This window comes from Ylistrum balloti, unplaced genomic scaffold, assembly GCF_031769215.1.
Source record: "Ylistrum balloti isolate Yb309-2 unplaced genomic scaffold, AGI_CSIRO_Ybal_v1 Utg370248, whole genome shotgun sequence".
NCBI lineage: Eukaryota > Metazoa > Mollusca > Bivalvia > Pectinida > Pectinidae > Ylistrum > Ylistrum balloti.
This window is the reverse complement of record NW_026782199.1, coordinates 404631-548809: the sequence shown is the minus strand read 5'-3', so window position 1 is coordinate 548809 and position 144179 is coordinate 404631. Positions and strand designations below refer to the sequence as shown.

The following is a 144179-nucleotide window of genomic DNA, read 5'->3' as shown; positions in this document are numbered from 1 at the left end:
CTTAAACCACAATATACCACACACAACTACAATAAATTAGAATATATAAGAACAAATATATTATCTTCACAGCTTACGACGAACTTTGATGTTGTCAACACCTTGTACAAGTTTTATCATTATAGGCTTTTGTTAAAAACAAATGTTTATCGGGGGATGGGGTGTTATGTAAAGTACTTGAACTCTAAACCATCGGAACTTTCACATATTCCTGAACGAGTTACTATAGGCGCAGACTCTGTTCGTCATTTAAACGACTGTCTCTTCGTCTCCGTATCCAATAAATAAATGCAATATTTAGTCAAACAGTCATATGAATAATTTGCTACACACTAACACAAAATGCTTCTTGATGATATATTGAAAACGCTTACCCTTCCACAACATCTGATCTTATTTTTCTTCTAATTTTTCATAAGTTTCCGCGGAAATCTTCTTTTTGCTTATATTTTTCCCAGTTTGATCGCATTTTGAATTTTAATTAAGATTCTGTTGACATGTTAGTATTTTCTTGTTGTTTTTTACCAAAGAATGTTTAAAGATACATTTAGAAGGATAGTAACTTGTCAGTACTTTTCCGCAGTTAAGGGAACTATAGTGTCAGATTTAAAATATAAGTCCTGATATGTTAAACAATCTTAAAAGTACAAACGGGCATTGTGAAATAATCGATAGGAAACATTCCATCACAGCGAAAAATTAAATAGGCTGGAAAAATCACCTACAAACCACGAACTTATAAAGATCTCGTCATGTTATGAGATGTCCATTAGTTTTTGGATATTTTCATTAGTTTTAATTTGATTTGTACAAGCTCAATATCTTTCTCAGTAGAATTTGTTTATTGAATTCAGCAATACATTGTTATATTCAAGATATTCCAATTTTAATGTTTTCTCGTCAAACTGTGGACTACAAATAAATTTATCATAATAGTCTTAAACTCCCCGTTCGCGATCATATATAAATGCCACACGAACGTTATTTTCTGTATCACAAGTAGCGAATACAGAGGAAAAATACATTGATTGTATACTTCGTGTAAATGTAATTGTAAAATAGTGTATTTTAAACAAACCATCAACTTCTCTTTATATGTTGCATCACGGACGTAGCATACACAAAAGGGTTATACAGATTTTGCAACGTCTCGGATCATACTAGTTATTTTATTTCATCATGTAATATGCTGTAAAGTGACCCTGCCCTTATAAATCTTACACTTAACTTATTTCGAAGAACATATTAGACTTTCTGGTACCCACAGAATGTAAAAAAAAAAAAAAAACACACACACAACCCCCCCCCCCCAAAAAAAAAAAAAACATTCGACAGACTTTAGTACTATAAATATAATCCCATTGATTCCAACGTAAATTTATTAATATTTTCCCTGTGGTTCAACATCTGAGAGATAATCAATAAGAACTTCAGTATGGTCACAAAGAAGACATCTAAGGAAAGTCGCCGTAAACAAAACTTCTCTCCATTACCATATATTAACACCCATAATAATCCTATCACAGAGCTGGCTTACTGCTCACCCTAGTCTTTATCTTAGCCCTTTACACCTAGTCTTGGTCTAACATATCATGCTATCCCGGTTGAAGTCGTATAACGGCATGCTACTCACTTAGTGGAATTATTTACTGTGGTTTTGAAAGATCTCAAGAAAGGTTTTGGTCAGTTTTAAACATCTGTTCTATAAAACACCTCTCTGTTGAGTAAAGTAAGACACTCTACTCTTAACTCATATGAGGGCAATCATTTATAGGAGATACAGCTTGTTATAAGACCATGAAGTATACTGGATCCTATGCATACATACTGTGATGGAATCGTGCGAGTGATGGGATATAATATGACAAAATCTCTATCGAATTTGAAAGCAGGGTTTTTTCCAACAGATCACTGGCATATCAGGTCAATGGTTGTGGATTCGTACGGGGTTAAAAACAAAAACTGCCAAGTCGTCCAGTTTAATACTCAGATATCTTACCTAAGTGTTGTCAAGAAAATGGTCTGTGTTGGCGATGTCAATGGTAAGAAGCCCCCTGGGCTAGAAATCGCAGGCGTCATTCAAGACCTATTTTCATCGGCTACTTCATATTCGATGATCGTGATGATTTAAATTTCATATATGAATTTTGCATTTCTCGATAGCAGCATTCCTAGTTCTCGCTCAGTTGATAGGATATTACAGAACTTGTTCCCAATATTTCGATTTCCATAATGAATGTCGAAATCTTTAAAGCACAGAGTTTCGACAAGTTGATGATGACTATAAAAACGGAGAGACTGATGGTCATCGTTATCATCTCATTGTGAAATATACCTGTTCATTAGTAGGCCTGGTGATTGCTTTGTCACATCCATATTTCATAACCTAAGAACGCAAACTTTGATTTGACCCATCTTTACACGATGGAGCAGAAGATGCCTTCACATTTGGAGGGTTTGGCATAATTCTACTGACGTTATTAATGACTTTCATGTTTTATTTTTTTTTAGAATTAAAAAAACTGTCACATAGCAGCATTAACCTCATCCATTCCATAGTGTAGTTATGGGTCAGTATTAATCGGAAAAATATACATTTGAGACAGTAACCAGTCAACCATTTCTGGAACAGATTTTGTTGCAATAAGATCTCTTTTGGAAATCAAATTATCTGATAAAAGTATATATAAACAGAAACTCATTGTTACCTATTGCCTAACCGACGTAGGGTCAAGTCCCCGTATCCTGATTTAATCAAAGGGATGTTTCCGACTCTAGACTGCCATCCTTTCCTAATACACTGTTTACGGCACTGGCTCACGGGACGACTGTAGAGCTCACCAAGTGTAATAAAACGCTACTACTTGTATTGTACTAATTACTTTATTTGCAGACTGTTATCCGCTTAATTAGAATTCATTGCCGTGGCTTCTTTCGAGAAATTTGCCTCAAGAATTATTTTGTTGCCTGGCGGCCGTCAATTTCGAGTTGGTGAATGCCCAGCCAATCAGTGAGGGTCATCACCGCCGCGTGCTCAGCCACTGCGGGGCAACACGGTGATATTTGAAATTCAGATTTGATAAACAGTGGAAATGATTCTATTGTCAGAGAAGGCGTTGAGATAGCTAGTTAAATAATTTTCTTTTGCACATTATTAGCTTGTATTAAAGTTATTAATGACTGGCGGGGCCCTGTAGCACCTTAGATGTTCATGTCTTATTGAACATTAGAAGATTTCACTCCGCCGCGTGCTGGTTAGGGCGCAAGGGAAATCTGGTTGTATTATCAAGTAAATGTTTCACACTTGACATGACAAATTTGTAAGCAGTTTTAGGAGAACCAATCAAATCCCAGTGATTAACTACTGTAGAACCGTTCACTGTAGACAGGCCTCGCCGTAATGAAATGAATATTATTTACTACTTCATTGGAAATATGTTGAGCCGTGTAATTAGTAGTAGTATAGATGTCTTCCTCAAATGAAACGTATACCATAGGTTGTCAGTGAGGCATATCCCCCGAGGGACCCCCATAGAGAGCTGACAGAAAACACGTCCATTTCGTGTCCGATGTAGTCATCGGGCGCAGCCAGTTCTAAAGGTCATCAACTTCAGCTTGGAAATATACATGTGAAATGAAAAACTTTCTTTTTACTTTGTACATGACCAAGTCCAAGTATTAAATTTAAAAAAGAAAAAAAAATGGAACTCCAGCGCTAAACCCCGCAAAATCTTATCAAACAAACAAAAAACTATCATTTAATCAAATTGAAATTCCTTTTTATTACTCTTATCGAATTATGTGTTATTTAGATAATCTATATATATAACAAAATAAGAACAACAAAACTAATGAAAAGTTTCAAAAACGGGTTTGAATGTACTTTACAAACAAGCGATCCATTTTCACGTACACAACAAGTGTCGAAAATATCACGTATTTGGTGCTAATGGTTGCAGGTGTTCGACATAGGTGAACGGTATATTTGTAGACAGGTAAATGCATTGTGGGAGTGTTAACATTTGCATGACCCGTGCATTACACGTGCACGGTGTTCCTGTCGAGAAGCGAGAACACGATACCTATATATCACAATATTTAGACAAGGTCTTTATGAGGTGCGAACTAAAACCTGGGGCCGATAGGTGCTGAGAAATTAAAGCACACTTACACATATGATAGGCATTTGGGGTCTCGGAAATGCTTGACAGAATGAAAGACAAAGATAAATCATTAAAGTTTCTAATTAACCTTACACTGGCAACGGTGTTTGTTTACATTAACGGAACGCGGAAACTAACATCTCGTCGATGAAACGAGATCCACGTGCAAGGTGCCCGCCACCGAGGATTTGCCCAACGTGTATGTTGTTTTAGCGCGGTACCGTCCACAGGAAATCAAAGGCTCATGGTGGAACTGCTTTTGTTGTCAAAATATCAAAGTGAAAAAATTCGTGTGATTAGTAACATAACGACGGAGGTTTATTTTGTTTTGACTTAGCACTATAAATGTTGCTGGTACGAGTTAAGCAGGTTTGTAAACACCTCGCTGTAGACCAAAACACCCTACGTCCGCGTCGCAATCGGCTATCTTTGCCAGCGACCATTCAGTTAAATGGTCAGCTTTACTGATATTTCTCACCTCTTTCATATTCAAGTAAATTAAAAATCCCATAAGCCTATCGAAAAGAGTATGATGTTCACGACCTACTCTATTTTAGTAAGATATATTTAACACTCATATAAACTTCCACAAACAACAAGTACTTACAAATCAAGCTAACAATGTTGACGTATTCGACAGTATAAGATAGAAGGTAGATAAACATGAAATAAGAAACAAGCGAATGAAAACAAAGATTGGAAAAATAAAACTACCGCCGCCATTGATGATTTCCAGATCAGTTTGAGGGATATTCAGAAACTGGAACTAGACTGTCATGTAAAAGGAATGTGCAAGTTTCAGTTATTTTCATGTTACAGAATTTAAATTGATAGACTTCAAAGCTAAAACCTTTTCTATATATAGCTGTTAGTTTATTTTCTCATCATTCAATATCTAACATAAAGGAGGTTATGAAACATCCTAATCCGGTCTATAAGAAAGATTGTGACCTATTTTGATTTCCCGCAGACGCCTCCTAGCTTTCAACTATTTAAGCCATAACACCACTGACGAATCCTGGGCGGACAAACAATCTGTATGATGCGGTTGAATTAATTTTTTCGCTATATTGTATTTAATTTAAAATTTGTATTGAATGGTGTTATCACTGATATTTGGATTTTGTACAAATTTTACGTAGCATTAATTACAAATTGTCTGTTCTAGTGTTGAATACAATTGAGCAAAATAACATTTCTATACATCCTTTGATACGTTATTGAAATGTTTTGATTGGTTAAGTTTGATTTTTAATTACCGATAGATCTGATCTAAAGAAAATTGCTGATAAGAAAAGATAAGTAGAAAATGAAGACGACATTTTTGTTGAGTAAAACATCCAGAACCACAAAGACATATATAAACTGGATGATAAAGGGCTACACATCTGTTGTTGTCGCAACTTTGGACCCGGCTTACACCCAAATACAAAAGTCATATATGAGCTTGAGAATAAAATAAAGAAAGCTTGTTTTCAATGTCACGATTTTCATGCAAGATGTCGGCAATTGACAAACTCAAAACACAGGATTTCGAAAAACCTGCAGGTTGACGAAGATTATGAGGAAGATTTACGAGCTTCATAATGATCTGAATGGGAAACAATCCACTTCTTTGTGCGATATCAAGCTGGGTGTGTTTGATGCTCGTGAGTATGCTAGGTGGTTCCGTTGTTGTTTGCCGTGTTCTCATTGGGGAAAATGTCATTTTATAAACTTACTTGGATCGCCCAAAAGCAGAAGAAGCTTTCCCTTCAGTAACACATGGTCTTCTTCTTCCTGTACATTTCAGGATTCATCGACTTTGAATGAAGATTCTGTTGTTCTTGCTTGTTTTTGTCAAATCCTTCTTGATTGACAATTAGGTAGATTTAATTTGCTATATTTTGAAAAAAGGGGTAGGGGGAATCCATCCAGAAATATGAATCAGATTACAGAATCAACGATAAAAGGTGAAACTATTGAGTTTGGATTATGATTCCGTTCATATGTAGGTATTTTTCTTGTTGATTCTCCCTTTTAAAAACATATATGTAAAGTAGTTGGGAAAATGTTAAAAACAACTTAATTCAGCTTGGAATTTAAAATATATTGACAAATTCACCAATGACATATATATATATATACATATATATATATATATAATGGTGACATCTCTTAATATGCTTCATTTCTAATGATTTAAGAGACTTATAAAACGCCAATGACAAATTTTTAATTTTCTTCAAGATCTTTTAGCAAGTTGTCCTCCTATGGTAGGTCTAGCGCAAGCAAATAAATGATTAGGTTAATGATATATTTAGGTAATCTGTCTAATAAAAAGAAAAATAAAGATATTTTTGCTTTCAAATTAATTCAAAATAAGAATTAATAAAAAGAAAAATTAATCTGAAGTTTGTATGAAAGTTCAAGGCCCGAAGTGGGAACGACCTATCTATCAATACCTATCACTCAAAGAATGTATTTTGCAAGGAAAAATATATATTGATCTTGAAACAGATCTATGTATGTCGTAAAATTTAATCGATGTCAATTGACATTTGGAAGTATAAAAAATCAAGGATGTTTACATGATATTTATTTACCTTAGGGTGATTAACATAACGCCATGGGAACCCCTCCATCATTTCAAATTTGAACAGCTCTTTGAAAATTCTAGTCTTTCAACTTGATTAAATTAGATTAAATTAAATAACACTATGTTTTTTTTATAAGAATTGACACTGTTTTTGTGTAACTGTGATCGGGCTGCTGTAGAGACAGGTATGATAATATCAACAACAACCAAAATGGGAAAGAAATCCACATCTATAGTTAATTGTTCATTTGTTGATTAATAAACATTATATTTAATTTTTTTCACAATTGCTCTACGAGTGCAAAAATATCAAAATATCCGTGAGATGAAACATATATACTATCCATCAACAAACAATTAATATTCTATTTATTACTTTTTTTTGGTCAATTTTCTTGATGTCAATTTGAATCACCACTCTACATGATTGATCTATTGTCATTGCTTCGCTAGATGATATACAGTAGTTCCACATCTGTGATACAATTGTTCACATAATTCAACGTAAAAACAAAACACGTAACACTCTAATGGTTAAGTTTGGGTTGATCAAGATCAGATAAATTTCCTCCTATTTTAATGGTTATATTTTAGAACCTCTAGCACAGTTGTCTTTTTGTGGTACTGCAATGCTCTCTAGGAGAAATTGATATTCTCACTACAACTACTGTGATTGGTAGAAATGATTGAAACGGCTAAAACGTATTTTCTCGCTCAATATAAATATCATTTTTAAAAAAAGACGTAACAGATTTTGTAATTTTGAAACAGTCATTTGATCAACACAAAGGTAAAATATGGGCACATTTTATTGCTAGCTTCCTATAGGAGACAGTCCGACTAATTAGGATAAGCATGTATTTCTCTTCATTGGTGATATATAATACAATACCGCATTGAGATTATGTTATCACCACAACACTCATTGCTACCCATTTCTGATAAATAACTTTGACCGCCGAAAATTGAAAATACAATTTGACCGCTTTCACATTCTATTGTTTCAGAACGAGGCATTGGTCAGAACGCGCGGTTGCGTTTGTGCTCGTGAAGAGCGAGCGTCGTCATAACATCTGGACTAACCAATGCCTGCGGAGTGAAGACAAATGTTTTTTATGTGTATTCATACAGCCGAAAACAATAATCTCTGCATTGCTTCTGCCTTCTTGTGAAGCATGCAGCCTTTGTGTTCGTTCACGTGTTCAACAATTGTACATGGTATTGCCAATTTTCTCATTTTGAATCTGATTTGTGAAGAATTGGCTTTGCTATTGGCAAAGTTCGGAAACATTACTATAATACTACCTATTTCCAGAATTTTAAATGTTGAATGACTAAATGAAAACTGGAGTGATCGATTTATAGGAGTGGGGACTCGTGTGTTATTTGGGGTGTTCGTGTTCTCATTAGGGCACATCACCTATTTCATATAACCTGATTGAAAGAAAAACACATGATTCAAACAGTCGTGACGGAATTAATACCTCACTGTTTCCTGAAAAATATACAGAAAGATAGGAAATCAATGATACCAACAAGGACCAATGACATTTTTTACAATTTGTAAGGCAAATTGAAATGTAAACAGTGATCGAAACTAAATAACGTACAACGGAAGTTGAAATGCTATTGTTTTGTCATGTGTCCACCAGATGGCGTGACTTTGTGTATAGTTTTGAACACTGCAATGTATGATTGTCGTGTTGGTTATCCAAACAAATCCAGGTTGTTGACAGATCATTTTGTGTAATTGTACTCACAATTTACTGCAGTTGCTTTTGTAGGAAACATTTTGGATACAGCAGCAAATGGTGATCGTGTCAGTTGTAAAGGACTTCATATTTCGAGTTTGTTTATTGAAATAAAACTACGTTGTTGACGAGTCGTTTTGTGTGTCTGTACCAGCAAAGTATGCAAAATATTGTCTCTGACACGAAAATAATGGAGCAATTGTTTTTGTCTTTTTTCCTACCAATGCCAACCGCGTTTGATGTATTAAAACAAATAATTAAAGGATGCCAATCACATTTATTGTTTTTTACGAACAAACTCAATGACAAAAGTGACGTCAGAAAATAAATCCACATTGAAAATTCATTTCATCTTCCAGTCAAGAGTTATCTTCTAATACTGCTGGTTGCATATTTTATAACGATAAAAAGAATAGCAATAACTGTAAAAAAAAAAGTCACAATTATATACAATAAGTACTTTATACAGAATTATCACCGCTTTCTCGCTATAATCAGGCCCTGGTTTTTGAAGTATTCTCAGTCCAGTTGCTTGCCTCTATATGCTTAGTGGATAATGTCCATCATAAATCACCTGTTATTAGTATTGATATCACCGATGACTTTTCTTCGATAAACTTTACCTGTCTCTTGAAAAATAGTAGTGAATTATTGTGTTTCCCTTACCATTGCTCTTTACACACAAAGTCTTTTTCTCAAAGATTTGTACATGGTCAGAATCCTTTAGATTAATGTTTTATTACTCAACCTTATAACCACTATACAGCTAGCCTTACGGTAATCCTAGACTTTCTTTGTTAGAAAATATTCGAAAAAAAAAAAAAAAAAAAACGCGGCACAAGACGTTTATTTAGTTTTGGATATATTGTAGATATATTTTTAAGGTATTTGTTTGTTTTTGTCTTTTCATCACTTTTCCAAAACGATTCGAAACCATAGTTTTATGCATGCATCAGGTGGAATTGATTTTTTAAATTCCAGGTAAATTTGATGAATATTGTACAAAAGACATTTAAAATGAATAGCACATCTATTACAAATTAAGTTAGGTACAGTAGAGCAGCCATAGAATTAATTATATTACATTCCACAACTAGATTGTCCCTGTAGAAATCGTCAGTGATGCTAAGAGCCTAAATTTTGAAGCCTATAAAGCAACTGAAGGAAATCCGATGCGATCGGAAGAAAAGCCAAAATCTAGATTGAGGTGAAATAGACCCATAATTCAATAACACAAATCATGTCTTAAATTATGAATATTTGACGGCTTTAGAACGACGTCAAATTCATGTGTATATTCTGTACCGTTCCACTATTCGACTGAATTCGTCTTAATTGGGGGTAAATAACGTTTAAGAAAAGAAATTACACTCGTTATCCGTAACAATATTAAAACATAAATCTGAGACAAATCATAATGTATGTGATAGGTTGGCTGTGCAATCTTGATTACTATACAGACGTATAGCCTGTGGTACATTCATTCATTGTAAAGAATTTGTTTCTCTCGAAATCAAAAATTTCGAGATGTTACGAGAAAGCTGATATTAAGAAGAAACAGCATATTCTTTGAATAAGTATTTGGATTTAGTCATGGCGTACAATGGCAACATGTTGATTTCTTCAATGAACGATTCAACCTTAGTGTTTACTCCACGTGCAAAACGAATTCAAATATTTTAATTTCCAAATTCTTATCACGATTAGTCAGACATATAGCACTAATCTCTGGTCTGGTTGTTTCTTAAGTGTTTACAGAAACACAATAAATTGTTTACATCTGCTTCAGCATTATACACAATGGACAGCACTTATGAACATGTAAACATTTCAGATACATGATCGAATTTAGTTCGTCCGTGGGACTTTTCTAATTACAAGGTAAAATTAAAATTTACAGAATTATTACATTACTGATTATGGAAAAAAGAAGAAATACACCATGTGTGTGTATTGATGACATCAAACTAGAAAAAAAAGAAAAATCATAATTTGATAATAAAGATTCCTACAATGCAAACTGACAAGGAATAATCCCATTCCGAGGTGAAAATAAGACAAGAATGCCTTCCTATTTGTAAAAGATAAACATCATTTCAATATTAATAAAATGACACTTCCGATAAAGTTAAATCAAAAGAAATTCGTCACATCAACATTTATTAGGAAAACAATGACAAAGGCAAACCAGCATAGCGTCAGTTGGAATTATAGTAGATCGCACAGGGAAGGTATGTATATCAGATCACTTTGTTACAACATAAATATGATGTACGGACAATGGGTCATTTGGTGGACAGAAGTATTCAATCATTTCTCCAGGAAATCAGCGTCCATGATGAAATGGTCAGCGTTTTAGTGTTAGAGACTGTACAACAGAAGTAATCAAACCGGCTGTCGTATGTTTCATATCAGATCATAAGTGATGCCGGTTCCTACCCGTCCCAAGGGTGCGTCAGTAGATACAGAGAAAGCGACTAAGATTAAACTTCTGCCTTATTACCATACCTAGAAGACATTTGTCAAAGACTATATGTATCCACAAGTACAGTTCTGTTTCTGTAATCAGTATTCATTGCACTTTTATGCGCTCCAAAACATCTGCACGAGACCTCCAATCAAAAGCAGACGACCCCTCACGAGGCAGAGGTTCGAGAATGGCCACGAGGGATTAAGCGAGAACTATTCAATTCATTTCCCCATCCCAATAGTTGTATTTGAAATTCAGATTTTTGCAAATATTGAAGTAGGTCTGAATCAGCTAGCGACCATTTTGATATGGCTTGTTATATTATTGTCTTAGTAGCGAGATGTAGCTGTACCAGCCTCGTTCCTTGTGGTTGGACGAGCTAGATACAGGGTATTATTCATGGTGCATTTGCCTGTCGTGGCCACGTGTGTGAAAAGACACAAGGGAAATCACGCCATGATGTATTCTAAATGTTTAACACTCTATCTTTCAACGCAATGTTACTTGTAATGGACCGATTACACGGGACATTGGAACTCGGGATCGCTTCCGAAACTCATTCAGCCTTGCCGAAGCCTCTTCTGGTAGGGGCCTTTGAGGGGAGATTTTGTTGACCACTGTGTAAAGCTTTCAATTAAAAGTCTTTAAACCATCACATGTCGATTAGTTGAGTATAGTGATACAAGCAAACAGACGTAATTCCATTATTAGTAATCGCTGTAATGAACAATAATACTTTTATACTTTTCCTTTTAATTCGATCTCAAAATCCCCCTCAATGCCTCTTTGTTGTGCATATGCTTATTATTTCTCGAGGGTTATGAACAATGTAATTAGTTTACATGTACCTTATAATATGACAATATCCTGTGTGTTGAGGAGGAGGAAGGATAGTACTGAATAATAATTATCAAAACTATTTTCCTCTAATTAGATAATTAGGTAGACAAATGCTAACTCCGTAAACACTTCCCAGTAGGCGCTGACGAAGCTTCGCGATGTTACGTGAAGAAAGCATGTCAAATGTCGACGTAGATGGATTCCAGGACTAACGTTTGTGTCTTTATTTACTTACGGGATCCTCAAGCGTCTAGAACAAAATAAATATTGTACTAATGAAAAATGAGCCGATTGCTCTCATCAGGAATAGTATTGTTCGCGACCTTGACATAAAGATCGCTTTTGCACAGCAGTGATGTGTGGTAAAACGAAGTTGCATCTGTTGTGTACATGTGTACTTTTAAGTCAGTTTAAGAACTTTTGCAGATAACGATTATTTATAATAATCAAATATTAATATTTATTGAACCGAAAACTTATATCAATTTGTTATATATCAAAATCATTTGATCTCATAATCAGTGTCCGTGTACTTAATTGTATGACAATATTTTAATGTATTATACCATTCCATGAAAGGAAAATGCTCTTAATTATCTCATTATCAAGGTTACATTTGGTATATTATCATAAAATCGTATATTTTCGTTGTGCTCATATTTCGTGGTTTTATACAAATATGCATTTTTAACACTTAATGTTAATTTTAATTATTCATCATTTCGCGGACATATAAATTCGTGGATTAAGAGTAACTACGAATTCAACGAAAATAAAAGCCCACGAAAATACTGAAATAAACTGCAGCTATATATAAGTTACTGGTGAGACTATTTTCTTTGTCTATCTTGGTTTGATCGATGTAACACCCTCGATTTAACCGCTAATTGTAATTATACAGCAGCAGAAGCCATACCATTTTGTCAGTATATTTATACATCTTCTGTTTATTTTATCACATGACGTGATTATCAACTTGATTTCTTTTATTGTTTTTGACCAGCAGACTTCACTGGATTTGACCTTGACACCATGTCGGAATAAACTGTGGTACAAGTTTTTAATATCCTTTTCTTTGAATGAATATCTTACAGAACCACTAGTATAACACAGAAAACGATAGGTTTGCCTTAACCTTCTCTCTCTTCTTAAGCTGCTTCATCTTGAAGTTCTTTCAGATCTTCTTTTATCAAACTTTGTTGAAAGTTCTTAGTCCAAAGTAGGTTAAATCGGATGCAGTCCGGCGGAATGTCACTATATATATTCCTATTCTCGCTACTAAGTACCTACATATGTATTTAATATGACAAATAATGTTATTTCTTATTCAGATCATATGTCTTTCAGCTAATTTCAGTTAAAGTCATAAAATTAAGTCAAGAAATATGCTGTATTTCTTATGTATAGTTAGTACAATAAACTGTACAATCCCTTTGTATGAATCGTTTCTATCTTTGGACGCCGTAATTATTGGCCGACTATGTAAGCAGTATAATGGTAATTATACAATCAACGTATTAATACTTCAATGTAAACGGATTATAACAAAGAAATATTATGACATTTTAATCTGTTTTTCTTTGATTAGTGTAGATTCGTATTTTATTGGAGTTTGTAGTATTAGAATCAGATCCGAGACAAAATCGTCCGTAATCTGCACTTTAAGTCGACTTAGTAGTATGATAACATGACAAGCACGTCCACGATCTCAAAAATAAGAGGATTTTATATTCAGTCTTTCATTTCCTTTTAATTTATTGGTTTAAAAATTAACGGCATACATAAATAATATGTACCTCTATATGATTCCAATGTACATGAACAGTTAAATTATCCTCACAAAAAAGTTTTTCAATGCAAAAATTATGATAACCTTACACAAAATGTATTGCTTAACATATCAAAGGATAGGTCAATTTGGCATTTTGTTATCGGGGAAATCTTGATACAAATGCATGCTGAACAATATTTCGATATTTCGATTTCCTTTTTTCAGTTCGGAGGTAAGTATCTTACCCACACAGCATGGTAGTTGTTGTTGAGATGCTTCACGTGTTGATACACATTTGTAAGTGCTATTTTATCGGATTATCGATACACACAGACTACCAGAACATAAACATGATTACATCACCCAGCCGGATTAAACAAGTTAAAGAACAAGACATGAATGGATGTGTTTTAATGTAGACTTTATATTTATTATTAAAGTCAAGTGATTTTATTTTCATAGCCTAAAAATACTACATCTTAAAACAAGATATGTAGTGTATAGTATGAACCTGTGTACAATTCCAGAGAGAACAAATTTCTGGATCTATATCATCTACTTATATGATATAATCTATACTGAGATATGCTTAAAGGTTCTTTTTTTCTCTTTCTGTGAGAGGTAGTATTTTTTGGTAGTTGTATGGAAAAATTACTTGATTTCAAAATGACCCAGTCCATGACACAAGTATTGGTATCATACTGGACTTAAATCCTTTAATAAATCAACCATGAAGTTAAGCTATTTTTTGTATCAAATGTTCTCCACACTTTTCTCCTTCTAATCGTTAGAACTTAAAACATGGTCATGATTTCATTTGAACAGTGTACCGTTTGGTTTAATTAGACTTTTGAGGATGAAATACATCTGTTTTTTGCCGGATAGGATATAAGCACAATTATTATTATTGTAATATACGTGTGTGAAGTTTCCAAATAAATAGATCAGAACGTATTATATAGTGTAAATATAAACACTTCACTTATAGTTTTATACTATATAGTGTAAATATAAACACTTCACTTATAGTTTTATACTATATAGTGTAAATATAAACACTTCACTTATAGTTTTTGTTATAATATAGTTTTTTATAATAAAGTAAATATAAACACTTCAGTTATAGTTTCATAATATATATTGTAAATATTAATACTTTACATATATATATTTTTTAATAATATAGTGTAAATATAGACACTTCACTTTTAGTTTAATAGTGTAATTAACAAAAGCTTCAGTCTCTTCTAAAATATGTTGAGTCAATTTGAGCTTGTTCTTTTCTAAACAAAGTGAACCATTTATTAAATCGTTTTCTTTTAATCAGTGTTAACCTGAGGAACAGAATTATGTAAGTGAAGATATTACATAGACATATATAGGAATATTTAAAGTACATTTAAAATAAAAAACGAAGACATATCTAGGGAACAAAGTTTATTTTCTCGTTGATTCGTGTTGGTTGATAATTGAACTTAAGGTCGTTCTGATAACAGCAATAGTTCTGCCGCGTTTACAAAAAAATCAAATGTTACCGCCTTTAAGCAATTAGTGTTTCTTCGTCAAAGATTAACTGAAGGCATATATTTCAACGTGTGCTTCCATGGCTTTGGTAGAAATGGATACAGCACATTTTTCACCAAACGGTTACAGATGTTCATGTTGAAATTCAGCATATAATGTAATAGATTTTATTTCAGAAAAGAATTTCATATTTTGAACTAATACTTTAACTAAGAAACATTAATTGGACAAAATATACAACACAAACCTAAACATCAACAACGTAAGCAATAACAACTAACCACGTGTTCAGATGTCTTTTCTCCATCGTATGAAGAAAATTATGATTGCTTCCAACAGGACAATGCCCAATTAAAATTTTATAATGCGCAAATGTTTCTCGGTAGCGGCCATTTTGACCTCTGATACTGTCAGAACCAAATTGACGGAAACTTATCCTCGGTTTGCTCATAGACAGCTCCAGGGATTTTTTTCAGCAATAACTTTCTGGTACGGTATCACTGTTTGCTCTTCCTTCCGATTCAAACTCCAATGTTTCTCTTATGAGGATCAACTGTTTGTACAAATGTAGCTGGCGATATTTAGCCTGGAATAATAACATTTCCAACTGTTCGTCATCTTCTCAGGGCGAAACAATTCGGCATTTCAGGCATAGCGTTTGTAATTGTCTGCTACCGGGAGCTGTTAACATTCCAGTCAGCAGCAACTGTGGACTTAGACCGACTCAAGTGGTCACAGAGAAAACATGCCCGAAACTATTAATTTTCTGTAAAAATAAGGCAGACTGTTACTGATCTGTTAACCTGTAAAGAGCTTTTTCTGCTCACGACCGAAGGAAAACAAGCATTTTAGGCTGGACTGTTCATAGAAGAAATGTGTCGTTTTTTGAGTAATTGATAAGAAAATATTCAGAATAAATGTTTGTATGAAAAAGAATAAATACTTTAACCCTACTTACAAAAAAATAGGTTATAATTTTTTCGCCATTTTAATTACTTTCCTGATTTGATGATTTTTAGGTAATTGTATCTTTTATATTGGGGAATTCTTTAGAAGAAATCCTTGATCAGTTTTATTGTTTTAATATATGAAAAGCATTTTGTGTCAACATAAAGAAAGCATTGAAGGAGCTCAATTTTTCCTATTTATGTATGAACTTATCTGAAATATTCGTATTCTTTTATTTGGTTTTTGATGAAAACAAAGATGTATGGATTGAATTCGGAAGTATTTGTACGAGAAAAGCAATAATAAGTGTACGAAAATAATTGTTTTCATCGATTAAGTTTCTATTGATATAAAAAACGCTGTAGTTGAATGATCAATAATGTATCTGGCAGCTGTTCGTGTTTTAAACATTAATTAAATATATTTGTCTGTTTTTTCTCTTCTACTGTTTGCGCGTGATGTATAAATTTAATATCCTTACATTGCTTTGAGGATTATGACAAATCCATCATGAAGCATGTTTCTTACATCATGACACAGGAGAACTCCGTTTTGTAGATGACCAGGAAACTACTTAACACAGCGCGACCAATAAATACCTAAATAGAAAGAATAAATGAAGTAATTGCCTTCAAATCATATTTGTAAAAGTGATCTACAGTGCAAAAATGATTGAGAAACAACGAAGAAAGCCACAATTTAAGTAGAATATCAGGCGGTTTACATGGACAATTTGCTGCAGTTGTTGCATTCATGCCTCGTAAAGAATACATGAGATTTACATGTTACTAATGCACAGCAAAATGTTTTCTCAGGGTTTCTCACTGTAACTAAAGAGCAGACAAATCGGTTAGATAAACAGAATAGCTTCACGCGTCATTTGTTTCTGTTCTGGCCCGTGACAGTTATTATGTAAGTTAAACATTTAATGTGGGGTTAAAAATGTAATAATTACGTGCCTGGTAGCGCGAATATTACTGTATAATAGCTCTGTCATCATCACCGTAGTGGTATACCAGCGGCGGATAAACAAACCACAGAAGAGCTTCATCCAATGTGGCGTCATAGAAAATCCATTTGTACATTAACAATGGATTATGACAATACGTGATAAATATTATTCATAATTCTACAAGTAAATATGGAATTAGCTATTGTATTTTGAATTCTGAGTCATATTTCTTTCCATGCCTGGTCTATTCGTTTTTTACATTAATTACACGGAACACATAAATACAAACAAGAGAAATTGAAATCACAAGACAACTTCCCTTATCAAATACATTTTTTTTGGTATCAGTTACATGTAAAATCTACTGTTGCTTGAACTCATTACCGGATTAAAAAATAGACTAAAACAATGTGTAGGGGTTGAGTTATAGGATATCAAATATACGTCAGCGTACACTTTTAGTGACGGTGGAACGTAATTAGAGATATATTAATTCATTCAAATCATCAAGGGACACCTTTACGATATGATAGAAGAAACAATATAAATCAGTGTCGTAGATTAAAATTGTTTTATTTTAACACTTATACGTTACTAGCAATAAAGTGTGTGGGTAAAGGTAACGTTTATTGTTACTGTAAAAGTAAAGTTTTTGTATTTACTGTAAAGACAAAGTATGTAGTTATTGTAAAGACGGAGTATATATTTACAGTAAAGACGAAGTATATAGTTAGGGTAAAGACAAAATATATAGTTACTGTAAAGGTGTTCATTATCAAGTTATTTTTTTTATTTGTTTTTTGAAATGAAATATTTAAATAAAATCGCAAAATATAGATTTTGAAACAAAACATTGTTATGAAGATAACAAAAGTCGATTTGATGACATCCATAAAAGTCACGCCAATTTTGCTTCAATATTTTGGCAAAATTATGAACATTCCAACTTTCTTAATTTCAACAAAAATTGTAAGAAAATAATTTATATTGATCTTCAAAGATGTTGGAACTGTCAATAAAATGTGAAAATCTTAAAGAAATTATGATTTGTAACGTATGATTTCCAACGTTAAATATCTTTTACGTTCAAAAATCAACGGGTAAATGCTGAGAGAAAGTACCTGTAACGATCTTTCTTGATAACATCTTTTTCATTTTATTCTATTGTAGAACAACTCTATTTTGCCTAATGTGGATATCTCAAATTTCAATATAGGACAGAACGATGGGGGTAATTGTGTGCAATACAGATGTTGTGGTGTCGGTACTATAATATATCTGAATCAAACATCATGCATTCAATCGAACTTTCCGCTTGACTTGTGTTGAACATTGGCACTATTACCGCGTAACAATAACTACATAATTCATTTTTTTATGATATCAATCAGACGTCTACAAAACAAGAAAATAGATTGAAGGTTATTGTTTTGTACGAAACTGTTTAAGAAGAACCACGGAAAGACTTTTAATTTCTCTAATACGCCCTTAATCGGTCCAAAGAAAGTCGTTTTACATGGAACAAATACAAAAACAAGTTCCTCTATATTGAATGTCAGGTATCAAAAACTATTAAATACACATTGGACTTAAGCAGTCTATATTTTATCTTCAATTTGTATCAAGACTGTGTTCTTAATTTGAATTAAAACTATCCATAGTACATATTAAATATTCTGGTTTAATGACACGTTACTGATCCATGTTAACGAAATCCTAATTAATACAAAGTATCAAATATACGTCAGCGCACACCTTTAGTGAGGATGGAACGCAATTAGAGAGGTATGATGTTTTAGGATCACTTCCAAGGATAATGTTTATTATTCCATAAGTCTATTGTAGCATTGTTGAGGATTTTCTCTCCAACTTGATAAAATATAACGGATTATTGTATTTATATCTATAATAACCTCTGTTTACAATAAATCCGCTAATCACCAAATCCGTAGTTTAAAGCTAATCTTTTCTTTTACAATAATACTTAAGTAATTGCCTTTTCAGAGTGTCTGCACGGGTATGTTTGATATATTAAAGTGCTGATATTACTGTTAGATGTTTATTCTTCTGGAAATTTAATGTAACTTTTAAATCTGTTCTTTGTGAAATAAAACACTTGAAGATTATGATTATGGTTATAATAGAAACATATTTGGCCTGCTATGATATAATTGTACAACAGCTTACAAAATAGGTACAGGAATTAGGTGTAGGGTCCGTATCATTACATAAATGCTTGTCTTGTAGTTCACGTCTCAGTATGGCATAATACATTGATATAACATTACATAAAATTTTGAGATTGGTACATGGTTTTATGTCTTTATACTTTCCTTACATTCACATTCTTTGTTTTTTTTTCTTTAATAAGTATAAGGAATTGGTTGGTACGTAAATCAGCATATTATGATCAATACCAAATAACCATTACTCGAAACTATTTTACAATTCTAACAAAATTTGATTTAATGATATGCTCCCCATTTCCGAAATTTTGATATCTTAACATAACAAAGTATTTCTAAGTTACATGTGTTATATTTGCTTAAACCGTTAAGCAATTTGTGATTTACTGATTGAAAAAATAGCCTGCATTATTATTTCTAGTGCTTCGTCGACACTTTTATAGATTATTAAATCATGTTTAAAAAATCTTATATGAATCATATATACCATATCTTTGTCTACTACTGAATGATAAAATATACCTTATATCAATATGTCAAACTTCCATATATAACTCCATGTATTGTTCTCCTTAATGTATTGTCTATTTGTATTACCATTTCCCCTGATTATCATTTTTCAATTTCAATTTTCTCATACTTATTCCAATTGTCAAAGGTAAGATATAAATCAGTAACATATGTATTTATTTTATAGATTATATATCTAAATTCTCTACTTATAAAATCTGTATTTTTTATGTTGTATACATTAAAATGTCTTTAGTGTCTACTAATTCTAATGATGGTGGGAAAATCATAAATTGCCGTTTCCTTAAAACAAATTTAAAATCCTGCTTTTGTCACTCGTTAATATGTTAGTATAGCCAACAGCCTAATGAAAATATTGTGTGTGTTTCCTTATGGAAATGTCATGAAGTAATATTGAAATCAAATAGTATTGAATTTATTTGTGTATGTCTTTTCATGTTGTAAATCTTTCGTTCATCCTTAGGTCCTCTATAATGTTAATTCTTTGTACGAAAAGCATAATATTGTCACTTTAGGTATATGTGAATTACGTTAACACTGCTAGCCTGAGGGAATGTTAGTGTAGTGTCAACATTGTTTGTTAACAAATATATCTAACAAATTATTCTCTAATTTTCAGTGGATAGACAATGTTTATGAACATATATACTTACTGTTTAAATATTTTCGTGTAGCGATTGGAGTTGTTACTCCCTGGGGGATCAATACTGGTATTTATACAGAGTATTGTGTCAGTATCGACCATACATAGATAGGATATATATCATTCAGTCCAACATCGTGGACTCTTTGAACTTTAAGATATTAACAAGATATTTCAATATAGTTTCGGCATTCAGTGTGTGTTTCTCTACTTAATATAAACCAAATTGTGTCCATTAATTGTTGATAGAGATGCGAGATTTCCATTTTTTTACCTAATGTATAAAATGTTATTATCGATGAAGTAGTTTTCTTTCTTTTTTCTTTGTTAAGTTAAATATTGAAACACATGGATGATATGCAGAGACAATTACTTGTACCAACTACACATGATTGTAATCATTCATCTCCATGATCATACAAGACAACTGAACAAGCATTTTAAAACTGGATGAGATTTCGATCTGTAGTCGGCGGAAAAGATGTGTATTAACAGAAGAGCAGATTCGGAAGATGACCTTTTTCTTTTTATATTACTTCATGAAAACAAGTATGATTTTTTGTATTTGAAGAAAGATAAATATACTCTTTAAGTATCATCACTTTAGTTTAATATTAAAATGTCTTAAATAAATAACAATTTTTGATTCTTAGAATATCATATCTAATTTCATCTTTTCATGTTCCGTTACTACTCACTATATAAAGATTGACACAATTTAACTTTATTGCCATAATCAGTGATAACATCAATGAATTGATGCCGACAAAACGATGATGAAGCTATTCTTTTTAGGAAATATAATTTTTGAACTTGTAAATAACAGAGATCACTAGTCCTACACAAACAGTAATTGATTAATAAAGGAAGTTTCTTCGAAGGTTTAGAGTATGCAAAAAAGTTATCTAATAAATTTTAATGGATGACTGTTACAGTAGTATACGTGCAATTGAAAAACATTACAAAAATATGATAATTTTTTGGTTGAAAAATACATGTCTAACAACTACTGGGATATACAATACCGTTTGACAGCCATTACGAAACAACCGAGTAACAATGTATTGAGCTGGTCGAAATATGAAAAATAATAAGTTACATAAATACACTTGAAGCTAACAGTTATACAAATTGGACTTCTATTGCACTTCATTTGGACAGTCTGGTTAGACTTCTCTAAACTTTAAGTTTATGACTACAGTAATACTAGTTCTATAGGGAAGGAAGTCTACCTAAATATGTTCATATATCGAATATTTGTTTTACTTTCTGTCTTGATTTCAAAATATATCTAAAGAAAATGAATATTTAACGATATTGTAAGAATATATCTTATTAACATGACAAAGAATGTCAATTACGAAATTATATGAAAAAATCTTTTATCATATCAAGTATATCAGCATCTATTTACATATACAAACATGGCCTTATAAGTCCAAGCATGTGGTCCAAATCTATTTTCAGTGATGTATTTTTATCAATTACATGAACATACCTTGCACTATCGATATAACAAGGTTAATTCAATATTTGTCCTATTTGACGTTCCTCTGGAGAAACACTATTTGAACAGAATTAATCTATATGACAATGCGGACTGTATTTAGCAACTCTTACCTCCCGAAAGGAGGATTCTGTGTTGGAAAACATAACCATGTCAGATATGTGATCAAACATCCGTTACTGGTGTCTCGGTCTGGTTAATTACAACGGGTGCTCGACATCATCGAACACGCTGATCACCAACCTTTCATAGCGGTTTTAATATGGGAACCAAATTGTTTCATCTCAAAAGACAAATTCGCTCAACATTTGTCTTCCTGTGCAAACAAGAAATACAAATTATCGAGATAAATACATGGCTAATCTTTACTGTTTTCCCAATTTCACTGAAAAAAAGGAACTATTGCAAATAGGTGTGCGTGCGTATTACTAACGATATGGGGATTTAGTTTCGTTCAATTACTGTATTGACGAAAACGAGAGGATTATACGAATAAAAAGGACATCATGAACTCAATAATGTACAAGACGATCCTCCCCCTCGTAGAATGGGTGATTGTTTGATATATTCATTATAAAGAAGACGTGTTTGCTGATAAACAAAGGACTAATAAGATAGAAAGTAAACAGCAGACAGAGTTTACAGACTGGACAATGGATGATCAATATGACCGCGCGTGATCGCGTGTGATAAGCTCTACCGAAAACCTGTTTTATTTGAAGAAACGATCGAGAGAGACGTAAACCATGTATGGTACGATGGACAAATCAAAACATGATCAATTAGGATTTTTTAGTGCGCCAAATAGTTGTGTGAACATTGAAAAGAGCAGCCAAAACCTATCTTGTTTTAAATTTCATAAATCAAAATAAGGTATTGTCGTTGTGATAATTTCCTGTTTACTTTAAAACCTGCTCCTACCTTATTTAATATATGTTTACTTCATGAGCAACTGATTAAAAAGTTATAGATGAGAAAGATGAATAAAGAAAATAAAAATTACTATTAATTACCCTCTGTCAGAAAAAAAATCTTTCTGATTTCTTTGTCTAAAGCGTGAAACGTTTTCATGATCATTCGGCTGCACTCTCTGTGAAATTTGCTGTTCAGTTTTGTATAATTCTTTTTGGAGAATCTATTTCATTTTTTTTTTTTTTTTTGCATTTGAGTTCTAGCTTCCATTGAATAAAGAACAAACAATAACCTAGACTAACGCTACATGCTAGACGATGAAGTATTGTTTGTTTTTGTTTGGTTCATCATTTAAGTGCAGTATATAACGGTCCGTGATTTTCCCCTCCTGAGAACCACCAGCCGCCCGGCTTGAGATAGAACCACAAATCTCGTGTCTTCAACCGAGATTACAATGTACTGCTTCTTCTTCCATAGATGATGTAGTTGTACCCGTTAGTACAAAGATGAATAAATGCCGGGATGGTGACATCTGATTCTGAAAGTGAAATACATTTTTCCTGCTATATGAGTCCCATTTATACAAAACAAAACATGAAACATGGAAAAGTTCTGTTGTGCATGAACATAGGCGTCTCCTGCAATCCGAAAAAGACGTCTCCTTCACTCTAAAATAAGCGTCTTCTCCATTCCTGCAATCCGAAATAAGCGTCTACTCTACTGCACCTCGAAAATAAACGTCTTTTGTATCTCTTCAATCTGTAACGTACGTCTGGAATCTTGCATTCAAGAAGTCTTCTTCAACCATGCATTCCGCTATGTAAGTGTCATCTTTCCAAAAGGATCAGTGTTATCTGTATTTTGGAGGTTAGCGACAGGATCACGTTGAAAAGTCAACATCTCCTGGTGAGGGCAAACTTTCTCCGATTTTCGGAAAGTAGCAAAAACAAATTAAATCATTGTCGTAATATTGTTTTGGTGTAAGGTCACTACTGAAATTCATTCTAAGTATACTATTCCTGACGGCATTCCACCATGAACCAAACCTAATATAATTTCTATACAATCGTCACCCGTAACAATTACTAAATGTCAGCATACACATTCAGATATATATTACCTTAATATTGATAATAAATGATAGTATGAATAGTAAAATTATGAAGTCTATACTGACTTAAGATATATATGTCCAGGAGATGTTACGTCATCATCTTTCTAAAGCTGGGACGCCATTCCCAATATAATTAAAGATGACATCAGTATCTTATTTATGAACAATTTCATTAAAATTCCCGAGATAATTTATTACCCTGATTACAGGTGTTTGTTGTGGAGTGTATACGTTACATCAGTTGGTCGATACTCTCCATACAATCCTGGTTCAAAGGACCTTGCCTGAATGTTATCATAACCTTTACGTCAGACCAAATGCACTTACCCCTATACTAAACTCTTTACATTATATCTCAATAAATTTTAATTGAAATGATAAATAAAACGTCAAGTGTATGACTAAGTCTCTGATCAGATAACTGTCAAAATTAAATTTTAATACAAAAACCGTGTAGTAACATTCCGATAGGGTGAGATTTGTAAAATCAGGAAAGACCCACAATGTCTAATAATGGCGAGGTGTCTAATATATTTGGGGGGCTGTCATAATAGTATCCTGCCATACATTATCCAAACTCTAAACACAAGTACGTACATGTTAAATGCTTATTTGTAAGTATCAAATCCGTAAATAAAACACAGGTCTATGGTTCCGTAACTACATTGTACCTATATATGAAAGCACGTTTGTGTTAATGTTTCCTTTGCGTACTAGTACGCCTACAACAACATTATTCTTTATCGTTTAATGTATTAATGGCGGGTAAATGTCTAACAATAACATAAAACAACATCACAAATAAACACTACATACCACCGTTCAAAGGATATACCAAAACAACGCCCCTGGTGGTGAACAAACTCAGTCCTACCGTTACCTTTGATGATTTGAAGACCATGATATGTTAATGACGTGATTAACATTTCAATTCATATTGATATTAATACTGACGATATAAAATAATAATATTATCAAAATGATGATGATGATGATGATGATGATGATGATGATGATGATGATGATGATGATGATGATGATAATGATAAAAACATCAACAAAATGGAAAAAAGGAAAAAAATAGTTAAAAACAACCCCCCCCCCAAATTTACAGGTGTGCTTCCGATAACTAGAGCACCATAGATTCATTCAATGCCATTGTAACACGAAACGTGAAATAGAAGATATTGGGTTTTTTTAGCATAATTGAGAGTATTATGTTGGTCAACTGAGGAGTAAAAAGTTGAATGGTGTAATGTAACAACAATAGGGACTATACTCGGGCACCTGGGCGGCAATTGAGCGATTGACAAGAGCAACGCTACTAGATAAACACGTTTTCTTTACTATTTATTTTTGCTGTGAAACAGGATAGTTAAGACACTCCATCCGGACAAAATTCCATACATCTTCCAATACTTTTTTATAATGACCGAAGTGGAATCGCCCACGTGTTTCCAAGGTAAGAATCAAATAAAACCACACTTTCTTATTCATGGTTGATCAAGCATCAGAAGAAAATGACACGAGGATAACCTCAGCAATTACCATAGATTTGATACGCCGGTGAAGAAATCAAAGGATTTCTAAATTCCTGAAAAAAAAAGCTGAATCGTGTTATTGTTTTATTTTCTATTATATATAAGGTAAATCTGTTTGGGCCTTTATTAGCGATTTTTCATATATTGCTAAAACAATGCCTTTTATCTACTTAAAAATGATTGAATCTCTGATTTCAAACCTTTTGCTTGAAGAATTGTGTTGATAAAATACAACTTGTACACGCCAAAGATATAGAAAGAAGCTATGCTACTGTCAAGAATCGGGTATTGGTTTATCTCAACAAAATAGGAGAAAATAATCATTCTGTATTTTGTACCTTTACTAGTTAAGAACAGGGGATGAGAGGATGATAAAACAGTACTTCTGGCGTAAGGCCTTGTGAAAAGCCGTTTTGTTGAAATGTGTTCCTTAATTTATGGTTTAATAGCAAATCATATTATTTGTTTTCAATTACTAGTATATTACAAAAAATTGTATGACATTAGTATGTATCAACATGAAGTATATAATGATTATACATGTTATGTGTTCATCAAGATAAATTCCTTTACAATTAAGCATAGCATCACGTGACTTGTCAATACCGAGTCGTGATGACATTGTACAATAAGAAGTCATCCTCTACTACATTTCTGTGCAGGAAAACGAGTGTTTTCTTGAAATTTTAATTTTAGAGAACATCTGTGTACACAAAACTTGAATGAGGTCCTTTATATATCTGCATGTATGCAAATAACGAGGTGTGAATATTGTATTTGCGCACTGCATACACTTGACAGAGATATAGAATGGAACACTGGCAAAGGACAGAACTCGAGGCTGTTAACTAAGGCTTCAGGTGTGATTACCTGTCTTAATTAATAACTAAATCCAATCGTATCATGTTCGAGATTATTGTTCCAAGCATGCATTACAGACAAAATAGTTTGTCTTCAATATTTCATTAAACATTTTGAAAGTTTACAATGTACTCGGATATAACATTCCAGATGAAAGTGTTATCAAGATCTTTAGATGTGATATAAGGCCTAATTAAAATTCTGTATTAATTTCTGAACACTTATTCAAATGTTCTTATTGTATCATGAAAATGTATGTATACACTCTCCCACGATCTAACAAAGACCCAGCGCGATTGACAAGTGGCTGCTATAGAGTAGGTGCGACAATTACACCGGGATGATACAGTGTTAAAGATAATTATTTACTTTCTCGATTTTATTCAGGGCTATACATTAAAACCCTGTCAGTGCAAATGACAGCTTTAAAGAAAAGATAAAAAAATAAACCTAAAAAAATAATGAAGAGAAATCAAAAGTATGAAAGAGGTAAACACGAATTCTAAACATACATGATCAAAGATGTGAGGTATGTTGAGGTGGTAGAACAACTAACCGAGTATTTCCTCTCAACAAACACAGCTGGCATTTTCTTGTTTTTTGTTGAGTGTACCCATTCGTTCAACAACTTCAAGTGGAATTACTTTCGGGTTTTAATGACGAATTATAATGAAAAGGTAGAATTGTACACGACGGGAAGAATCACACCTTTTCACTCTCCGAGTTTATCAGACCTCTTCTCCACGCCCCGGTTTTACCTCAACAACTTATCTTGTTATTTAATATCTCCCGTTTTACCTTCCCATTCACGCCACCAACAGTTTTCTAGTAACAACACTCACACTTAGGTGTACCAGCCTGGTGTTACAATGGGATAACGAAATCTTATATAAACATGGTTTAACGTTTTATAAATGTGTAGAATACAGTTTCAAGAGAAGTAAATCAAGTAACAAAGTATTGCTTTTATACTATGTGAAAGCTCTTCAGTGCTTTGAAACATTTTGGGCTATGGGAAGGTGAATTAGTTTTCATATAAACGAAGAGTATTTAGCAGACAAAACCATTCAGCGAATGTCCAAATCAATGTAGCAACCTATAAAACGAGAGTCACAAATAGTTTTTCTCGTTATGACATGTCAAAATGTGTAAAAATGTGCCTTCTAAAGACAACGCATATCATTGTATAATGGTCTGATTGTTAAAATCACTAATCAGCTGTTGTAATTGTACGATGTTTATTTCATTCAGAACATCAGAGATATATTTGGGTCCCATGTAAGTCCCACTTCATGATCATAAGAGGCGACCAACATGTGTACCTCTTTTGCAGGGTCGATATGTACCTGTTCTCTATCTTACGCAACACTTAAGAAACCAGAATAACCCGGTAGTAATGTTTTCTGTCGTAAATAGTGTAACACGTCACTGTGATCCTGCCTTTACTACGCTTGTGGCTATGTGTGGAATTATTCGACACTTACTGCCCTATCTAGACTACAGGTGGAAATTTAATTCATTTTCTGCATTGGTAGTGTTCTGCAGTTTCGAACTAGATGTTTTTCGATGGTTAAAAAACCACATGTCCCCTCTATATAACCGACTGCGCTTCGTGCATACATACCTATGATAAAGTTTTGTTTAAGACTATCAGCTTGTTTGTAATATATGCTAGAATATGTTTAATCGAGCAGCGTCAACTGAGCACTTTTTGTGACACTGGAGGTCAATCATTACCATGAGACACATTATAAGAGACTGTCACGTTGTACGCTTCAGTTATTTATTGTTCTGATGAGGGCAACTTGCACAGGTGATCCTTAACTTTTTTTATCAATTTAAAGCTTTGAACAAGAAAAGGAAGTTAACATCGGGACATCACCATAAAACGTGGAAGTCCTGGCTCGCAGCTATAACAGCAAATCTGGCGCTGTTCAAAACATCTGTGTGTCAAACACGACGATATGGTAATTTTCTATTGTTTCCAATTTAAAGATGTCCGGTCAGTTTACTTCAGTTGTCCACTTTCAAAATCATTAGCCGTAAATTTGAAAAAAGTTCGACAAAATGTTGGTCTTTTTCAGTTTTGATTTCAGTCCAATTTGCTGTTTAGTCGTTCAAACAGTGACACTGAAGTGGCAGACCTGGAAATCTTTAACATCTTATCAAGGATCTCTCTCCTCTTCGCTTTTCAAACTAGAATGAAAAGGAAGCTCTTGAAAAGACAAAACGTAAATGATTCCTAACAACAGACTACCGGTATCACAGCGTCTCAATAGGTTGACTACATTAACTCGAGTAGTGATGTATGTGCTGTATAACAAGGAAGCCCTTCAGATGACAATACAAAATTCTGTTCGCACAGGTAGCGTCATTTTTCATCCTCGGGTCAATTTATAATGGTGTGTGACACATTCAATATACCTTATTACGTGTCAGAATTACATTCATCAATATAAAACAATATAGACAAGTTTAATGTGTTATCGCACTTCATTGAAATAGATCTATTGTAATAAAACATACGGAAAAATTCAATAAACTAACAATATTAATCGAAATGTTTCTAGTGTGATAGAAAATAAGACAAGTATCTAGAGTAATAGAAAAATAAGGCAAGATTCAATATACAACCATACGTTATCGTAATGTGTCTAATGTGATAGAAAATAAGACAAGATTCAATATATAACCATACGTTATTGTAATGTGTCTAGAGCAATAGAAACTAAGACAAGATTCAATATATAACCATACGTTATTGTAATGTGTCTAGAGCAATAGAAAATAAGACAAGATTCAATATACAACCATACGTTATTGTAATGTGTCTAGAGCAATAGAAAATAAGATTCAATAAAACAAGATTCAATATACAACCATACGTTATTGTAATGTGTCTAATGTGATAGAAAATAAGGCAAGATTCAATAAAACCATACGTTATTGTAATGTGTCTAATGTGATAGAAAAATAAGACCATTCATTATTGTAATGTGTCTAATGTGAATAAAACAAGATTCAATAAAACCATTAATGTGTCTAATGTGATAGAAAATAAGGCAAGATTCAATAAAACCATACGTTATTGTAATGTGTCTAATGTGATAGAAAATAAGGCAAGATTCAATATATAACCATACGTTATTGTAATGTGTCTAATGTGATAGAAAATAAGACAAGATTCAATAAAACCATTCATTATTGTAATGTGTCTAATGTGATAGAAAATAAGACAAGATTCAATAAAACCATACGTTATTGTAATGTGTCTGTGATAGAAAATAAGACAATAGAAACCATACGTTATTGTAATGTGTCAATGTGATAGAAAATAAGACAAGATTCAATATACAACCATACGTTATTGTAATGTGTCTAATGTGATAGAAAATAAGACAAGATTCAATATACAACCATTCATTATTGTAATGTGTCTAATGTGATAGAAAATAAGACAAGATTCAATAAAACCATACGTTATCGTAATGTGTCTAATGTGATAGAAAATAAGGCAAGATTCAATAAAACCATACGTTATTGTAATGTGTCTAGAGTAGTAGAAAAATCAGACAAGATTCAATATACAACCATACGTTATTGAGGTAAAAAAAGAAAAGATTAAATACATCATACGTCATCGAAATGTGTTTATTATACTAAAAATAAGACAAGGTTCAGTTTACCATCATGTTTCAAAATGTACCCACGGTAATAGACAATACTCATAGGTTGTCGTTATGAGATTCGATATACCACCATACATTACAGAAATGGATTCATCATAAAAAATATTAAGAAGCGTACCGCTCCATCTTCTAAATCAAATTGAAATTGGATAAAAGTGTATAAACTTGCATAATTAAGTCTATATGTGACTCTCTACTACTTTAATGAGGGCACCTGTTTACTTAGTAGTAAATAAGGACATGTTACAGCGAACAAATGAAACCAACTACAAATGTAGTCCCTCCTGGAGCCAGGTTTCAATGCAATACTTTCTACTTCCCGATAGTAGACTTTGCTGTTAACTTGCTTTGACAGTTGCTGCTTTTCTTTTTGGTTTGACTTTTTAAAAATCAAATCAAATTAACATCCGAGACCATTAAACGAAAATTGATCGTTATCATAATAAACCTAATGCTTTGTATTCCGAGTGTTGGCCGCCAGTTTGTACCGATTAGTGAACGAGGATGGTGAAATGGTAGTATTTGTTGGTACAATGGGATGTTTACTGTCCCGTACCATAGACAGCCTAAATAACAGGTGTTGAATAGCCGTTCCTGGGCTGTGATTATGTATACATCCTCTCTCCTAGACAACAGGAGTGACACGGCTTTATCAGAAACAATAAACCATACATGATAAGTAATACCTGTTAAGTAATCTACACAATTGTCATTCTGTAACCCCTACAAACCACGCACAATGCTTATCAAGTAAAAAATTTATGTGATAAACGATTTACAACCAAATCAAATTCATACGATTATCAAAATGTTAACAAAGAAACCAGGAAAAAGTTATCATCACTTATTCTAAAAGGAATAGGATAGCAAAAATAGTTCATTTCAGAATATTTTATTGATATTAACAATAAACAGGATTAGACAGCAGGCTAAAGCCTATATAAGTATTCTCTAAAAATATTTTTGATAAATCATAAAACTTTTGTTATCATAATATCGGTCTTTCTGATATCTAAGTGCCGTTATTACAGATTTTGAAATCACATCGTTAATTTAACAATTGTATACTGATAACAACTTGACAGTGTTAATGTATGACTTTGAAACATTTACACATAATCGTTTTAACATATTTAGTTGCATAATTTCTAACATTCATCATTAGAAAACATCTTTATTGTTTTGTTTACACTACTTGTGTACAATTGTTTCGAAGCAAACGCCATCTTTGTCTGATGTTTCGATCGTTGGTTCAGTTAGGCGTAAAACATGCTTCTTAAATGTTTATACAGGTTGCATAAAGCTTAACACTCGTGTCAGATAGGCTACCGAACCATTATTGTGTTTTTTCTTATTTGTTTAATCTTTTATTACAATGCACATACGGTCTAGAAAAACAAATCATTTTGTATGACTAACATTTTCATAACTGTTTTCCGCGTTAGAATAACAAATTTGGGTACTGTTGACATGTAGTGAATGTTAAAAGCAGGCTTCCACCCGATAATCACATTTCTATTGATTACCATTACAGGAATGTGGCTACGATAATCTGATTGTTGTATTATATCACATTTTCTATCATTAATACGAAACAAAAGTGGTGTTGCATTGTGATTACAAATGACAGCACTAGATGTCGTGTCACGGATGTCGGGAAACCATTTACGGCAACAAAATGAGCGCAATGTCCATTTACCTTATTTCCACAAACCCATTAGCACCCGTTTGAAAGATTAATTAAGTTGTATAGTTATAGACCTCACTGATGACACAGTCAGATCTACTAATGTGTGCAGATTTAAATGAAAGAGCGGTTTACAATACAACAATAATATCGATATAGTTGTTATAACATTTTTGTAAAGCGACAAGCACTTCACGAATGTCCTGTTAAAAGCACTTTACATCGCTAACGGTTTACGGCCCGGCCTCGCCACAAGCTGGCCTCTATATTGCATAAGTCATATAAAGGGTAAATATAATAAACAGAGGGGAGCGTTTTAATTGATAAACTTAATCAGTACTAACGAGATCAGTGTCAACTCCAATAAAGGACTTCAACACCCTGGGACATAGTGGGGTTCTAGACAGGTTTAGTCACATAGAAACAAAACAATAGTATCGTGTATATTCAGAGTTCATTGTGAAGAAGTGATGTGAACCACGGACTGTCCGTGTGTGAACGTTCTGTCCACGTTACCTTGGTTTTCAGTGTTTAACACAATGGTCATATGGCAATTGTTCAGCTTTTCCCGTCGGTATTTCCTTACACTTTTTTGTGTAGTTCACCAAGACGAGCAATCGCCTTGTAAATGTTGCTAACTTCTTTTCAATATTTATTTTCAGTTATTATTATTGATTAATTATCAACAATGTATTTAAGAATAAATTATATAAATCAGTCACATCTGTAAATTATAATCTTCCCTTATTATAATTATTTTCTAATTAATCGTATTGAGATCTGTCACCGTGTTAATGGTTCATAATCAACACATCCTTCATTTATGTCACGGTAAATAGAGTTTTACCAAACGTAATAGTTATTTAAGGTAGAAACCCCTTTGGAGCCTCTAAATGGCCGCTCATTGGTGACAATGAGGCTGACGTTGTCCTGATATATAGAGCCTCGTTCGTTCATGTATATAAACAATGGTTTGCATATATAAATTGGGCACGGCTGTTGATAAACATGGGACGTTTATATACATTCGTTTATATATATATGATGATGGCTTCATTTACTGGCGTTATTAAAGGGATATGTTCAATATTTTCTAATAAAATAACGCATACCTTAGGTGCGGACAGCGAATCCAACATCCGCCCACTCCCTAATATCTCTCGAACATCCGCCCGTTCCCGCCTTTGTGCTGTGTCTAATTATTAAAACATCTATGGACGTAAACAAGTTGACCGAATTTGTGTGTCCGATTCCTTTGTTTACCAGGAATGGCGATATAAAACCTTAGTAGAAACAGTCTACATACTTTTTACTAACTCTTTCATTCGTTTTATGTTTAATTTCAAACAATTTAATTTTTTCTCCTCTTTTTTGCCCTTTCTGTCCCCATAAAGTTATACAAAATTTATCTATAAGTCATAAGATATTTCTTCTTTGCTTAGAACGAGACCGTCTCGCAAACATACAACGACACAACAACCCCTTTCGACAGGAGGGATCACATGTACATCACGTAAAAAAATGTCACAAAATAAGATTCCTGTGATTAGGTTCTGATAGAATCATTCCAAATAGTTCAGATTCTGTAACATTTTTATACTCAGCTTAAAGGAAGATACTTGTAAGAAACTTTCAACGGCGGCAAATTGCTACAGCTATTTTCATGAAATATGTCTGACAACAGGACAAATAAGAATTAATCATATTTTAATATGTAAAGGATAAATTGATACAAACTTACCTGATATTTATACTAGGCACCTCTAAAAACTAGTCGACTTACCAATTATTCCATTGTGTTGTAGGTAACGTAATAGATGTCAAGGTTGTTTGTTATTTTATCAATTCTATATTTAGGGATTCAGGGTCGTTATTACAACCTAAAAATGTCAGAACTCACCGAATACGATTTTTTTGGGGAATGCCTAGAAGGAGAAAGGATGGTAGTGTACTTTCAGAAGCTTTAAACGATAAACAAACTATTTGCACATTATAACGAATTTTTGGAGATGGAAATGACTCATTTAGCTCAGCGTATACATTAAAAACAATTATACAACGCATAGACTATTTTACATAAGGGAAAATTTGTACAATTAGGAGTATAGAATATACATTCTGTATATAGTTACAATGTATTTTCTGAATTAAGATATATATTTATATGGTTGCATAATATATATATATATATATATATATATATATAGTATGTATACTCAGTATATATACGGTTATTAGATATCCTCTTGTAGATAAAAATGGATACAGATATATATTAAGTATGTATATGTATGGCAAGGAGTACTAAACACACGGTTACAAATTATGTTTGGGTACAAATATACTTTTTAGTTTTACTTACTGGTACAAAGCATATTTAGGTTCACAAAAGTACTTTTAGTGCGCTTACTATTGTACAAATCGGAGTATACGCTTAAATAAACATGCGTATACATGCGCAGAGATCGGCTTTTACAAGAATCGTCGAAACGGCAAAACAATTTAAACTTTTCAAAGACGATTAGTTCTGTAGCGGCGAAATAAAAACGTTATATTGACAAATACAATAACTGTGTCAAAATGTCGGAGGCCTCGTTATCATCCAGTGTTTTATCTGTTATATGAAGCTCTTTGTACATGGTAGAGTGAAAACATCAATGGTAACAAAAAATCTGGACTCTTTTTTCAAACGACGTTGATCACTAACAGATGAAAAGTAACAGAGTACTTAAGTACTTTTTCCTATAATAACATATTCAACAGGTTGACTTTGGGTGTTTGTTTTCCTAATGGCGTACAGGGCCTGTCCAACAGCCATGGGAAATGACAATGATTTGACAGTTTAAAAAAGACAAACTAAATTTATCTGTTTACATTTACATTTGCATCCATGCAGAAAAAAACACTCTCTAACTCCGTCAACGGATAACCATGAAGTATGCTATCAGTTCGTAGTGTGCTTTACTCTATATCGCGGGCAGTCTCACACTCTAATGTAACTTTGCCATGATGTGAAACTTTTTAACGTCTAATTCCATTTCCCATGTCAAATGTTTTATCACAGGTCAACGTTTTGCGGTAGATTTTTAAGCCTGCTATATAAACATACTTTGACATTTTTCGTTTAATCACTATGAGGTTTTGACAAAACTAACAAATGGGATTACGACCTGACCCGTTTCGGATGTCGACTTGGTGTAGTCTACAAACAGTGCCTTTAATTCTTAAATAAATCACACAGGGAGTATATGTTTCAGTGTTTATTTGAATAAGGACCCTGCGTCAACCCATCAAGAGCGATTGGGGCTTTGTCATAACTTTGGAAATAATTCTCAATGTGCCTTTGTTGATAAGCGCACGATAATATATAGTAGAAGATCATAAGCTACAATATAAGACTTAAGAGAGATGATACGTGTTCCTTGATCAACACCAATGGTCGTGTATCTAACTTATTACCGGAGATAGTACATGTAGTGTCATACCCGAATATAAAAATTCCATGTAATTTTGCTACTTTACGATATTGATGGCAGAATCTGAGAACATTGATAAGAATGAATTTTGACAAATTTACGAGGGGGTCTATATACACATTGGTGCTGAACTGTGTCAACAGCTATGATAGCCGGGCAGGGTACGGACTGCACTTGTTCATAAAGGACGATCCCTTTAGATACCAACTTACAATAGCGCAGATAAATATTGACTTATTTGGGCCTCAATACTTTCAATATTTTTCGTTTCGCAGGTGTCATGCAATAAAAATCGCCACAAGAATCAATTGTGTGATAAGTGCTTCCTCCCTCTTCGCCATAGTTTTAATACAGTTCTCCGTCTCTGCGGGTCGTCCCCTTCTCCGGTTCGCTTTTTAGAATTTACCTGAGCCCTTTTTCCCTACCTGGCTTTTGTACCGCACTAATCTGGTAGTGGTACTGTATTAGTGTATCTATCGAAATGTCGGTAATGTGTAAATATTTACCGCCAAACACATTGTTACAAGTGTCCACCAAAAACATTGTTGTGAACACGGGCGGTCATCCCTGATGTAATCTGTTTGCCCTCTGTACTTTGAGGCGCTTGAATGAGGGGCGTTTGTCGATTATCTAGCTACCGTGTCTTCCGTTGTTTGTCGCCCAATTACGCCTTTTAGCCCCCAAAGTGTACATTTCATTACGTGTAAACCCCAGCGTGTGTCTATGAAAAGCTGACACCGTATATATGTTATTATGGACAAACATTTTCTACCTACATTGTTAGTGTTGAGTTTGGCTTTTCTTTACAAACTGTTTTCTCGCGCTCTAGTCAGGATAAGTATGCAATGTTTGGCTTTTCTCCGCAAACTGTTTTCCCCCTTCATAGTGAGGTTAACTGACTAAACTCGAGTCTCTACAACAACTTTCCCTCGATAGCTTCGCACGCTGGGAATTTATGTAACGACCAAACACGTTAATTAGCCGTGTTGATACATTTCATATGAGGAAGATGCTACAGGTTGTGATCAAACTCAGGGGGATATAAGATAATCTGTTTCACCACCTTGTCATCCCAGCGGGTCTCTCCCGGCCCTATCCGCCTGCGTCTCTCGTGACCATGATACGATCCTATCTTACGATCACACTTTTTGAGAAGGTTCATCAAAATCTGGTAGCTCCGTCGGTAACCAGCGCTAGTCTTGGTCCATATCGCAGGAAAACACGGTTGAGATCTACCGCTCCACAGATGTCTGGTCTAATCATGGAGAGCTTTTCTTGTCCGTATTAATTGCTTATGTAGTTTACTGGTGTTAATATAAAGATGGCTGAGATCACATATTACCAGCTAGATTGTATCTATACTAAATTGTCTTTGACGGAACAATCATCAATCTCTGCTGATTATATCGAGATCGTTCCTTTTTTATTTGTTTCTCGGATAGTATATATTATAATTTGTATGACAATACCGCCCGGGTCGGAATTTCAATATGATACTGTTGATTACACTAACAAATTTAGACATGGATACTCAGCAACGATGAGAAAAGGGACAGTTAAATCCCCGGTCAAATGTGTCCGTAATTGACCATCAGAGTATTTAGCAGTACGTGAACGCGTTAATGATAGGCGACGAAAAGGATAAAAAAATATTCCATTCCTTTTTTTTTGTATTGTGAATAGCGATGAAGTGTCGTTTTATCTTGTTTTTGATTGGTTAAAAACATACATAAATAGTATTTTTAAATAAAATGGTGAGTGTCTCGTAACTATCGGCTGCTACATTCATACAAGTGTTAATCAAATTAATGCATAGTAGACAATATTTTAACGTTACCAATATTGTTCACAATGGACAATTACGTAGTGATAATTCACAACCATTGACCTAAGTAAGACTTGAATACAATTAAACCGGTAAAACTGTTAAAATCTGAAGGTTGTAGGTCCTTGAGTTACGAAATCTTTAAGAAATGGAGATTTTTTAAAATAATAATAACAGGAAATATATGAAAATATTACTGAAAAAATACTAGTCATCTTTTGCATAACTTAGGAAAACAATAGTCAAGTTCTGTTTCTTCTGTAAATATCATATCTGTTACAGTTTATATTCAAATTTAGGAATGGCGCGCGATGAAAATCTTATTCTGTACCTTCATTTTAAACAATTTGTATTTTTGATAAATACTTCCGTTGTTCGCAGATCATTGATAAAATGTCACATTTGGACCAGAAATATCGCTCTTGTTGATTAGCATTATTACTTTTTTTGTTGTACAAGTAAGTTTGAGCATTATTTTGTTTTTGTTTGTGGTTAATGAGAGTACCTTTATTACAAACAGAAAAGTTTTGATATATGATAAAATTGTGTCTTTATTGCATGAAAGACTTTAAAAGCTAATTAACCAAATGTTATTGTTACAAAACAAAACCTGATTCTACTAGTGATAAAAACGGAGGATCATTCCGGATGTTTTGCGGCGGAAAAACGCGAACTCTTTTTCTACTTTTAACTTAGGAATGAAAAACAGATCGTCTGTGCGTTTTAAAATATATTTTAAAGGTGTATCGATTTTGAAACATATGTTTGAATGTCCTGATCTCAATAAAATTAATAAAGATGAAGTTGTTAGGGTCAGAAACCGCGATTTGTCCCTGTCACGTTTCATGGAAATTTCTAAAGCTTATCGATATTAGAACTTTGGATTTTTCAGAGGTGATGTTTCGAGTATCAACATTAAATAAATTTTATCTTGTTTGAACTTTTTTAGTAAGGCTGTTTAGAAATTGGTAAAGAAAAAGTGCATTATTTCAGACTAAAGCCACCAATATTACAAAAAATAAATGCAATCAATGTGCAATACAATATGAAATATACACATTTTTTATAGTATATTACAATGTGAATGAAATATAAATATGAAATATCAGTAAACAATATGAAAAGTATAGTGTAATGCATTGCATTTTCCATTGACTTAAGCATATTTACGCAATATAATCGTTTCCAGTGTTTTCCTGAAATTATACAGATGAAATAACTTGCGACTTTTGCGTATATAGAATAAATTATAAAAAAAAATTACACTGATTTTTTTCACGCACCTGCTATAAGAAGTTAACAATGTACAGCATAGACTGTAACAGAATTGCTTCTATTTGACGCCTTTACGATATACCTTGTAAACCGATCAGCCTGTAAGGCAAAGTTTGCTTTGCGATAGTGTGATAGTGGGCGTGTAGTTCTCTGTTTGCTTATCCGCCGAAAAGGGGCGTTACTCTCCAGTACGACAGGCGTATAGAAGTGCTGGGCTTGTAATATGGGCGGTACGTGCTCAGGATGAGATAGGCTCGGCGAGATTTTATTGACATTTTTGGGTATTATTGCACTGTCAAACACCCTGACGGTGTTGACCTGCTATATCATTTGTAAACCTTATCCAGTATTTGTAAATACATTAAGCTCGCGCATGGACACGATCCGACATTTCTTAATCAAACTCACAACAGTGTCGACGTCTAAACAGCTCCTCTGGTTTATACTGTAAAAAGTAATTGGTGTTATTTTATAACCCACGTGGAGGAACAATTCGTTTACACGGAATTTATAAATGATTGTGAATGGACACTCGGAAAATACTGTTGAAATGAAATTTGACATGGATGGTTCAACTATTGAAGGGCTTGCCCTAACGCCAGATAATCAATCCTACTTACAGTCGCATCTGAAACAAGAACAGCTGACCAACGACAAATTGGTCAAAGTTCAGGCAGAAAATGGTAACTGTATAGACTCAGCAATGAAGTGGTCAGCAAAGCGACAATTGTCAGACGACGAGGAAGAAGATGATGACGACGAAGAAATTGACATCGATGATAGTGGACGATCCTTTATGGATACTTCTGCTTCTCCTGTTATGTCTCCAGAAAATTCAGACATTTTTGACAGAAGTGATGAAAGCCATGGAAATAATGACAGTGATGAAAGTCTAAAGGAAAATAAGAAAAGAGAGAAAGGCAATGTTGTTAAACCTCCATATTCTTACATCGCTCTCATCACCATGGCTATCCTCCAGTCTCCGAGAAAACGACTAACACTTTCTGGAATTTGTGACTTTATCAAGAATAGATTCGCCTACTATCGTGACAAGTTCCCTGCATGGCAGAATAGCATTCGTCATAATTTGTCTCTAAATGACTGTTTCCTAAAGATCCCGCGAGAACCAGGGAACCCCGGAAAAGGGAACTATTGGACCCTTGATCCAAGTAGTGAGGACATGTTTGACAATGGCAGTTTCCTGAGGAGGAGAAAAAGGTACAAACGGTCCACACCTGACGTGATGCAGCAGCCCACAGCTTTCATGTCCGCCGGAGATCCATATTTCCATCACCCGAGTTTCCTGAATGCCCATTACTCACACCCTCATCACTCCCAGGCCATGCCAGGCACGGGTGTCCCATACCCGTATATTTCACCACTCATGACTTCACATCTATCCTTCTTCCCTCAAGGTGGGGAGTTAAGCACCAGACCAGCATTACCACCTGCTTTGGCGCTGGGATTCTCAGGCACGCTTCGGGATTCTGCAATTTCCAACCATTTGAGCAGGGGTTTGAGTGCTCCGTCTCCACACAGCGTGGCGTCCACGCCTAGTCCCGTGTTATCATCCACCTCCCCACCCAAGTCCGGGTTCTCAATAGACAGTATCATGGGCAATACAGACAGTAAAAAATCATCATCATCATCACAGTCATCGCCTTCAGCATCGTCAAATACATCATCAATTTCATCCTCATTCCGACCGGCAGCAGGACTTTCACTTTCCAGTGCCATGCCTGGACTTCGGCCGGGACTTTTGGACATGGGTAGACCATCTACAAACTCTGCTTTTCTCGCACAACTACAAGCTTCTATACCGAACTTGAATGCTCTCGATATCGAGAAATACCGCCAGTACATACAGGCTTGTGGCTTCGGTAGCTGGCCAAGATAGAGGGAGGACGCAAGGGTATTTAAAGTTCTAACGTAGAAATTCATTTTTTCCGTCTAATTATTGTTAATGTAACTCATATAATGTTTCTTAGTCAGTATTCATTTTAATGTACCAAAGTATGTTCATAGTTATATTTATAGTTAATGTGTTTAACACGCGAAAGTGTTGTGGAGGAGTCGTCCCGGCGGTGACGGGGAGATAGTGAACACATGTGATACAGACGATTAGACAGTGGACGTGTGGTGTTCCGGACCCCGTGGGGAGGGGATGTGTAGACCCTCACAAACTCTGATAGTGCCATGTTAATTAATTTACCAGGTGCTGAAATATGGATGAAATATATTTCAGTGACAATTTCAATTATCGTGCTGATAAATCGGTTTCCTGGGACACCGTGGAAATATTTCAAAAACATTAATATTATCGTGCTGAAATATGAAGCGAACTTTCGCCGTGCTTTATTAAAACTGTCGCCAGTAACATGTGAAATAAGCACAGACACAGTGACAGTCCATTATAGAAAGTGTTGTCATTCCCAACTATACCGACTAGATGTGTAAGTTATTTTACAATTTATTGTCGAAATATTAATGAATATGATTGAAAAACAATGAATGTCTTTTCGTTTTGTCTACTTAACATTGAAATACCACAAGCATTAATGATATATCTTTGAATCTTTTTAAATCCTGTATCGAGTCTTCAGTTAGAAATGGAAATACACATCAACAATATGACGATGAATATTCTTTATTAAGTTCATTTTAAGAAATATGTTTGCAAATATAAAAAAATCAGAAACTTCAAAATGTCTGGAAAAGGGAAAATGATATTCAGCATTAGAATTACAATTTTGTAATTGTTATTCTATCAAACTAAAGTTGATTTATCTCATATTAATGAATCTGTATTTCCAAATTATCAAGTTGAATTAGCTTCTAAAGGCCTATTTATGTTGACAAATCCAAAATAAATTTATCCGCAAATATTCTGGAATTCCATGTATTGTTGGACGTATAAATAAATGAAAACTCATCAAAGATTTGGAATCTTTGGAATATTCAGAATGGTTAGCAACACTGCTTAAAAGTGAAAGTAGAGAGATTAAGATAAAGGTCTTCATTGTTACGTGTTATAAAAATTGAACAGTCTCTCACTAAGAAAGGCGGACCATAAAAAATGTCTACTTGATCTTTTAGTTATTTCCAGTTTCAGTAAGATTACCATAAATTAATACTATAATGTGTCTGATATTTATTTATCAAGATAAGTATCACACTAATGACAATGGGACAATTTCAACAAATAAAAATATACCAAAGAAATTTTTTAAACTAAAACTAATATTATTAATATATATTTATTTGTTTATAATCATAATCCGATAAACGGCCTACATAGGGATGTATTAGTTTTGTTTACACAGATACTAGAAACGTCAAAAAAAAAAAAAATTACTGAAGAATGACCTAACAATGCTGTTTAACCTTTAACTCTTTGCTAAAATACATGATTACAATAATGAAATTTTTCGTGTGTAATCACGCTATCTCACACCAACACTTGACTGCTCAATGATATTTTTGATAAAAAAACAAGTTAGGTATTAATACTTTATAAATAGTTAACTATAGCACTTTAACAAGTAAGCTCCCACCCGGGCCAAAACATACTATTTAACTGTTACATAATCTAAGAACGTTTTGTATATAATGTCTTTGTTGAAATGATGCTTTAAGCTTTTTAGCGGATTATTTACTACACAAACAAAATTTGATATACTCCTGCGGTATAGCACAAATAATCCGCTTGTTTGCTGGGTCATTATTGAGACCAGTAGGTTCTGGTCGAGTTTATACCCAAACGATATCGTTTAACAAAGGCTGCAAGTTTAATTGGCGATTTTGACTTATTAAAAGGAACACAATTTATTTAAGTCGAGATTTTGACGGACTTCGTACACTACACTGCATTTAACAATTCTACAAAACAGGGTATGTAAATGATAAATTCGATGCCAGTTTTCTACGAAATGTTAATGTAGTAAAAATATTAATCGGTTTGTAAAAAAAAAAAAAAAAAACAGAAATGAAATGCATGGATAAATTATTGTTATACATATAATATACTCTAAATATATGTCATATTTATTTAGTTTCTATTAATTGTAATTTCGAGTGGTGATGACGTGACTTTTAAGCGTAACTTTGATGTTATAATTAACTTGCATATAATCACTTCAGACATTTTATGTTCAGAAAACTTCACGATACTGTGTAGAAAAATATTCTGATATCACCAAGATGTCATTACTTTCCTAACTCCAATGTTGACGCAAACACATTCCATCAAAGTTCTCTAAATACACTTAGTTTACTGGTGACACTAGAACAACATCTACACAACGTCATCTTCTATCTGTGCCGGTATCAGCGTTACCAAGGGAGGAGATGAGACACCTAGTGACACCCGCCGACAATCTCGGACATATCTATATACATGTTTTCATGCCATTTCTCACTCCATTTTCTAAAATCAACAACATTGATGAGCCACTTTTGCACACGTACATTTTAAGATAAAGCATTTCACATCGCATTAAAAATGACTCAACACAACATTTCATTATTACTCTTCTTCAACTCTGATGCGCCCCTCCCCCTTCATCAGTACCTTCCCTTTGTAGCCTACAACATCCCACACCACGGAACATCATGCATACCTCCCCCATCAAATCATTGATCTCCTAGTCACACATGTACTCGGCATCCTCATCCCAAATGCCTTTTACATTTATCATATTTCCATCACCATATAATAAAGACATAGACATTTTTTTACCTACTTCCCTTTTCTCCAACCCCGCCCACCTTGTACATTGTTCTCCCTCCACAATGTAATTACTTTGTTTAGGACCCGCTTTCTTCGTGAAAATCAACAATGTATGGAGAAAACATAGTTACAAAACTTCAAAAAATATAATGTAACTATATGGAACAGAAAACGTAGTTATAATACTTAAACAAAAATATTACGTAACTATACGGAGGAGAAAACATATTTACAATGATTAAACAACAATACAAAGTAACTATACTGAACAGAAAACATAGTTACAATATTTTAACAACAATATTACGTAACTATACTGGACAGAAAACATAGTTATAATACTTAAACAAAATGATTACGTAACTATACTGGACAGAAAACATAGTTATAGTACTTAAACAAAAATATTACGTAACTATACGGCGGACAATGATTAAACAAAAAGTAATGAATGTGGAAAAGCATTTATGAGGTTTCCTAAATAAAAAAGAAATGGTAAACTTACAAAGGATCTTTACGGTTTTTTTATGTAGCATTCATAAGCTCTGAATATACACACTGTTTAGTCTTCCGGTTTCTGTTATATACATAATTCTTTTTTTCTCTCTCAAATTGATGAGTAAAATTTCTTCATTATCTAGCGATAATTTGATATATTTTTCGAAATCACAAAACATTTTTTTACCAGCAACAACTGATTATGCAATATAATTTTGTAACAACGCTTCATACTCTCGGCTAGTACCAAAGCTGTTTTTTAACTATTCGATATATATCAATTTGACGATATTTCAGGCGGATGGCAATAATAATTCCATCAAATGTAATATCATTGCCTTTATTGGAATGTATCTCACAAATTATCTCATAAATAATTTTGTAAATTATGAATTGCAATTCCTGGTATAGATTATGAGTTTTCGAAGTATTTGTCACAAAACTCAAAAGATCAGAGTTATTCAAATATCTGGAAATACTATATTGTTGAACTGTGATTTACTTTAAGATTCTTTATATGAAAGTTTTAAAAAAAAGTGGCCGATAAAAAAACTGATATGATAATTGAAATACAACATGGAGAAGTGAACAGAAAAGTAAAATAGGGTTAGTGGCTAATAATTATAACTAACCCCCAAACCACTACGTTACGCTAATACAAAACAACACATAAAAATCATTCTCCTACCGTAGTGACGAAATGAGTAGTTGTATTTCGAAGATGGTAATAACAATATACATTGCTGACGTAAGCTTGTCAGTGGTCACATGACAAGTGATGGAGAAATGGATTGATGACCTTGCTGGAGCTGCTGCTGACCGTATTAAAGAAGGAAACACAGTGATTGGTAAATGATAAACAGGAAGTGATAGTCACGTAAGTGATTAATTTTATCAAAATCGCTTGATAATCAAGTCCCTGATCGGACTTAGTAAGACTACAAAGATTATACAAGGACCTTGGCACGCTCATTAAGATTTCTGTTCCCTAACAAGGTAAACCTCAAGTTCCTTAACATGGCAAGACTCCAGTCACCTAACATGGTAATGTATGATTCCAGTTCCCTCAAATGGTAAAACTCAATTCCCTCACATTGCACGACTACAGTTCCATCGCATGGTAAGACTACAGTTCCCTTGTATGTTAAGGTTAAATCCCTCATATGGTAATGCTAGTTCCCTCATATGGTAAGGCTAGTTTTCTTATATGGTAAGACTAGTTCCCTCACATGGTAAGACTAGTTCCCTCACATGGTAAGGCTTGTTCCCTCATATGGTAAAGTTAACTCCCTCACAATGTAAGACTAATTCCCTCACATGGTAAGGCTAGTTCCCTCATATGGTAAGGTTAACTCCCTCACAAAGCAAGAATAATTCCCTCACATGGTAAGGCTAGTTCCCTCACACGGTAAGGCTAGTTCCCTTGTATGTTAAGACTAGTTCCCTCATATGGTAAGGCTTGTTCCCTCTTATAGTAAGACCTTTTGCTTAGCTATATAGAAATTCTATGTTGATATACCTGTATTAGAATAACATTTTTCATCTACGCTGTCATTATTAGTTTTATTCATATGTTCATGATGTAATAATATGTTATAAGATGCATGTTCCTGAAACTATAGTCTGTTAATTAAGCTACTCTCAGATGCTATTTCAACTGCTCTAGTGCATTGACTCAAATATTCATCTTTGTTGATATAACTACTCTAGTATTCTGCAATGTTGATGAAACAACTAAAATATTCTACAATGTAGATAAAACTACTCTAATATTCTACAATGTTGATGAAACTACTCTAATATTCTACAATGTTGATGAAACTACTCTAATATTTTACAATGTTGATGAAACTACTATAATATTCTACAATGTTGAAAACAAACTATTCTGCTAAGTTGCATCAACAGTTCTTGCAGGCTTTTATTTTCAATTCAATGAAATTGTAACAAACGATCCCACGACATTGATGAAGGTATTCATGTAGTGTGTATTTCATGTATTAAAACAATAATCGTGATAAGAAAACTGCTTAAATGTTACATTTTTTAAAATTCTGAGTTTTATCCTTGATATCAGTCAGGAACACCCAACGTCAAGCCTCAAGTCAATTTATTGTGATAAAATTTCGAACTTCTTGCAAATATTATTGTTTAATTTAGTTTAATTTGTGCCTACACAGAAAAAAATATGTTTAATATTAGTTTGGTTAACTGCAGAAAATGACATGCCAGCAAGAAAAATAATTCAATTTAATAACGAATGTTTGAAAAATATCACCAATTAGTCATGCATTCATCCATTTGCACAAATCAAACAACTGGTTTTTTCTGTTTTGCGTTCAGATACATGTACCCCACCCCCTCTAAAAAAGTAAGAAAACAATCAAGCTCTCGTGAGCGAAAAATCGCACTAATATACCAAGAGAACTCTGCACAGTGTAGAGATTGTGAGGTTTCTGTTGATCAATACAAGAGGAGGCGGTAGATTTCTTAGTGGGCGGGGTCCTACACATGCTATCATCCTTGTCAACAAACATCTCATCATCATCGAGAATAAGATTGTGTTTTACTCTGCGTATATCAGACTGTAAAGCAGCCATTGGTCTTACACTCATTCAGGTGAATGTCATTTTGGCAGACTGGGTTGAGAAAACATTGAATACTGTTGATATTTGTAGTGACACGGCATTAGATACTGTTGCAATTTAGACCGAACTGGACACATTAGATAGCCGATCGGATAGACAACCTCAGTCATTATCACTGACACACTGGATAAGACCCGATATTACCATTCTTAATGTTTGTATTGAGACACCAAAACAAAGACAACAGGACCATATACATCCGAGGTACCTTTCACAAGATAGAATGTGATTAAACAAAAGGGACAAAAAACGGACAATAAGAATAAAGTGAGACAATCAGAATAAAGAGGGACAATCAGGACAATCAGAATAAAGTGGGAATAAGAATAAAGAATAAAGTGAGACAATCAATCAGAATAAAGTGGGAAATCAGAATAAAGTGGTACAATCAGAATAAAGTGGGACAATCAGAATAAAGTGGGACAATAAGAATAAAGTGAGACAATCAGAATAAAGTGGGACAATCAGAATAAAGTGGGACAATCAGAATAAAGTGGGACAATCAGAATAAAGTGGGACAATCAGAATAAAGTGGGACAATAAGAATAAAGTGAGACAATCAGAATAAAGTGGGATAATCAGAATAAAGAGGGACAATCAGAATAAAGTGGGACAATAAGAATAAAGTGGGACAATCAGAATAAAGTGGGACAATAAAAATAAAGTGAGACAATCAGAATAAAACGGGAGTAAAATGGAACAATGGCTTCAGTATGATTAATCAACACAATTTGACTACTAACACATATTTATATGAAATACGTCTGACTGATAGTCCATTTTGTTTCCATTGTAAAACTGAAAATGAAACCACCGTTCCTGCACTTTGGAATTGTGAAGAAGTACAACATTTTTTATAAAAGTTTGAATCTTTATTAAATGTGTTATTGATTTCATTTGCTTTAATAAAAAACATTAATCTTTGGTTTATATGACAAAAAACCCCAGTGTGTATAACTTAGTAATACAAGGCCAGAAGTCTGCAAACTATATTTTCCATTTCTGCCCTAATAACCTACATGAAAATGGAAAAATTGGATGGATTATTAGAAATAATATAATTAAAAGATAAAAGCCATATAGCTAGACGTTTGTTCATACTTAATGTATGTATGAAAGATTTCTATCATAATGTCAGTCTTCTTTCTTTCATTAGAAACAGTACAAAGCACTCAGTTTTTTCAACTCTTAAAATCACGTTTCTGCTTTACCTTCGTTACATGTATAAGAGTATAAGTAAATGCTAAAAGATATGATTTCTCATGTATTTACAAATATACAATATTAAAAATGTCGTTTTTGGACTGCTGTAAAAAATTAAAAAATAAAAAAAAAAAAAAAAAAAAAAAACAAAAACAAAAAAGTGGAAAAATCAAAATTCATTTGAACAATCAGAATAAAGTAAGACATTCAGAATAAAGTATGGCAATCTGAATAAATTAAGAAAATCAGAATTGAGTGGGACTATCAGTATAAACTACGATATCAGTTACAAATAGTCGGTGGCGAAAGTACTGAAAACGTTTTGTTACAGAATATTCAGGCATATTTTTAAAGACCCATTTGTATACCTAATGCATCCATTTTTTCAGGGGCTTCGAAAATAAAGTAAGAAAAATGTAACATCCTCTGATTTTCGAAGTTATAGTTAAACATAAGGAGTGGAAGTTTGTGATAACAATGATAATTTTCAGGAAAATAAACGAGTTTAAAATGAACCCTATGAAGCACATGGTATACTATGCTAAGCTCAGTTTTTTGAATAAGGTACTTTTTTACTCAGTCGTAACGACTGAAGGATTTTAGCAACCAATCATTGTTAGGCAAATATCGGTCATCTTTACTCAGCAGCATCTATTTACTATTGCAGTACCAAGATTAATGATAAAGTGTCCATCCTCTGGCCATGGATCATTGGGTAAAAATGGAAAAAAGGAACACACGTGTACTTTTCCGTTCTTATCACCATCTGTGATTGCCTATCTATCTATTCATGTAATCTATACATACACAGGACTCTCTTGGAAACCATGATGATGCCCGTAAGGTTTCACTTCAAGGAAGCTTTCTGTCTCGCTGAAGTGTCATCACTGAGCAGTATCACAAGTCAAGGAGAAGAAACGTGGGTCTTGATTTCTTTTATAAATATATCGTTTATGTTAATCATATATTATGTTTTATTGAAATATTGGTATGGTAGTGTAATCGGCTCTTCACAATAGATGAAAAAGAATGAGCTTGATAACTGAAACAGTTTTTTTTTATTTCAGTCGTATTTGATGCACGTAAGTTTGCCTGCTGTTCCGCTGTTGTATACCTTCTTCTCATTCTAGAATGTGACATTACTTACTCGGATCGACCAAGGTTTACATGGCGGGTGTCGTCGATGAAGCAGAAGTCATGGACACTTTCGGAACACCTGGTCTTATTCCCCTGTACTTTTTTTCCAGGAGTCTCTGTATAAATCTTTCTTTTGTTCATATTTTGCCCTAGTTTTATGGAATTTGAATTTAAATCATGATTATGTTGCCATGTTGGTATTTTCTTCGTGTTCTTTGGTGAATCTATTTAGATACCATTCGGAATATTCTTAAATCATAACTTTTCGTTTAGTTCTAATGGTGATATGTCTTTTACACTGATTTTACGCTGTTGTTTTAGTGTGGATATAAAAGTCTGATACATTGTAATGTTACAGCCAAACTAAATCTCAATAGATCATTTACTGTAATATTGGAATATTGGAATATTGGAATAAAGCATTTTGATATACGAATGCACAAGCAGTCTACGACCTGATTCAAAGGCATGGTGACCGTAAATAACAGGGAATATTCGCTGATTTGAGAAACGTGTGAGTTGTACCAGATGGTATTTACTGGTAAAGTTGACCATTACGACATTAAAATATTATGATTATCGGAGAGGATTATTAGTTCTCTGAGAATACACTGTGTAGTTATTGTTCAATAAGAACCACAGAGGAATCAGGTTACTATATAACTCACAGTGTATCACTTTGAATTGAATTCATTTTAATTGATTAAAGCTGATTAGGTATACAAATATCAGAATTGTCATTAGTGTTTGGAAAATATGTATAAGACAATTTGTAAATAATTAATGGCCAGTTTCTGTCAGTGTTTCAACAAAGAGTCTTCAAAGGACGTGTCTATGGTAAAGCATAGCAATCATTGAGCAGATTCACACTGGTCTGTTATTCGAAAACGACCTCTAAATGGCCGGACCTTTCAGTGCCTCGGTGTCCCTCGAGACAGATTAGGTGTGAAAACTGGCCCCGAATGGCCTCGGACAAGATGGAGAGTTCACACCAGTAAGTCAATAGGCTGCGTGTATTCGTTATCATCGTACTATTATAAACAATATCTGGGACTTGAGAAGTGACCGAAACTGTAAAAATACCTATTAAAATAAATCACGCCAGCCCTGTTCAGTTCTCAATTACGTTTGAAGGAGTGCTACAGGCCCGGGTCCTGTATACATACGCATGATGAGTGGACTATGTTTTATGGCGGAATATGATGTTAACAGTTATATTGCCATGTTTTGTTGCAAATTGACCTAGCCTTATCCTCCTTATCTCTCACGCAGATCAATGAATCCCTCGTCCTGGCCATAGTCGTCTTAGACAAATATTTTGCAAGCAAAGTTTTATGAGTTTTACGATAGTGCCACAAGCTTTTATACTGTGTAAATCAGAGATGTAATTTGGCTAGGGCGACACTACAAGAGCTAACCGAGGTTAGCTATTGTTTGTTCAGGGATCGAGATGGATATTTGAAGTAGGGTCTTTTGGTATTACTACTTGTAAGGCCTAGGAAACATTATATTGTTTCCTGTCAAAAGTTTCATTTGATGTTCATTTGCTATGAAAAGTTTTTCGAGTAAATCTTAAACTGAAGTGTCGAGAAAACTAACATCGGATCAGATGGCTAGGAGATAAGAGAGACATTTCTGATACACCTGTTGTACTAGCTACTCCAGGTAAGGCCCTGTTCACGTTTATACCTCTGTAATGTTCTGTTTGCCTGCCTAAACATACATTCATAAATAGCCACAAAAACTTCATCTAAATCAAAGTTCAGACGAAACAGCTTGTAATTATTGCACGAATTTCTGGTTATATTTGGTTTAAATCAATCCTTATGAGGCTGTATATGATAACTGTCTTGTAATGTTTAAACAGCCAAGCCAATATAATGATTGTAGTATTACCGACATACGACTAACGCCACTCTAGCTCCAGCCAGGCTCAAATATTTCTCTCTTCACCTACTGCATGTAAAGTAAAATTTGTCACGTTTTGTTAATAGTTTTTTTTATTTATTTCTATTGATCGGTCCTACATAAAATATAACTGAAAACGGCATTCTTCTGATAAACAAGCAACCAACACCTGGAAATAACGTTTGTGTAACAGCGTGAGTATACAAAAGGCCAGAACCAGAAACTATGGATACTACAGTGTCATAACCAGCAAACCAGAAACTAACAAGACTAGATTGTCATAGACATCAGACCAGCATCACAAACTAGAAAGACTACAGTGTCATAACCAGCAAACCAGAAACTACCAGCACCAAAATCTATAAAGACTACAGTGTCATAACCAGCAAACCAGAAACTACCAAGACTAGACTGTCATAGACATCAGATCCACCAAAATCTATAAAGACACAGTGTCATAACAAACTATAATTGTCATAGACATCAGACCAGCATCACAAACTAGAAAGACTACAGTGTCATAACCAGCAAACCAGAAACTACCAAGACTAGACTGTCATAGACATCGGACCAGCATCACAAACTATAAAGACTACAGTGTCATAACCAGCAAACCAGAAACTACCAAGACTAGACTGTCATAGACAACGGACCAGCATCACAAACTATAAAGACTACAGTGTCTTAGACAACAAGAAAATACCCAAAGTTATACAAACTACAGTGTCTTTGACGGCAATTTTGCACCAGAAACTGTTAATTTTTCAGTGATATACACAATATGAAAATTTTACATTTTGTATTAGTATTTGAAGATTTTATCAACTTTAGTTGGTATTTATTTCTACCTGAGAATATGTAAGCAATGAATATTACAGGTCAAAAGAATGGAAATCAACGACAATTGTGTTAAGAATCCTACATTTAGAAACATATCAAAAGTGAATGGGTATTGCCTATACACCACAATCAGTGTGCAAAATTTAAAAAAAAGACTTCTCTGAAATTTACTGGAAATTTTCACAAACAACTTAAAAGTTAAGTAATCAGTTAATGATTTTTGTTAATGGATACTGTACCACATTATTTAGTGTCACTTCTTAAACGGTTCCATCACACAATACGTGATGTACGACGTACTGTGAGATTCTAAATAATGTGTTATAACACAGTATACAATATATTCTATATTATGCGTTTGTGATAGTCCGTCCCTCCGTCCGTACGTCTGAAACACGGAGTTATTTTTTCTCCGGAACAGTGCATTATCCAGTCTTGAAATTCACATGTGATTTCATCTAGAGCAGTAATAAACTGCTGTGTTATTTGTAGGTCACTGTGGCCTATATTTTGACTTTGTTTTGAGTTAGCGCTCACTTTGGTAAGACATGGCATTAAGGTTAGACTAACGTTTTTGTCCATTCGTTGGAACTGCATTACCTGGGCTTGACACTTAACGTATTTTGCATTGATCTTGCTCAGTGCTTCTCTGTGTTGGTACGACATGGCCAAAACAATGCGTTGATCTCAGGTGTCTTGTTTAAATATTTTTGATATTTTACAAAAAAATGTTTCTTACCGTGCATCATGTGGAGGCATGTGCATGTTTCACCAAAGTTCTCTTGTTACTGAGAAAGAAGGAAAAACATTTTAACCAAGTAAGGTTCTTTAGCCTTTGCTGTATTTTGTGCATTTAATGAATAACCTTCATATTCAGAAGAAAAAATTGGAAGTGATACAATAAACAATCAGGATCGCTTCGGCGTTTAAGAGACTGAATCAGTTTCTTGTACTACAGCTCTAAATAGATTCATTATTTTTTCATATTGCATATGGAAATACTTCATAAACATTACAGTTATCACAGATTAATACAAATTTTCTGTGAAGAACAATAACAGGTATTCCAATTTTGTCAACAATATGCTTGACAAGTGACTCCGTCTATATTGATTACAAGAGTCTTGTAACGTTTCCTTTTTACCAGCAACAAAAACCTCATTATGTTTTCTTCTGCTTCTGTGAGCATTAACTTGTAATCATTACTGTTAACGAGAATATTTTAAAGCTCCAATGGTTTAATTTCAAAAATATGAAGCACATTAACTGAATACCTCGAAGTTTTATATTCAAATCACTTAAATTTTCAAAATATGATTTGTATGCCATAGTTACGGGTCTCGCTTTGTGGCGATATGACAGCCCTTGTACTCAAGTGCGGCCTGCTCAGAGGACGCCATGTTTTTATGTTTCTATCCTATTGAGAGAAACCAGACAATGTTGTTTCCACCTCACTGTGCTAACGTGACTGTAATTAGGCAATTAGCAGACCGTTCTGATTATATTACAGCTATCATCATTTTCCTACTTAAGGCGTTAACGATCTCGCAGTTTGTATTAACTGCAAACCTACATGTGCACCCTCTCTCCACTTCTCCCGTCAGCCGTCCCCTCCCCGTAGCAACATTGCCTCACTTTTTTGTCAATTTCAATATACGATGTCAAACGGAGTGTGAATTTGCTGAACAGCTCTCGGCAAGCTCTCGGCAAAACGAGACCTTAGAAAGCCTCAATTTGCTCTCCGATGATATTTATTTCGTTAATTCTAGTGGCTGTATGGCGGACCTAATGTCGTAACATTATTGTTAGGAAGCCATTCGTGGTAACATTCAAACATATTAACATGAGATTGTCGACCTTTGCCTGACGAGATATAGAGGACAAGCTGTTCTCTTCTATCGATTCCTTCAATACGAATGCCTCGACATCATCTCTCTGATAAATGCAAAGCGACACATATTCTCCAAACATTGCTGTTATTCGACGACAGAAGAAAACGGAAAAAGGCTTTAGGTTTTTACGAGTTCTAATATTGACATATCTTCCATGTCTGTTATACACGTCTGTCTGTTGATATCCTTACCAAAGTATGTAGCGGGGTGTACGTTGGGTGTAGTATCACAAACATAAGCGATAATATTTACCCTTTTTATAGTTAAACATCATGATCAACATCATATTGATTAATGTTAATGTTTGTAAATATTTTCACTCGTAAATAAAACCTTTACAAAGACCCACGAGTGAAAAGTGCATTTCAAAACCAATTTGAAATGAGATAAAAAAAAAAAAAAAAAAAAAGTCAAATAATGAATTGATCTGCATCATGGATCTGTTTCGTAATTTCTAAGGCGACTGAAGAAAATCAAATGACAGAAATATAAAAAATTTAGGCGGGGAAAATGCACTAGTTCGATAATTCAATATTTTTGTAATTATCGTAAATCTGATGATTTCAAAAACACTACAACTACATACATTTGTATATATCTAAGACTTGCATGAAATAATCAAGCAAGAATGCTTTTCTTGTCAACAAGGTCATATTTACAATGTATCTATTTTACAATTTGCAATCATTTTGTATAAATCAATTTCGATAATATAGATTCAGTCCTTGACCGACTTGTATAAGGTCCGGAATTGAAATGTGATCATGAACCTTTTATTATAAGAAATGCTTTTACTCATTAGATATTTTGTGGTGATGGAAGAAGACATTTAGCAGACTTTTCTGTCTAGATATTATTGTGAGTAGGTAAAATGTTAAAGATTTACAAACGTGTATCAGGGTCAACACATATGTACCTGTCTAATTCAAATTATACACGACTTCAAACGATCTCTCTCATGAGTAGATGTTTTTGAGTTAATTTTGTTAATATTCACTTGTGTGTCTTTTGTAAATCTTTGATTAATAAACTTTGTGGTAATTTTGTCCTCTGAATGATTATGTAATAACAGTATTGTACATTGAAAAGCCAGTCAGAGTGTAAAATCCCAGGGACCTTTGTCAAGGATTGCTCTTCATTTCGTTCAGCTATAATCATCATTGCAGTCCGTAATTATTATGTATATAGGTATTTAATTTTCTTGTAATGTGCTTAAACTTCAAAATATGTGTCTTCTCAACATAGACTATGTTAACACTGTAAACATGGTGTTTGTACTTTGAAATAAAAACTGTTCTCTTTGATTTTTTTTTTATCTTTTTCAACCTTTATATTTAATATATTTTGTATTTTGTTACCTTCGTCAATACCTTCTATCATCAAAACTGTGGTACATTTCTCAGTCGATTACTAACTGGTCTTCACGCGGTAGTGTTTTATGCTATTGTTCAAATTCATACCTATCTATAAAGGAGACTACTGCTTACAATAGTATCGTGGGTTTTGGCGGGATGGTCCTTCTGTTGACGTAATCTTGAGCCTTACTTACGCAGCTTGATGACAAGTATCAATAACAGTCTCTGTTGACTATTGGGTTTAGCTCGCGCATAATCAAATCAAAAGTAGATTGATCTCGGGCGCGTTACAGGTGTTAAGTACACTGTGCAGATAAGATAGGGTGACGAAAACAAACGTTTTGAAACGGATACTAGATAATATCAACACAGATTACAATGTTCTTGTACACGTACAGGTGTCGATACCCGTATCTTTGATCTTTGCCGCTTGATTATTACTAATTACTGAAATCCAGGTATGAAATGCACCCCGTGAACCAGCAACAGATCGGAGTAGCGCGGCGCAGTGGTTGGTAGGGCGTAAGTAATCCGGAGATACTAACCTTCTGACGAATCTGTCGGTAGTCTTCGGACGTAAGCAATACAACACAACAGGAAATAATCCCTAATTCTTTGGAAGAGAATGTCGTTTAAATTAAGATTTAGAAGTAAATAAGTATTAACTGGAGATTAGATAGTCAATTGTAAGTTATGAGACGGCTTGCTCTCTCATGTTACTTTGGATACGGTCCGGAAAACAGACCAAGCTTTAACACTACATACAAATAATGTACCAACTAGACGCATGGTATATCTATACTCAATTGAATAAACAATGGTCAAATACTGTCGGCAATTAATGTTCATAGCATTATCTTAAAGAAACTAAATCATGTTGCTTTGAACAGAAATTTGAAATAAAAAAAAATATTAACATTTTACTAAAATGTTTATTAAATAAAAAAGGTTTGTAATGATATTATTGATTGGGTAGTAGTAAACCAAAGAATACCAGGAAAATAAAATAGCTTACATCGTGTTTAAGCCGTGTTACGTCCTAAGTACTGTAATAATATGATGTTTTGGGGATCATCACAATAAAAAGAAAGAGTTTGCTTTAATAAACCGTTACACAAATGTTTAGAACTGTCTTGATACGCCGTTTTGTTTTGTTTTTTTATCTACATTCAATCCTTACATAAACAAACATTCTGTCACAACTCTCTAATCAATGTTTAGGTATTTTATTGTTAGGTAACGTTTTTACATTACTCATATAGAGAGACAAACCAAGCAGAGAAAACACTAAATACTACAGCGTAGGGGAAGCATCCTTATTAAAGATTTAAAACAATATATCTATAAGAAAGTTTGGCGCAAATTTACTGTAGATATTCACAAGGAACAGTAAATCTACTGTAGATATTTACAAGGAACAGTAAATCTACAGTTTATATTCACAATGAACAGTAAATCTGCTGTAGCTATTCACAAGGAACAGCAAAATCTACTATAGATATTCACAAGGAACAGTAAATCTGTAGATATTTACAAAGAACAGTAAATATACTGTAGATATTCACAAGGAACAGTAAATCTACTGTAGATATTCACAAGGAACAGTAAATCTACTGTAGATATTCACAGGGAACAGTAAATCTACTGTAGATATTTACAAGGAACAGTAAATCTACTATAGATATTCACAAGGAACAGTAAATCTGTAGATATTTACAAGGAACAGTAAATCTACTGTAGATATTCACAAGGAACAGTAAATCTACTGTAGATATTCACAAGGAACAGTAAATCTACTGTAGATATTCACAAGGAACAGTAAATCTAGGTTAGATATTTACAAGGAACAGTAAATCTACTATAGATATTTACAAGGAACAGTAAATCTACTATAGATATTCACAAGGAACAGTAAATCTACTATAGATATTCACAAGGAACAGTAAATCTGCTGTATATATTCACAAGGAACAGTAAATCTACTGTAGATATTTACAAGGAACAGTAAATCTACTGTAGATATTCACAAGGAACAGTAAATCTACTGTAGATATTTACAAGGAATAGTAAATCTACTGTAGATATTCACAAGGAACAGTAAATCTAGTGTAGATATTTACAAGACACATGTAATCTAGTGTATCGACTAACAAATTATTATTAAGGATTTACCCCTATAAAAATTTGAAAAAATGGTTGCCGCACTGCTCCCCTCCTCACCCCACCCCCCAGTTCAGGCGTCAGAGTATTCATAACTGGAAATAATTTATTTTCCCAAATCGTTCTTGTTTTCCCCCTGAATAACAGATATTCCCTCTTATTTTCGCGGCAACCCTTTTCAAAATATTTTTGTCTCCCATTACCAGATAAGGTGTTAATACATGGTTACTGAGAAAAAAAAATATATGCCAAAATGCTAAGTTTTCATTTGCTTTATTGAGCTTTAAACTGCATAGCAACCAACAAATGAAAATATACCAACATGACCTAAATCTTTTATTTGGCTATCTTCTAATAAAAAGAAAATTTTTTTAAAGTTTACATACATGTTACATATTACCTTCGCTTTTCAAGGTTTCAAGTACAACTCTAGACAACAAGATAACAATGAATACCAAAGTCCAAAATATTATGTTAGAATTTATCTTATATTGTCTTACTTCTGGCCAAAACATCAGAGGAGTACATCCGTAACGGAATAGAATATAATTGATAATGTTCATAACGCCAGTCACTTTAAATACCAGTGATTAACGTCACATTACATCCGTTAATTTAGAGGTTTTAGATTTCTATAACAGTCTATATCAGTATATTGGTTTAGCATATATATCATTATACAACCTGTTTTATATGTTAAACAAAATATTTTCTGTATTAAGTAACCTTACATTTCTCATTTTGCGCGCACCGGTGTCTGTTATTATGAAAATAAACACGTGTGCTAGTGATTTTCCTTCCATGATAAACGTGCAGATGTATAGCGTTAAATTCCAAAACGATATCATAAACACATGACTATATTTGTTTTCTTTCCAGTTCCAATGGCTCTTTCTTAAACATTTATCCCTTCTAGCACTAGCGTTATGATATTAATAAACATGTTCAGCCGTCGGACACTAATCTCTTAATTAGGCATATAGAACGTGCATATCGTATCACACTTAATGATGCATTATGCATATAATTAACTCAACGACACCCCCTTTTGTTTATCGAGTGCGCTATAGCTGTGGGCAAAGGCACCGACATAATGTAGAAATATAGACTGTAAGCCATCTAGTGATCGAACATTGTCAATGACTGCAACAATAAACAAATGCACACATCTAGTCGTTATAATTTTATAATCTTGTCGATGCCGATTGTTTATAAATAAATATACAGATGGCTACTTGTCAGTATAACCACACGCTGAATAGTTGTTAAACAGGACCGGTTATGTTCACGATATTCGAAAAACTTGCCAAGTACCGTTTCTGCACGTGATCTCGCGTGATTGCTGCCGTTGATGCTTCTGAAAACGCTGGTTAATCATTATTCATATGATTATGAGCGACCGTCCCTAATGTTTATTGCCATCAATAAGTTTTTTGTTCAATACTTCTACAAACATCATCAGCTTTAGCCAGAACACAGCGTCTCATTTCACACGAAATTTACTCGTTCAAGATATCACTCAATAGAACTAGGATCAGCGTTCGCTTTTTTCTTTATCGCTTTAGCTATTCATAAATCGCGTATTTCAAATCAAATTAAGCCTCGACTCCTAGAAACCATCGCGATACCACGTTTGAACAGGCCTTTATAACGGACTGTGTTTATTTACATTAGCCCTGTGGTTATTTCAACAAGAAGATCACAGGATCTCGGCATTGGAGAAAGTTTGTTTAGGGTCTTCATTACTCTTGGCATCAACGCGTAAATTAGGCTACAGTATCAAACATATTCGTTACTCTGACCATTCCCCGAATTCCTCTCCGGTTACATAGATCTGAAACAGGTGGACAGGGCGTCAATATGCGCTACCAATTTGACCAGAGATTACGCTTGACCACTTCACACGATGACCTGAAAGACTTCAGAAGAACTTCTTTCCCACAAAATATCCCGGAAATCAATTTGTATGCTATCAGATTTAACATAAATTGTAAATGAAGCGTTTATAATTATATCTCTCCTAGTGAAATACATTGCATTAAACTGATATACATGAATGATGTGACCAACCGCTTTACTTTATGTTGACCCCACCCTGCTAGAATCTGAGTGGATATTGTTGTTTTATATCGTAGAAGTCGACAAAGATCAGTAGATTTGTTTATCTTTCCTTTTGAAGACTTAACTTCAGAACTCTCTTTGGACATAGTATTCCCAACTGTTAACTGACTCTTTTCATATTCAAGTTGTGACAACGAAGACTTGTCAAGAACATCCATTTCTGAGGATAAATTATAGTAATTATTTTGTCCTAATGGATAACAATATTGATAATGTGCATTTTTAAACATTAAAGTTGACATTCAATTTTTGATTGAAATATTGTTTTAAATGTCTGTTTCTCGCCAGAAATATTGTACACAACTATATCAAACTTTGTCTTTTTGTACAAGTTTTTATCTTCATTGTAAATGTTTTTATCTTCATTGTAAATGTTCAAAATCATCTGATTTCTATTGGAAACAGTTCACACATTATTCCCGTTTTCAATAACTTTAGATACTATATTCAACATAATTTAATTCAAGGGCTGTGTAAGTCTGTAATTTGTCTTTCGATGTACCATTTACACTGTACCATACAAAAAGGCAGTGGACGAGAAACAAAAAAAAACAATTGATATTCTATTTGTTACATTTTTCACACCTTTCATTGACGCCGGTTTGTATTTCCCATTCTGTCTGTATGCTTGCTGTGTTATTCTCACTCCGCTGGATAATATACAGTAGTTTCACAAGACACAAGTCTTCAAATATTTCATAAGATTATAAGTAATACTTCACAATTTACTCTAACGATGAAATTCAGATTGACCATCACGGTAAAGCTTAAATACCTTCCATTTTATGGAGATATCTCTGTTGAGTTGTCGTTCCTGAAGCCCAAAATGTACTCAGGGAAAAAGGATAATTTCATTGCAAATGTGATCTGGCGGCTGAAAAATTGGTGAAAAAAAATGAAAACTGGTTATAATCAAACACTGAAAGTATGACTTTAATATTCACTCAGTGAAACGGTTTTTTGATCTTTGATAATTTTAATTTAATTCTAATATGGTGTTACATGCGGTGCATTTGTGTACTTCATTGAAAACTATTTAAGGACTTGTGCCTTAGACGTGAAACTACATGTTTTGTATATTATCTAGTGGAGTAATAATAATATATGATAATATTTTGTGCACGGGAAAAGACAGAGCGGCAAATTGAATTATTTCTTGTGTCGTGTTGAATCATGTTTCTTCTAGAGGGATGGATGTGAGGTAAAACCATTATTCACCACGAAACATCACTAACCCGGAAATGACGACAATCAGATTGCAGCTCAATCTATTGGATCATGGAAACAGTAACAAATATCAGAGTTGTTTTGAATTTTAAATACTATTGCATTGCAGGCAAGCACACTAAATCGTGTAGACATTTTAAAAGATTTCAATATTTTAAGATGACATTCATTTTACTCATGAAAGTCATTGTCTAGGAGTTGATATCATCGCTATTATAACAAATGAACTGTAACGTTGGAAACGTTCAGATAATATCACAAGCAAAGCAATGCATGTCTTGTCTATATCTGAACCCAAAGCTTGAAATTTATAGAACAGTTAAAATCCTGTGGATTTAAATACTTAAAAATAGAAACCGCTTCCATCTGACACATACGAATATAAAAATATATGAATCAGAAACGACCGATTCGAAGTGTAATGGATTTGTTATTTCCAGTTGTCATATCGAATTGTAAATGAAAGCAGTTCGATATTTATATAACACTACGCCATGTCACTAACACTATACAGCGTTATTACAATATTTGATCTGCTGTTTATTTGGAATTGCTGGGTAAGATCTTTATGACTAGGAACGTTGTATACACAATACTGGCCCTTTGTGGTTCCTTACGATAACATATTAGGCCTATCCCTTCGCCCTTTCCATTCCAGGATAATAAATCACAATTATATTAATTCAATCAGGGACTCGTGTGATTTATAGGTAGCTTAGCTTTTGTGTTTGAAGTGCATTACGTGCTAGATATACGAATTTCTTTCATCATAATATTAAGGCTTGTAAGTCTTGGTATATCAGAATCTGTCAGTATGGGTCATTTAGGATGGTCAGCTTTGACATATAGGTGTTAACCTTACGGTCCTCCGGCTAGATAGCCGTTAAGATAATGTTCTAACTTCATTATCTTCCAACTAATTTTAACAGAAGGTTTTTAAAAATAGTTATAACGTACAATCATTAAGTGTTTTTAAGCATTACGGAGAAATATCACCACCAATCGAAACAGGGTTTAGTCATTTCCAATCAAACTCATATCACCTGTAAACAAGAAAACTTCAATTTGTCAACACACTAATAATTCAATTTCAATAAATCTAGAGCAAAATATGAAAAAACTAAACGGAAAAACACGCCCAGCATGAGATTTAGGCCACCTTGATGACCGTGAAACTTTCCAGTTGCTTTTATCAGCCTGCATCTTTTGAACCCCTGTGTTACCAGTTTGTCCGTCAGTCGTCGACATTTTGCACGAAAGTCGTGATATTGGGAGCAGGCCCTTGAATATCGTATCAACCTTGACATGTTACCATCATAGGTTGGAGAAGCAACGATATTTCGTTGTGTAGTGCGTTTTCATAAATCTGATATCATTTCCGGGATTGATAGTGGCGTCTTTGACATAAGAAGCGAAGAGGAATTCTATTGACCCTTCAGGGCCACGACATTGCTCTAGATGCATTGTTCACTTTGGTAAATAATAATGATAAAACATCGCAATTGTTTTACCGTGTTCATACGATCACAAATCATTTTATTCAACTATAATGACTAGGATGTACTACAATTGTTGATCAGATTTATCAAACCATGATTTAAATTCAGGAATCTGACAGAAGGAAAATATACAGTAATCTCGGCCTGGTCTGGAAGACACCATCGAAAGACTTTATCGGGGTTTTATACATCTTCTTGTTGTCTTTGTCGATGCCATTTTGAAAAGTGTTAGATTTTTTACAACGGTTTAGTGCCTGTTGGCAATGACGATCCTATTGCATTGAATAGTGCTGAATTTTTTATATTGTTGCAGTGCCTTTTGGCATTGTCGATGCCATTTTAAATAATGTTCGACTTTAGACTCAGCGTTACCGCCTGTTGGATTTGTCGGTGTCATTTTGAATATTGTTGAATATTTGACACTGTTTCAGTGCATTTCGGCATTATTGATGCTATTTTGAACAACAGTTTTGGACCTGTGCAATTGTCAATGAGTATATTCTTCAAAGAGACGTAACGTATATTCTGTCTGTAACATCTAGCCTAGCAACTGTTGCGCCCAATAGGACACCAGTAGGATACAATTTTAAATCCTTGATGCATTGACAATTGTTCAACGTTTTCATCTGAAGATTTGAAAAAAAATACAATGATAGCTTATTTTAGTTATATAATTGAAAATTCAGCGTAAAACCGACAATGAACATGTGTAATTGTTCAATACACAAGAAGACGATAATGATCAACAGTTTGATTAAAATGACAACAACATACCTTTGTGACACCTAATGTTGAGATAACGATATTTTTATTCTCTTGGTGTAACCAAACGGGCTTAGTTCGATATATATACAATGAAGTTACACAAATGTCATTGTCAATCATTTGTATGCTCGTTAAGAGATTCATAAACCCTTTATCTCTTTAAAACATCAAAACTGTCCGTGAATGATGAACAGAGCATCCGATACAAACAGAATGTGATTTTCAAAATACAGAAATAAAAGCCGACAACAAATGTATGTGTTTTATCATATATAAAACACTTGTCTCTTACAAATTGTATCGTTTGTTAGGATCCTGAAGCGTTTCATTATCTCCAAGGCAACGTACTTGTATTCCTGTTTCTGTAAGGGACCAGAAGAGGGTTACTCCACTCGGAGGACTTTACTAAAAGCTTGGCATACAAGCCTTTTTTTCTGGTTCAGTGTATCGAAGACTGTTGAACTTTGAACACAACAAAGGCCGAGTGTATCGCCAACTACAATAATGTTTATACGGAATAGGTCGTATTTGTTCCTACCGGTATTAGATTTGTTTCGAAATGATTTGAATAAAGAACCGCCCGGAACGACAATGTGACACTCATTAAACAAATGTTTGGTTTCTACTAATGACAGAAGGTTTTTACAAAACACGAACTAAACATAACTAACGACCATCCATTATTAAAGTACATTTGAAGTTGAGGACTGAGAGAAGAAAAGAACATTGACAGGGATTTGATGTATAATGTCATTCCCTCTAACCAGCGGTTTCTAGCTTAAGTATACTTCACTTGAAAAATAATCAAATATTTAGTTTATAACATTTTATTCTAAAATGAATAGTGCTTCACTCAGTAGATTTAAATGTTGTCCCTCCCTTAATGTAATTAATGTTCTAATTCGATGACGTCATAAGAAAGAAACGATATCCACAAGAATGTCTGGATACGTGTGGGTCTTTTGATCAGTCTTTGAGGTTACTGGTGGAAGACACTGCTGAAGACCTTAGAATTCCCGAGGATTCCATAACCTGCTTGCCAAATTTAAATTTATTAAAAATAGTGCTACGGTTTAAAATATATACTTATATATAATGAACTTGACGTGACTCTCAAAAGAACAAACCGCCCCCCCCCCCCCCCCCCCCCCAATAAAGGCATTTGCATTTAGTTAGTTCACTTTGAAAATGTTTCAGGTGTTACGCTTTTAGCATTAGTGATGGGCCCTTGAATGACGAAACAGCTGTATGATGTAGCAGTAGTGACGGTCCTTAGAAGGACGAAACACCTGTATGATGTAGCATCTGTGACGTTCCTTAGAAGGACGAAACAGCTGTATGATGTAGCAGCAGTGAACAGTGACGGTCCCTAGCAGGACGAAACACCTGTATGATGTAGCATCTGTGATGTTCCCTAGAAGGATGAAACAGCTGTATGATGTAGAATCAGTGACGGGCTCTAGAATGACGTAATAGCTTTATGATGTAGCATCAGTGATGGAACCTAGAAGGACGAAACAGCTGCATGATGCAGCTAAATTCATTGTTTGACTCTACTGTATCTAACTCTAAATCTATAGTGAAAGGTAATATTCACTTGTGTGGTTTAGTGCAATGTATATTTTCCTAGTTCAGACCCGTGAATGTGTAATAAGTTGTTATTTTCTAACTTAATTCACAAAGCAATGCATTGATTGAAAAACATTCTTACTTCTCACTAGTAGATATATGATTAATACATTTGATGACCTCAACGCGTGGTTTTGATCTTGTTATAATTCACAAATCTTGGGCGTTTTGTGTTGCTTGATTATGTCTCTGCTTGTTTTCTTTAGTAACCAAGGCGTTTAAGGTATTTGTGCTATTACTCATTATTACAATATTTTGTGTAACTATTCCGTCATAATATTTTGCTCTCTTATAGTTTTAAACTATGCTCATACCTGTAGTACTTCACATTTACCAGAAATATAAAAGTTGAGAATGTTGTTCTTTAATTGCCCAACAGGCGTTAGATAGAAAATTGTACATTCTTGACAGAGCTTTCGTGTTTGTGTGATCGACTGTTTAGTCCTAGATCGTCACATTACTGGTATTATTCGAATGGGACCGGTTAGACACACCCGACCCGTACTGTGACAATGCTAGCTAGATCAGTTGATGATGTTTTGGGTTTACGTGCTCGACTGACACCAAACATTTCAAGAGGGTATGATTAAAGAACAGTAATACAGAATAAAGTATAATCTTCCTCATTTACACACCAGGTTAAACCAAACAGAGCTGAGTCACTCAGTACGGTTGTATTGTGACAAGGTGTAATAGTTTATTTAGATAAATATGGATTAAAAAAGAAGGAGTTTCGACTTTATTAGAAGGTCGCTACCGGGCGATAAGCTGCCTTGATTACCTCTTTCTATTGCCGGTCCATATTGTAACGTGTTTTCTTTTGAATATTTTCCACAATTTATAAGGCTGTAGCGACAAGGAAAAGACACGGATTTAATTTGATTCTACCTACGGGTTCAAATACATTAACTAAACTATTGAAACCATGTAGCACAAGTTTGCTTAAGGCTTCTAATTACAATTTGAAATTCGTCTCATCGAGTGTAGAATACTATCATCTAAAATTCACATGTTTTTTTCTGAACTTTAATTTGTTATAAACGACATTATATTATACATCTAACAATAGTTCAAAAGAAAACGTACTCATACCCAGCCTTTAAACGCTTCTTAAGATCAATAAATTCTTATTGAATATGAAATTTACACAGTGTAATATATTTCCTCAAAAAAAGTAAACATTTGCAAACCTACATAAATGTTGCACAAAGGGGACATGTGAGTAGTTAATTTGTAATAAAGGATTATAAGATTAACTTCTTAGGTAGTAAATGTTTTCCATTCGAGTTATTAACAAAACAGATGTTTTATGCACATATCTATTCAATGCGTGTTTAAGCATATAAACGACTGCGGGTTGAGTTCCGGTTATGTCAACAGAGTGCCTTTTGCTCTAGCATTAAATAAACTTACTGTCGGTTCTATAAAAAATTGGCGGGGGATCTTGATGAAAATAGCAACACATTTCCAGTGAAAACATTGCGATATTGATAGTAGAACACACAAAAATATAACCATGTTTGAAAGTGGACAGAAGATTTGAAACATGCTGTTTGTATCTAGATGACGATAAGGAGATATTGATATCCTCCTGCGAGAACCACCTCCCCCAGGTGTGAGGACAATGTACCCTCGTTATATATTTAACCAATAGTACACCTGACACACCCACACACGTAAATGTTAGTTTTGTAAATAAACCAACATGATTATCCTTTACAATTTGAAATATTGATTATCTACTTGTAGTTCGTTTTTTTAAATATCGAAGTGAGTGGTATAACACCTGATCCATATATAACGGGTACGTTTACTTTTTTACATACATCCAGTGTTCTTTAAATGATTGTTTACCCTTCTCTGAGAACTGTTTGTACTCGGACAGGTATGGCCGGTCTCTTTCTTAATTGGTCAGTTACAAAAGTCGTTGATCGGGAGGACATTGATGACTGTACTGTTTATATGATGAGTAAATATTTATCATCCTTGTATATCTGTGTACTTTAATTTATAAAAGTAAACACGGAAAATATTTTTTAGATCACTGTTAGAATCAACATATACTACAAATATAGTTTAATCGTACATAATATTATTTATAATGGATTGAAAGGGCAATGATCTTGATATAAAGATATGTATAGAACAGATAATGATATAGATGGTAAGACATGTATATAACAGATATGTATATAACAAGATATAGGTGTAACGATATGTATATAACACAATGATATAGGTGTAAAGATATGTATATAACAGACAATGATAAAGGTGTAAAGATATGTATAAAACACAATGATATAGGTGTAAAGATATGTATATAACAGACAACGATATAGGTGTAAAGATATCTATATAACAGACAATGATATAGGTGTAAAGCTATGTATATAATAGGCAATGATATAGATCTAAAGATATGTATATAACAGACAATGATATAGGTGTAAAGATATGTATATAACAGACAATGATATAGGTGTAAAGATATGTATAAAACAGACAATGATATAGGTGTAAAGATATGTATATAACACAATGATATAGGTGTAAAGATATGTATATAACAGACAATGATATAGGTGTAAAGATATGTATATAACAGACAATGATATAGGTGTAAAGATATGTATATAACAATAAAGATATATAAAACACAATGTGTAAAGATATGTATATAACAGACAATGATATAGGTGTAAAGATATCTATATAAAAGATATGTATATAACAGATATAGGTGTAAAGATATGTATATAACAATGATATAGGTGTAAAGATATGTATATAACACACATGATATAGGTGTAAAGATATATATATATATATAAGTAATAGATATATATATATATATATAAAAGACAATGATATAGGTGTAAAGATATGTATAAAACACAATGATATAGGTGTAAAGATATGTATATATAAGACAATGATATAGGTGTAAAGATATGTATATAACACAATGATATAGAAAGATATATATAACAGGTGTAAAGATATGTATATAACACAAAGATATAGGTGTAAAGATATGTATATAACACAATGATATAGATGTAAAGATATGTATATAACACAAAGATATAGGTGTAAAGATATGTATATAGCACAATGATATAGGTGTAAAGATATGTATATAACAGACAATGATATAGTGTAAAGATATGTATATAACACAATGATATAGTAAAGATATATATAACACAATGATATAGGTGTAAAGATATGTATATAACAGACAACGATATAGATAAAGATATGAATATAACAGACAATGATATAAATGTAAAGATATGTATATATCACAATGATATAGATGTAAAGATATGTATATAACAGACAATGATATAGGTGTAAAGATATGTATATAACAGACAATGATTTAGGTGTAAAGATATGTATATAACACAAAGATATAGGTGTAAAGATATGTATATAACAGACAATGATATAGATGTAAAGATATGTATATAACAGACAATGATATAGATGTAAAGATATGTATATAACACAATGATATAGATGTAAAGATATGTATATAACAGACAATGATATAGGTGTAAAGATATGTATAAAACACAATGATATAGGTGTAAAGATATGTATATAACACAATGATCTAGGTGTAAAGATATGTATATAACACAATGATATATGTGTAAAGATATGTATATAATAGACAATGAACGTCCGTTTGAAATATAGTAGGACCAATACTTTTGTTGATAAAATATAACTACATCTGTGTTTCGTCCTGTTTCTGGGTTTATGATATCCATAGAAAACCCCTTCTTTTGTCCTTATTCTGTGTTCCGTTCCGGCCTAGAATATGTCAACAATATTAACCATTCTACAATATTCAATTTATACAATATAATCGATTTTTTGTACGCATGATATATAGATGTAACATGACAAAACATCAACTAGATGACAAGTAATAATGGTTCCAGAACTGCGTCTACAGAGATTTTTGTTACTGGTTTATATTTTAACAATAATTGTAAAATATATCAATTAATGATGATTACAAGTTGTCTAAACTCGCATGCATCAGTACACTTTGTCCTCACTTAAATTCTATCGGAAACATCAAAGGTGTGAGAGTAAGAGAATCCCCGGATGTTGATTACTGACCAACAACAGTAACACCAAGGGGAGTAGAGTTCTTCTGGATTAGCCACCAATAGCGTATATTGTGATTAGTAAAAACTGTCATCTTTACCCCTTAATTACAATGGCTGGCGGGTCGCTTGCTGTCGTCCGCTCATTGTGTAGTTGAAGACCAACCGCCGGTTTCCCGAGGCAGGTGAAAAAGTATTAAGATTTCACTTTTTGGCTGTGTTGTTTGACCAGAAGATGCTTTATGAACCCGACATATGTTTGTGTTTTTGTCACAGTAGACGCCGGGCCTGATTCCACACGACCATCAAAGCTGACCTGACCTGGCTTCGATAGGTTAACATAACCAGGGACGACGAAACGAGCATGTAAAGATGGAGGAAACAATAGGAGAAAAATGAAATCCTCATTTCTACATTTGCAAAGAAGTTGTATACTTTAAGAAGAAGGACCTATTGTGTTTCTTCTGCTGTTGATATCTTAAAACAGTAGGCGATGATAAGGTCTTAAAACAATAGGCGATGATGATATCTTAAAACAATAGGCTATGATGATATCTTAAAACAATAGACGATGATGATATCTTAAAACAATAGATGATGATGATATCTTAAAACAGTAGGCGATGATAAGGTCTTAAAACAGTAGGCGATTATGATATCTTAAAACAATAGGCGATGATGAGATCCGAAAACAATAGACGTTGATGATATCTTAAAACAATAGGCGATGATGATATCTTAAAACAGTAGGCGATGATATCTTAAAACAATAGGCGATGATGATATCTTAAAACAATAGGCGATGATGATATCTTAAAACAATAGGCGATGATATCTTAAAACAGTAGGCGATGATATCTTAAAACAATAGGCGATGATGATATCTTAAAACAATAGGCGATGATGATATCTTAAAACAATAGGCGATGATGATATCTTAAAACAATAGGCGATGATGATATCTTAAAACAGTAGGCGATGATGATATCTTAAAACAATAGGCGATGATGATATCTTAAAACAATAGGCGATGATGATATCTTAAAACAGTAGGCGATGATGATATCTTAAAACAATAGGCGATGATGATATCTTAAAACAGTAGGCGATGATATCTTAAAACAATAGGCGATGATGATATCTTAAAACAATAGGCGATGATGATATCTTAAAACAATAGGCGATGATGATATCTTAAAACAGTAGGCGATGATGATATCTTAAAACAGTAGGCGATGATGATATCTTAAATCAATAGGCGATGATGATATCTTAAAACAGTAGGCGATGATGATATCTTAAAACAGTAGGCGATGATGATATCTTAAAACAGTAGGCGATGATGATATCTTAAAACAATAGGCGATGATGATATCTTAAAACAGTAGGCGATGATGATATCATAAAACAGTAGGCGATGATGATATCTTAAAACAATAGGCGATGATGATATCTTAAAACAATAGGCGATGATGATATCTTAAAACAATAGGCGATGATGATATCTTAAAACAGTAGGCGATGATGATATCTTAAAAAATAGGCGATGATGAGATCCCAAAACAATAGGCGATGTTGTGGAAGTAAAGTTATGTTGATTTTTTTCTGATTTGAAAAAAGAGGGTTTTAATTTTCACAAATTTTCTGTTGAGTCGTAAAATGTAACATCAAGCAAGAAGGATGGTTAACATAATCCGTATTCAGAAACACTGAAGTGTCAAACATGTGCGCTAGTTATAAAATCGAATTCTTAAACTGATTGAAAATTATATACACAAACTGAAGAGATGAAAAAGTAAATAATATAATGTAATTAAAGGATACGTTATGACATGAGTGGTCTCGTAACGATCAGAAAGGGAAAGGGGCCGATAGACACCATTCAATTAATATCTAATGATAATGACTTCTTCTCTACGATGGGGTCAAAGACTATGTCAAAGAAGGAGAAAGTTGTCTAGAAGTAAATTAAAATCAGGCAATTTGTCAAATGAAAACAAAAATGAAAAGAAAAAATACATTTAAAAAATGTTTGAATTCAATTGGGGAACGGAGACCAAGGAAGAGGTAAACACTATACGTAACATTCGTCTGCACACACTCTTGTAGTGTTAAACGCGAGCATGTTCGCCATTGTTGGATAGTGTAAGAGGCGTGCGAAGATGAACCACCAGATAATGTACAGGTACTTGATGCACATAACATGTACTTTTCTGTATGTTCAGGGCTGTACTTCTGTCCATACTCTCATCATCACATGCAAGTGTTAAGATTTTATTTGGGAAGGAATAATATTGACTCAGCAATCAAGGCGGCAAGAGTAGCGTAGAACAATCGTCACAAACTTTATGGCACATATTATCATTTAAATGGATAAAATAAAACTCTCCAGCATGTACTTTAGTTAGTTGGAATTTCGGAGCGAAGCCTACTTATATGTAGCTAAGGAATATTACCTGACGAGAATGTCATTAAACTTCACTATATCTATGGTTAATATTTCCAAAGCTCTGAACAACGCGTGTAATCCGATATCTACCTGTGCATACTTGTCAGGTATAGGTATAAGAGAGTCTGATTTATACCAGATGATTACCCAATCATAATTCAGGTTTTATCTTAAGATAATGTCAGCTGATTTATGTAGGAATATATATTATCATAAAGATAATAAAAATATTGATATTAAATATAAAACTGTCTATGATATATTTTAATCTAGCAATCAAACAAACTACAACTTTACTATCAGATTTACTTCGCTAAAGAAATCATTTGAAACGCATGTTGCCGAACACTTTTTATTCCAAGAAAAAAATAATAATAATAAAAAAAAAAAACAACTTCAAATTAGCCAGGTTATCAAGATATATCGTTTATTGCTTATTTTTTAAATTCTTTTTTTGAAATAAAAATATCTGTTAAAATGTGTATATTTACTGACTTTTATAAATTATCTAAAATATTCTAAATGTAAATCTTTCCTACACAGTGATGGTTTCCATACCTGACAAACATTATATGATATTTTACCTTGTCTACCACTTACTTAATAAAAGTTAAAATTAACAAGAAACAATTATTAATCATGATATCAAATATTTCCAAATGTTAGAAAATCAAAAGTGTATATCACCTGTATACAGTTTTACAATGAAAAATACCTTTCATGGTAATTGATATTAAATCACTAAACTTAATGAACATTATTCAACCGATCTCACTCTCTAAAACGCTTCCGTACTTGTTCACTTCTATATGTTGCACCTAAATTATCTACTTTATAAAAAAAAAATTTTCATAATATTTTTTCATGTTGTCATAATTATAACCATGAATCCAGTGACAGTCCATTGTTTAAATATAAATTACATAAACAACAAAAGGATTAATAAAAAAAACTCAAATCAGTAGCCTCTTTTAATATAAAAGTACAAGGCTCCATTTTGTCAAATAATGAATCAAACTGCATCATACAGCTGTTTCACCCTTCTAGGACTGGTAAATATTATTTAGTGCCCGAATCTTTGAAAAACCTATTGCCAGTGGCAACTGAGGGAAATAAAAAGTAAGAAATGTCGGAAATCTTCACCTAAATATCTGAACATACGGCATTTATAGTAGTCGTGTATGAGATTTGAAAGGTAATCATGTCATAACGTTTCTCAGAAACGATCTCTGTTTTAACGACAATAAAATATGGAAACAACTCAACGGAAAAAGGATATATTAGACTATGAAATTTCCAAATAATCCTTCGGCAGGTAACATGGAACCCAATATCATGTATTTTTAATGCTTAAAGTTAACAGATAAATTTATTTGATTATTTCTTTCCCTTTTATTTGGTTTGGGTAAAAACACACGAATAATATTATTTGTTTTCTTTCACGGATTTTTTAGGAAGTTTGACGAGGTTGCTGTCCTGTAATTCTCTTTACAGTCATGTGTTCATACAACCAAGCCTAAATAATTTATATCAATATGTTGAATATAAACCATTACAAAACCTTTTATTAGAAATTATTTGTTGCCATCTTATTGACCAGAGGAAAATATTTTAGTGCCTGTAGATTGACTTATTTATATTATGTACATTTGTTAAATTATGTAATTACGGTTTACCTCGTTAAAAATATCCATTGTATGTTGCCAATATGCATGGCATAAATTTTGAAAATATGATGAGAGTACAATATTAATATGAGAGTTTGTCATGTCCAGTATAATTTTGTGATGAGAATTTGTCAACTCCAGCTTTTCATTGGAGAAGTCCATTACATATTTTGTATGATGATAGATTGTCATATCATTACTTTTAAGGTATTTGAACTAAACATTGATTTTGGTGCTAAATAGGTAACTACATAACAATTGTGTATAATTTTTTTGAAATGTTCTTTAAAAAAACCAGTCATGGTTTACTTGAATACCTTTTATCAAATTTCCGACACTTAACTCACTGTTTTCAGATTGTGTTTTTTCGATCAATTACCAAGACGGACTGTTGGCGGTCGACACAGGAAATGTGCTATACTCTAGAAAAATAAGTCGATTACGGAGGTGTTGGTGACCTGTATAATTCTTAATTCTGGAAGTTACCACTCGATGTCCGTAAGCTATGCTTCAGTGTAATTGGAGGGATGGGACAATGACATTAAACGCTGAACGAATTTCAATCAGGTTGCAATGCCTGAGAAAATCGCGAGACATCATAGATCACATGATACATGCAATCAACCAATAAAGTACGTTGTTACATATCAACAATGGCGGTCCAGTGTCTGGCTCCTGCTGTGAGATAAAACAGAGTGATGACAGGTGGAGAATCCCTGTAAGGGGCTGAGGGGTTGAAGGGGAACAGGACAAACCATCGTTTGATGTGAGACCATTTATTCCCTTTCCTTCTATGTGAACATCAGTAATTAATTATCATGACGGCAAGGATCGTTTAGAACTACAGCTGTTGTGACTCGGGTGTAGTGAAGTGTTCGGAAGAGTGTCCTCTACTCATGCAATCTGTAGTTACCGCCAATAGAATTCGATCCGGTAATGGCCAATGATCACTGTGATGATAGAGGAGCGATTTTCCGCCATGCGATTTTCTTTTCACGCATTGAGGCTAATCACATCTAGAAAATTCCTGAAATAGAAACTATGATTCTATTCGATGTCTATTTAATTTAGTCGTTTTCTTCATTCACTTAATCTTCTGAAGTACCCAGGCTTAAGTAATCATTTGACGAGTTGGGAATCTTTAGGTATAACAATAATTTGATTTTTGCAAGATCTAACGTTGATTACCGCGATACAACTAGAAAACTGTTTACAAGTCTCAAGTGTTGTGCACGCTCCCAGCGCGACAAGTATTATTATATTTGTCACAATAATTTGTCCACGGGCGTCCAATCAAAGTCTCCAGCTATGGCAGCTAATTCAATCACTGACACAATATTAGCTAAACATGGGAACGGTAGCGGGAAAACGGAATTACGTAGTGAGACCTGCATACGAAACAAATTTGAAGATGATTTATTGCATGTTATGAATAACAACAACAGAGGACTCTCATTACAGAAGAACTTTAACGGAGGTCGCTTCAAAGACAGACAACGTTGATAAGCTACATGTATCCAGACTCGGAATACAAATAGATGAAAAAGTCTACAAGCAAATGAGAAATTGGTCTGAGTGGATTTCAAGATTTTAGGAAGTTGATAAAATTTCTCGAAATAAAAAAAAATGACGAGTGATGGGTACTCTTTGACGTTTGGTTGTAATACGTTGAGGAAAGCCAGATAGGACCGGATATAAATCTCCATGGGATGTCAGGAGACCAGAACATTTAAAAGTAGACTAGACCACATTATGTGGAGTCATCTATTTTCAAGGGATCTCAAATTTTGAGTTTTATTTGGGGGAAAAATGAGAAAATCCTCTTTCGCTGACCTTTATTTGATTTCATTGATAGTATTCACGGAATCCAATTATGTTTAAAACTAAAATATGTCACTTCAGTTCATATTGATTCATAGAAATCTGGGCTTGGTACTGAAACTGAAATATGTGTTATATTCATTTTAATGTCTCGATGAAAATGAGTTTTTTCAAAGTGAAAAAACACTGGCGAATATTCACCGTATACAGCATTTGAGATGTTGTTATGACATATAACTATATGTTATGTGCAATAGCTTGTAGGGACTAGAATTATCACAGTAGGGAAAGATAGAATGTAAGACAGGGAGTAACAACTGTAGGCGTTTAATACAATGCATCGTAACAGTTCTCTGATATTTATATAATTATTTATATTGGACCAAGCTATTCGACTATGTTAATTTATAATTTTCTGCATCCTTACCTCAATGTATTACACAATAGACTGGATTTAAGAGAAAAAATGTTTTGGAGATTTATTTTATTATATTTAACCACATGGTTTACTAAATTTTAGTTATTTATGTATTTTTTTTTATTTTAATAATTGTTTTATAGATTTGAATAAAGCAAATAAACAAGAGAGTCTCAGAAAAACCGTAAACGAGCTAATTCATACCAACTGACGAATCAAAACGATGCATGTAGATCAACAATACAGAGAGAACTCAACCTCGTCTTAGCTGCTTTCTTTATTCGATATAATAGTTATATTTGTCATGAATTCATACAACGGCGAGAAGAAGAAAAAAGTTCAAATTGAAGATGGTGGAGTAAACTAAATACGAGAGAAGAAGACTCCAAATCAATTTTAGAAGAATCGTGAGTGTGCTTGTTGATGTAATTGCTTCTCGTGGACCTCTTATGAAGCCGTACACATGTATTTGACATTTCAAATGCGGAGCCATCACCAAAGATTTCAAAACGAGGACTTCGATTAGGTGTTTATACAAGTGTGAAACTTACAAAAATGTTATATGAATCATGTTTTGATACAATGACGAGATTCCTGATATTGATTAAATCAGTTTATATATATATATCCTCTAATATCTATATGCTTTTACAACTGCCACCTATTATAAGGTCGAAGCCCCTATTGTGTTCCATCTACAGAGAATAAACCATTATAAGTGTCAATACTGAGGATAGACAAAACACCTCTTATTATCGGTGACTAGAACTTAGTGAAAATAATGAAAATAGAAACTGAGGAATCGACACAAAAGAATAAACAAATATTATTTATTTTGATCAAATTTGTAATCGAACAATTAACACAAACAGGAAGAAAATTTAGCAATTTGAACATTCTGTATTATGTGTAAATAACCATTCGCAAGAGCTTAAGAGATAAGTTAAAGTATAGTAAGTGCGTGACTTTGTCTATCATTGGAACTTTGCTTGTTGTGGACAAATTTCCGTTCCCGAAGACTATATTCATAGGGCTTCCATTGTTTTGTTCAATTTCCCTCTTACCTTAACTAACAATAGATAAGATGATGCATGCTGTGTGCACTTTTATACGCTGTACCCCTGATTTCGGTGTTAAATTCAACACCGGTCCGATTTGAATAAACACCACAATATATTTTACTTGATACTTTTAATACCTGTCACAAGGTAACAAAGGCTGTGCTCACCTGTATACTGAATTACACTATTGTTATCGTATTTAAGGAATTTATTGAAGAAATTTGCTATCAATTGAACATCCAGATCTCGTTAAAATGTTAAACTAACAAACCACCTCATCCAGCAGAGGACCTGAAGGAGAAGTGAGGGTTAGTATTCTTCGGGACAGTTCGTCAATTATATATCAATTCTGCGGGCGTGGCATGTCACTCAAGACCTTCTAACGCCCGCGGACAGAAAATAATAAGTGCCTATATCGGTTTGGGCCATTCACTTGAACATCGGGTGTGTATTCTTCTTTTCGATAACAGTGGAAATCCTCGTACCTTTGTTGGCTTTTTATCCACTGTTTTGTAAGCTTAACCAGTCAATATTATATTTTACATCATGAATTTATTGATGTGCTTCTTTTACGGATTATATAGAATATTTCTAAGTTTTATTTCATATCATTGATAAAAGTTAAAGTATTGGTGATTATCTTCTATATACTTAAATTATGATTTGTTTTGCAAAATAAATATTTATAGGAAGAGTGTTTTTTGGTTGAGTAAACCTCTGAATACAATACTATACAATGGTAAGACACCGTGAGATAATATTATCGTGACTTGATCTTCTAGCACCACTTCTGTTTCCTAGAGCTTTGATCAACAGTTTGTTCAATTGCTTCGTCTATGTATAAACATGCCATGAAAATTGACATGTTTGAAATAAAAAAAAACTAATTTAATCAAGTGATTCAATAAGAAAATTGATGAATACATTATTAACTTTTTGATTTGTTTGCAGTAGATCTTGAACACGTGGAAAGGACGGTCACAATGTCCGGTCGGGTAATGACCAAACAGACTGTAGGATTATCTGCAGATGTTCCAATACAAATTGTATTGACTTTCCAGAGCTAAAATAATTAATATTGTATATAAATTATAAGTGCCATTGCATCGAATAACAAACTGTTTTCTCTACAACAGAAGACCGATATTTGAAATATTTTATATAATTGGATAAAAACCTGTTTTATAATTATAAGTGTGTGACTGGTGCTATAACTCTGTGATTGTGGAATGTGTATTGTGTGTCTATTTACAATCGTGTGAACACTACCATACACCCTATGAAAATATTTACATGTCAGTCTAGCTTGAATATTGAAATAATTGTTATTCTGCATTTGTCAATATGACAAACACCGTCAATATGAGCACAGATGTAAAACGTATAAATTATAATATTCTGACATGTTGGTATTGATGACGTGATATTCAAACAAATAGATCAAATTACATACATAACCCTTTTTTTTACATCAAATGTTTTTTAAATATCTTTAAAAACTGTGGTAGAATTTCTTCGCTATAATGTTGGGTTCTCCCGTTACATGGTGTACCTTGATTTATCACCAGCCTTTTTACATCTTTTACAGTTTTACAACATGCACTAATATTTCAATCCCGAATTAGAGAAAAAAAGAATATTGTAAATTTTCCAATCAAAAGTGTTTATGTAACAGAAAAATAAAAGTATATAAAATTTGTATTGAAATGTGCTAAGGCATGTCAAAAGGTTTGAAAGTGTGAAGCGCCTGGCAGCGAATCGTAACCTCTTAGATAACACAGTGTTAGAGGGAGCGCTGTTGTAACCATCTACAATAAATAACACGGACGAACTTTGATCCTGTACTTTAAATATTGAGACATGATTTCCGACATCCGGCTTTTTATGGTCATAAATTCTGTCTTGGTACAGTTTTATGATTGTATGTTTTCTTAAGATAATACATAGTTTGTGTGTTACTCATACAGGAAAGTCTTGAAAGGCTGAAGTTCAATCAATTCTCTAAAACACACATCTGTCAGTTATATCGTCTCCTATAAATATTCTTAAGCAGAACTTTCAATCACTTCATTTTTCTTCTTCCATGTCGCATGCAAATGTATACGATTGAAATAGTGTTGAGCTTTCATTGAAAAAAATAACAAATCACTTTCAATACACCTTAAAACATTTACTGCATAATGCACTGTTCTTTTACGGTTGTCATAATGTTTTCATTGGGAAATATTCTATTTCAATTTTGTGAAGTCTGGCGTGATTAATCATCATCAGTTTGCTTGGTGTTTCTGGTGTCGTTTAACTTGTTCTTCTTTGGAAACGTGACATTACTTACCTCGACTGACCAAAATTGACATAGCGGATGTCTTCGATGAAAAGCTCACACTTCCGGATCACCTGGTAATATTGAACTTTTAAGTGGAGTCACCGTGAAAATATTTCATCAGATCAAAATTTGAAAAAAAATTTTGTCGTCATGTCTGTATTTTCTTTGTTGCTTTCGCTTTGATTATCCAAATTGTCTGTTTCTTATAATATGATATCATATAATATTATGATATAATATCATTATTTGAACGGGAGACAACTCATATTTTGCTACATGTTTTTCTTCCTTTTATAAAATTCAACATTGAAATGTCAACGAACCGGGAAAAAATGTGATTTTAAATGAAATTGTCATGAAACGCGTTCACCTGCCCTTTTCTAGATTGCGACCGACACGAAATCCTACAAAGTAACATCAGTGTCAGAGACTTTAGTAAACATGTCATTTATAACAGCATATGTCAAGTCTAGTTAGGTATGAGATGGTAATGCATGTACTGCCGGTTCATTATGTCAAATGTTAAGGCTAAGACTATGTATGGTTTCATTTTCATAATTACTGGTTTAGGAGGAACGCATGCGTCAAGCGATACTGGGTCACATCACCATTCTGTCACAATATTCATCATTATTATAGCAACAAAGGTGCAATGTCATGTTGCAGCAGATTACAAACATAATAAAACAAAAGTAAATAGTAATTAATTGTAAATAATGAAACCATATTTCAAAATGTAGAAGTACCACGGAAACAAAAGACAAAACTTGTTGCTGGAGATGATTAAATCCAACAACATAATCTCATCAAAGCATTCAGTGAACAGCGATATAAAATACATTGTTGTATTAAGATCAGTGAATTCAGCACATTCCTAATCTAGACACATAAATGATGAAATATCAAATAAAGTCATATTATTTTATTTTATCTATATGGTTTGACCAAGGTTTACATGGCGGGTGTCGTCAATGAAGCAGAGGAAGCTTACTCTTTTGGAACATCTGGTATTATTTTCCTTGTACTTTTTCAGGAGTCTCCGATCAATTTTTTTTATATTTTGCCTTAGTTTTATTGATATTGTGTTTGGATTGTGAATATGTTTACATGTTGGTATTTTCTTTTTATTTCCAATTGTCAGAAAAATGTGGTTAATAAGAAATCTACACAATGTACAAATCCAAGCTTTTATCAAACCTTTCAACAGTCGATGGGGTTATCTAAATGACATAACGTTCGTGAGGCATAACTATTGTAATATATATATCTAAGAATGTATGAACAGTGTTCGATGCTAGGCGTTGATGAAGTATCAGAGCTACAGGACATACAATTGATTATTTGTATGGATAAGTTTAGCAAGTGTGCATACTATAGATAATAGATGTATTCTGCACACTCTAGTGGACGTCCGCTGCTGATGCGGACCTCCAGCTGGCGTACATAGTGTTTGCTCAGTTGTTCTTCCAAGGCAGTGATAGGTTTAGGTGTTGATTGAGGCCGGAACATGGCGGGTCTCGTTTAGATATAGGTGTAATAACATTTACAGTTGGCGAGCTGGTCTGACATTTTAATTTACTTAGTCTTAAAGACAGCTGACTATTTCGCTCAGAATGTTTCAAAATTCTCTGCGGAAGTATGCAAATATACTTCTTGGAGTAAATCAACATTTAGTCTTAACGGTGCAAGACCGGGAACTAGCATTTTCCATGAATGTAAAAATGCACTGGAAATTGCGCGTGAAGTCATTTCCAGGCTCTCCTCTGATCTTTTGTCAGGCTAAATGAGGCGACCGTGTACTTTTGATCATTTTTGTGCTACAAGCATATGCTATACTCATTATGATTCGGTTATTACATACACATAACATATGTCTCTCTTTGTTAGCATTCGCCATCGCTCCGTGTTAGAGCTATATATCCATGATTTTGGAAGAAGAAAACGGACAACATATGTGTGTATTTACCTTGGTAACACACACATAAAGCTCAAGGAGAAAAGCTTTAACTAGCGTGAAATAGACACATCATTGGTCCTAGGCCTCACGCTACTGGGCCTATCAGCCAAATGATCCGTGAACAACAAAGCGAATACAAACTCGTGATAATTTGTCTTCATCAGCGTTATAAACATATCACCATTACTAAATGGGCATGTTTACAAGTGATATTTGCGCGCACCGTGTCGAATGAGAAACATCGGATTCCTCAAGGGTTGATGGCCTAACCGGCTTGTTGCAGCAGCTGGAACAACGCCGACAGTGTCAGCATCCCTCATTGACAGAATTATAACACCCCAACAATTTAAGTATTTTCTTTGTCCCTTCGGGACGACTTGACAACTCTCATAATATATCGCTTTTAAATTGAGAAGGGTATAAAATTCATAAGTATTCCAACAAAAAAGGTAATAATTTATCCAGACAGTTTTCGTCTGTTCGTATCAGTAGGATCCTTTGACATGTCTGAGTACAAAGGACTTTTGTGCTAACTGTATATCCACGGCTTGTTGGTTCCAAGTTACCAATTTTCACGGTATGTCGTTTCCTGAAGGCCGACACTTTTTCCAGATACCTCTAAAGACAGTGTATGCGCTTGTGTTTAACAACTTTTGATTACTTGAAAATGTTGGCTATACAATGACAAAAACGTTTTGTAGATATGTTAATCACATTTAAGACTCGCCTCTGTATTATGTAATCCAAAGGCAGTTTCTGTCTTCCATTTTCCATACTTTCATACTTCCATTCTTTTTACCGTTTATTTCAAACCGAGACAACGACATAGTGTATATGTATATATAGAGAGTAAAACTACAGTGCATCGATTAGATAAATGGAAAGAAAAACAACAATTGGTGGTGAAATGAAACGTTGTCTCGCTAGAGTTTTCACATATGATATATATCATATGTGACGTTACATAAGTCAATCGACTATCAATTTGGTCCGAAAACGTTAGCGAAAAACATTTGTCGCGCTGAACTGATTTTTCCCATTATGTAGATATGGACAAATATCGATGACATATACCCCCCCCCCCCCCCCCCCCCCCCCCCCCCCCCCCCCCCCAAAAAAAAAAAAAAAAAAAAAAAAAAAAAAAAAAAAAAAATAAATAAATAAATAAAAATAAAAAAAAAGAACACGCACACAATCGACGTGTAAACAAAGCCGTGAATTTTGAATAAAAATCCTGATTAAATGAAGTTTCACTTCTTGACGAAAAGATCTCTGGTTCCAAAACCGTTGACCACATAGGTAGCTTTGATTGTGTTTTCATCAGAGGCTAATTTTTTTCAAAGAACTGATCAAAATAGATCACAAAGAACATAAAAAGCCCTTTAATTTATCTTTTTGATTTATCAATATATAACAACCAGAAATGGAAATAATACCTTTGGCAAACTTTTCTTCGTCTGCCCCTTCCAACGGAGACAATTTTCAAAGTTGTAGTATATATGTGATGATTTTATTTTCTCCTTCGTGAATTTTCGATTTCTAGATAGCAACACGCCTGCTTCCCCAACCAATGGTAGTTACATGTCGATCTGACATTTAATTGCTTTTTCCTGATATCACAATATTAAGGCAAGATTTCGACAGCTGGCCTACAAACTCACAGCTTAGGATCTAAAGGGATAAGAGTGGAAGATTATGTTATTGTTATAGTAATTGATTTTCATGAAAGCCTACATCAGAAGAGTATGTTTGGAACCTAAATTACTTAGATGTCATAGTTTGATAAAGGATGAGTGATAGGAATGTTGACCAAAGTTGCAATAATTCTCCTGTAAGAAAGTGAAGACAAGTTATAATTATTATAATTTTACAGTAATCATTATAATTGTTATTATAATATTGTTATAGATTGAAGTCTATCTGACCAAATGTGATAAACCAAACAGTAAAACTTTTTTCAGTGCCTATGTATATCCACACTACCATTCCTGCTGTTTTGAAGCTCATTAAAACACATGCAATATTCTGAAATCCGATAATAGACTATTTCTCAATGACGTCTTTGAATTACAATTATTCCCCATACTTTTGATTCCCACAATGAATAACTGCTGGTGTTTTAAGCTCATGGCACTTTAATATCGGACAATCACACGACAGACAAGTGATGGCTCATCAATAAGTATGTGTGATCATTGTCTCTTATATCTGCTACTTCATATAAACAAATTCATATTGATTGCAGATTCACGATAAAAGCTGTAAAACATAATAAGCACTTCAATGAAATTAATCTGTCTGTCAAAATTGATGTTGCGGATAACGACAGTTCTTGAGTCCACTAGAGACAAATAAAAAGCATACGTGGTGTAATTTGTGGCGGAAAATGTAATAAAACCATTGCCATTAAAATTCACAAACTAATAACATTTCTACAATTAAGAAAAACATCAATACCATATTAGGATTTTCAATTAAATCTGGTATCATAGCTAAACGTAATTTCATACTTAGATGTTTCCATGTATCAACAGTCCAAGTAAAATGATAATAACGACCATGAACTTCTCCAACAGGCCAAATAAAAGGACTATAACGACCACGAACTTCTCCAACAGGCCAAGATAAAGGATTATACCGACCATGAACTTCTCCAACAGGCCAAGTAAAAGGACTTTAACGACCATGAACTTCTCCAACAGGCCAAGTAAAAGGACTATAACGACCATGAACTTCTCCAACAGGCCAAGTAAAAGGACTATAACGACCATGAACTTCTCCAACAGGCCAAGTAAAAGGACTATAACGACCTAACACTTCTCCAACAGGCCAAGTAAAAGGACTATAACGACAATGAACTTCTCCAACAGGCCAAGTAAAAGGACTATAACGACCATGAACTTCTCCAACAGGCCAAGTAAAAGGACTTTAACGACCATGAACTTCTCCAACAGGCCAAGTAAAAGGACTATAACGACCATGAACTTCTCCAACAGGCCAAGTAAAAGGATTATACCGACCATGAACTTCTCCAACAGGCCAAGTAAAAGGACTTTAACGACCACGAACTTCTCCAACAGGCCAAGTAAAAGGATTATACCGACCATGAACTTCTCCAACAGGCCAAGTAAAAGGACTTTAACGACCACGAACTTCTCCAACAGGCCAAGTAAAAGGACTTTAACGACCATGAACTTCTCCAACAGGCCAAGTAAAAGGACTTTAACGACAACGAACTTCTCCAACAGGCCAAGTAAAAGGACTTTAACGACCATGAACTTCTCCAACAGGCCAAGTAAAAGGACTATAACGACCATGAACTTCTCCAACAGGCCAAGTAAAAGGACTTTAACGACCATGAACTTCTCCAACAGGCCAAGTAAAAGGACTATAACGACCATGAACTTCTAACACAGACCAAGTAAAAGGATTATATCGACCATCAACTTCTCCAACAGGCCAAGTAAAAGGACTTTAACGGCATAACACTTCTCCAACAGGCCAAGTAAAAGGACTATAACGACCATGAACTTCTCCAACAGGCCAAGTAAAAGGACTTTAACGACCATGAACTTCTCCAACAGGCCAAGTACAAGGATTATACCGACCATGAACTTCTCCAACAGGCCAAGTAACAGGATTAGAACGACCATGAACTTCTCCAACAGGCCAAGTAAAAGGATTATACCGACCATGAACTTCTCCAACAGGCCAAGTAAAAGGACTATAACGACCATGAACTTCTCCAACAGGCCAAGTAAAAGGACTTTAACGACCATGAACTTCTCCAACAGGCCAAGTACAAGGATTATATCGACCACGAATTCCCAACAGGCCAAGTAAAAGGATTATATCGACCATGAACTTCTCCAACAGGCCAAGTAAAAGGAATATAACGACCTAACACTTCTCCAACAGGCCAAGTAAAAGGACTTTAACGACCATGAACTTCTCCAACAGGCCAAGTAAAAGGATTATAACGACCATGAACTTCTCCAACAGGCCAAGTAAAAGGACTATAACGACCATGAACTTCTCCAACAGGCCAAGTAAAAGGACTATAACGACCATGAACTTCTCCAACAGGCCAAGTAAAAGGATTATAACGACCATGAACTTCTCCAACAGGCCAAGTAAAAGGACTTTAACGACCTTTTATTTAATTGTAATGATATGTATACGGAAGAGAACAAGAGCACGCGTTTTTCATTCTGAAGAAGTCGCCCTCAGATATTACAATTTTAAGCACCAACATGTTATTCTCATGAATTAGATGTAAATATTCTATAATACCATAATTTCGTAATATTGAAATTGCTAAATTTACCAAACTGCATTTTTTACAATCATGTTTTTAAGTTGTTTTGTTAGTTTGCTTCTGAAGTCCATTTTGTACCGGCGCCCCTTCACTTGTTTTTACGTTTATACGCGGGAACAGTCTTTTCGAAAATAGTTCTAATAAATGTATTAACTTATTGGCCCTAGTCATGAACAATGTATTTTGAGTTGACATGTCATATAAAAAGAGTCAAAAGGAAACGAAAATGAAAAATGGCAAGAGAAAGACAAAGGGATCCTGGTAATGTCATGTTCTCAACATAAGAACTTCGTGACTGGCAATATATTTTATAACGTACACTGATATTTGGCAAAAGTATGGTGACGACCATACAAAGTTGTTTTGTTTTTCATGTGGAGGTCTGACTCTATTAATGAAATAAATTTACTATAAATAAGTATTTAAATATCGGAGAATTTGTTAGATATCAATTCTAACGTCTGAGGAGTAAGAATCACGATGTGAAAAAATTGCATTATAATGTTATACAAGAATCATCATGCTTATGATACAACAGTGCTAAGTAGCTAAGACACATTAGTCATTTGACGATATTATGTATCTACGTTACGTGGTTATATAATTTGTTATAGGAAAGGAATTCTGCAAACTCTTCAATATACTAAAACCTTTTCTCCCATCCAACGTTTTTGTAGAGTCGTTTAAAAAAATGCTGCAAATGATGAATGTTGTCTTATACAAAAAGATACCAATTTTCTTACATTATTTCACGATGAGGATACCATTTTATCGTACGACTTATTCCCATCAGTTGCGGTAGAGCTATATCGTTTTGGTCGCCAGATTGAATGACTAAAGGGGAACAACTCCCATTCTAAGCGATGACTGTGTCTATGATAATTAATTTTAACATTTGTGTTCAGGGTAAAAATGGGTAGACACGACAAAACTAACCTGGATAACTCATCATTCAAGTCTTTTAATCATTATAGAAAAACAAACGTCTATGTATAATTGTTTTCAAGATTGTTTATTGGAGACGATATTGATGTCCTATTTATTTTTGTTATATCACATTTTATATCTCTTAAAGATTTATGGAATCTTTGATCTGAATCACTTCTTATCACTAAAACATGTGGAATTTTAGTTTAGGTGTCATTTTAACACTGTATGTTAGAACGTTGAATTCGAGTTAAATTGTTTGTTTCATTGGGATTAGAGTTTGAAGCGAATTGTCGTTACTGAGTATAATAACTTCTTTTAAATACTAGTAATCATTGTGTTGTCTTCAAATAACTTCGAATTATTTTGTATTCAATTTATTTTGAATTGATTTCCGATCAAGTTGTAATTTCACTAGATTTGACTAGGACTGAATTAAAGTTGGATACCGTTAGTTGGTAAGTATTACACTAAGTGTGTACCAGTTATTAGAACCTTTGCACTGTGCAAAGATTGTGTATATCTGAGTTATCAACTCGTCTTAGGAGGTTTATCAGAAAAGAATAATAAGACATTACGATAGTTCAATAAAAAATGTTTACTTAATTAATGACATCGCGACAGGGAGTTTTATTCTCTACAAGGTTTATTGCTAATACCTTCAGGTAAAGTATGATACATAGTAGTTATTATTGAATGTTGGTGAATAAAAAATATAAATAATAATAATAATAAAAAAAAAATAATAATAATAAACGCCTTCGGACAGTGTGTTAAAATGTTCGGTACTCTGAGTTGGTTTCTTCTTAGAGAAGTTTTACTCTTTCAGGATAGTATAAAGTTTTTCTACTTAAAGACGGGACAGTGTGACAAAGAAACAAAAGTTCGTTCAGTTTCCAAACATCCTCGACTCAAAATAAACTTGAGATTTTGACTAACGCTCTTTTTATCGATAAAAAGTAATTAGAATTGTTTGTCAACTACGACAGACTCCTAAGAGTGACATGTCACCTGAAGTATCCACTCCACCAACTGTTGACCACTACAGTGGTCAGTGGCAGAACCATTAAAAGGGAGAGAGAAAACTGTTAACCATGACTGACAATGGTCATATTATCATTATATATATCAATATAATATCAAATTACAGATTATTTTATAGATTTAATGATCCCTAAATACATTCCCATCAATGATAATCAGACACTACTGGTTGATGTTATTATATTGTTTATTTCACAATCATTGGCACCAGCGGTCAAAATAAGGCACGTGATAAACTGACATCATTATACAAACCTTTAGAAGAAACAAAGTTTGTACCTGGTTTTGTTACCTGCATTGTGTACATACAGTTTGAGTATTATCGATATTTACATGTCGTTAAATTTATTGGCAATGTATAAAATCCCGATATCGGTATAAAAAATATCTTATCTGAATCAATCTAATGACGTAATTCATCATGTGTTGTACCTATTTTCTACAACACCTCTACAGGCTTACATGGTTTCTCCATTACAGCCTTTTTCATTGAGTAAATGAACGATGGATATGTTAACCGTGAAGCTAGAAAATGACATTAATAGTAAACAGGCACCACCACAAAGAGGGCTTAACACATGTCATAAACATCACATGTATCAAATTTCACGCCATGATCATCGAAAGAAATATTTTCAAATATATTACTGTTAAAGTGATTTACGCAATCCAATTTAACTTGCATCCGCATCGAAATAAATGTACAAACACGTGGGACACAAATACGCGTGCATCATATATGTACTTATACACTATAAAAACAAATGACATGTACTGATTATAGAAATGTACATATGCAATAACGAATGAAAAGTTCTAAGATGTAATTGAGTGATATTGACCGACCTAATTACCTCACGTGCCTGGTACATTAGGTACAGAGAATTCTATTAATGATATCAACTGATTCACTAGCGAGAGTACTATAACTGGCCACTGTAAATGCTTAAGCTATATTGAAAAGCAATTAACACACATTTTAGTATATAACATGGTGCTATAATATAAAAGTTTGACACATTTAACAACATACAGAATAAGTTTATTGATATTGAATTTCTGCTATCAAAAACGTACAGCGAACATTTTAAAATTTGTTGACTGAAATACGCTTCATGACGTCATGACATGAATCTCTATTTCAGTGAATAAGGAAGATAAGTTATATCAGTCATATTTCCCATAATTCTAATCGTTTGGCAAATATGTTAAGGCCACTTCAAATCTTTGGTATGGAAATAGATAGAACATTTGTAGAATTGAATTTCTGCAATACGTGATGTATAATGTGATCGACAGTGGGGATGTTACACGTATTTCTACTGTCTTCACAGGATTAAATTACTTACAAAAATATCACATAACACTATCATTCAAATTTCACTTTAGAATACGGATATCGTACACACTGTAAAATATCTAAAATTTTTAATCTAATTTTCGTCTGTACAAAAATATTACAATACATTCCATCACAAATTAACTTGCGGACATCTACATACTTATATATTTGCTTTGCGTATGTTTCGTAAAAATACCATAAAAGTAAAACATTTATTTATAACCGCCTTTAAACTAATATAAAACCTGCCTTTGTATTTTGTTTGAAAATGTACCAATAATAAATCGATTTTCATTGCAAGATCAAAAAAAATAAATCATGGACATCCCTGTCAATAGAAGAATTGTATTTTGTTTATATAAGCTATGGTAACCTGACGTCAGAGAATGTTTCACTTCCGCCACTACGATTTCAGAAGCTTTCATTTGATTAGCTACAAACACGTGATCATTTCCTTTGTTGAATCCTGGAAGGCACTTTGCACATGGCCGGTCAGGCAGTAAGTTGACGAAGCTATCCAACGATTCTCTCATGTTTCCCAGAATTCCTGGTGGCGGAAGCGGAGGTGGTGGTAGATTGTCACAGTCGCAGTCGGCAGGTGTGGTGTGTGACATTGGCAGAGCTGTCGTTTCTGAAAGTACAGTGTATGGTTTTACAAAAATATGCATTTTCATCGATACGCGATTTTGTAGATTATCTCACTTAATTAGTACTAAAATATTTGTCTACATATCATTCCACAGACAGATGAACATATAGACTAAGTGTAACCACGAAAATAATGAAAATAAAAGCTCGATGAAAGTTACATTTTACTCAAGAAGTCGATATTATCTGGTTGTGTACTATATATGTCTTGAAATATGATGAAGACGATTTCTGTTCATGTGTCTTACATAACACGATTGAAATATGATGAAGACGATTTCTGTTCATGTGTCTTACATAACACGATTGAAATATGATGAAGACGATTTCTGTTCATGTGTCTTACATAACACGATTGAAATATGATGAAGACGATTTATGTTCATGCGTCTTACATAACACGATTGAAATATGATGAAGACGATTTCTGTTCATGTGTCTTACATAACACGATTGAAATATGATGAAGACGATTTATGTTCATGTGTCTTACATAACACGATTGAAATATGATGAAGACGATTTCTGTTTATGTGTCTTACATAACACGATTGAAATATGATGAAGACGATTTCTGTTTATGTGTCTTACATAACACGATTGAAATATGATGAAGACGATTTATGTTCATGTGTCTTACATAACACGATTGAAATATGATGAAGACGATTTCTGTTTATGTGTCTTACATAACACGATTGAAATATGATGAAGACGATTTCTGTTTATGTGTCTTACATAACACGATTGAAATATGATGAAGACGATTTCTGTTTATGTGTCTTACATAACACGATTGAAATATGATGAAGACGATTTATGTTCATGTGTCTTACATAACACGATTGAAATATGATGAAGACGATTTCTGTTTATGTGTCTTACATAACACGATTGAAATATGATGAAGACGATTTCTGTTTATGTGTCTTACATAACACGATTGAATATGATGAAGACGATTTCTGTTCATGTGTCTTACATAACACGATTAAAATATGATGAAGACGATTTCTGTTTGTGTGAAGACGATTTCTGTTCATGTGTCTTACATAACACGATTGAAATATGATGAAGACGATTTCTGTTCATGTGTCTTACATAACACGATTAAAATATGATGAAGACGATTTCTGTTTGTGTGAAGACGATTTCTGTTTGTGTGAAGACGATTTCTGTTTATGTGTCACGATTACAATGAACACGACAAAAGAAACAATACATCTGCCTTTTTTCTGTTTCATGACTTGTAATTCTAAAGTATTTGAGTAATTGAGAACATAGAGACTATACTGAAATCGTTCCAGTTCGGAAACATAATTTACGATTTTATCCAGACTATAGTTATTTACTCTTAATACAACAACTCAGTGAAGTAAAATATGATAAAAACCATTGATAGATTGATGCAGATTTAACATATTAAACACTACTTTAATGTAACAGTGTCTTATCCTTAGAATAAATCATGATTCAAAATGGAAATTTACTAATACAGTATATGTAAAATGAGTCATTTAAAATGATACAATAGTTTACTTTTTATTGATATGCACGACTTAAACAGCGTTGACAGTGTTGTAAATGCTATTAGCATATCAATATTTAGCACACATCTGTGATAATCTACAAGCAACACAACAGGACTACCCACTACTGGCACAACATCGCATAAACTACACAACATATCAATTTACATGATGTTGAGCAGATAAAGAGAAAATAATCAAAAGTGACGTTTAAAAAAGAACTGTTAAAAATTATTCAATACAAAGCATATATTAATATCATACACTTACATTATGTACATACAAACACTCTAAAATATACATCTTAATAACAGTTGGACAAAACAATATTTATTCAACATCTACTTTATACAAAACAAATCGAACATACACAGCTTAATTGCATACTAAACATACAAACGTTTAACAAACAAATTCACAACACCATGTGCACACAACAGCCATGATTTAAACAGGTAATTGCATTTTTGTCCTCATTTAATAGATCTTGAATTTAAATTAAAATTGTATTAATATGTTGGTATTTGTAGAAACGACGTTTGAACATGAAAAGCATATCGAGACAAGCACTATATAGTTTGATAAATACAACTGAAAGAAATTTCTTGTGGAGGAATCAATTTTCTGTTTTAGTAACGATCATCCAGATATTTAGTTTTCTAACATGAAAATCAATCCGACACCAGCAATTTTAATAAGATATCCATGTAAAGAGTGACAGCTGGATTGACCAAAGGGAAAGAAATTCATTGGTGTCCATCAATTTCACAAGAAATACTTTTGGTATTATAGAAAGTATAAAAAATTTATATTCATAATATGTCGAGTCAATCTTTTTCAATAAGTGTATTAAAGAAACATTGTGAAGTCGGTTAACCAATCTTCACTAAGAAGTAGATAACGATTAAATCCTGTGTACAAGAGGAAGTGAAATTTCCTGTTCATTATTATTAGGTGCTAGGATCAACACAGAAGCTTTGATATAACGATCAAATACAACACTTAAACACTAGAAATTACACACTGACAACAAAATTAATGTCTAAAGTCTTTGAAAAGAACTTTCAACAGCAATGCAACGAAAGAAGGTATAGAGTGATTAAAAAAGTCGTAACTCACGAAGAGAGGCGGATTGTAAACATTCCGAAAAGCACGTTTAACATGGTTAATGCAGTCTGAAGGTTAAAGGAGCGACAATATGGAAATAAATGACATAATGATAATTATGGAAGCACATACGTAATACATATCATGCGGGTTTGGTGAAATTATGGGATATCTCCTCGTGGTGGTCTAGTCTCGTCATCATCGCCATCACCACTCCCTGGGCCGTCCGTTCCTCCAATTTCAAAACCTGTAGGAGAGAGTTAACACTGGACTGTATGTTAAGGATGGTACAAGTTGAGCCCCAGGTCCATTGTGAAAAGGACCAATAACGTCGTTTAGACAAATAAATGTAAGCGAACATTGCCGCAAATCTTGCCATATACAGCGCAGCACTACACCAGAAATATATTCTGAAGCAATGTTTTATTTGCGCCACAAAGAGTGACATGACAAAGCTAGCAATTCATATTTTCTTTTCTTTGATTTTTTTTTCGGATCCATTACATTACTCAACATCATGTTCACTACTGCAATAGCATACAGATTAAAACTTTAATAATGACCCGATATCATATACATGCAACATGTTAACAAAGGTCATGGCACACTTGTGAAAGAGGGTTTATCTCAGAATGGTGGGCATGCTGGTGATTTTCTATGAAAGGATAGTGTAGTGGTGAGGTTGTAATTAGCGTTTCAAAATGGCATGCAGTTGTTTTACATGTTTCTCTTGTGTGAATCTACCCCAGCAATGAACCCATTTGTTCTGTTCAACAATTCGACACAAAAACTGTTTATAATATATGGTGACGTACATTTACGCTAACGTGACAATATCATACTATATTGTATTGTGACTAGCGTTACTAAAATAGCATTACACGTGGTATTTATAGCGAATAATCCATATTTCTAAACACATATAAATTAGACTATTCATGTTGATTTACAGGACATTTCAACAGACAGTAAACTTTAAATCTACCAATTCTATTGTTGAGGATAAAAAGGCTATAACTAGCGTTTACTATTCCGACGAATGCACAGTTGTTACGATATCTAGAAGTATGGATTATATCATTACCTATTATCTTATCTTAGAAACGAAAAGTGACGTAATACAATTTAAACACGTGATTTATGTCAGGTGATGAAACAGACATACCTTCTGTGGTGAAGATCCTGACATGACTTACCACACATTTCCAAGTCCTCATCTGAATTATCGCCACAATCATCGTTGTCATTGCACATCAATGAATTGCCAATGCATTTCTTATTATTACACTGGAACTGGGATGGTAAACATGGGGAGGATTTCTTTCCTGGAAATTAAGAAAAATTGCCTAATGGATGCTTAATTTCCAGAAAGAAGATTGCACAGCAAACGACGGTAAGACTTTCCATACAAATGTCTTCGTCGTGAGGACTTGATTTCGTGAAAACAGGCAAAAGTGATGTATGTCGCATTTTGATATATTCTTTGTATTCTTATATCGGAAACAATTAATTTTAGGATTATTTTCGCACGGTTCTTAATAGACATTATATCGAATTATCCATTTAGTTTGAATTTAGTCACGTGATCACATCATTGTAGATATTTTTCATTTAACCGCCGCTTGTATGTAAAGTTTATTCTAGTTTCTGTTAAAAAACGTAACAGCAGTACACTGCTGTTATGACACCCTCTGTATATTCATCATCGCAATAAGGAGGTGTAATGACGACGATGATCAGTTGGACGATTCTGTCGACGAGTCATCATTATCAAATTAATATTAATAGGGACCTGTTTCATCAGATCATCAGATATATCTAGATAAAGGCATGTGTTGATCAGATAAACCTTAAAATCGTTGTGTTTTGATCGAAAATCTGATGTGTAAGCCAGAGTAGAAACGTAACAAAGTCAATTAGTATATGACATCGGGTTCGAACTAAGAGCAAATGAAGACATGCAATGGCACGAATTAAACCAAAGGGTGGTAAAAGGGATATGGTCACGAAAGTTGAAAGATGTAGACAGGCTTTAGCTGAAAAACTATTACGCTGGTTGACAATTTGAATGTACGCTTGAAGCCGCATCAGCCCATACGAAGCCATATCACATGATGTAAGTTCCGTTTTCATGCGCGTTGGGAGGCTAAGCAATGTAACAGTTACACATCAATAGCGAAGGTGTTTATTGGCCATCTCTAATGCCGATGTATGACAAGTTGCCATGCGACTACTTAATAATAAAATTAATAAAAATTCAGACTCTTTATCACTCTCAACTGTATTTAACTTTTTACAGAAGGTTATCTGTGAAAATCTTTCGTGATATTCACTGGTTCTATGAAAGACTAATACTTTGTTTCCTTCCTGTAAGATAACATACCTGAATTTACAATGATGTTAATAATTAAGTAACTACTAAATTACTACTGTTTGAAAGTTGACATGTCAAAGTGAAAATATCGCAAACCTCGTGACAAGAAGAGTAGTGTATAAAACAATGATAACACACATAGGTGTTGCAACAATCTAGAGTCACGATACAACCAACTTCAGAACGACCTCTGGAGGTCATTTAGAACATCTGGCGAAGCTCAAAATGTGACATGCGCAATGAAGATCCATCGTAAGCTTATTGATTACGTTTCAAGATGATAACTAAGACTGTTCGTCAGAAAAGGGAAACGGTATCAAAATGTACACTGACCGTTTACAGACAACTTGAATAGATAACAATGGCCTACCAAGACCTCATCTCATCAGCATTAAGGACATTTCAAGTTCTTAAGGAATGACCGTTACATTTAAAAGTCCACTGAATACCGTCTTTGATATCCGATGATACTCAAAATGGGACATTAATAATCAGTAATTATGTTCCTAATGTAATAAGCAGACTTATTAAGTACTTCTCCGGAAATACAAAGCCAGTTCTAAATGTGGCAAGCGCAATCAAGAAATCCGGATTATCTAAATAGAGGAACTCCTGCAATATTTCGTCAGAAATAGTGGTCACAAAATTTGAATGCCACAATATCTAAAATGGTACTTATTTAACTAAATTTGTAATAGTTCTATTTGTTTTCATTTGCTTATGTCATAAAGCGAGTGTGATGTAATGATGTTAAGACCTATTCATTACCGAAATATACCTCGCATAACAACTACGTGCCGTTTCTCACACAAATATGTTTTGGTGTTAGAAAAAAGACGTGCCACACATAACCGAAGCATGAATGTTATTGATGTGACAAACACCATGGACTTATTATAGTTATATCAAATCACGACTTACCACACACGGCCTCGGATTCGTCTGACGAGTCATCACAATCTTCGTAATTGTCGCACTTGAAGTCCCCGGGTATACATTGCCCGCTGTTACAGCGGAACTCGTCAGGGCTACATTTGGGACCTGTCTCGGAACAAGGAAGCATGGTAATATCCGAAGCGTACTAGGGGTGTACGCTACATTTGTACAAGCACATTTAACATACTAAGGCTGATACATATCAAATCCGAAATATAATTCTATATATAAAATATTAAATACGTGGTCAAGTTACAGACTAAGTTGGACAACAAAACTATTAAATACCATAAAAAACAATGCACACATATTGAAATCATAGCAGCATTAGAATAGATGAAATAAACAAGACCTCCCATTAATCCCGTATAAATCCAAAGTGGTTCTAGTTTTATATTGATGTAGCTAAGTATCTTTATCCTACAACTGGTGCCGTCATTGTCAGGTACCTTGTCAGTTTTGTTCTATTTTCCACATTTTAGCTTTACCGTTCACTGTTATAAATTTCTGATGTACAAGGAAATCTTTCCTAAAATAAATAATTTTATTGATTGTGTTAAACAAGTTTATTCAGAAAAAGTTATAACATTCCTATTGTATACTTTGAAATGTGAAACTCATGATATTTCCTCGCGGAGGCATTAGACCTATTTGAGTGCACGTCATTAAGCTCAATTCAAATGAACGTCAGCGACAGCTAATTGCATTTTAACACAAGCTGTTGAAGTCTCCATTATCAAATTTTCAATTAATTTTGTATTACTAATAGAATGCTGTGGCCATAATATTAAAACAGAAAAGACATCTTTCTAAATTCCGGACTGGATTGTCCACACAAATGATTTGTTTTAATCTATGTCAAATACTGACAAGAAGTCAATGTGTTTGAAAAGGAATTTGTGATTGTCCTCATTACTCTGACCCATTTGCACAAAACTTTTGTAAACATTTGTAACCATGAACATAGCAAAAATAGGCTCGGACGATACTATCATTGCTGGGTGCAATTATCACGATTAAAGTGATTATAGATATTTGAAGTCAGTACAATTTCACAGTTGAATGAACCAAAAAACCTGAGATCATTGATGCACGTAGTATCAAAGTGCTATATTTCTTGCAAAGATTTCGCAAGGTTAGTTAAGAGGTATTTGAGAATTGTTGCATTAGTTTACTAATTTGACATGGATTAAGCAATAAAGGACGGGTCCCTGATTTTCTGAGACGATTTAAAATGTAATGTAACCATGACAACATGAAAACATTGGGATAGACAAGAAACAGTTTTATTGAAACAAATGAATTTCTTTTTCTCTTGATAAACCTTGATAAATACATGATATGGTTCCAATGGAAATGGTAATCAATACTGCTGTTATAACGAAAGGCAGTAGTATAAATAGATTTAAATAACATTGACTGAAGAGACTTAATTATTCCTTGTGGAGATAAAAGTGCGTACTAAGGAAAGTGCATACCATAACGGAAAAAAACAAATGTACAGAAAATTGAAAGAATTCAGCATTGATAAGACAAACCAAGCTTTCGGAACACCCAATGACAAATACAGAAGAAAGAGAATGTTGTATATGACGTACAAATAAGAAGACAATTACTCCAAGGAGAGAGCGAAGGAGAAATACATCAAGACGGAAATTACAGACACGGAACTTACCCAAAAAAGGAGGAAATTACAGACACGGAATTTACCCAAAAAAGGAGGAAATTACAGACACGGAACTTACTGAAAACAAGGAGGAAATTACAGACACGGAACTTACTCCAAAAAGGAGGAAATTACAGACACCGAACTTACTCAAAACAAGGAGGAAATTACAGACACCGAACTTACTCAAAAAAGGAGGAAATTACAGACACGGAACTTACTCCAAAAAGGAGGAAATTACAGACACCGAACTTACTCCAAAAAGGAGGAAATTACAGACACGGAACTTACTCCAAAAAGGAGGAAATTACAGACACCGAACTTACTCAAAAAAGGAGGAAATTACAGACACGGAACTTACTCCAAAAAGGAGGAAATTACAGACACCGAACTTACTCAAAACAAGGAGGAAATTACAGACACCGAACTTACTCCAAAAAGGAGGAAATTACAGACACCGAACTTACTCCAAAAAGGAGGAAATTACAGACACGGAACTTACTCCAAAAAGGAGGAAATTACAGACACGGAACTTACTCAAAAAAGGAGGAAATCACAGACACGGAACTTACTCAAAAAAGGAGGAAATCACAGACACGGAACTTACTCCAAAAAGGAGGAAATTACAGACACGGAACTTACTCCAAAAAGGAGGAAATTACAGACACGGAACTTACTCCAAAAAGGAGGAAATTACAGACACGGAACTTACTCCAAAAAGGAGGAAATTACAGACACGGAACTTACTCCAGAAAGGAGGAAATTACAGACACCGAACTTACTCAAAAAAGGAGGAAATCACAGACACGGAACTTACTCCAAAAAGGAGGAAATTACAGACACGGAACTTACTCAAAAAAGGAGGAAATTACAGACACGGAACTTACTCCAGAAAGGAGGAAATTACAGACACGGAACCTACTCAAAAAAGGAGGAAATTACAGACACCGAACTTACTCCAAAAAGGAGGAAATTACAGACACGGAACTTACTCAAAAAAGGAGGAAATTACAGACACCGAACTTACTCAAAAAAGGAGGAAATTACAGACACGGAACTTACTCAAAAAAGGAGGAAATTACAGACACCGAACTTACTCCAAAAAGGAGGAAATTACAGACACGGAACTTACTCAAAAAAGGAGGAAATTACAGACACCGAACTTACTCCAGAAAAGAAAGGAAATAGGACAAATTCATTGGGGTATAATCATCAAGACACCTCATGACAAACTCGGAATAAAGTAGTATTATTGATTTACCAAAAATATAAGAGTAGAAACACGAGTCAGAGAATACGACTAAATCAAGACGGCAAAGAACACTACAAATTTAATACAAAATGACTAGAATAGATAACAAAGTGGACATCTTAACGGAAAAGCTATAAAAAGTTTGTATTGCATTCTAATTGTTCAGTATTTTTGGTATAAATTAATTTATCACTTTTCAATTGTTAGACAAACGGAAGGCAACATATTTTTATTTCAAAGAAGAAAAAATACAACTAGACCTTCATGCATAATAAGAAAGGAAGAAGAATGCAATCAGCAGGTTGTTGTTCATCTGTATATTATATCAACAATTGAGTATTATAAAAAATAGTTTACGAGTCGTGCAACAAAACATGGAAAAATTATACACAAGTGAGTATTTAACACATAAAAATAATAGAAAATGTTATCAGATCGTTGAAACACCTGAAAAAGAGTAAAATATATTAAGGAGTTATGTGACTGGTGTTATACAGGAGAAGTTACTACTAATGTTACACGGTATTTATGGGACCTGTAAGATGTACGTCACCATATAATACTAGGTTATAGTGATTACAAAATACACCCCACACCATCCTAATGCGAAACCTGTTATAAAGCTGTTATAAAGCATGTATTCAATACAAGCTATTTAAAGTTGAAAGCAGGTGGGATGGTTAAAGCAGTCAAGTTGTTGAAGTCTTAAGTCGATGTCAGTATTTTTGATCTCCGTATACTATATCACGACAAGCATGAATTATTAGAAAGTGTTTGTTATGTCTAAATTTACCTGGGAAATCGGAAGGAGCTAGGCTGAACCATCAAATTTGAGATTGCACAAAAGACACACAGGAGAATATCACTTTCAGTACACATTTTGAAAAGATACAGTAAAGTCAAAGTTTGTATAAAATAAGATAATTAACTTTTATATCATGCTAACATTCAAAAGGATTTTATCTCTAAATGACCAATACAAGAGGATGACAGGACACACTTTAACTCTGTATGACCAATACAAGAGGATGACAGGACACACTTTATCTCTTTATGACCAATACAAGAGGATGACAGGACACACTTTATCTCTAAATGACCAATACAAGAAGATGACAGGACACACTTTATCTCTAAATGACCAATACAAGAAGATGACAGGACACACTTTATCTCTGTATGATCAATACAAGAGGATGACAGGACACACTTTATCTCTAAATGACCAATACAAGAAGATGACAGGACACACTTTATCTCTGTATGATCAATACAAGAGGATGACAGGACAAACTTTATCTCTTTATGATCAATACAAGAGGATAACAGGACACAATTTATCTATATATGACCAATACAAGAGGATGACAGGACACAATTTATCTATATATGACCAATACAAGAGGATGACAGGACACACTTTATCTCTTTATGATCAATACAAGAGGATGACAGGACACAATTTATCTCTATAGGATCAATACAAGAGAATGACAGGACACAATTTATTTCTATACGATCAATACAAGAGGATGACAGGACATACTTAATATGACCAATACAAGAGGATGATAGGACAGACATTACATAGCCAATGATCATTCCTTTCGTGTATTCATCAAAACTACAACTGCGGGTAAAACAGAAAACATATTACTACAGAAATAAAACTTAACCCAGTATTATGAAAGGTAGCACGTTCTTCCGCGCGTCAGTACAACGAGGAAGAATTGTTTTCCTGCTAACACCAATAACTGAACACCAGCATGTCACTAAATTCTACTAATTAAAGGCAGGGTAGGTGAACTACAGTTTTAAGTTAAACAGTCGGGATTAATGCCGCGTGATTTCTCGTTAGTTTTTTTTCTAGAATAATATCACTGATGTCACCTCAAACTGTTAGTCCTGCCTTATACAAAGAGTCAGTAAGTTTAGGTCACAGTGGCGTTGCTGGGTAATGAATATCAATATCATGCAAATAGAGGGTTAAGAAAAGATTGGATGAATGATACTGCCTCAACATGGGGTGGATGGACACGTAAAACGGGAGACTTACCACAGTTGACTGTCTCTCCTTCGTCAGTTCCATCTTCGCAATCGTTGTTGCCATCACACAGAAACGATGTAGCTATACATTTCCTAGTATCGCACAAGAACTGACCTTCTGTACACCTTACCCTACTAGGACCTGAACAAAAACCATCAACAAAGCTAACAGTCAATATCTAACGATCGGGAAAGGTCAGAGAAAGGAAGGAGTCAGAGAAAAATGACCTCTATGTGGTTTAGTGGTTTAGAAATAGATATTTCAACCCGTATACAAGGTTTTTGATAATTCATTTTTATTTGGTACTAGACTTTGAAAGTTTTAGAGTGTTTTTATAAAAAATTTCCACTTTATGTGTCTTTGGATAATTAATTAATTGATTATTATCATTATTATTCAGACATTCAGGCACCTCCCGACATGCAGTCGGATATCTTCCATTTTACTTTTAGTTAAAAATATAGCTTAGACCACTGGATAGGCAAACAAAGAAGAAATCACTTCCTACAGAATTAACGTAATGCATTAAAATAGTTTTCTTGTAAATACGTTCTATAAATAGATCAGGTTGGATATACTCACAGTTCCTCTCGTCTGAACCATCCGGGCAGTCAAAGTCGTTGTCATCACATCTGTACAGTGCGTCAATACATGTTCCATCCGCACATGTGAACTTGTCCGCTGGACAACCTGGATGTAACAAGTTCATTACAAAGTTTGGATAATGTTAAGGAGTTAAGGGACTCTACTGTCTACTTACCTTACGTACAACTTACATTACTCTTTAAGAATCATGGTTTGTGGAGCAACATGAACGACAGAAAATATTGTTTTTCGAACAAAATGTGTCAAGATGGTGTCAACTTTTAATACAAAACTCACTTTATAATTAGACTATGCCAATAAAGTTAATGAACTACTCTAAAATTAATCTATTCTAATATACATAATGCTAAATTTGATTATAGAGACAATTCTTAATGACTGCGTCCTATATACTTTATTTATAACTCAAAGCTTCATTGGAAAATGGAATCTTTGTTAGTGATCATAATAGTTTCATAAAAGTTTCAAGAGTAGCCTCCCCTTACCTGGCCGTGGTGTAGTGGGCGCTGGCGTGACAGGTTGTGGAGGAAGAACTATTATCGTTTTATTTAGTTCGTTTATCTTTTCCTTTATTCCAATAAGGTCGATTTCTAAAATTTCAACTCGGTTACAGCATCGAGTCATATTCGTTATAAGTGTCTGGAATTAAAATGGTGAGATCATAGTACAATAAGTCACATGATTGGCAAAAATTTTGAATCTAAATAAATATTCAACAGAAAAATAGGGGTTTTGTTTTCTATCTTGAGAAAATATTGTCAACAGCAATGTTCAAGAATCAAATAATTCCTTTGAACTCTTAAGATTAGGTAAAATTTGTCAACACCGATTGATATATGTTGTATGTTAAATTGATAGTTTACCTGTGTGTAAATGTTGGTTAACTTGGTGAACACCGATTGATATCTGTTGTATGTTAAATTGATAGTTTACCTGTGTGTAAATGTTGGTTAACTTGGTCAGATTTTTATCTGTTGTATGTTAAATTGATAGTTTACCTGTGTGTAAATGTTGGTTAACTTGGTCAACACCGATTGATATCTGTTGTATGTTAAATTGATAGTTTACCTGTGTGTAAATGTTGGTAAACTTGGTAAGATTTTTATCTGTTGTATGTTAAATTGATAGTTTACCTGTGTGTAAATGTTGGTTAACTTGGTCAACACCGATTGATATCTGTTGTACGTTAAATTGATAGTTTACCTGTGTGTAAATGTTGGTAAACTTGGTAAGATTTTTATCTGTTGTACGTTAAATTGATAGTTTACTTGTAGGTAAATGTTGGTAAACTTGGTAAGATTTTTATCTGTTGTATGTTAAATTGATAGTTTACCTGTGTGTAAATGTTGGTTAACTTGGTGAACACCGATTGATATCTGTTGTATGTTAAATTGATAGTTTACCTGTGTGTAAATGTTGGTTAACTTGGTCAGATTTTTGATATCTGTTGTACGTTAAATTGATAGTTTACCTGTGTGTAAATGTTGGTAAACTTGGTAAGATTTTTATCTGTTGTACGTTAAATTGATAGTTTACCTGTGTGTAAATGTTGGTTAACTTGGTCAACATTTATATCTGTTGTACGTTAGATTGATTGTTTACCTGTGTGTAAATGTTGGTTAACTTGGTGAACACCGATTGATATCTGTTGTATGTTAAATTGATAGTTTACCTGTGTGTAAATGTTGGTTAACTTGGTCAACACTGATTGATATCTGCTCTACGTTAAATTGATAGTTTACCTGTGTGTAAATGTTGGTTAACTTGGTCAACACCGATTGATATCTGTTGTATGTTAAATTGATAGTTTACCTGTGTGTAAATGTTGGTTAACTTGGTGAACACCGATTGATATCTGTTGTATGTTAAATTGATAGTTTACCTGTGTGTAAATGTTGGTTAACTTGGTCAACACTGATTGATATCTGTTGTATGTTAAATTGATAGTTTACCTGTGTGTAAATGTGTAAATTGATATCTGTTGTATGTTAAATTGATAGTTTACCTGTGTGTAAATGTTGGTTAACTTGGTGAACACCGATTGATATCTGTTGTATGTTAAATTGATAGTTTACCTGTGTGTAAATGTTGGTTAACTTGGTTGATATCTGTTGTATGTTAAATTGATAGTTTACCTGTGTGTAAATGTTGGTTAACTTGGTCAACACTGATTGATATCTGCTCTACGTTAAATTGATAGTTTACCTGTGTGTAAATGTTGGTTAACTTGGTGAACACCGATTGATATCTGTTGTATGTTAAATTGATAGTTTACTGTGTGTAAATGTTGGTTAACTTGGTGAACACCGATATATCTGTTGTATGTTAAATTGATAGTTTACCTGTGTGTAAATGTTGGTTAACTTGGTGAACACCGATTGATATCTGTTGTATGTTAAATTGATAGTTTACCTGTGTGTAAATGTTGGTTAACTTGGTGAACACCGATTGATATCTGTTGTATGTTAAATTGATAGTTTACCTGTGTGTAAATGTTGGTTAACTTGGTGAAGATTTTTATATCTGTTGTATGTTAAATTGATAGTTTACCTGTGTGTTTATTTTTGTTTTGTTGGTTTACTACGTTTTATATCTGTTGTATGTTAAATTGATAGTTTACCTGTGTGTAAATGTTGGTTAACTTGGTGAACACCGATTGATATCTGTTGTATGTTAAATTGATAGTTTACCTGTGTGTAAATGTTGGTTAACTTGGTGAACACCGATTGATATCTGTTGTATGTTAAACTGATAGTTTACCTGTGTGTAAATGTTGGTTAACTTGGTCAACACTGATTGTATACGTAAATTGATAGTTTACCTGTGTGTAAATGTTGGTTAACTTGGTAAGATTGATATCTGTTGTACGTTAGATTGATTGTTTACCTGTGTGTAAATGTTGGTTAACTTGGTGAACACCGATTGATATCTGTTGTATGTTAAATTGATAGTTTACCTGTGTGTAAATGTTGGTTAACTTGGTAAGATTTATATCTGTTGTACGTTAGATTGATTGTTTACCTGTGTGTAAATGTTGGTTAACTTGGTGAACACCGATTGATATCTGTTGTATGTTAAATTGATAGTTTACCTGTGTGTAAATGTTGGTAAACTTGGTCAGATTTATATCTGTTGTACGTTAAATTGATAGTTTACCTGTGTGTAAATGTTGGTTAACTTGGTGAACACCGATTGATATCTGCTGTATGTTAAATTGATAGTTTACTTGTGTGTAAATGTTGGTAAACTTGGTAAGATTTTTATCTGTTGTACGTTAAATTGATAGTTTACTTGTAGGTAAATGTTGGTAAACTTGGTCAGATTTATATCTGTTGTATGTTAAATTGATAGTTTACCTGTGTGTAAATGTTGGTTAACTTGGTGTCACCGATTGATATCTGCCTGTGTGTAAATGTTGGTTAACTATCTGTTAAATTGATAGTTTACCTGTGTGTAAATGTTGGTAAACTTGGTTAAATTGAACAGATTTATATCTGTTGTATGTTAAATTGATAGTTTACCTGTGTGTAAATGTTGGTTAACTTGGTGAACACCGATTGATATCTGTTGTATGTTAAATTGATAGTTTACCTGTGTGTAAATGTTGGTTAACTTGGTCAACACTGATTGATATCTGCTCTACGTTAAATTGATAGTTTACCTGTGTGTAAATGTTGGTTAACTTGGTAAGATTTATATCTGTTGTACGTTAAATTGATAGTTTACCTGTGTGTAAATGTTGGTTAACTTGGTGAACACCGATTGATATCTGTTGTATGTTAAATTGATAGTTTACCTGTGTGTAAATGTTGGTTAACTTGGTGAACACCGATTGATATCTGTTGTACGTTAAATTGATAGTTTACCTGTGTGTAAATGTTGGTTAACTTGGTCAACACTGATTGATATCTGCTCTACGTTAAATTGATAGTTTACCTGTGTGTAAATGTTGGTTAACTTGGTGAACACCGATTGATATCTGTTGTATGTTAAATTGATAGTTTACCTGTGTGTAAATGTTGGTTAACTTGGTGATCTGTTGTACGTTAAATTGATTTTTATCTGTTGTATGTTAAATTGATAGTTTACTGTGTGTAAATGTTGTGTGTAACTGTGGTTTTTTATCTGTTGTACGTTAAATTGATAGTTTACTGTGTGTAAAAATTGATAGTTTACCTGTGTGTAAATGTTGGTTAATTGGATAGTTTACCTGTGTGTAAATGTTGGTTAACTTGGTCAAGAGATTGATATCTGTTGTATGTTAAATTGATAGTTTACCTGTGTGTAAATGTTGGTAAACTTGGTAAGATTTTTATCTGTTGTACGTTAAATTGATAGTTTACTTGTAGGTAAATGTTGGTAAACTTGGTCAGATTTATATCTGCTGTATGTTAAATTGATAGTTTACCTGTGTGTAAATGTTGGTAAACTTGGTAAGATTTTTATCTGTTGTACGTTAAATTGATAGTTTACTTGTAGGTAAATGTTGGTAAACTTGGTAATTTTTATCTGTTGGTTAAATTGATAGTTTACAAATGTTGGTTAACTTGGTCAACACTGATTTATATCTGCTGTATGTTAAATTGATAGTTTACCTGTGTGTAAATGTTGGTTAACTTGGTGAACACCGATTGATATCTGTTGTATGTTAAATTGATAGTTTACCTGTGTGTAAATGTTGGTTAACTTGGTCTGTGTAAACACTTTGATATCTGTTGTACGTTAAATTGATAGTTTACCTGTGTGTAAATGTTGGTTAACTTGGTCAACACCGATTGATATCTGTTGTATGTTAAATTGATAGTTTACCTGTGTGTAAATGTTGGTTAACTTGGTGAACACCGATTGATATCTGTTGTATGTTAAATTGATAGTTTACCTGTGTGTAAATGTTGGTTAACTTGGTCAACACTGATTGATATCTGTTGTATGTTAAATTGATAGTTTACCTGTGTGTAAATGTTGGTTAACTTGGTGAACACAGATTGATATCTGTTGTATGTTAAATTGATAGTTTACCTGTGTGTAAATGTTGGTAAACTTGGTAAGATTTTTATCTGTTGTACGTTAACTTGGTCAACTGTTGTATCTGTTGTAAATTGATAGTTTACCTGTGTGTAAATGTTGGTTAACTTGGTGAACACCGATTGATATCTGTTGTATGTTAAATTGATAGTTTACCTGTGTGTAAATGTTGGTTAACTTGGTACCTGTGCGTTAAATTGATTGTTTACCTGTGTGTAAATGTTGGTTAACTTGGTCAACACCGATTGATATCTGTTGTATGTTAAATTGATAGTTTACCTGTGTGTAAATGTTGGTTAACTTGGTGAACACCGATTGATATCTGTTGTATGTTAAATTGATAGTTTACCTGTGTGTAAATGTTGGTTAACTTGGTCAGATTTATATCTGTTGTACGTGTGTGTAAATGTTGGTTATTGTTTACCTGTGTGTAAATGTTGGTTAACTTGGTGAACACCGATTGATATCTGTTGTATGTTAAATTGATAGTTTACCTGTGTGTAAATGTTGGTTAACTTGGTCAGATTTATATCTGTTGTACGTTAAATTGATAGTTTACCTGTGTGTAAATGTTGGTTAACTTGGTGAACACCGATTGATATCTGTTGTATGTTAAATTGATAGTTTACCTGTGTGTAAATGTTGGTTAACTTGGTCAATTTGATATCTGTGTGTAAATGTTAAATTGATATTTACTGTGTGTAAATGTTGTATTTTTATCTGTTAAATTGATAGTTTACCTGTGTGTAAATGTTGGTAAACTTGGTAAGATTTTTATCTGTTGTATGTTAAATTGATAGTTTACCTGTGTGTAAATGTTGGTAAACTTGGTAAGATTTATATCTGTTGTATGTTAAATTGATAGTTTACCTGTGTGTTGGTAAACTTGTAAATGTGTGTAAATGTTGTAAACTTGGTAAGATTTTTATCTGTTGTACGTTAAATTGATAGTTTACTTGTAGGTAAATGTTGGTAAACTTGGTCAGATTTATATCTGCTGTATGTTAAATTGATAGTTTACCTGTGTGTAAATGTTGGTTAACTTGGTGAACACCGATTGATATCTGTTGTATGTTAAATTGATAGTTTACCTGTGTGTAAATGTTGGTAAACTTGGTAAGATTTTTATCTGTTGTACGTTAAATTGATAGTTTACCTGTGTGTAAATGTTGGTTAACTTGGTGAACACAGATTGATATCTGTTGTATGTTAAATTGATAGTTTACCTGTGTGTAAATGTTGGTTAACTTGGTCAACACTGATTGATATCTGCTCTACGTTAAATTGATTGTTTACCTGTGTGTAAATGTTGGTTAACTTGGTCAACACCGATTGATATCTGTTGTATGTTAAATTGATAGTTTACCTGTGTGTAAATGTTGGTTAACTTGGTCAACACTGATTGATATCTGTTGTATGTTAAATTGATAGTTTACCTGTGTGTAAATATTGGTAAATTTGGTCAGATTTATATCTGCTCTACGTTAACTAGATTGTTTACCTGTATTGTTCTTTCTAGTATCTTTATCCGCTCTGTAACAATAAATAAAACATTGTAAAATAAAACCTTTAAAGTAATTTCATAAATCATTGAAAAATACACGTTAATAAGTTAGTAAACTCCTAACAATATTGATTCCACTGTGCTGATAGACCTACCCATGTCCACGTCGGTTCCATCTCTTCCGTTCACTCCATCCCTCCCATCAACTCCGTCTCTACCGTTAGCGCCATCAACGCCATCCCTCCCTGGAGCACCTGGCTCTCCGGAAACACCAGGAGCCCCATCGACTCCAGGGGGTCCCGGAGGTCCAAATGGACCTGGTGGACCAGCGGGACCTACGGGTCCTCTTTCTCCACTGTCTCCTGGAAGCCCAGGTAGACCTATTTCTCCCCTACTTCCGTCTATTCCCGGAAGTCCTGGCAAACCAGTTTCACCTGCTGGTCCTATCACACCTCTCTCTCCCTTTGATCCAGCGAGTCCTGTTTAATTCAGAAGTATAACCTAATATAATATAATTACCTCTTCTGTAGTATTGTACAAATTTAGAATACCTTATCTGTAACAAACACAATAAAGTCCATTATCATTACAGAAAATACTAACCATCGCGCCCCCTTTCGCCAGTCAGTCCCATTGCGCCGTCAAGTCCGTCTCTTCCAGTATTACCCCTTGCTCCTCTATCTCCTTTCCGTCCAGGGTTACCCGGTAGACCAGGACTACCGGGTTCTCCTTTTATTGGCTTAAAATGACAACGAATTATTTATAAATCTTGACAGAAACAATCTAAACGAAACACAGTCACACAATATTTTAAGTAGTGAGGGAACACCTCTTGGGCTACGAGAAATACTGACCAAAAAGAAAAAATAAAGTAAGATATTTTTTGCAGCCGACACATAACATCAGTATGAGACATGGCATGACTGAAAATACAAAAACAAATGCAATGCATAAACAGCAAAAATGAGTCTAGAATTATTTTCCTTTTCTAAAATTAATGTTCACAAATTGTTCGATCGAAGGAGGAATTATGCCGGATCGTCCTATCTCGAGTAAAATCGTGTGGTAGTAGTTGTATTGGAATGTAGACCTACATGTATGTTTATTTTGTCTTGCAAAGCTGAAACATGCTTAACAAAGCTTAATAGGAGAAGTGACATTGTATCGGATGTCTCCTTCCCGATATAATCACCTACCGGCATAAGTTTCCAGTGTGAATCAGTAATTGCTTCGCTGATGTGGGTTACGCACCTTTTATTTTGTACTTACAGCATCATGATTTTGGCTGACGTAGTTTTATCACTGATCACATTGAAAAGTTCCAATCCGATCAACAAAATAGATAGTGTGATAATGTAAACAAACACTACGTCATTTCATAAAGTGTTTTGTGGTAGTTATAAAACTACATTTCTCTTTTTTCAAGAGTATATTTCTGATATCCATAATAATACTGTTTCCGGCTTAATGACCATATAAGTAACGGATATTGAAAGGGAGACAATTCTGTTAACCAGCAGGCGTTTCTGCGGCGCACAAGAACTTTGCTCACACTGCTAACTTTTTTCATTGCACAATCAAAAAATGTTTGCGGTGAGCGTTTCAAGTCAATATCTCAACTTACAACTCCATTACTTTCTCCGCCACTTCCAGGAAGCCCTGGCGGTCCGGGAGGTCCTTGTGGTCCTTGTGGTCCTGGGAGACCTATTTCCCCTTGAATTCCTGGTTCCCCATCTTGACCGTCCCGTCCTCTTGGGCCGACTTCGCCTCTCCTTCCTATCAAACCATTAGTTCCGGGTAGACCATCAGCTCCAGCCAAACCTGGGATTCCTACAAAGCATGATGAAAATGGGAACATGTCCAAAAAATTCTGACCATGCCATATTTTATCGATATACTTCATTCTGCTTATTTACGTTGTTAAAAGGAAAAAGAAAATGCCGGACCCTCTCACCCGGATCGCCTTTCCTGCCAGGAAGCCCGGCAAGACCAGTTTGCCCCGGCATCCCATCAGCCCCTTTTGGTCCCCGTGGCCCTCTAGGTCCATCTGGCCCTTGAGGTCCAGTTCGTCCCTGTATTCCTCGCTCTCCACGCTCTCCCTTTACACCATTCCCGGTTGTAACTGTCGTCTGCTCGTATCGAAATGAAATGGAAATCACAAAACAGAACACACACAGTATATTACACAATAAACTATCGGTAGCATTGTACTAAATAACACCTCATACAGTTCCTTACGTGACATGTTTACACATGTGACCTCCCATTTCCCGGACTTTCTTAAATGACATTTCAAACGTCATATAAAGAGGTTGTACAAAATATGAAAATGAATTACACCTGTTATTTTCAAGTATTAGAAAGTCACTTCATATTACCGAACACCTGTCCAACAGTTAAACCGAATTAGGTAGATGACGTTCTAGCTATGGTTTTAGTATTTCATCATGGTCACGTAGCAACTATCAGACACTAGATTATTTTGTAATAATCTCCGAAATTTCAAAGTAATGGCCAACCAGATTTTGATTAAATAATCATTATTATAGATACAATGTACTTACCGTACTCGTTGAACGTCTCTCTAAGGTAGTAACTCTCTCCGTTAAATTGTGGAATTGTTTACAATCAAAACATTCTAAAAATAAAGAAACAATCAGTAGTAAATATCTCCTGAGTGTCTCATAGTGTTTGAAGATGTTGACAGGCCTAAATATGCACTAAAATCAAAGTACGATTTTCAACCACTTGTTAACTGTATATACCGTATATATAATTCATCACAAGACTATCCTGTTTTCAATACACTAATACCCGTCACATATTTATGCCGTAAGTACACATGTTTAATATGACCACACTGAGTTTTGATTGACTGAAGGTTTCAATTAACTCCCTGTGACGTCATAATTCCGTGACGTCAAGTACATTGTTATATACCGACGATGTAGATATTGTATTGTAATAAAATGTTGTTGCTTGCTCGAATGTTGGTCATATTATCTCAGTGAAATGATAATCTTAGAGTTTTTTTTTTATTTCTAATAAGATTTATGGATTTTTTTTTCAATTTTACATCGCTTCTAAATTTGACTCGTTAATAATTTTCTTAAAAATACAAAACAGAATCTTACATTCGTTTCTGATTCATATGAAATTGAGGAGATTTTTATAGAGCCTTTTATATATATCAGATGTAGAACATGTACATGTAATAAAGTTTAAATCAAATCTTGTATAAATGGAAAATGGTACAAGATCCTCTATACGTAATCAGAAAAATTTTACTTACTAGAATCACATTTAGGTCCTTCCCATCCAGGACAACATACTTTTTTTGTGTAAGGTTGTAGTTTGGTATACCATCTATTACGCTGTCTGGAAACGTGAGCACAGTTTCTTATTAAATACGGAAAAGTAAAACTAAAGAAAAAATACTAGCTCAAATAATAGTAAATATTGATCAGCGAAAAAAATAATGCATTTGTATATACATAGGTTAACACAGATATCATGAAACCAGGTGTTTACCACCGGTATGATAATACATTCTTGTTTATAGATACGTGTAAGACTGGTGATTTTTACAACAAAAAATTAGAAGCTTAACGTTATGATATGAATAAACAAGTTTCAATCGCTCCTTGATAAAATCAATATATGCTTCCGTAGTTTTTATATATATATATTCAGCGTCATGCCGTTCAGATGTTAGTTAAACATTTAGTTAGAGTTATGTCCCTTCCTACAGCATTTGTTTTAATTTGTAAATAGCGGCTTGGTAATTAAAGTAATTCTTTTGAAGTTCTGTTACAAATATAATTTCCATTATTGTACATTAGTGTGATATAAATGCAGGCGTGTTTGTTTAATAAAAATAGCATGCCAACTAGACGTCTACATGCTGATGTAAAGTTAAAGGATGCTAAATCATGTTACCGAGTTCAGTGTTCACTGACCCAGTAGATTATTTATCAGACCGATGTGCCTTGTACGGAAAAGTCGTTTCATTAAAACATGAATTGATGTAAATCAGAAAAATATATACCCTTAAAATAGATATCTCAGGATTCATACGTTATACAACAATAATGTTAGTTCATTAGAACAAAACATATTAAAAGGTGAAGTTTTTTTCTGTATCTATGATTTATAGAAAATATCATTAACTAAAACTTAAGTGAACGAGTCAAGAAGGAACTGAGCTGAACTAAACGTGTTTGTAGTGAACTAAGCCTGAATTCAACATAAAGTGTTTGTAACGAAATAACACTGAAACTAAAAGTGTGTAAAAGGAATTAAAACTAAATTGTATGTAAAAAATTAAAACTGAAACTAAAAGTGTCTTGAAGGAATTAAAACTAAATTTGTTTGTAAAGAACTACAGCTGAAACTAAAAGTGTCCAGAAGGAATTAAAACTAAACGTGTTTGTAAAAAATTAAAACTGAAACTAAAAGTGTCTAGAAGGAAATTAAACTAAACGTGATTGTAAAGAACTAAAATGGAAACTAAGAGTGTCTAGAAGGAAATTACACTAAATGTGTTTGTAAAGAACTACAGCTGAAACTAAAAGTGTCTAGAAGGAATTAAAACTGATCTAAAGAGTAACTTCATACTTACTGGTCCCAGCACCACTTGCTTTTATATTCTGTGAAAGTATTAGTACATTGCCTGAAATAAATCATGCCATAACTTAGATATATCATCAACATCTGCTTGGTCGCCAATCAACACACACACCTGATGTCTGAGAAATCAGTCTGACAAACACACAACGTCAACTATTTTTGTTTATTTTCTGTTTACCATGTATCTGCAGTAACAAAATCTTAATTCGTTTGAATAAGAAATACAAATTTAAAATCTATGAAAGAACGAACTTTACTCTTAAACGAATTAATGTCGTTTTTAGATATCTTATTTTGGATGAGACATAAACATCAGGTGTCTGTTCACATAAAAAATCATCAGAAACATTCATCATTGGTGCTCAGCAAACAGCAATGCATAACATATATGAAGTGCGCGTGAATTTACAGGAAAAACTTTATACAAATAGGTGCCCGTGACATATACTGTTAATTTGATATCACACATTATCCTTTATGTCCAACAATCCATATAATTTTCTAAATATCGAATTCCCATCGGTCAAACCGTGTGTATGAATACTGGAAGGGAATTTGTTTCACCAGAGTTTTGTCTTTGTGATACATGGGAATTACTTTAATTAATATTGTTAATATAAAATACTGCTTAATGGCTCCATGGGAGAGTTTTCCTGGGCTACAGATATTACAGACATGTTACAGCAGATAACACCGAGATCTTTCTTCACGATTCCTGTCTGACCTTCATCACCGCTAGGATATCTCTCTATATATACGTCTGACGAGTTCCATCCTTTGTCGGGTTACAACACAGTACCCCTTGCTTGATTTCTCATTGTACTGTAATCGTATTTGATGATAGCATGGAGTGGTCCACCGATTAAAGAGTGTTCAAGTTGGGTTCGTGTTACTATGGGGTTCAGACAAGTAGGTTCACCACTTATCAGAAGCATGAATTAATCTTCTTACGTTCTAATTCAAGATAAACATATGGCGAGAAAACGAGTGGTGTGTTGTCAGTATCTGAAATTACATTTCTGTGTATAAATCTACCGTTTTATATAAGCTAAATATTTATAAATTAATAGTAGTAATTTGTCGGAAAGTGACAAAATTGTATTTGAAACAATAAAACTTGATTACATGCAAATAATTGATACTGAAGGCGGGCCACCAGCCTGCCCCGGTATTGGGCCATTTGATCACAATGCACTAAAATAAAAGCTCCACAACAGGGAACAAATAGGAGACAACCAAGAAATCGGAAACAAAAAATTAAAATGGAGACACTCCCTGGGGAATATACAAGTATATCAAACGTAAGACTTTTTGAATGTAGAAAAGATCGTTCAGCCATCAGAAAAAAACAAAAGCGTTTACTTGTAACCATCATAGATTGCTTTTCCTTCAGGCAGATTGGTATTGTGCTGAAGCTATCTTAAACTATTGAAGGAAACCAAACACTGGTACGGGATCTGGTGGGAGGAATTTACATTATTTAAAAGAATTTCCATAAAACCAACATATGTCAAACCATTGACAGAAAAAAAACTACAGGAATCCTTTCCTTATCTCCCCCAGTAGTTATATAAGTGCTCAAGACTGATGAGGTCGGACTTTTTGTCGACATAATTCATAGAAACCTCATCTGTTGCCGGAACGTTTCGCCGGGAAGAAACACCCTCTATTGATAACAGTAACGAGTCCGATGATTCAACATTTCATGAGTTTCTGAGCACTTATAATACAGCGACATTCATTATTATTAAAAGCATTTAACTTCCAGTTTGATTTTGATGGTAGGTCTCAGATATTTTTAGATTCTTCGTTTCAGAGAATAATGTTGACAATTGTCGTGATGCACTTAAAGCTACACACTCACGATGTATAACTACGTCGATATGATGTCCACTACTGTCGACACTATCATCCACAATTTAGCTATGTTCACAAAAGCAAATGCAATCAGAACTTTACCATTTCGAATGGAATTTCCAATTATCCTTTTCCCCAGTAATGGCTGTTATAAGTCTGTAAAATGATCGCTTCGTGTAAATGTTGTTGATTTCCATGAAAATGTTTTGTTGTATTCGATATCAGGGTTTACGCTGAACAACCTCATTAATTTCAATATTATAGTTATCAACCGAGTCGAAACGACTCGAACACGTACATACCTAACATCACAAAATAGTCATCGTACACATCTCATATTACAAAATAGTCATCGTACATATCTCATATTACAATATAGTCATCGTACATATCTCATATTACAATATAGTCATCGTACATATCTAACATCACAAAATAGCTGTCGCACACAAAGTCGAGATAACACGACCTCATGCATACATATTGTATATATCGACATCCCCAACACAAAGGAAGCAATCTGTGATCTGACAGAATATATTCAGTTTGATATATCTGGTTACTGTTTCCGTGACCTGGTTGATTTTTCGATAGACTTGCTGTAGATAAGGATACGATTAAATCTTGTCCGGTAGTTAAAAAACATAACCTCTGACATGCTGGTCTATCATAAAACTAAAGCTGGCGTGTGTAAAACAACTAAGCATATAATAGAATTATAGGATGAAGAAACAGGAGGCAGCATCAGCTCCATTTGCTGACAGAGTAGAAGGGAAGTCGGGAACCCACTGACGTACAGTTACAGGTGCCTAATAACATTAATTATCTGTTGACCATTTCGTCTCTATGCCATTTCTAGGGGGAGTAACTCCTCCGTTGGTAAGGAGACTATATTCGGTCATATGATAATAACAGTGACATAATACTGTTTCGTATATAACCTAATGAACACATACTCGTTGATGAAGAAAGTTAATTATTCGTTAATTCAAAATCGTTTTAATATTCAATTACATTTTTACAAAAATAAGCCTTTTCTAACAAATGTTCATCAGTGCTTTTATTTAAATACTTCATCGTCAGTCCGATGAGTTGAGCACAAAATGCTTGGACTTGCTGGGTGTTATAGTAACTGTTGTTATAGCCATGCTAGTACAGTGATGAGATTTTAATTTGTGTATACATATGATTATCATAAGATAAAATCCAAAGAATTGCACGTTTCACAGGTACTATTGTTTTACCTGTAAACACCGGGGAAAGGGAAATATTAGGAATTATTTCCCACCCGAGGACCAAGGATTCTCTTTGGTCAATCATTTGTGGCATCATTATAGTCAAAGAAATGTTTTCATTAGCAGTGTTGTTAAAGATTTCAAAACCACGCAACATGTTTACGCTGAGTTCAAAACCTATTTTACATGGAAGTTTTCGTCATTTTGTGTGTGGGATTTCAATAGTTAGCTGATGTCTATTGATGAAAATTGAACAAAATATTGCGCAATTCTGCCTGAGATGTAAATCTGACATAACACTACTTCAGTGAGGTAGATACAGGTAGTTAAAGAGAGAGGGGGCTATATTGTAAGAGATTAGGAAAGGAAACACACCAAATCGAGGTGACAACAAAATAGTTGGTTTTATTTTCAGTCTCTACCTGTCGAGTGACCTACATATTGTAGAAGCTATGTACCTATTATGGCCGACACATGATACTTGTTCACCGGTTCTATCGCACGAACGAAATTTCTTATACATATAAAAAATATCAAACATGTAATCACATGCAAATATTCACCATAAATAGATTGACTGTCAAATTATGATATCGTATCTCTATTTCAATGAAAGTTTTATACAATGCACTTTTAAATGGGAGTATGGAATACAAACTAAGATTAATGAAATTCCATTTCTATTACTACAGCCATTGATTGACAAGAACGGCGAAGTTACGCTTAAAGTTTAAGATGTTTCTTTTATTTCAAAGGGAAAAGTCGTGAAATCTCCATGTTGTCAACTATAGGCTAAATATACACAGGTAGTAACGATCAAAATCAATTATGTCGCCTTCATCTCAAAAGAAAAAGAAGAAAATATTTTGCAATATGTTTCATAACATTTGTTTTTCTGTACGGTTTTATCGACGGAAAACTGGTCACGTGTTCAATGTTAGTTATCGATTCTGTATCTATGATTACCGATAACTCTAGGGATGGAGGAGCGATTGTGTAAATCACGGTTACGGAAAAATGCCGTTCTTATATCGTTTTTTGAGAGAACAGTTGTAGTTAAATGGTTTCCTTTGTAAAGAACTTAATGTTTCCGGATTATCGAAATCCGTATGCAGATGATTACCTACTATACACACATTACCGATATACAGAACGTTTTTATTCCGTTTAGCAAATTGATACAAAAAATGTAAAATTACGACCTATGATATTGACAAACTTAAAACATAAATGTATGTTTTATAAATTATCACCTTCATATACACCACAAAGTAGTTAAACGTTAAACTCACTGTACATAATTCATCACTCGTGTAAAACGAGACATCCCCGCGTGGTGTACGAGATTCACGCCAGATTCCTGTCGGACCACAAGATATTCCTTTAATCACTATGTTTCCCGCTATCTCCTTTACGTGCTGTAAATCACATATATAAGCTTTACACGTGAAATCTTCGATAAGGAATTATCGTGCAGAAAAAAGAGTCAGACTTATCCAAAATGTATGTGTCCTATACATCAAAAGCACACTACAGTATAGTCTTCGTGGGTTATCAAACATACTTCCGTTCATTTTTTAATATTGTTGGTGCATTTACACTACGGTGGGTTTTATGCTATCATATTTGTGGATAAGACATATATAAGGATTTTCTCTTTTAACGACATTTTAAATTCATTTTTTTGTTTATTGCCTGTGACATTAGGATTACCCTCCTTTTCGAAATTTTCGCATCCACTCCTGTTTCTTGTTAGGGGTATCAGGATTATCTCCCTTCTGGACATTACCGACCCATCTCTAGTTTTTGCCAGGAATATCTGGCTTTCCTCCCATTTTCGACGTTTCTGGATCTATCCTTGTTTACTGACAACGACATCGGGAATACTTCTCGTTCTTTATCCCTCTTTGTTCATCATCAGCGATACGATTACTTCTCGTTCTGATATATATGAATCCACCGGTTTAGTGTCACTTCCTTTTTTTGTTGTTTCCTGATCAGGGTTACCTCCCTTTTTTATATTTCTGTTTCATCCCGTGTTTATTGCAGGCGACATGAAGGTTATTTCTCTCGCGTCTGTTTGTTGTTATAACAATAGTGAAGAGGACGTCAATGTTGAGTCAAATGAAAACATTTTACATTAATGTGTGTTTCGAGTGAAAGTCGATACATCCTGCGCCGCAGAAGTATAAGTGATTTTTACAAATGGCATCAATATGTTCTGAAGCCAAGGTTTACAATCAATACACGTAAAATTTTAGTTCTCAACACAAACACAAACGTACATTTATTTCTAGGCAAAAAAGTGTGAATACGTCGGTACATTTGTTTTAACTTCACATCTGCCATGTAAGTACACAGTGCCTAACAATAATACACTTCATCTACATTTCTGGGTCATTGAAATGCTTGAAATTCTGCAGCATCTGCAAGTCTGAGAAGACAGCACAGCTGCACTGGTTGGTCATTACCAACTAAGAGTGTTCGAACAACAAAAAATGGGTTCATGTTAAAGCCCACATTTGTCTACTTCAATCTTGGTATATAACACCGGAGATAAATATAGTATATATTGGTTATAACGATAATAACCTACGGGAGACCTACATGTATATATTGGCACCGAGAAAAAATCAGATACACAAAATTAGGGCCCAAGTTGTGTCATAGATACTATATACAGAATATTCCACGAAGATTTCTACACAGTTGAGGAAAGTTTCCAACATCAGCAATGTTAATTGACTAAATTATCCACATAAATTCAGTTAATGAAAAACCTGGAATTTGTAAAATTTAATTTTAATGATATAAAAAATGTCGACAAGGATGTTGTTTTCTGAATTATATAAAACAGCAGTATGACACTTATCCAACACTAGAATTGCTACATGTATTTATAAATAAACAGGTGCTAGTGTTCTGCTGACTCCTCACACCTTCCTAATCTACTCTCCCGTCGACCTCCCCCTCCCCCCACCTTCCTAGTCTATACTCCCGTCTGTGTCTATAATATATCACAGGGTGTGAAAATTGAAATACGATATGTGTGTTAAATATTGCGGATGGCGAAGAGGAAGACTTCAAGCCATTACCGACAGAAATTGATTCTAACCAGTCATTACGTTTGGTATGCCATACAGCCAATTTATTCGAGAATAGTAATTTAAAGCTTAGTCAAGAAATGTAATTCAAAGTGCAAAAATTACAGGAAATTTGATCTCAGTTATCCGACATCCTGGTCTATAGCTACATATATGTGTACTGTGTGTAGGTCTATTTAATGGAGCTTCTCTTCGCGACCTTGATGACGTCATACACATGACCATACAATGTTCGTATGTGTTTATCACACGTTTTTCATTTGTTTTCCATCCCATCTCTGTTAATGTTGTATTGGTGTTTATTTTTAGAGGTAAATGTGGCGTTCCGCCACCTAAATCTTGCACCGCACATTGCAAGCAGAAGGATTGCATCACAATAATGGTCTTTGCAAAAGATGGTCTCACTTTAAAATCTTATCAGCTTTAAGATAGAATCACATTAGCGTGGATGTTAATACAGTTATAGTAAGACGGTGATCATGTCGTCGTCCTGTAACTCCTCACCTTTAGATCATTATGTTTCACAAAATGATGATGTTCCTGGAACTTACATTTCTTTGTCGGCAAATATTGAATTGTTTTAATATGTCGGTGTCTTCTAGATGTTTTCGTTAACTAGAAGTTTAAATCTTGGGACACCATCTGTCTACGCATAACTAACTTATGTAACCATCTTACCAAAGTAGTGGATATTCCATGAATGTTTTTGCGCTATCAATGATATTGATAATCTCGCTATAATAAGATTCCAGAGTTGTCTTTACTGACCAAAAAGGAGTGAATCTCATTGCATTCAAGGTAGAAACGAGGGAAGTGCGATAGTACAGAGATTACCAATGAAACTAGTCTGGTGACCTAATGAGTCCTGGGGAAGACACAATATATAGAGGGGAGAGGTGAACTGAGGTAGACACAGTACACAGAGAGGAGAGGTGAACTGAGGTAGACAAAGTACACAGAGAGGAGAGGTGACCAGATGTAGACAGAGTACACAGAGAGGAGAGGTGACCTGAGATAAATACAGTACACAGAGAGGAGAGGTGACCTGAGGTAGACACAGTACACAGAGAGGAGAAGTGAACTGATGTAGACACAGTACACAGAGAGAAGATGTGACCTGATGTAGACACGGTGCACAGAGAAGAGGGGTGAACTGTGGTAGACACAGTACACAGAGAGGAGAGGTGAACTGTGGTAGACACAGTACACAGAGAGAAGTGAACTGATGTAGACACAGTACACAGAGAGGAGAGGATAGGAGAGGTGGCCTGAGGTAGACAGAGTACACAGAGAGGAGAGGTGACCTGATGTAGACACAGTACACAGAGAGGAGAGGTGACCTGATGTAGACACAGAACACAGAGAGGAGAGGATAGGAGAGGTGACCTGAGGTAGACACAGTTCACAGAGAGGAGAGGTGACCTGAGGTAGACACGGTTCACACTTGACGTAGCCACAGTTCAAAGCGATCTGGAGGAGATAACACCTGGGGCAGTTCATAGACAGGAATGGTGACTTCGGGTTATAACAGTACATATAAGAGATTGGTGACCTGAGGTAGTCCCACTTTATAGAGAGAACGTCTTGTTGATAAAGTCTTCCTCTGCATCTAGGTCACTGGACTAACACTCAGAACACCTGGTTTATCTTAAATCATAAACTACACTGACAATTTAGATACATTTGCCTTATTTCCTCAAAACTTTCTGGTTTCAGCATTTGTAATTGAAACCATATTATAGTGTAAAGGTAATCTATTATTCTGACATGTGGAATTTGTCAATGTAGACCTCCCTGTTCGTGTATATACCTGGTAATGTTAACTTTAATCACGGGAGAAACCGCTGCAGTAGTCGATTAGAAATAACATTTGTCATTGGTAGGCATTGGCTGTGGCGATAACAATGATCACCCGAGTTTTTAGGGGAGGTTGATACTCGTGTTATTTCCCTCATCCGCCAGGGTTTAAAATCGTGAAATCTCGTCAATACTTCAATGCAAGGAGACAGTAAAATTAGACAACAGATTCCAAAATAAAAGAAAAAAAACATTTCATTAAATATTCGATACTTCGTTTTAACATCCATCTATATCCCCAGTTACAGAACCGTTTCTCAATAAAATCGGACACAAATGAAGACAAGAGGCCCCTGGGTCTGAACGGTTTCCTGAGTCCTAAAAATATGAAAAGGCAAAGCTTAAAAGAGTATAGATTTACAATTACCAGAAAAGTGGTTTGGGACTGAAACACAACATACAGTATAATATACCTTACATAAAGCACGACGCGTTGATAAAATAATCATTTCGTCTGTAATATTGATTGATGAAGCTGAACCTCTCCTTCAGTTATTTTAAATGTTACTTTCAAAATGGCTGCTCTGGTACCAGATATTTGCATCGTTAGTGATTTAATTCCAAATTGACATATATTCTGCAAACTACGCTTGGTTTGAACATAAACTACTGAAATGAATAACAATCTATATACTTGGTGTCAACAAATCGAGAAGTAGCTTCTAATATGTTTGTGGTACGTTAACGCAAGGAAGGTAGGTCTAATTTTCGTAACCGCAATATTTTCCCAGCTGTCGCCTTGGCATTTTTTTGCTTTGTTTGTCAACAATGATATTTTGTTGATTATTGGCTTATCAAGCACTACAGTAATACCGTCTACACTGGTTATAGCCTAGTTTTCAATAATACCGAATCCTTTGGGAAATTCCCTGTTACTATTTGTAACCTTGTAACTGACGTCGATCGATCTCTGATTAACATTGCATCTTTTCAAGTCCTATCGGAGACGTTTCTGCGGCAAAAGGTCACAATCATATAACAAATGATGTTAAGATATCGTTTAACACCAACAGCCTTGTCACCATGTTTGATTATCTAGTTATTCCAAAGTTACCATGTAAAAAATAATGAAAAAATATTTCTAAAAGCAAACTAGTTAATTCCTACATGTACACACTGATGGGCCAGAGCATGCCAAAAAGGAAACTAATGAGATTAAACATGTCTAGGTTTCAACCCTCGTTACGATATATGGTGCACTTCGTCTGTTACATAATGTCACGGTATGTGTACATGCCACTACCTTAAATGATATTTTATCTAACTTTTTTTTCATTTTACATTAAAATTGTGTTAAGAACGCTGAGCATAACCTTGACCCATACCACCCCTCTTTCGGTTTAGAATATCTAAATAAGCACGTCACGCCTTAGACATGAAAATTGACTCAATTTTCTGTCTTTCATTGCTGATGAATATCTATAATAAATGCTTTGCTATATATGCCAAAAATCCGGTTACTTTTATTTCATTATGTCTATAAAGAGCAGTCAGTTTTATCGTCCATGTTGTCAACGCGGAGAGGAGGATCTTTTTACAACATGAAAGGAATTTCACTGACATCGAAGTCGTTGGTAAACTTAGATCTCCCACGATGCCGACTAACCATCTAATTGAAAATAAAACCCCAAGCAAGCATGTGAATTATTCCAAATGCTTCCTCAAATCTTTAATCTTTAACTTAATTACAAAAGTCACATATCTCCCTCATATATAAAAACACATACATTCCTGTCATATGTCCGTATACCTGCACAGGTCTAAGGTCGTTTCGTATCATTTAGTTCTATAGTATTTTTGCAATACCCTGACACATCCGGTATAATATGAATCTGTATCCCGCCCCTACAGAGATACACATTCGGCTTGGTAATCACTTGATTTTGATGTAGTAAAAACGACAAATGGTCTCTACTTTATATTTCACGCTCGAGGTAATCTGTAGAACTGTAGTTGTTTTTATAAGAATACTGACACATGTTGGTATGCAAGCCTTAACCCGTACTCTACAATAAACTTATACAATCACACAGTAAGCCTGGATGAGAGTTAAACGACAATCATATGTTCCTGTCGCCAAAGAAACGCCTTTTCTTTCTTTATATCATTGTATTAAAAAATCTATTTCAGTATTAATTCAATGTCCATATGATGTTTTATGGAGATTTCTACGAAATGTGATTTTTTTTTTCGACATAGAAAATGAAAATTACTTAATCGTCGTCTGATTTGTTAATTCTTCATATTTTCACAGAGGTCGTGAAGAAATCTTACACCATTGTTACACTCGCTACACATATAGTAACATCCAAGAAGTGTTGATACGTAAGGTAAACCACACATAAAGTTATTAAATGCACGATGTACCGCCCTAGTGGTAAGGATACAGGGAACCGACAACAATACAAGTATGTGTTTCTCTAAAGACAGACCAATAGTACAGGGAACAAATAGGGTATCATTTCACTTTTTGGAGTACAACGGATCGTCTTGTTGTGGGAGATAACATGAATAGTTCTTAACAAATTACATATCAGATATTCTGCTGTATTCTGCCTGCGATTTTGTCACTGAAATTCGTAATTTTGCCTAAAATACTCGGAAAGGTGTCGATGAAATTATGTTACATTAATTAGGTCGAAAGCAGATTTGTTAAAAATGTACGGTTGAAGCACACGTTAAGCTGGTGATATATATTTGTATCATGCTGTACATTTCAACCAGATGGCGATGCTTTTTCACTATCACAACATTTTTCAGTATTTATGAAGGCAGTCTGAGCAATAAAATCTGCATCTGTGATTTTTTTATTATATGTCATCAGTGTTATAAAACTCCCTGACCCTGCCAACTTCACATGTGGCGAAAATTTTCTATGGGCGCATCCGATTGGCAGTGAGCGTTATACACCGGGCTCATCAGATTGTTAGTCTCCGGTTAACACAAGCACAGGTCTAGTATCAAAATTATTAAGAAGTCATGATGGGGTTGGGAGAAGGAATCTCTCTTACAACTTAATGAGCCTTAGAAACAAACAGCAGGGAATCAGTCGCTCTCCTTATCAATAATTGTAGGTATTCGACGAAAGACTAAGGCGGGTCGTTTATTCGCAAACGAGTTGTCCATTATTTGGATATCATCACCGTCTCTGGGTCTGTAACTCACAATTATCAAGTACAGATCATGATCGCCAAGCCAAGAAATACATACAACTATAATTCAGGCTTTATTGGGTAAATGCATGTTTTGTGTGTGAGTTTGTTTTTGTTTGTTTTGTTTTACATAAATGCTATTGTCTTGTTCTAGACCTGTTGCGCTCTTTTTAGCGTTCAACGGTTTCGGGTTAGCCAAATGTATATAATGTGTCCGATCGGGGTGTACTACTACCTGTACATGTTCCGATATTTCAGTGTGACGGCACTCTCTCTGTTTTCACGTACTTCAACATCAAAAATGAGAACAAATCTTCTATTCCTTCCTTTTTTGAGACAGATGTGAGAACAAACTTTTATTTAGTTATTGAGACTAATCAGTGTCAAGTTATGTATATAAATGTCATCCATGGTTTCTCGTTCTTCCCTAACAATTTTGATTAGTTAATCAGATGACCCACTGTAAGTGTCTAATCATTCAAACAGGATCAGCATGCCAATGGAAAGCGTCCATGAGATATTTGTAAGAGGGGTGCCTGCCCCACAGTAAGTTGAGGAGGGTTGTCCCTTCCTCCTCACGTAGCAGACAATTAGTTCGGCGATACATCATCCGTGTATACTTAGGTACAGTAAACATTGGTATAACCAGTGCCACCGACATAACTAAATACGTCACTTGCTAATAAACATCGCTAATTGACCAGATCAGCCCAGCACGCCTACTGGACTCGTCTAGGTCAATAGGGCGGACGAGTTTATGTTCAGAACAGAAATGGAGGTGCAGAATGCAACCTGGCGTATTTACAAAATACTAATTACGAAAAAAAGCCAGGCTTGTGATACAACCAGGCCGATTGTTAGTATCATATAGGACTCATATTTCATGTAACGTTGGAATGAAACTGATTGCTTACCATGTTTGTCAAATAGAGACCGGGAAATTTGTGTCCTATATTTCGGAGAAAAAAGGCCTGTGAATCATTAAATATAAGACGCAAGTGGGAGGTAGGGAGGTACATGTATTGGGGAGTAGGCTGGGGGGGGGGGGGGGGGGGGGTCTTCTGTGTAGTGGACAATTGCGTGACCTTGAATGTATCAGAAAGGCTGTACACTTGTGAGGGAGGGTAATATGTTTAGTAGGCAATAGAGATTTCAAGACTGTATCGGAAAAGGTGACTCATATTGGGGATGGGGTCTCCTCTTTGGGGAACGATGGAGAGAGCAAAAGTTGAGGGTGACGGAGGTTGTGGATTTGGGACAGGAATATCTTCTGTTTATATAATGCTTGAGGAACCATTAGATATACTGTCTTTCGGAAGAAGAGAGATAATTTACTTTCATCACAAATATATATATATCAGTTCATGGATATGGTCGACTGATTTTCGGATATAATTTTAGTATCGATAGCCACCAAAATGACAACATACATGTAATTATGTCACATTACTTATATGTAGCAGTAGGACAAACACTACAAATCGTACAGAATAGAGAAGACATGAAACAAAATTCAACGAATCACAATTGTAGTGGCGTTTTTATGTAGTCACAAACTCAATGTTATACGTCAAATTCTGTTATATCTAAGATATGTAAATTGTATTACGGAAGTTTCAAATGAAACATATACGGCTGGTTTGACAATACATTATTTTCTTTGAAACATCACAGCTGAATTGAATGCTATGATAAGCCTTGGGCACACGGTATCCGGCAATCAAACTTGTATAATCAAGTGTTGCTATTTATGTACAACATCATACAAAGCAGAAATTGAAAAACCAGAAATACCCCACTCAGATATAAGCGTTTATTGTTGTATCTCCTCTATCGTAAATTGTTCAGGTTCACACCCACAAGCCTAGTCCTCTTAGTGTGCACGGAAATAAAATCAGGCGTTCAAATGTTTCTAGTGGACATCACCTATCTCATACAATGATTTCCAGTCTGGTGAATTCTGTCCTACCTGTTGCTGATACCAGCGGCTGGTCAGGGGGAAACATCACGACCTCAGCAGGGATCTTTCAATATCTCTCAGACCTATAAACGACGGCTGACACGTTATAGATATTTTTGTATGTATTTGTTGTGTGTTAACGAAAAAATGAGATATGCTTTAGAAAAACGAATATGAAAACCTGTCTTACATATGAAAATGAGAGTGATAACAGAGAATCCCGTGCTGCTATACTAACTAGACATCTACTTGTCTGAGTGTTCATGTTGACACACGGGACGCTACGTTTTGTGGGTATTCTACCCGGGTATGTCCTCAGGTGTCATAAAGGTGGGTAAATAAAAACATAATCCTTACGATATACCAGGCTGGCTCCCGGGGGCCATTCCCAGCAGAACCTATAACCTACTCAGATCATATCATATTTTATGTCAAGATGTTCCGCTCAAACTGATATACAATCCGACGGAGGGGTCAAATTGCTGGTGGGTCATCGTCCCCTGGTAAAACTCACAGTAAAGTTATGTCAAGTTTTAGACTGGTCTTATTTAGGAACAAGGATGCTGGCTGGCGCGAACATATGATAAAATGGCACACATCTCCTGTTGTACAACGAACTCGACGTATTGTGTTTAAATTTACAGATCATAGTTCTAAAGAACCTATAGTAATAAAGTACCTTTTTTTCTGAAATCAAATACAAATCACATACGTTGTATAAATACTTCCCCTGACCTAGTCACGTGCCATAGTTAAAATGATTCATATTTTGGGAAATCAAAACGGCAAAGTTACTATATATATACTGTTTGGGCTTTAGTTACCCGTAAGGAATAAGGTGGTATAATTGTGTAACAGTTCGTGTATTATAGATGATCATTGTAAGTCAGCAAGTATAATAAACATTTCTTCTTGGGTGAAGCTTTGTTGGATCCCTAAGGACCAGTACGTACGGTATGGTATCTTCGTGCTTGACCTACCATCAGGTCAAGTGCATCATTTCTCACCATATTTTCGTATCTTACTGTTATTTATCTCTGCTTTCGTAAATAGTTTCTGAATGAGTAGAATATAAACAGGTTGTAGAGTGTTCAGCCAACTTAGTGACTTAGCACCGTTACCAGTAGCTATTAGGATGTGAAGGAGTTCAAGTGTAGATTAAGATATGTCGTAAAGTCAAGGGCTGGGGTCAACATCTTGTAACTTTAACAACATATAGACATGTTAAGTACTCCAAAGGTATGACATAAATTGAATGATACGTAAGTATCTTTTTCATTCATTTTATTCAGGCGGCAAATCCAACATAGATTGAAAAACGTGTAATTTTACTGTACGTTTTCAAAACAGAAGCCATCTTGCTACATTCATAAAGAATGGGATTTGGCCAACACACCGCCATAAAGAGACACGCCAGGTGGAGATGTAATTGACCGTGCCCGAGATATCACGAGATAACACCGAGATGAAAAGAGGGCTCCCCGTTCACAGAGCTGAGATTTGGAAAGGGTCACGAGGGTCCAGACAAGCACGTGACCCCGGCGATTGGAACCGACATAAAAGAAAAGTCCCAGTCTTTGGTCCCTCTGATGTCATCCACGTGTCCTAATCACGTGCGCTGTTGAAGGATTTTAGAAAGAAATTAAAATATATATACATCAGTCTCTCCATTTCGTGGTAGCCGTCCAAGTTTTGATTCGAGGTATGTTTAAGTGGTTTCCTTGTTTTTTTATTGGAGATGGGATGTAGACGAGGAGTTAAGGGCTAGGTAACTAAGCCCTTTGGAACACCCCCAAAATATGTTTAAACTACGGTACTGCAATATGTTGGAGAAATGTTTTCATAGATTAATTGATTGTACATCGCGTGTCAGCATCGACTGTCCACCGAAGTTTATAAAAAAACAAGTCAGCTAATATCCAGATAACAACCGTTCTGTATAGTGTTGAATACACCAAACTCATGCGTACCATGTCTGTATCAATGTGCAGTTAAAGATAACATTCCGTACATTGAGAGCCAGCACATTACATATGGTTAGTATCTAATTCTTCTCTAGAGAGACAAGACACCAAGCATTCATATCTCAGATACTGGAAAGCTAAAAGTCCAAATAACAAGTACATCCGGGCATAAAAGTACACCAGAACATTATATATATATATTCAAATATCGAGTAAACATGCTGTGATCCCATGGTTACGTGTATCTCACGACAACCTACCATGGTTACGTGTATCTCATGACAACCTACCATGGTTACGTGTATCTCACGACAACCTACCATGGTGACGTGTATCTCACGACAACCTACCATGGTGACGTGTATATCACGACAACCAACCATGGTTACGTGTATCTCACGACAACCTACCATGGTGACGTGTATCTCAAGAAAACCTCTGCCCTATCTTTATCATCGGAAGTGCATTGTATGCTTTCTCAACCTTACTTATGAAATACAGGCAAGCATTCTCTGCAGCGATTCTGAATTCTTCTAATGGAACTACAACTGGTGTCTTCTCTTAATTTCAAAATGAGCGTCCATGACTATGCTATTGCTTTCGGAGTGAGCATTGAATTGAATTGAAATAGGAATCGGACTTGCGGAGTGAGCGCCCTCAGTCTACTATAATAATTTCAATATTTGCTGAATGTCGATATATTTTTACTGTTTTCATCATGTCTGACAGGAGAAACTTTATCGACATCATCATCACTGTAATTATGGTACACTAGTGTACAAGAGAGCGTACAGTACATATTGTATCTCTAAGCATTTTCTCGTTTTAGCTTTCTATTGTGAAAAATATATCGAATTGAATTTTTAACACTAAATGACGGATATAGCTTTTGTCAAACACATATAAGTCATTTTATTATTGAATTTGTATATAAATCAATTATAGTGTTTCATGAGCCAACATTGTCTGGATGTCCGTACATTTTACCTGTTTCAATCATACTCATTTCATGGTGCTATAATTTTTGTACATGTGGATATTGACAAGTGACATTATTAATAAACATGGCTTTGAGCCTTAAGAGTGAGTTTCCTTGTGATCGTGACCGACTCGTCACTCACTTAACTTCTAAAGACGTGGTCCAGCTTATAGTGTGGTTAGATTACCACAACTAATTCATACATCATATAAATGACATCAGGACAGAAATGTGTGTTATCATTTATACCGATTAAAAAAACCACGCTAGTAAGCAGGTGTGATCACAAAGGATATATCTTAAATTGATATCTATCAGCATCATTCCTTGTGACCATCAATTGTGTATTACACGGGACTTAGATAAAAGAATATGTAGCTTATCTAAATAATGTTTTGGTATCCCCAAACATTTGAACATTAAACTGTGTGTGGCCGTTTGTTTACAAGAATTAGGTTACGGAATACTGTACCTATTTCACCCCATATAAAGTATTGTAGACTTGTTTCTTTGTTATCATTACTTAGAGACTAAGAGAAAGGCTGGGGAGGGGGCATGATCCAGAAGTACACCCTGTGTTTCAGACAGCCTCCTAATATCACTCTGAGTACAAGATTAGTTACTCTATATCTCCTAGACAAATAATGAAAGGAAACAAAACCCCACACTCCCAGATAGCTCGGAATCAGGTAGTGCAGACTTGAAACCTTACATCAGCCAATCACTTGGTACAAAGTATATTCTATTTAAAACATAACTCACAAAGCATCCCGTCCGTGTAGATACACTTTACCGCGGGTTACAGACCTCGGTGGTTTACAGATCCCCGAACAGATAAAATCCGAGTATACCGAATGTCTGTAAACCACACCAGCCAATCGTTCAATAGTAGGTGAAGAAACGTGTTCCCGCATATCTAACAACGATTTCTGGTTTTAAATATTGCATGTGTGATTTCAAAGCCTTAAAGTAAAGGTGATGGGGTTGTTCACGAAAATATCAAAGGTTATTTCAAGTCTCTGTATACAGTCGTATGAAAATGCGCGGTCAGCACTTTACTTAAATCAAAACGTCTCTATCTTTTCTTTCATTGTTCAACTGTAACTTTAATCAAATTTGATTCAAAGCCAGACATCCAGGCACTACTCGTCCGTGGACGGGATAAAAAAAGAGGGAGGAGGGGTGGAAATGAAAAAAGGGAAGACAAACAACGGAGGAAGAGAGAGAGAGTTACGGAAAGAGAAAAGTGGAGGGGAAAGTGACCTTGTAAGAAAGATGTATTGAATGTTTATAAAACGAGGTCATCAGATTAAAATTTAAAGAAAAGAACAGGGGAAAAAGTCCTTCATCACACACCTAGTTAGATTTGATGAACCTCTTTATTCGACTAATCTTTTCTTTTCACGCCACTCACGACGAGTGTGATGGACCTGCAGATTCAACCATGTAGACTCCTCTCTGTGGAGGAATCAGTCTGAGTCAACCATGTCGACTCCTCTCTGTGGAGGAATCAATCTGAGTCAACCATGTCGACTCTCTGTGGTGGAATCAATCTGAGTCATCCATGTAGACTCCTCTCTGTGGAGGAATCAATCTGAGTCATCCATGTAGACTCCTCTCCGTGCAGGAATCAATCTGAGTCATCCATGTCTACTCTCTGTGGTGGAATCAATCTGAGTCATCCATGTCGACTCCTATCTGTGGAGGAATCAATCTGAGTCATCCATGTCTACTCCTCTCTGTGGAGGAATCAATCTGAGTCAACCATGTCGACTCTCTGTGGTGGAATCAATCTGAGTCATCCATGTCTACTCCTCTCTGTGGAGGAATCAATCTGAGTCATCCATGTCTACTCCTCTCTGTGGAGGAATCAATCTGAGTCATCCATGTCTACTCTCTGTGGAGGAATCAATCTGAGTCATCCATGTCTACTCCTCTCTGTGGAGGAATCAATCTGAGTCATCCATGTCTACTCTCTGTTGAGGAATTAATCTCAGTCATCCATGTCTACTCTCTGTTGAGGAATCAGTCTGAGTCAACCACGTCGGATCTATGTGGAGGAATCAATCTGAGTCATCCGTGTCGGGTCTCTGTGAAGGAATCAATAGGAGTTCACCATGTCGGATCTTTACGTAGGAATTAGTCTATAAAAAGCACCGACAGACTAGCTCATGCGGCTCTGTTTTTTGTAAAATTGGTGGATTCTTTCAAATAATGTGCCGTAGCGGTCTATAAAATGCGGGTATCTTTAGATTGAGAATCTCGTAAAAAAAAAGCAAACGCTTGATACCAGATGTGCTATGCCATTAGATATCCGTGTTTGATAGAAATACCTGTACAAGGTTCAGACCTTCGAGTGCAAATTGTGTAACGGAAATTGGAATCCGCTAACACATCTACAAGTTGAGCACTGTTCACATCTTGCAGTTGTCTATTCTAAGTATCAGGCATACCGAATAATCAGTCTGCTCCCCCCAGAAGTAACACCACATCGTCAACTGTGACTTTTACCAGGAGGCAGATCTTGTACACCATGTTTCTGGGTCGAATGATACAGAGAAATGCACATTTTTACATATTTCTACCGGTCAACATTAAGTTTAACAAGCTAAAACACTTTTAAGGTTTCATGCTAATAATCTGTTTAATTGTTAAATCTATATATATATATGTGTATATATATATATTGATGACGAACGGGATACATCTATAACATAGCACAGACCCTCCTAAGTCACTGCCAATCCCTCAGGGCGCATCTGTATTTATTTTAGATAGGTTTCTTCACTTTGAAATGGCTTGCTGTAAATGTATGGTAGGTCTGGGAGGAACCTGGCCTCTCTGTAATACTAAAACCAGTCAACATGAAAAGGGGATAACTAATCATATCTCTTCCTTTAACATTTTCATATATCTATCTGCACTTCAGATTTCATTTATACATTATACAAACAAGTGAACAGCACCAGCTAACCTCACGTGAAACTCTATCATTTTATCCGGTTTGTCCTACATCAGCAAGATCTCATTTGAACTGTAAATATATAAGGTGGGAGTAGGGGTTTGGGATGGGTTGGGGGGTGGGATTGGAGATAGGGTAGGGGGTGGTAATTGAGGTGGGGTCGTAATATAATTCTGCCAAGCCTTAATTTTTCACGAAATAAGACATATATGTAAATCATGATTATCATAACTTGTGTTTTATTAGTTTTATAATTGTACGAAATACTGAATATGTTCGGATTCACAAATCATCCGTGTGACTTACAGATTATAGAATATTGAATGAAAATATTGTTTAAACTCACAATGATATCCTAACATTCGGTACCTGATACTTGAAGTCATTATCTACATGAATTCAGTTGTATGTGTCACTAGTTGACCAATACTAGTTATCTTTGTCCTTCGTTTATAGATGTGGTATAAAGTGAAGAGTGATAGGTCACAAGACAGGGTCAAATGAATATTATTCTGAGAAGGATGCAATTGTCAGCGGTACGGACGTGGTTATCGTCTGAAGTGAACGTCTTTTTTTGTTTGAAGTGATTCTCGTTATCGTTTATTTCCAAGTATAAGACAAAAGAAATTTTGAGGAAATAACAAAGATACACTGTACGTGAAGCCTTATCATCACATATTCTTAGTCCTGATAAGGCATTGCTGATCTTTTAGGAATGAAGGTTTACTTCTTTCGTTTGATTCTACCTAAGGTTAAAGCTCTACCGACTGAGGTGTCGTGACCTCTTACATTCAGAATACGTTACAATGACTTCACACTGACACGGGTTGGATTTTTTTCGTTCTTCATGTGGAATGTATCGCTAGACATGTCTCTCTACATGTTCTTTATAGTGTAAAGTTTTGATGTTAACGACACTGATCTAAGAATAGACGTTTTAATGTACATGAGCTTTACTTATGTCGTGTTGATTCTTTCATTTCATTTATCACCCAACCTATACCATCTTGTGTCTGAGTTTTCCTCTCCGGTGGACGGGAAAACGTCGCGGCAGGGGAGCACAACTGCTGGTTCAGGAATCCCAGCCACGGAAGAACCGTGCTGGGCAGTGAGAGCAACCGAGTTGATGTCGTCCCAGCATGGCTTTATCGGCTAATACAAACTGAATGTTTTCTTTCATAAGATAACACGAAGTGAATATTTTAGATGTTCCGTCTAATTAAGAAATGAAGCTAATTTGGACTGCTTGTGAACATTTCACTTCACTAGGACATCTTTCCAGTGGATTTCTAAATCCTAGTGAAGAAAACTGCCGATCATAAAGTAGGGTAAAAAAATGTTGTATACGTTTGATATAATAATGTATATCAAATTGGTTGAGAAAAAGCTATATTATTTATAGTGGAGAAGGCTATGAAGTTATGAACACCACAACCATAACGACAGATAGATTTTCATAATACAGAATCCGCTTAACCGTACACAACAGAATGTTATCCATTAATTTACACAGAATTTCGGATTTCGACAGTACATGTGAATTCACTGGTACGTCTAGAGAGCACAACTACAAAATACCTGTAATATAATCATGACAACAAATACCTGTACATGTCATTCGATAGAAATACACAAATGTATTGTTTATGACCAAATACTCTCCACAAGCAATATAGTAAGAAGTCGGAAACATGACTTATCTACGTCAGACATGTAATAAACCAAACGTCTAAATCAAGTGTTATACTGTAGATTCTTTATTACAGGCCTGGTTATATTACATCTAACCAGTGTGGCGTCAAGCATTTAAAAACAGTGACGGTCAATTTCAATTGAGAATAAACCGAAGAATGTTTCATCAAAATATCAAATTATCAGATAATTAAAATAGTTATTCCAAATTAGAACCATCTGTATGTGAGTAAAATATCCTATAACTCTGATTTTTCACAGTTATGCCCGTATGAATCTCCAGTATTAAACAGAAATTTCCCTTCCTTTGAACCTCTAAATGATTAGGGGTATGGCCAGGGAGGGGAGAGAAGGGGGAAATGTGTGGAGATAAGACTCGGCCAGATATCTATTGTAATCTCCAGAATTGAACCGAATATACGAGGAATTAGAAGAAACTCAATTAGATTTCGCTTCACTCAAGACCCAGTTATCTTTGGATATTTAGATTAGCTTTAAGTTTCCTATACATATGTACATACTACTATGAGAACTTAAGTCCAGTAGTTTAAACGACACACAACGGGAACAAATAGATTTAGCCTGAAAATGACGTTTATCGCGATAAAGGTTGGCTTTCTTTAACGAGGAGATGTATATTTTACAATTTAGGATCAAGATAATTGGCGAATCTGTCTACTGTATGTTAGGCTTGCCTCAGCAGGAATCATACAGGCACACTCTGTCGTGGTTCAGCTGAATGAAATTGGTTTATCGCGACTGAGAAACACGTTCCCTTACCGAAGACGAGGGTATAAATTATGCCTACCTAATCTTTGGAAGAGAAAACAGAAAAAAATGTTTATCTAAGTAATCTTAACTGACATTTAAGAGAGTGAAACGATAAAGACTGAGATGTTCCGAAGTTTTTATACACATCTTTAGAACATTTAGGAGCAGACGTCCTCAAAATAGTTCCAAAATATCGCACTGAATATAAACAGTATATGTCATGGAACCTCGATATAAGTCCATGACGTTATCTGTATTGACAGAAAGAATAAAACATTGGTGACACCCGCAGCCATTCTCACATGACTCCTATTGTATAAGTGTACATAAAACTCACTGCTAAATTCTAAAATTCTTCAAAAAATCAAAATTTGCAAGGAGACATTTCATAAAATCAGAGTCGAGAAACCAGAATGTAAGGGGGACAACTCTAGATCGTGAGATAATGGGGGACATGAGGTTGATGTAGTGACACGGATTACCTTTACAATCTATGCCAAGTAAGCGTAATTTTTCACTGAATTGAGATTCGCAATAACACAATGTACTATTTTAACTCCGACGCCGGAGAGCGTGAAAGTCTGACAGGTCATGCCATGCCATTGTAACCACATGTTCTAAAAGTTCAGTTTCTGAAATAAACGAAGACATATGCGGTTTTTAAACTTTAAGCTATATATTCAAGCAAATGAAGACTTGACAAGTGACATTTTTATCGATGACTGGGTCAATAAGCCCATACATGGCCATAATTGTCATGTGTCATGTGTGACTGGTATATACTTGCACATCAGCTGTGCTAGAGCCATTGAGTGCCTGTGTACCTTCCGGGATACTACACAGCGTCCGACTAACATTGATTCACTGTCTGGTTTCGGTCACTCGAGATTTATCTAATGCGGTACTGTCTATTTATGGTCACTAAACATAAGTTGTTCTTATAATATCGATGAGTCGTCCCATTGTCATGTAAGTATCCTTGGTTAAGTAGGTATCTGAATACACAAAGTATAATACTTCAATGTATTTTAAGTATAGTAGTGAGACAAAAATATCTGCTTCATGTCATTGCTTCATAATATACCCACTTGTAATACAACCGTGCTGTGTTCCGTAGCTTGACCCACTGACATAACGTCACTCAACCACCATATACATGTATATACAGCTGATATGTCAATATACACAATATTGAATGAAATTAAGAAATTAAGATTTTTTCCCTTTTCGCTGTTTACTGGTTGGTAAGCTACATATTTCCATAAATATTTCAACATGACATTCTTTCTTATATTTAAATTTTGACAGTTTAAAAAAAATGTATATTTTTGTCATTCTTTGGACCTTATAAGCACTGACGGAACTGTGGATATCAAAACAGCTGATTCCAATTTGGAAGTAAAGGTTGTCATAATTTATGTTCATCGAAGTGTAAGCATCAGTTTTGTTGGTAAGCCAAATGCAGAAATACACCGCAAATTTAAATATCTATTATATCTGATCAGAAACTAAATGCAGTATATGCTTCACTTGTTGAATTATGATGAAGTTGTTTATTGAGCTATCGAATCTAATTATAATCAAATCCTGTCACCAGTTATATGCTCAAGACATACGCTTATCGGCGATTACAACAGTTGTTCATGCCAAGGTTCGTCCGAACTTTGTACGACTAGTCGAGCCATGCTCGCATGTCATTAGTCTCTAGACGAAGTACAAATGAGGGGTTGGTTGAAACTTGAAACCACTGGTCGACAGTCGAATCTTTACACAAAGTGCTAATTCCGGGGTCGGCCGAAACTTATTACGACTAGTCGATAATCGAGTGTTTAGACATAATACTAACTCCAGATTGTTCGAAAATAGAATCCTCTCCTGTTCATAGTATTTCTATAGGCCAATGGCCTAAAGTTCGAGTACAACTTGACGCTTGAAAAAGACAACCTACTTATTTTGTGAACAGTCAGATCCCTTTCCAGTCCTCAAACCTTTTCCTGTTCTAACACGTCTTATCGACAAGCGAGTAAGTTAAATTCTAACTCCGGGCCTAACTTTGAATTTCGGTCAAACTGTATGTAACTTACTTTTTCTCGTAACATTCGTACTAATCACACGTGTTAACCCTACTGTTCAATTATACATATTATCCGCCTGACATTTTCCTATATTCAGGACGATTTCTGGTCTAATTGATTAAGAAGAAAGTCCGTTGAAGTTCGAGGTGTACTAGAATATCACTAGCAATAGATAGACTTACTTAAGACCTTTACAAATGTTACGAAAAGTGATGCTGACGATTTAAAATAATTCCTTACTATTAACTGTAAATATCTACCGTATGCTAAAACTATTGAACAGTTGAACTTATGGCGAAAGTCACTGAATGGTTTGATGTTTTAAAGGGCATATATATAAGACTATCGCTCTGCTGTATTAACACATTTTGTTAAAGATGTTGTCAGAAGATACATGATAGGAGAAAAAGCGACAAGAGAAGATTCAAATTAAACAACGCGAGAGTACCTTCTTTAGATGGGCAATGCTTGAATATGTGACCGGAAAAAGCAATTTGTAAAGCATTTACTATCCAAGTGTAGCAAAAAGTGTAAAAGATGGCGATATCATCAGTTTTTCTAATTCAAAATTAATTCATTTCCAGCCTTAATAGATTTGGAATGTTTCTTTTCCAACAATATCAGACAGTCTTCACTGTTAATATCCGTTCAAGCGTTGTGAAGCAAGCGACAACTACTTCTGAATCCCGTGCCGAAAAAACATCGACCACTTAGATTTACACGTGCAAGCTGACAGTTGAACTTGCGGCGAAAGTCGTTGAATGGTTTGATGTTTTAAAGGGAATATATTACAACATATCTTTAGAGACACAAACACAAGTATGTGACATTCCAAAAAGCAATTCTGGAGCAGACATCGACATAAGTGCCAAATACCTGTGATGGCATGCAGATATAGTGCAGTGCTTGTCAGTGTCGTTTAACTGAACCTTAGAGCCAGGGTAGCAAGGGTATAGGACCATTGCATCAACACACTTTAACCGTTAATAGGGGTATCAGAATAAAAGATAGGCCCTATAATTCAGTATAACAATGAATCCGTGATGTCAAAATAAACCGTTTTCAAGTGTCAGAAATATCGGTCATACTGTCAGAGGGTGACAAAAGGACAATTGAGTGGAAGTGTCAGTATTTAATCTATACGGGAGTTACTAGACCAGGTACGGTTATATCGAATATCGTGGATAATCATCCACATTCCTGAAGCTCCAGGTATCAAAACTATATCAAAATAGTAGTGGTTAAAAAAACCTACGTTACAATGGTAGATCTTAAGAATTTGGGCCATTGTATATTATACCGTACGGCACGAGTATCTCTCGTCTCCTGTTATTTTTATATATTATAAAGTTTGCCTGTAGTCAGAGACAGGTGAGCTAATCGGTTAAGTCAGGCTGTGGGTCAGAGTCCTTACAAGTGGTCACTGGTATAACCTTCAGACGCTTGTTTAGACAATCCCGGATCAAATATATGGACAAGTCCAGATATATCTGGAGAGGTGAACAAACCACAAGAACAGGTGAGGATGAGGTGGCTTTGACCCAGCGAGAATGGCAGGCTTACTAATAATACACATACTCAGGGGGTGTCTAACACAAACACACGACTTAACAGACAGTCTTATCATAACAGAACCTAATGCAAAATTTTGTTTGGAAAATATACACTGACATAATGTTATCGTTGCTATTTGTGTGATAAGTGCGAAGTTACATATTTGCAAATAGAAATTTAAATTCTCTATACACATTTAGTTAATCCATTTAGAGGAGCTCCACACACACGCACATACCCTGTGTACATAAAGAACCGTCGGGCCACCCCACACCAGGTCACCGACACGAAAAATCGGGCTAAACGGAGGATGTAAGGCACAAACTATAATGTGAATATATATTAATGTTTAAATATAAATGAAAGTTATATAGGTAAGAAGTTGACTTACCGTAAGGGTTGTACATGGACATAGGACGGCAATCGATAGTTATAAGGTCTGTAGTTATTGGCCCTACAAAACTCTAAAATAGTCACCAACAACAGACATATAAGGCATCCCAGAGTCGTGCAGTTCATCCTCGATGTTTAAGAAACAATGATAATAACAAAATAATCCGGAATTCACTCATAAAATTTCTAGGCTGCAATAATATTTTATCCAAATTCGACCTAAAAGTTCCGGAATAAGTCCTGCTTTTGATTGCCAGTTGACTGCTATATAAACACCTCCAGTGTTCTCTACTCCCCTCCTCCACAGCAGCCAATGGTAATGAAAGTCGGCTCGCCGACACAGCTACATAAACACTGTAAAATGTCACTAACTCGTTGCGTGCGCCTTAAATACACACTCGGATACCCAGTCCCTTTTCCGTTTTCACGTTAGTCCCTTTTCCGTTTTCACATCAGGGCGGGTTGTTTTACGTAACTATGATAAATTCCGTTGTCCGGTAATACTTTAACATGAACATAACGGTTTAGTAAACACTTCGTTTACATATCTCCCATGGACTTACAGAAAATATGTGAAGCGTTTCTATTGCCGTGTATATCTCTACACCGGCCGATCTGGGGTGGTACCTGTATTACAAACCGATAGCGACCCAGTTACAACAAAAAGGGTAGATCTCACCGACTCTGTGAATTAAATTCTTCTACAGCTTAAGTCTTCTCTTTTACGTAATACGATAATGTGCACACATTTTACTGTAACAACACACAGCGTTATAGACCTAACTGGATTAAACACAGTTAACTAAACACAATATTAAAATCAAAGTTATACAAAAACGAATTGACTTCCCAAACTATCTCCTTATAGCATACAAAACATACTGGTGTAACATTATGGAAAACCATTGAAGTTGAATTCAGCTTGAATCGTATGCATGCCCTGCTCTTCGAAAATGAAGATCTAGAAATAACAAATATTCTAATATGTGAACATCGATTTATTTATTTTCTTTTATTCATTTATCTATTGTTCAAACTGCCATTAATAAATTGAATATCGATCACACAGGACGCTGATTTATCAGGACGCCGCTTTATCAGGATTTATCTAGATCTGACACTAACACATACTGACAGTATCAACTGAACGATCACTGAAAGTACAAATACCAATGTCTTCTGAAGTGGAAAATCGTGCCACATTGGTCCTTATCGCTAACAGAGACAGAAAAGCAGACAGTTCTAAGTTCACAAAGTTGTGAAAATAGACACATATGCATACAAATGTAGAATATAAATATCTTCCGTGATAATCTATCAACTGCAAAGATCCTAGTGAACGTATCAACTTCAAACGTAGTTCGACCTCCCTGATACTGCAATTTTGAAAATACTTTGTCACACGAGACAAGAATTACAAGCATGTACTCAGATAGTGTTGAAACATTGGAAATCTGCTTGTGTTATCACAATAAAAGATTGTAATCATTCGGAATTAGCTTTGCCATTTCAACAGTTCATACGAGTACAAATAGGATCAGCAATGTCATTAAAACAACACTATTTTGATCATCAGTCCGTAGATAATCTGCAATATTAGGATCCGTCACTGATTACACCGCACTATTCGGATCCGTCACTGATTACAACGCAATATTCGGATCCGTCAATGATTACACCGCACTATTCGGATCCGTCACTGATTACAACGCAATATTCGGATCCGTCACTGATTACACCGCACTATTCGGATCCGTCACTGATTACACCGCAATATTAGGACCCGTCACTAAATTCTCCAGTATTCTAGGACCAGACACTGAACACTTTAAAGTATTAGATCAGTAAGTGAATGTTTTGCAGTGTTATGAAAATCATTTACTGGATAGCCATCAATATTAGGATTAGTCAATATTACAATCAGTCACTGAATACTCTATCAGGTATCAGTCAATGAATATTTCTCAAAATTAGAACCAGTCTTCTAAAAAACCCAAACAAACAAACAATACAAGACACATATTTGAGTTTTACTGAAGTATATAACGGTGCACTGACATTCCCTTTCAGCGCCAGGGATTCCTTCCTTTTGTTAAGACTGTTTCCTCACAATTGTGTGAAGTCCTCATCAGATGACTGATGTCCGACAACCGTCTGACTGCCGAACTGATGAATGCTTATATGTTCTTGGAGGTAACCACCATCTCTGGTATCGGATATAGTCAACCCGTCAGCACCAATCCCGGTATGTGACGAACCACCCCTAGACCCGTGTTTAGGTGACGGTACTCGGCTTCCACGTCTGTGTGTAGTGCCATCCTTATGACCTTCTTGACGCACTACGGGAGATCCCTCGCTGTTACCTATAGGTAAGCCCTTATTATCGTGTCGTGGAGGAGACCTATCTCTATCTCTCATATGAGAAATACCTTTACTCTCATGTCTTGTAGGGGACCCATCTCTGTTTCCGTGTCTCGGAGGAGAATTATCTCTGTGTTTATTACTTGATGATAATACTCTACTGCCACGTCTAACTGCTGCATCATAATGTTCCTGATGTCGAGGAGGGGACCCTTCCCTGTTCCCGTGGGAGCCATCCCTGTGTCCACGAGACCCATCCCTGTATCCATGAGACCCATCCCTGCTTCCATGATACCCTTCCTTGTTTCCATGGGTCGTATCCTTGTTTCCATGGGCCATGTCCCTTGTTCCATGTGATGGTTCTCTGTGTTCATGCCTGTGAGGTGGAGATCCATCTCTTTTTTCGTGTCTTGGAGGAGATCCATCTCTGCTCACATGTCTTTGCGGACTTCTCTGCCTGTGAGATGTTGCATGTTCATGCCGATGTGATGTTCCGTCCTTGTGACTTTGGTGTCTGGGAGGTGATACATCTCTGTTCCCGTGCCGCGGGGGAGAAACATCTCTGCTGCCATACCTTTGCGTGGTACCAATATCGTGGTCTCTGTGAGACTTGCCATGGCCATGATGTCTGTGAGACGTACCGTGGTCGTGATGCCGGTGTGAGTGTTTATGAGAAGACGACCCATCCTTATCGTGGTGCCTGTGTGAGGTCCCACCTCTACCATGCTTTTGAGAGTATTCGTGTTTATCTTCGTGTTTGTGGGTTGATACATCTCTGTTCCAATGCTCGTCCTTTGCCTCATCTCTCAAGTTTTGTAAAGCTATATCATTGTGCATGATTCTTTTTCTGAGTTCCTCATTGCGAAGTCGCAGCAGGTCTTTTCGATCTTGCTGATCCTGAACGTTTTCTCGCAACATGTCATGCTCTTTTCGCAGCTCAGATAACTCTTTATCTTTAGCTCTCCAATCTTCTTTGTAAGTCAATGACGAAAGCAATGTTTTAGGATCAATATCTAGATTCTGAAGGATATCTCGCTTGCCTCTACTCTCCTCCCATTCAGCAATAAGATTTTGGAGGTCAGTCCTGTGATCACGACCGTGCTCCCCTCGCGCTTTTTGTATACTGTCATACTTTTCTTCTGTCTCTTCCATGTTTTCTAACATCTTATCTATCTGTTCATCCGCCATCTTCATTTTCATTTCCAGCAAACCTCGCTCCGCACGATAATCTCTAATTTTCTGAACTCTCATTGCTTTCTGGTAGTCATGATCATGCAACTTCAGTGGAACTTCATCCCTCTTTTCTAACAACCACTTCCTGTCAAATTCGACTTCTTTCTTCAGTCGTTCTAAGCGTTGCTCCTTCTCTCGAAGTTTTTCAGTGTCTCTTTTTAGATGACCTCCCCATCTGTTGAGAGATGAATCAAATTCAGTCAACATTACACCCATCTTTGACAGTGTATCATCTGTCTCCCGCAGTTTGATTTCGCCGAATTTGACTGTACCAGAATATGCATCATAGATGTCCTTAAGTAGATCGGTGTTCTGGTGAAGTTGTTTTATACAGCCGCATATTTTGTCGGGGTCCGTCACCTGGATACTGATATTCTGTGTCGGAGGACATTTGAGAAGAGATAACAGTTTCTTGGCCATCTTCAGATATTGGTCCTACCAGTGTCGGCTTACTGGTTGGTTTACCTGAGGTAATGGTATCAGCCTGTAGGCCGTTTTACTTGCTGCAGTTTACATTGGTTGCACAAATACCATGTCTCCGCCATTATTGTTGTTGGTTGACCGATAATGACGTCATTCCTTTTGTGTCGTCATTAGGATTATGACGTCATCAAAATTTACGTACAAGATTGTTTGTATAGGAACAGCGAGAACAATATATGTAGATATATTTTCATTTATTTCGAAAAGAATTTTTTCCAAATGTCATTAAAGACGATATAATATATATACAAACTGAAGACCCATTTTGAATCCTGTTTAACAGGTTTACACAGGTTATAGACAGTCGCTGATAATCCCAAATGTGATATTAAAAACGCCAAAGTGTATAACAAAGAAGGTTTTAACTGTGATATAAAGTATTTTAGCTGTGAAAAAAGTGTTTAATTCTTTATCTGTTAGGAAAACAATTTCTTTAGTGATTGAAAACGTAAATCTGTTACAGGCCGGACATATACATTTTAAAGGAAATTTACGTTTCATATTAAATACAGAAATAATTTGTGGCTTCAGGGACACAGTTTGGTATTACTAAAGACTTTGGATGGGTGATCGTGGCGAGAAACACAAACAATTCACTGACAGTCGTGGTAAATGTCTGGTAATGTGTCTCTTCAGTAGGCACATATTCCAAATAACCTCCTTATACATGTATAACAATGGTATTATTATCAGATCTTTTTTCATTAATCCGATACGTTTAATCCCTTACAGGTCAAGGTTTGCAATTTCTGTGCCATGTTTTAAACTTCTATTTCATCAATATAATTATGTTAATAATTCCATAACTCTTAATCTTGGCAACGAAATATAAATCTAACCAATCAGTATGAATTATTTTTTATGACAAAGATGGAGTGTGTGCAACCGGTATGTGACCTTTCAGTTATCAGGAATGACAATATACGTATCACAAGTTCCCGGTAATTACAATATAAATATCACAAGTTCCCGGGAATTACAATATAAATATCACAAGTTCCCGGGAATGACAATATAAGTATCACAAGTTCCCGGGAATGACAATATATGTAACACAAGTTCCCGGGAATTACAATATATGTATTACAAGTTCTCGGTAATTACAATATAAATATCACAAGTTCCCGGGAATGACAATATATGTATCACAAGTTCCCAGGAATGACAATATATGTATCACAAGTTCCCGGTAATTACATTATATGTATCACAAGTTCCCAGGAATGACAATATATGTATCACAAGTTCCCGGTAATTACAATATATGTATCACAAGTTCCCGGTAATTACAATATATGTATCACAAATTCCCAGGAATGACAATATATGTATCACAAGTTCCCGGTAATGATAATATAAGTATCACAAGTTCCCGGGAATGACAATATATGTATCACAAGTTCCCGGGAATTCCAATATAAGTATCACAAGTTCTCGGTAATTACAATATATGTATCACAAGTTCTCGGTAATTACAATATATGTATCACAAGTTCCCGGTAATTACAATATATGTATCACAAGTTCCCGGGAATGACAATATAAGTATCACAAGTTCCCGGGAATTCCAATATAAGTATCACAAGTTCCCGGGAATGACAATAGAAGTATCACAAGTTCCCGGGAATGACAATATAAGTATCACAAGTTCCCGGTAATTACAAAATAAGTATCACAAGTTCCCGGTAATTACAAAATAAGTATCACAAGTTCCCGGGAATGACGATATATGTATCACAAGTTCCCGGGAATGACAATAGAAGTATCACAAGTTCCCGGGAATGACAATATAAGTATCACAAGTTCCCGGTAATTACAAAATAAGTATCACAAGTTCCCGGTAATTACAAAATAAGTATCACAAGTTCCCGGGAATGACAATATATGTATCACAAGTTCCCGGGAATGACAATAGAAGTATCACAAGTTCCCGGTAATTACAAAATAAGTATCACAAGTTCCCGGGAATTCCAATATAAGTATCACAAGTTCTCGGTAATTACAATATATATATCACAAGTTCCCGGTAATTACAATATAAGTATCACAAGTTCCCGGGAATGACAATATATGTATCACAAGTTCCCGGGAATGACAATAGAAGTATCACAAGTTCCCGGGAATGACAATATAAGTATCACAAGTTCCCGGTAATTACAAAATAAGTATCACAAGTTCCCGGTAATTACAAAATAAGTATCACAAGTTCCCGGGAATGACAATATATGTATCACAAGTTCCCGGGAATGACAATAGAAGTATCACAAGTTCCCGGTAATTACAAAATAAGTATCACAAGTTCCCGGTAATTACAAAATAAGTATCACAAGTTCTCGGTAATTACAAAATAAGTATCACAAGTTCCCGGTAATTACAAAATAAGTATCACAAGTTCCCGGGAATGACAATATAAGTATCACAAGTTCTCGGTAATTACAATATAGGTATCACAAGTTCTCGGTAATTACAAAATAAGTATCACAAGTTCCCGGGAATGACAATATATGTATTACAAGTTCCCGGGAATGACAATATAAGTATCACAAGTTCCCGGGAATGACAATATATGTATTACAAGTTCTCGGTAATTACAATATAGGTATCACAAGTTCTCGGTAATTACAATATAGGTATCACAAGTTCTCGGTAATTACAAAATAAGTATCACAAGTTCCCGGGAATGACAATATATGTATTACAAGTTCCCGGGAATGACAATATAAGTATCACAAGTTCCCGGGAATGACAATATATGTATTACAAGTTCTCGGTAATTACAATATAGGTATCACAAGTTCTCGGTAATTACAATATAGGTATCACAAGTTCTCGGTAATTACAAAATAAGTATCACAAGTTCCCGGGAATGACAATATAAGTATCACAAGTTCCCGGGAATGACAATATATGTATTACAAGTTCTCGGTAATTACAATATAGGTATCAAATACGACTGTCCTCGTACTTGTTTAGAAATATTTTACAACCAGTCGACATACAATTAATACGTAAATCTATTATCAATAATTGTTTATATATTGGTTATATAATTAACAAGCCTTTCCTATTGGAATATGTTAGGAACACCAATGCAAAACTCAAGTGTACTGGATGGATATTTTGATGAATCATTTGTGATGAGCGTAAAAACCGTATTGATAAAATATCCACCCGTAAAACACGATAAGAAAGGTAAAATAATAATAATGAAATGCTATAATTTGGACGTATAAAACATCTACTACAACAGCCCTCGCTCCACAACCCACATCCAAACTGCTTGTAGGTTTCGAGCAAACATTTTCTGGGAAAGTCGTGTGATTTGAATCAGAATATTGGTGATTACATCTACATAGACATCCGCCTCTTCCTAAAGTGTTTTTTCCGATTTATTGGCGTACTTCCGGCGAGTACAGGGCACACGGTTTTCCGATATGCATATTGATGACGACCCTGCAACCGGATGTGTTTAAACGACTTAAAAGGAAACTAAGGTGTGAAATGTGCACTCATCAATACATGTTTTAGTACTTTGACGAATATAAAATTCAGAAATCATTCTTGGCAAAGTGTTACTGTACATATTATTTATCAAATCAATAACTGTCATTGCATTATGTGCATGTACTTTAATATTTGTTTGAATTTAATTTTATTTGAAAATGCATTCAAAATGCTCATAAGAGAGTTCAAAATGATAAATATTATATTATGTATGTGCCATGTTCTTGATCAAATTGCGACTGCTATTAGGCAGTGCCTATTTTAATTAAAATCAGGGATGATGTGGAATATATCACAAGGTTTGATTTGTTTGGTACCATAGTGTTTGCTTGATAATGAGAAAGTAACGTCACTTCTCTGGAATGACAATATAAGTATCACAAGTTCTTTGGAATGAAAATACATGTG

The 144179-nt window shown here is 34.6% G+C and overlaps 3 protein-coding genes across 6 annotated transcripts; 1 reads left to right on the top strand and 2 right to left on the bottom strand.

The window, feature by feature from the left end:
• Positions 1-38758: 38758 nt before the first annotated feature.
• LOC132552478 (forkhead box protein D3-like) lies at positions 38759-40141 on the top strand. Its single transcript, XM_060216653.1, has one exon. It carries the CDS (start codon positions 38759-38761, stop codon positions 40139-40141), a length of 1383 nt encoding a protein of 460 aa, XP_060072636.1.
• Positions 40142-83088: 42947 nt separating this feature from the next.
• LOC132552434 (uncharacterized) lies at positions 83089-83460 on the bottom strand. The gene has a single exon (XM_060216601.1). The coding sequence runs from the start codon at positions 83458-83460 to the stop codon at positions 83089-83091; it is 372 nt and encodes a 123-aa protein (XP_060072584.1).
• A 2679-nt stretch (positions 83461-86139) lies between these two features.
• Positions 86140-136640, bottom strand: LOC132552484 (collagen alpha-2(IX) chain-like). Of its 4 annotated transcripts, XM_060216661.1 has the most exons (16): positions 136189-136640; positions 110628-110678; positions 109299-109384; positions 108571-108644; positions 107961-108135; positions 107631-107836; positions 106610-106745; positions 106162-106485; positions 106004-106035; positions 99963-100116; positions 99454-99561; positions 98881-99012; positions 93892-94011; positions 91793-91921; positions 90729-90843; positions 87855-87943 (listed from the first exon to the last, which is right to left on the bottom strand). In XM_060216661.1, exons 1-15 carry the CDS (start codon positions 136314-136316, stop codon positions 90758-90760), a joined length of 1941 nt encoding a protein of 646 aa, XP_060072644.1. In that variant the 5' UTR covers positions 136317-136640; the 3' UTR covers positions 87855-87943; positions 90729-90757. The 4 variants fall into 4 exon arrangements, with proteins under 4 accessions (XP_060072643.1, XP_060072644.1, XP_060072645.1 ...); XM_060216662.1 differs by lacking the exon at positions 91793-91921 and having other exon boundaries at positions 136189-136610; XM_060216660.1 differs by lacking the exons at positions 90729-90843; positions 91793-91921 and having other exon boundaries at positions 86140-87943; positions 136189-136610.
• Positions 136641-144179: the final 7539 nt, after the last annotated feature.

Bases quoted from the DNA above. Each gene is read 5' to 3' on its own strand.
- LOC132552478 (XM_060216653.1), top strand. From the start codon at position 38,759: ATGATTGTGAATGGACACTCGGAAAATACTGTTGAAATGAAATTTGAC.
- LOC132552434 (XM_060216601.1), bottom strand. From the start codon at position 83,460: ATGGTCGTTAAAGTCCTTTTACTTGGCCTGTTGGAGAAGTTCATGGTC.
- LOC132552484 (XM_060216660.1), bottom strand. From the start codon at position 136,316: ATGAACTGCACGACTCTGGGATGCCTTATATGTCTGTTGTTGGTGACT. The intron at 109,385-110,627 runs GTAAGTATGAAG...TCACGTTTCCAG, and splicing joins AGCAAGTGGTGCTGGGACCA to ACAGCGTAATAGATGGTATA. The intron at 100,117-106,003 runs GTAAACAATCTA...TTTTAATTCCAG, and splicing joins TACTAGAAAGAACAATACAG to ACACTTATAACGAATATGAC.